Here is a 144,179-nt window from a genome sequence, read left to right as displayed (position 1 = left end):
CCGTCGCCGTCACCCTCATGTTTCGTATAAAGTACAAGTGCGATAACATCGTGACCGCGCGCCGCATGCTGTATGTGCGAGTGAAAGTGTAGGGAGGGGGGTGGAAGGCTGGAATGGGTAAGACGACGACGGTGGCTCAGTCTTGTGTGCGCAAAGCACAAAAGCGGGGAGCAAGCGCGCCGCCTGCCGTTGCGCGCGATACATCGGGGGGGAGTTGATGGAATGGGGGTGGAATCTAGGATTCTGTGAATCTCTGATTGCGCAACATGTTCATTTGCCTTGTTTGACGCATTGTATACCGTGACTTTCTGTTAGATACGTAGATTTATTGTAGACGTACACGTATATTTAAATATCTTGTGGGGGTTTTGTGTATACGTGCAGTGAACTTTGTTTCCAGTGACACTTTTTTGCGTTTTATCAAGCTGTATCTTCGCATTTGTATATTCCATTGTATCTTCGCATTTTTAATGTACGAAGTCGAGTAAAATGAAAGTGAGCCAACCCACCCTGCGCAATAATTGTTCGGTCCATTATCTGCGAGGCATGCACGTGGCACAGAGGCATCTCTGTATTACAAAAGTGACACCTAGGTGTGAATATCAAGGTTGTTTAATGCTCTCATACTCTGGGCTGAACATGGTTGCGCGACATAATGGACGCTCTAGAAGTTGAGCAGCGTGGTGCCCTGAGGTTTCTGACAGCTGAAGGTATTTCCTAAAAAGAAATTAGCCGCCGTATGGCTGCCGTGTACGTTGAACATTGCATTTCATTGGCCACTGTGAAGCATTCGAGCAAACGGGTCAAAGAAGGACATGAAAATTGCAAAGACGATCCAAGGCAGGGCCAAAGCCATCGTGCAATCACCCCTAACAAAATTGCAAAGGTTGATGAGCTGATGAGACAAGTACGGACGATAAGCATCGATGAACTGGCTGAGCGTGTGGACATCAGTCACGGTTCGGTTCACGCCATAATTCATGAACATCTCGGTTATCCGCTCTTGTGTGCGCAATGGTTGCCCAAGATTTTTAACTACCGCCAGAAGACGGAGAAGTTCAGCGCTGCCTTGACTCATCTGATCCGGTATATCACAATAAGGGTGACGACTTCTTGTCTCCAATTGTGATCGGGGACGAACCATGGTTCCATTTCTACGAGCCTGAAACACGACAGCAAAGCTTACAGTGGAAACATTCGAATTCGCCACCCCCAAGAAAGGAAAGGCCGTCGTTTCCGCCGGAAAGGTGTAGTTGACTTTTTTTTTCGATCGTCAAGGGCCATTACTGATAGAATTTGCTAAATCTTGAGAGGTTGTCAATTTGTTTCGTTATTGTAAAACGCCTGATGGGCTGCGTGTCACAAAGAAGAACAACCTACGTGAAAAATTGACGAATGGGGTCATCTTGTTCCACGACAATGCCGTCCCCACGTCGCTTATGCGGTTTATACAAAACTGGGAATGTTCAAGTGGGAAACGCTGCAACATCCGCCATACAGCCCAGACCTGTCGCCTTGTGACTTCCACTTTTTGGAGCATTTGAAAAAACAGCTCAAGCGAACCGGATTCATGTCGGACGATGACGTGAAAGAGTCAGTTGCAGACTTTTTGAAGCAGAAACCCAAGGAATTTAATGAGACGGGAATCACGCGACTCGTTAGACAACGGGACAAATGTCTAAACGATCATGGAGACTACTTTTAAATAAAGTACCCCGTTTGTCATATATTCGCATTGGCTCACTTTCATTTGACTCGCCCTCGTATATTTTGCAGAACTCCTGCTTTTTATACGTGCTCTCTGTTGCGACTATAATTTCGGTGCAATTACTCACGATACACGACCGGTGACAGCTGCTCCTGCGTAATACATTGGAACAAATGCCAGCGTCATTGATATTTGCCACTGGCCGCTGCATACGTACATGAATGTAAACACGGTTCTTGAATGACAAAGTTTCATTAATATATTTGTCCTCAACTTGTTCATTTCATGGCCTTTACATTTTTTCACATCAGCGGCATGCACTGCTTTGTGGTTTCGAACTGATATAGTTCTAAACTTCATGTGATATTTTATTTACTTATTAAATAGAGAAAAAAACAACAACATGGAAGCATTGATATCGGTCATTTTGGGCACAATTTTTGGCACATACAAGTATATTCTCTTATGAAAAAATACATATTTTACTCGTTTTGACAGTGCGTAGCGTTCAAGAATTCGTTTGCAGCATCTTTAGCAATAACAATGTAGTTATTATTCATGTATTTGATCCCCGGACAAATTGTTTAAGAGGAAGCTGTAGCTCGCGCCCAACTCCGACGCGGCCTATTCAAATACATGTAAAACGCACAAACGCTTGTCTGTGATAACCCTAGGATCGCTTTTCATGAAATTTGTTGCATTTGAGAGAGAAAGTTAAGTTCTAGTGCCTATTGGAAGCAAAATTTCGATTTAGGTCCTGAACATTCTATAAATATATTGAAAAACTCGAAAGTTAAAAAAAAACATAGTAGCACGACGTTTACAAACTAATAGCACTGCATCAAGCATACATGTCGCTGTTCACTAAACGGCATCTATTATAACAGTCAAAGGGGACAAATTTGTTGCGTCAATTCGTATCTTACGTCAATTGGTTAAGTTGTGTACATGGATACTGCGAAAGCCGTATTTCCATAATGTTAAATTTCTTGAGATTCACGTGTAACATAGAAATTTTGTCCACTGTTGATGTACTATTAGGTGCAATTCACAAAATTGTGATATCATTTTTGATTGATGAGTTACATAGTTTTAAGCTTGATAGTTTAGATTACTGAAAATTTGAGATTTTGGTGAATTTTTAATAAAGAATTGACAACCTAAATAAAAAATGAAACCAACAGTTACTAGAATTTAAGTTTTTCTTTTAAATGCAACAAATCTCGTCAAATTTGGTGCATTGATTGCCGAGAAAAACGAATTCTCCTTCTACATGTATTTAGATACGAGCACCAGAGCTAAACCTTCGTCTTGAGGAGACCGAGTTTCAATGTGAGCCCCCCCCGAACGAAATTTCTGGCTACGCCACTGATATATATATATATATATATATATATATATATATATATATGAGACAGAGAGAGAGAGAGATCAGATCGTTTGCGATTTGCCTCCCCCCCCCCCCATTCGAGGAATAGTTGGTACGCCATTGGTCACAGTGGAATGAGCAATACTGAAAAGCTGTCCGGACTAGGTGTAAGTTGTGCATACGTTTGGTGAGGTCCAATGAGCAGTACTATTGCTACTGAAGCCGATTAGATAAGACTTTTGCATAAATATTGTAGTCTGCATTCGTCAGTATAGTGGGTCTATGGTACACTTGAACTTTTCTTTGTCAGCACTATTAGGATTAATAACATAACAAAAAGTCATATTATTGTGCCACAATCGCACGCATACTTCTGTCGTGCCAACGCCTGTTAGCTTATTCAAATAGTCGCCTCTTAAATATAGCATCTCTAAAGAGTGGCTTCACCACTACGCGAGAGCTGTTAGGGAGAAGACCGCTTTACCGTACCATGTGGTTTTTAACATTATTACAACCCTTATAGTCAGTATTTATGCTGTTATGAACAATGCTGTAGAAGACAAGTTGCAGCGAATAGTTTTAAATATAGACACAGTGCTTTGAAAGAGGGTAACACAAACAAGACGGTGCACAAACCAACGACGAGTAACGCGATGAGCATTTTTAGCCTATTAATCCCACTTTGGCGTGCTATTGCATAACCGCTACCGCATTTGCTCGAGAAACACAGAAGGAAATTAAATATCCAACGGTTGGCTTCCAGCACGGTTCCCTCAGCACATGAGCCCGACGCTTTGCCCATTAGACCACGGACGTCACGTCTAAAACCGCATAGCATCCTTGCCAGCTTCAATCACACAAGTCGGCGCTTTGAGACGCTTTTTGCGCTAGTCGTGTCACAAGGCAAGAATTTACTGATAAAAAGGTAGAACACGCACTCTTCTAGCTGATAGCGAGAACTGGTCTTACGTGTGAAAAAGAAGCTTTTGCGATCGTGTCATACTTCATTGAAAGACAGATATGTTGAACCCCAATTATACAGTGCCAGCGGAACCGAACTGACCGAGCTTGGAATGCTGCGTTTAGTGAAGCTTTCTTTTCGGTGTCCTAATGTGCGCCAGGTCACCGAATACAAAAAAAAAGAAGAAAAAAAACACAGCTGCACATTCCACCACTATGACATCAATCACGGTTCTGTAGAAAACCGGTTACAGAGTCTCCCTTGCAGTTAGGACATGTCAAGTAAAGGGCACTATTAGCTGCCGAGCTTGAAGAACGGACCCGAAGCAATAGAAACTTTAGAATGACCTCTACAGATTGTAAGTGAAGATGTTTTCGGCAATACGGTGTGTCGTCAGATTGCTTGAATGCTAATTGCATCAACGTCAGTCGTCATTAGGAAATGGGTTATGTCGGATTTTTTATAATCACATTGATGAGAATGAATATACGGGCAACAGCTGCAGTAAAGCTAAGAAACAGTGGAAGAAAAAAAAAAAAGCTAACCCAGTAAAACAGTGGCACTGTTAGTGGACCTGTATGCTACGTATCCCTTGTCTTGAAACTGAACAGGCAGCGTCAGTTTGCTCATCTTGTGCGTGTGATCGTCTTACAAAGGTCCGAGTCACGGTAGAACTATGCAGCCCTTTGCCTGCTGAAATCAACTAGCCCCTACGCAACATTTATTTTGCTAAAAGTATCATGGCAATGGTAAGTGCAGTTACGAATGAATAAACAAAGGTACATCTTCCATGACTGAACGTAGGCCTCCCTAATGTTGAAGCTGGGCTAAGGTAGGGCAAAATGAGACACGGGACAATTACAACGGGTCATATCGAGCTTACGGCTTCCAATCTTCAAACTTCGCAATGTCAGTGGCGTCTTATTTCGCCGATAGATGACACTATTTGCCACCTTTCCCTGACTAGAAAATTTTTCTTTCCCTTCTCTCAGCGCAGAGTACCTGGCTAGAGGATTGTACCTCAGACCGACCTTTCTGTATTTCGTATTAAACTTCTCTCCCTCTGTATACAATACGTAGATAGAAGTTTTATTGAAGAAAGAAAAAAAAAATAGATAAGCAAAAAAAGCTAGACTGCGATTTACGAGTAAAACCTGATAAGATCATGAAGGCTAGGTGACTGTTTGTTGCCGCCTCATCTCAACGAGAATGCCAATGAATTTCCAGGGCGAGCATTGCTGATTTTTGCACTTTCTCTTCGCTTTAGGGGCTCTTGGAGCCAAGGAACGCACAGGAGGCGTCACAACTTTGGTTCAGAAATCAGATACGTAGTCCTACACTCTTCTTTCTCCTTCCTGCTCCTCTCACTCGTTACGAAACCAATGAACATGGCGTACACTAGGCGCCAGATGCATGTAAAACTTTAATTTGTTCACAGCAGGCAACATAAAACGGGACAGAACCTAGTAGTACAGACAAAACTAATCGTTAATTGACGAGATTTCTGCTTCTGCTTTATAATTCACGCTGACCTCATGCAGTTATCTTTCAAGCAGTCAAAGCGACTGAAATTCAACGACATGCGTTGGAATGTTTTGCGCAAAAGAGTTTCTTGAAACGAGCACACGATAAACGGAGGCCAGAAGGCCTATAGGCCTATTTTGTCTGATTGGAAGAAGATAACTGTACCGGCGTGGCATTGTATCGAATTACTGTTGCACAAACGAGTCGTATTGCCATATTGATTAGTTCAGGATAATTGAGACATCTCGGAATGGCTGTGTTCTGTCATATAAATATATGCTGTTCCTTCCCAAACTGAAAATTCCAGTGCTTAAGAATTATTCCCATCTGAGCGGCTATTCTCATTGTGTTGGTGATGTTTGCATAAATGCTTCTTTTTTATATGCAGGCCAGTCGACGCGCTAGGAGAGCCGTGGGACGCCGTTTCCTGCAGCGAAGCTGTCGAGTGAATTATCCGAAGCTATCGGCCCAGCGTCTCGTCGTTATAGAGCGAGGCAGCGCGGGGCAGAGCGGGGCAGACAACGGGTCACGCGCGCGTTATGATCGATCCCTGAAAACGATCAACTCCCAGTGCGGCACCACTGCTCCGACGTGACTGCTGAACTCTGGTGGGATGGGAATGCAAATACTGCCGCCTTTCCAATGAAAAAAAATATGAGAAAAATAAAGGTCCCTGTTGTGCCTACATTGACTAATGATTTTTTATTTACTGCGCTCATTAAAGAGTTTCTCGTTTCCTGAAGCTCCGCTGCGATCATAGTATGAGTTGATCTCAGATCTGGCAAAGTTCGTGACATAGAGTAAGACGAGCTCGCGTGGGGCGTCGAGTCAACTCCTCCCAGACACTGCTTAGGAGGTGTTGGTCGAGTCGACGTGCCATCGCCAGTCATCGTTATAGGCAACGGGGGCTTGTGTTCGCAAAACATCTCTTACGTAAGAAGGTTTGCTCATTAGCTGCTGTTCGGGCATGTGCCACTCAGGATAACGATCGGCGTCATGACGAGAAGGATGTATGAAGGCCAGTCGCGAACTGTCCTTGCGCATAAGAGGAGTTTTGCGGAACGCTGGCCTTACTTATTATCCAGAACACTATGTTTTAAAGGTTATAAACAGGCATAAAGTGCCTCAGAAAGGCTAGCCAACGTTTCGATAGGAGGACCTATTTTTGTCAAAGGCTCCTATCGAAACGTTGGGAAGCCTTTCCGAGGCAGTTTATGTATCCCTGTTTATAACCTTTATAGCAAAGTGTGCAACTCCATCTGTCAATCCCCTTCTTGATTTTGTATTTCCCAGAACGCTGATTCCAGAACTTTCGCCGACAAGGGTTCCTTGTTTTGTGAGCTTAAACTGCGCCAGGGACGAGACACCGAGGAAGAAGAAGACAGGACGAACGGCGTTCATCCTGTCTTCTTCTACCTTGATGTCTCGTCCCTAGCGCAGTTTAAGTTTACAAAACAATGTCTTACCAACTAGCCTCCCAACACACTCTCTTCCAAGGGTTCCTTGACCGCTTAAGATTTATTCAGGCACCCCGTCAAGTAGATCTTGTATATCATTTTAACAAAATACCACGCTCACCTGAGATAACGAAGGGCACAGCAGTGGTGTTATAGCGCAGCTAAAACAATATGTAAAAGACGCTAAAGTACTTTGAGCAAGACGCTCTTCAAAGAAACCCAGGTGGTCAAAATTAATCTGGAATCCCCCAATACGGCGTGCCTAATAATCGGATGGTGATATCGGCGCGCAAAACACCGGAATTTAGTTTCAATTTTATTACAGTCACGGTCACAAACCGATGTTCACGCGTAGTAGCTTGCCGGCATAGAATATGCTCCCAGCACAAGCAGTGCAAATAAATTCAGGCAACGACAAGGGCCGGTGATCGGTAGAGATAACATAAAATGAGTGCTACGCTAAAACGCTATGCTTAAGCATCATCTTATTTGCCGACGCCACTGGTAGTTTTCACCCCGCTGCACAGTTCTAGAGGAACAGAGGTCAATTCCAGCACATAGCGTTCACGTGGAGCTGACTTGAAACGCTCCGCTGACTTTCGGAACCACCCTGGACCATTAAGATGTGTGCCAAAGGCGTCAGTTAATGGACCGGACTCGCCGAAAGGGCCTGGTCAAATGACCCGACAGGCCGTCTGTTTGCTGTTGGCCACTTGTGCGCACTCCCCTCCTCTTGTTGCCACAAGAGGGTGAAGTGCACAGCAAGAACAGTGCTTCGCCCTTGCAGTCGCTGCTTGAGCAGTGCGCTGGCGGTGGTGCTTCGTATAAGACAGGTGTCGTAGCCAAGCGGTTTGCGATAGAGAGAGAGAGAGAGAGAGACTCTGAAGAGAAGAAAATACCTCGCGTTGGCTTAGTGGCTATGGCGCTTTGTTGATGATCATGGAGGTCGCGGGTTCGATTTCTGGTCGCGGCGGTCGAATTAAATGGAAGAGAAATGCAAGAAAACTCGTGCACCGCGCTATGAGTGCAAGTTAAAGAATTCCATGTGGTCAAAATATAAACTGGAGCACTCCCCTAAAGCGCGCTTCATAATCACATCGTGGTTTTGGTACATAAAACCCCAGAATTTCATTTTTGTAAAGCGAGGGTTAAATTAGTGGTCGCAAGTTATAAACTCGTGATTCTCTATTTGCAATATCAATCACGACGAGAGTTGTTAGAGTAAGAAAATTGACAAACAAACCAAGAAAAACAAATTTCGGCACACCCGCCATCTCTGCACTTAGTTATGGATAATTCTAGATAGATAAAAGCGATGTGAAGACTCGTTGAGTACGCCTTTCTGGACGGTGACAAGCGAGCACCGAGCAACACGGAGACCATGCACAATCGAGACAGGCGCCGAGATATCGTGCTGCGATAGGGAGGCGTTAAGAAAATGCGCCAAATTCAGTCATATCTTCTCGCTTACTATACCCCAAGTATAGAGTATTAGCTTAACGGTATAACGCTTATTGCAAGACAGTCCAGGCTTTTCTTTTTTCATTTTTTCATTTTCCGTTAGCGTGCCTGAGCGTCTTATTCTGGCGATGGTTGTTGCATTCATACAGGAAGATATATCTTGACAGTGTGGTGTGCTCCGAAACAGCCAGTGCAATTAGGAAATGGCCTGGTACCGGACATGCCGACCGGATCGAAGCAACGGAAAGGTCGCTTTTTGTGTACACCAATGGAAACACAAGATAGCGCCGCCTGGAGTGACGATGCACGGACGTGACAGCTGCGTGTCAGCCGTACAGATGGAGTACCGGCGCCGAAGGACGCCGTCACGGAGCTCCTTCGATATGGCGCCACTGCCGATTAAGGGCGACCGATCTTACTCGAACCCACCGCGGTGACTCGTGGCTATGGCATCGAGACGTTCAGCACGAGCTCGGTGGTTCGATTCTCAGCAGGGGCGGCCGTATACCCGTGGGGAAGGAACGCAAAAACGCTCGTGTACCGAGCATCGAGTGCACGATAAGAGCCCGAGGTGGCCAAGATGAACTCACCAGGGCATCCAAATTCACGACCCAGCGACAGTTGACACTCGCTAACAAATACACATCTCGCGGGCCATGCTTTAGCTGAGTGCATGTGGCGGAAGTGGTTGCGGAGCCGGAAATCCTTCATAGGCGCCATGATTTATCTCGGGAACGGCGTCCATTAAGCACCCACTGCGCAGTTTCGTGACGTTAAGCCTCATAATTTATTTTATTTAATCTCTTGCTCGACTAGCTAGCAAACTCGGAGAACTGGGAAACAATTGACAGGCTTCCGTGTACATTTGCGGAGCATGAGGTAGCAAGTGCGTCTCAATAGCTCAAATATCGAAGAGCAACAATGAGTGACGTTCGGCTAGTTGGTGGTACATGGTTTCTGAAGTGCGATACAGGGCAGCAAGAGACGAGGGCATCAGGGAGAAGAGAACACAAATGCTGTGTGTGTGCTCCCAGAAGGGAGATATATGTGCTCATTTGTACATACAGCCTATTGCTATTTGCAAACAGGTACTGTGGAAAGCGTCCGGTTTTGCCCACAGATACAGTCCTCGGGCAAAAAAGACAACGGTGAGCCGCCGAAATGCACCACCAGAAGCCAGATTTTAAACACTTTTCCTCTGCAGCTCATCGCTGTTTTGCAAACCTATTTCGTTGTAACCTGCACGAAAAAGTTACTGATGTAACGGTGACAAAAAAGTTACTGAAAAGTAACGGTGAAGAAGCAAACATTCTTAAAACTGCGAGTCGAATTCTGTATTGGGCGAACTTGAGCGCCGAAAAAATAGAAAAACACGCAACAGTCGATGTAGAGTTCATGTCGATGGGACATGAAAATAAATTATGGCAATCGTTCAAAGCACAACTATATGTGAAGACGTAAAAAGAAATATCGCGTACTGTTGAACCAACTTCAAAGCGCACTTTTCTGGCGTAGTAAAGTGATGGGACGCGCGACCGGAAGTTCCTTGGGTCGTCGGCTCACAGCTGCGTTCGCAGTACCTGCTTATGCTCTATGCGTTTATAGACCAGAACTTGCAGATTTTCTAGGGGGCAGCCATCTTTTGCATAACGGCCACGGTGACGCCTCTTCGGTGGAAAAAACGAAAGGACAACCGCGATAACGCTCGGCCTGTTCTTATCGCATGCTCGACGCCGGTGTTCGCTCGACACTGCTTTGTCGTCAGCTGCCCCCTCGTTAGTTCGGCAGCTCAGTGCGGACTGCGCAGAAAGCTGCAGCGGCATGGCGTCGGAATTAAGGGCGCCTGCTCTGAATGGGTGGACGAGAGTAACAGCTTTTGGTCCCTATTCTAACCTGTCTCGCATCCTGGGCACTGCTACATGCACGCCGTTAGAGGTATCCCAGAACAGAAAAAGTAAGCCAGTTTAGAGTGGTAAAGTGTTATCTCGAAACTCTCACTTGGGACATTCATTAGGTGGAAAACTGTTGATGAGTAGCGCATAAAATGGAGGCTCAGTTCCTTTTCTGAAAACGCATCTCAACCGCAACACCAGTATTTCAGTGTTGCGTCACAATTTAAAGAATATTTTCTTGCACTTGGGACATTTTACACAAAACACAGTTGATCAACACTTCTTATATTTAATGTCTGATTCAATTAGTCACAATCTTATGAAACCAATATACAATGAAAAAATGAAATCGTAGGAAAATTACTGGTTTTTAGTTGAATTGTAAAATGATAAAGTAAAGGAGAATGAAAGTGGACGAACAAAATCGGGCCCTTCGGTTGCCACTAAGTTTAAGTTCATTTAAATTACAATATAATCCTTTTTTGTTTATAAACAGATAACCAGACAAACGACACTGTCAAAATACATGACATCACGGGAAGCCAGTGCGGGAACTAAAAGAGGCAGTCGCCACCCGTCGTACTCTGTCCCATTTTTTTCTCGTCTTTTTTTTTTTTTCACACTTACCAAATCACTGTTTCTGGTTAGAGTGAGGTTTTCGGTATTCTACAAACGTAACTTGCAAAAAAAGAGCTTAACCTGATATTCTCTTCATAGTGTTTTTATAGTGTTATGAAACGAGGATGAGCTGATTAGTAATAAATACTTGTGCTCGATAAGCTTACTTACTGCATTTCGTTTTCTTTTACGTGCACTTTCGTCTTCCGACAGTCGCGGAAGTACATAAATTCTAGACAATATGTGCCGCTTATTTTGTATTTGGTGTATGTGTGTGTGTTGTTGTCAGCTTTTATGCTTATTTATATTATTGTTTTCCTAAAATGCGTCTCAACTAGTGAATTTCACATGTGCATTATTTGTCATGTTACTGCATCAAATAAAACTGCGCTTATCACCTCTCTATTGTTGGTATTGTTCAAATAAGGTGTTTATGTATAAAACACAGAGTTTCAGTGAGCTACGTTGCTCCACTCTCTAAATGTCCTCGCTGGCTCTGTATGCACAAACAACCAAAAAACAACCAAATAAATATATGACTTATTATTTAATCATGTTATTTCTCCCGAAGCTTCTTCCAGGATGAGAGGCGGCACCACACCAGCAAGGCTGAATACAAGTAGCCCTGCCTCGTCGTTTCTTCGAACGTGTGCTTCGAGTAATAAATGTAAACAGATTGTTGGTAAATCCACACTTGTTCTCCCGTGTTGTGTCTGCGTCGCAATCAGTTTGTGAAGACAGCCCTGTTTATGGATCTCAGGTGCGAACTTCAGAAAATGTCTACATATCGAGATGCCGTTTTACTTTGGTTCCCTATCAAAGCCTGTAAATGAAGAAAACTTTATTGATAGAAAAAAAAATATGGGGGATTTGCGCGCACCCTATTGAAATGCAAAAGGCCGGTGGCAGGGGGAAGTGGACATATTTCCCGAGCATTCTAAGCGAAATACCAAGTCGACAAGAGTGCGCCCGACACGGACATCTCTCTCTCTTTCTCTCTCCATTCTATTACGTGTTTCGCATTTGGCGCATTTCCATTTCCAACATTTTACCTTTTTTTTTTTTTCGGAACGTTGCACGAATTGAGGACGCAGCCGCTCTACGTACGCGGTTTTATGCGGCGCGTTTCAAGCAGCGGTCGTACGTAAAGCTCTGCGGTGGCGCGTTCGGCTGGCAGGGGGCCACTCGCAGACTCTCCAAGACTGCACCCGATGTGGGACCTTTCTTTCTTTCTTTCTTCCCTCCTTTCTTTCTTTCTTTCTTTCTTTCTTTCTGTCTTTCTTTCTTTCTTTCTTTCTTTCTTTCTTTCTTTCTTTCTTTCTTTCTTGGCTCCGGCTGATATCGTTCACGTTCAAAGCCGTGCATCAATTTTGAGCAGGGCCTATATCAAAGTGGACGTCTGATCGAATGGCGTCCAATTTATTTTTTCATTATGTAGAAAAATTGGAAGGTAGGTTTCTTAAGCACCGACCATCCCGAAATTCCAAATACATTGCCCGGGCATATCGAATAATGAATAAAAAAAGATATAAACGAGGAAAGATCCTAGCAGGGAGTAGGCGCAAACAGATAAAAGTCGGACGCACACAAAAGTGTCACTATACGGGCTGCATTGGGCATTGCTGTTTTCGTCGTCGTCGTCGCTGTTCTTGTTTTTAACTATGGCTCGTAACAATGAGGAGGAATAAGGCAAGGTCCACCGGGAAACTGTAGAAATGACATTATCTTCGCGCTAACCTAGAGGTAAATGATATCACTATGCAGAAAACGCAGCATAAATAGCTGAAAAGTGAACAGGACAATTTTCGCTGGGCCTATAAGAAAAGAAAGTAAAGAAAATGTGTGTTTACACCGTGTGAATAATGTGTTTAACACGTCAGTCTTCCCGTTCCCGTATCAACAACAAGATCGTGCTCACACGCACAAGCTTCCTTTCTGGAACGACCCAGGCCGCTTGCACAAAAAATAAGGTAATCTGATGATGATGATTATGCTGCTGCTGATGACGATCTTCTGCGGTACGTACGCACAGAGGGTTCGTTGTTCCTCGGAGAACTGGCGAAACCCGCTGCGGGGATTCGGCTATGAACTCGGCCGGTGCATGCACCGGTTCAATAGAAGAATTAATACTAAATTTCAGGAAAATAAATTGAAACAAAACTAGTAACTGGTAATTGCGAAATTAAATAAGTCCATTGGAACTACATAACACAGCAGAATTCACCTAATCATTGTGGTCTATTTAACTTCGAAGTATGACCTTCTCTTTACAAAAAGGGACTGACATGCCCGCCACACATACACACGCACACGCGCGTGCACACACACACATGCTTGCCACATAACTTCTACAACCTTTACCTTCATTGTAAACCGTTAAAACTTGCCCAGTTTTCGCATGTGTACACTGGAACGTCCGACACTAGCACGGGGATTGAACTAACACTGAGGCTGAGAATCTGTTCGCGCCGTTCGCTCTGTAAACTGTTTACGTGAAACGATTTCATACTGTAAGTTTTGTTAGCATACGGAAAGGGAACGGCCAGTGCTTATTCCCTTTTAACACTACACGTTCAGCTCAGGTCAGTGATTTACAGATTTATATTGCTTCAGGAAGAGTTATGGCCGGTTCGTTTCGCAAAGCTGACACAGCTTCTCGGCCCAATTTTCTCACTGTGTGATATGGGCCAGTATGATTAGAACGCACTTGTATGACGAAATTAAATTTAAGACAGGTATAATTCGAATGAGAGAGAGAAATATATAAAAAATGTAACAAACAATCAGACAAAGGGAGAAAAGAGATATACGCAGATAAATAGCGATATTCAGTCGGGAAATTTTCTATTGCAGTGCAAGTACGTATGTTCCTGTGATTGTGACCGACAACAGAAAGGCTTTATTAAAACTCGAATGATATGCTCACACAGTTAGCATATCAATTAAGCAGAACTTGTAAATCCGTCGTCTTAAACAGAAAAGTTACTTATCGATTCGGGTTCTTAGTAGGAGCACAAAGGGGATATCTTCAGATCAGATCTGTGCTCATAATAGTGGGAACACGACTACAAAGCATCATGAATGTGATTTCTACATGTTGTATCCCGCAGAATATGTTGCTTCAAGGGAATAATGCACGTTGGTAGTCGACCAAAGAGGTTAGTTAAGATTTTGGCTACTCTTTCGCAACAGCAATACTTTGAAACCTCTGTCCAACCACTGATTTCATGCCTTCCAGGGAAGATTGTACGGCGAGAACACCTGCTCTTTTATCGTGATCGTTTTTGTTGTAGCATCAATACATGGTCCTCTGTCGCTTCCTCTTTCTTCATTGGTACTTACACAGAGCTTCGTCCCGTGTCATGCACTGAGAGAGAGAGAGAGAGAGAAAGAGATATATTACTTTTCACTTGAAAACATACATTTGCTGGCGTAGAAGTATTCGTCTAAATGCTACTCTGCAAGGAAGGGGTAGATGGGACAGAGAGGCCTTAGATATAGGAGGGCAGAAGAAATGTAGAAAAAGGAAATTAAAAAAAAGAACACTGCAAGTTTTACAGCCATCCGTAGCTAGTCTGAAAGCATTCAGGATCTGATGACCTCGCAGCGTCTGCGCTGTTCCACTACAATGCTCCTTTGGAGTGAGATCCACGAAGCGTGGTCCGGAGTTTGAGATCGCGCTCGAGATTGGGCTCGAGTGAGACAGAATTAGCTTTAATCAGGAAAACGGTTCGGTGGCCTAAGCAGGGGCGGTGATTGTGATGACGGCCATAAAATAAATCAACAAAGAAACATACACTTAAATTCTAACGTGGTAGACAGGACAGGAAACAAAAGGACCAAGAAAAAAAATACGACACGTGCCTCAGCCATTACGTTGTTAGGGCTGCAGAACGCGTGTTCGAAATAAATCTTACCCCGCCCAAACTCGCCATTTTGCGAGACATACACTTGAGCTGGCCTCGCCTGAGAACTCCATTAGAGTGTTCGCTGTTCGTACGGCAACAGGACGAGAGGTGGTGTACTCCATGCGTCAATAGAGGTAATGCCGCGTCCTTTTACCTTAAAGGGACATCAGCCTAGAACATTACGTTGAACTGAGTTAGTAAAGTGTGCTTCCCAAATAGCAAAACGGTCACATTTATGGCCACAGGAAGCTCGGTAAGACAGGAAAGGCACACAAGAATGCTACAGAAAATATGACAATTGTCAACTAATGCGTAAGCATTCTTTGGCTCGGATGTTGCTCTGCTTTCGGTTACCTATGTTGCCAGCTTATGCATGTCTGCCCATCGCTCTTTCGAGAGCTAAAGAATGCTTGCGCATGAGAAAACAATTCTGAGAATTTCTGTAGCATTTTCTTTTATCTATCGTCGCCTTATAACGTTGCGTGTAAAGTGTTAAACAGGGTTCTTTGTCGAGAAAGCAAATCGGAAACACCCGTAAAGTTAAGGCACGACAACCGCGAAATTGTCGGTCAGGAGCTTGCTCATCATTTTAACCTAGTGTTTCTTGAACGTGCTTTGCCAGATAGAAACCTTAGGGGTTATCACACCGTTAATCGATTGCCCTGCTGAAAGCTTTGCCTGACATGATATAAGTGAAGCTGAAATCTGTCGAACATTTATAGGTCCTAACAACAGCAAGGCTTTAAGTATAGATAGCCTTCAGGTAAAACCTAGAAAATATGTTATTGAATACATTACGCCTGTGCTCGATTACATATTTAATCTTGCTGTCCAATTAGGTCAATTTCCTGATGTAATGAAAAGATACAATGTATCTGTTATTTACAAAGGTTGCAATAAAAATGAAGCAAGAAATTATAAGCCAATATCTGTGATACCAATTTTTTCAAAAGGCTTAAAAAAGATACTGTTTTCTCGATTACCCAGCTTCTTTAACAAAATAAATCTACTTTCCGACGCCCAGCTTGGTTTTAGGAAAGGGGGTTCTACTGACACAGCTTTGTAAGCTTTAAAGAGAGCGTGCTACAGAACATTGAAAATAAACATATAACTCTAGGCCTTTTCATCGATTATAATAGGCATTTGATTCACTCAACCATAATATACTTATACAAAAATTCTCAAATTACGCTGTTCGTGGTAGGCAGCTCGAATTATTCCGTCCATATTTAACCAACAGGACTCAGTGTGTGTGTGTATCGGTAATCATCTCTCCTTCTTATAAATGTGGCGTGCCTCAAGGCAGTATTCTAGTTCCCCTTTTGTTTAATGTATACCTACACAATATTGCCAGTATTGATACAAGCTCATCATTCATTATATATGCAGATGACAGCACTATCCTACTCTATGGCCGTGAGGAAAGCGATCTATATCGTCAGAATGTAATCACGTCCTTGGGAAACTAGTATTTTGGTCCAATTCTAACTGTCTTAAGATTAACCCAACTAAAACTAAGGTACTTTTTTTTCCCCTGCCCAAAATAAAGCAATTAACTTGGAACAGGATAGATACTGTGACGGACACAGAATTGAAATTGTCAATGAATATAAAACTCTTGGCGTTACATTTAGCTCGTATCTCACTTGGGATTCCCATATTGGCAATTTGCGTTAAAATTTTTTCAATGAGTACAAGAGCGCTGTTGCGTTGTCGTGTCATTCTTCAAGTGCAAGCCAAATTACAAATTTATTCCGCACTATCTGCTTCACATATTAATTATTGCAGTTTGGTATAGTTGACTACAACACACAGAAATATTACAAATATCTATTTAATACAAATGAAGGATATTCGCAACATTGCAATTATTGATTATTTATATTCGACAGAACATTATTTCTAGTCACACAACATAATGAAAATGCAGTATATGTACGAATTTAGACTCTTGCGCTTATACTATGTATCTTCACCAAATTTGAAGCATTTCACTACTTCAATTGTACTGTTTCAACAGTATAGCGATACTCGCAACGTAGTACTGACTTATGGCTAGCATCACGTTTCCGTACTTTTTATAAATTGTAGCCCTTAAAACATAACCTTCCGTTAATCCCTAATGGATGCAAAAATATAGCGACGCCCACACTAAATTTATTACGTCAATTATCTTTTTATTTAAATTATTTTTGCGTGCGTTCATTCATGTTCTCATTCCGTTATGTTCTTGGAACATGGGCAAACTTATCCTGCTATTATTTGTGCTTCGCGTTGTAGCGTTTTATACAGTGAATAATTTCCCGTTCAATAGTTTAATGTTTATCGAATATATTTATGTTGATCTGTTATTTTAATGCTCTGTTGCCTTCTGATACATTTGCTGTCATCTCTCTGTTACCATTTTCCCTGGATACTTTAGTACTGTAAGACGTTCATTCTATTGTTTTGTTAACATATCAGGTTCTGGCACTGCAGATCACCGAGCTACTTTCACGCGCTCAAGAAAAACACCACCGCATAGTGTTCCAATGGATCCCAGGACACTGTGGGCTCAATGGTAATGAGATGGCCGATGCTGCAGCGAGGCGCGCCCTCAGCAATGGACTGCGAACTGTAGTGCCATTCTCCAGATCGAACATTGCATGCCTCCTGTCGGAATTAATGAAGAGTGCGACGAGAAGATGCTGGGCCCAGTCAGACGCTCGTCACGTCCACCTCAAAAGGCTGGATCCCGATATGCAATTTCCTGTTCTGCGTGGAATTCCACACCCCCATAGATGCCTGATACACAGACTGCGATTAGGCGTCGCCTTCACACGCAAATACTTGCACATCATTGGACGGACAGACTCCCTGGACTGTTCAGTGTGTGGCGTTGTAGACTATAGACCGTGTGCTCGTGGTGTGCCCTGAGTATGCGCACGAAAGACTGACAGTGGCAGCTACCTTGAGACATTTATACAATAGACCACTGTCGGAGGACCTCTTGCTAGGCGCATGGCTGAAGAGTTGGCACACGATAGAGACAATGCGTGCTCTTTCACGTTTCTTAGGCGACACGGGCCTGGACTCGCGCTTGTGATAACATTTATGCCATGTGTCCTTCACCTCGTTCCTCCCATTATCATCCCCCATTGTGACCCTTCTTTTTCCCCTCTTCCCCTTCCCTTACGTAGAGTAGCAGGCCAGATGCTCCATTTTCCAGCCGACCTCTCTACATTTTCCAATCATTAAACCACTTCTGCTTCTTGTGCTATCATTTCGTACAACTCATTACGCTATTCTTATTTCTGATGATTTGATATTTGTAATGGTCCGTTACTTATATATAAATAAATAAATAAATAAATAAATATATATATATATATATATATATATATATATATATATATATATATATATATATATATATATATATATATATATTGAAAGGGGGTTTATTGGAGCTCGTACGCGGGATCGCAAGTAGCGCTTGATCGCGAGTCCTAGGCGTTCGCATCAGCAGCCCGAGCTCGGGTCTCGCGCCGCAGCGGTGGCAGTCCGCACAGCGCCACATGCATATTGCCCACTAGAATTGCCCCCGCGGCGAAGAGGAGCCATCCTGGCGACCTAAGGGGATGAAGGGGGTCGTGGTACGGTTTCAGGCGGCTGACGTGAACCGTCTCGCGGCCACGGCGGCGTTTGTCCGAAGATGGCGTCACCGGTTCGACCACATAATTCACAGGCGATGTACACGCGACGACCCGGTACGGACCCTGATATTTCGGAGCAAGCTTTGGGCTAAGGCCTGGAGATTGGAAGGGCAGCTGAAGCCAGACGTGAGAGTCCACGGCGAAGGACTGTGTGGGCTGCCCGTTGTCGTGGCGATCTTTGTGAATTCCTTGGGTAGCCGACGTGAACGAGCGAGCCAGTTGGCGGCACTCTTCAGCATGGCGAGCAACTTCGGAAAGAGGGGTGAATTCAGAGGCATCCGGATGATATGGTAGCACGGTGTCGAGGGTAGTGGATGGTTCACGTCCATAAAGAAGGAAAAATGGTGAGAAGCCTGTGGTAGCCTGAACGGCGGTATTATACGCGTACGTCACAAAAGGGAGGACATCGTCCCAATTGGAATGATCAGACGCAACATACATAGTGAGCATGTCACCAAGAGTGCGGTTGAAGCGTTCCGTTAGACCGTTAGTCTGTGGGTGATATGCCGTAGTGGTGCGGTGAATAGTGCGGCAAGCGGCGAGCAGCTCATTAATAACTTCGGACAGGAAGACACGGCCTCTGTCACTGAGCAGTTCTCGCGGTGCGCCATGCCGTAAGATGAAATGCCGTAACATAAATGCGGCGACGTCGCGAGCAGCAGCCGAAGCAAGCGCAGCAGTTTCTGCATATCTTGTAAGGTGGTCTACTGCGACAATTATCCAACGATTTCCTTTAGCAGTGCATGGAAGAGGCCCATAAAGGTCAATGCCAATCCGATCAAAAGCACGTGCAGGACACGGTAAAGGTTGCACAGGGCCTGTCGTATGATGAGATGCCTTGCGTCGCTGACAGGCTACACATGACCGAATGTATTTGCGGACATAAGAATACATGCCGCGCCAGTAGTAGCGCTGGCGGAGCCGCTCGTAGGTTTTCAGGACGCCAGCATGAGCTTGTTGTGGGTCGGCGTGGAAATACGTGCATATGTCGGAGCGCAAATGGCGAGGGATGACTAGCAGCCATTTGCGACCGTCCGGCTGATAGTTTCGGCGGTACAAGGTGGCGTCCCGTAGCACGAAATGGGTGGCTTGGCGACGAAGGGCTCGAGGGCATGTAGCCGTTGAAGATCTGTGAAGAATGTCAATGAGAGACACAATCCACGGATCTTTCCTCTGTTCAGACGGCATGTCAGTAAAAGCAAGTGTAGCAACCGGGCACTCTATGGATGAGGGTGGCGTTTCGTCGGATCGCATGGGCGATCGGGAGAGTGCATCGGCATCAGAATGTTGGCGCCCGGATCGATAGATGACGCGAATGTCAAATTCTTGGAGCCGAAGAGCCCAACGTCCAAGACGGCCTGACGGATCTTTCAGTGACGCAAGCCAGCAAAGCGCGTGGTGGTCTGTCACAACATCGAACGGATGGCCATACAAGTAAGGGCGAAATTTGTTTAACGCCCAAACTATAGCCAAGCATTCTTTCTCTGTGACAGAATAATTGGTTTCTGCCTTCGTGAGGGCACGACTCGCATACGCAACCACATATTCCGGAAAGCCAGGCTTGCGTTGCGCAAGGACGGCTCCAAGACCAACGCCGCTGGCGTCCGTATGGACTTCGGTCGGTGCAGTCGGGTCATAGTGGCGTAGAACAGGCGGTGAAGTAAGCAGGCGACGCAAAGTGGTGAAGGCTTGGTCACATGCCGGAGTCCAATCGCGAAGGTCACCAGGGCCAGCCAGGAGCTTCGTCAGGGGAGCGATGATGCAGGCAAAATTGCGCACAAAGCATCGAAAATAAGAGCAAAGGCCGACAAAACTTCGCAGCTCTTTCAGTGTAGTCGGCCGTGGAAATTCTGCGACAGCACGAAGTTTTTCAGGGTCGGGAAGGACGCCGTCTTTGTAAACGACATGGCCAAGTATGGTCAGCTGGCGGGCTCCGAAGCGGCACTTTTTCAAGTTAAGTTGAAGGCCGGCGGTGGCAAGGCAAGTAAGGACTTCGCGTAGACGAGAGAGGTGAGTGGTGAAATCAGGGGAGAAAACTACCACGTCGTCTAAATAACAAAGGCACGTCTTCCATTTGAGGCCTCGCAGAATGTTATCCATCATCCTTTCGAATGTCGCGGGCGCATTGCAGAGGCCGAATGGCATTACTGTAAACTCATACAGGCCATCAGGCGTAATGAAAGCTGTCTTCGAGCGGTCGGATTCATCCACTGGCACTTGCCAATAGCCCGATCGCAAGTCCAAAGAAGAAAAGAATTCAGCTCCATGTAGACAATCCAGGGCGTCATCTATGCGCGGTAGAGGATAGACATCTTTTCGTGTAATCTTGTTGAGGCGACGATAGTCCACACAGAAACGAATCGAGCCATCTTTTTTCTTAATGAGTACTACGGGCGACGACCAAGGGCTGCAGGATGGATTGATAACACCACGGTCAAGCATGTCTTCAACTTGCTCGGTGATGACACGACGCTCGGTGGATGACACGCGGTACGGACGCTGGCGTAATGGTGCGTGATGTCCCGTATCAATGTGGTGGGAGACGGTACTTGTGCGGCCTAATGATGCTTGGTTCCAGTCAAAAAAGGCGTGAAAATCATTTAAAAGAGTTATTAGCTGGTCACGTTGTGTCGGCTCGAGGTCATCGGCAATGGAGCGACAAAAAACATCCGGTGGTACTCGGTTAGATGGCACATGGGGTGTCAGCGCTGTTACGTTGGCAGTATCTACGTCGTCGGTAATAGGGAAATGCACAATAACGTCAGCGTCCACAGACTCGATGGTACCAATTGATAGTCTCGCCACAGTGCAAAGCCAAAGTGTACGAATTTGGGTTTGAAATCAGTATTTCTGCAGCGTCATGGTGAACCGTAAGGAGGGCGAAAGGCAACAATATAGGCTGGCGGCGAATGAAGACGGCAGCGGGTGTAAACATGACCATCGCTTCGGCAAGCGATGCGCATGAAAGAGGGACAAATACAGCACTGTGAGGAGGAAGGTCAGTATCTGAAGTTACACAGATCCTGCTAAGATCCTGAACTTGTAAGTCGTGAGATGGCAAATCGCACAGAACGGAGAACTGAACCTCAGCACGTGCACAGTCAATGACGGCATGATGACGCGACAGAAAATCCCAACCGAGAATCACATCGTGGGAGCAACAAGTTAATACAAAGAAATCAATCGAATACAATATGTCTCGAATCAGCACCCTGGCAGTGCACATAGCGACTGGCTGTACTCGTTGTGCACTGGCTGTTCTAAGCAATGGTACCGACGGCTTCATGGTCACTTTCCGTAATGCACGACAAAGCTTCTCACTAATCACGGATACAGCAGCACCTGTATCGACGAGCGCAAGAGATTGGATGCCATCAACGGACACTTCAATAACGTTAGCGGGGGAAAAACGAGGACTTTGATGTTCCGACGATGACGCAGTTCGTGCCTCAGGAACTGCGGAAATCAGTTTTCCGCCTCAGTATAGTACTGGCACTGGGTCTACGACGCATGGGTGAGAGTGAGCGCCGACGAGGGGAAGGCGAGCGACGAGTGCCGTAGAGCTGTGACTGCGGTGCCGGTATGTCATCAGCAGCGTAGACTTCCGGTGGTGGTCGTGAAGGCATACGGAAAGGTCGGAAGTCGGAGCTGGGTCGTCGCGGGGTGCCCACGAAGGCCGGCAAGCGCCGGCGGCAGAAGCGCACTGCATGACCTGGGGTACCGCAGGCATAGCATATTGGGCGGTTGTCAGCAGTGCGCCAAGGATTTGTACCCTGCTGCTGTGCACTGAAAAAGGGATCCGCCGGCTGGCGAGGCGAAGGCCGAGGAGAGAACACCGGCGGGCGTGGCGCTGAAGGCGGAGCAGAGAACCCCGGCAGACGAGGCGCCCGTGCAACGGCTTCAGCATACGTCAGAGGCGCGGCCACGGGAGCCGGCTGACACGGAGGTGGAAGAGCTTCGGTCACTTGCTCTTGAATTATCTGTCGGATCACTGGAGCCAAACATTGAGAAGGATTCTCCGTGTTCGGCAAAATCGAGAGCTGGCGTGCAACCTCCTCGCGCACAAATTCTTTTATTTGCGTCAGCAAAGTTGTGTGGTTGTCGCCAATAATTAATGATGCTAACGAATCTTCCGTAGGCGGTGGGCGCCGAGCTAAGATGCGTTGTTTCCGTAGCTCGTCAAAACTTTGGCACAAATTGATAACTTCGGCCACGGTACGCGGATCCTTCGCTAACAACATTTGAAAGGCGTCCTCATCAATGCCTTTCATAATGTGTTTTATCTTGTCCTGTTCTGACATTGAGGGATTCACGCGCTTACACAGGTCAATGACATCTTCGATGTAACTTGTGAAAGTTTCACCGTGATGTTGCGCACACCCCCGTAAGCGTTGTTCTGCGCGAAGCTTGCGCACAGCGGGGCGCCCGAACACTTCTGCGAAACTTGTCTTGAATGTGCCCCATGTTGCGAAATCGTGTTCGTGGTTTCGGAACCAGAGGTTCGCTACGCCGGTTAAGTAAAACAGCACGTTGTGCAACTTGGTGACGTCGTCCCACTTGTTATGCTGGCTCACCCGTTCGTAAGATGACAACCAATCCTCCACGTCATGATCATCGGTGCCGCTAAAGATGGCAGGATCACGCTGGCGCAACACACCGGAAACGATGACCGCCGGAGGCTGTGGTGCATCTACCTGGGTGGTTTCGTCAGGCATGGTCGTAGCAGTCGGTAGCGTCCGGCTTCGGAGTTCCAGTTTCCGAGGTCTACCCCGCACCTTCACCAAATGAAAGGGGGTTTATTGCAGCTCGTACGCGGGATCGCAAGTAGCGCTTGATCGCGAGTCCTAGGCGTTCGCATCAGCAGCCCGAGCTCGGGTCTCGCGCCGCAACGGTGGCAGTCCGCACAGCGGCACATGCATATTGCCCACTACAATATATATATATATATATATATATATATATATATATATATATATATATATATATATATATATATATATATATATATATATATATATATATATATATATCCGATCACGGTTTGGCGTCGTGAAGATCAAGGTCGGGCATCACGCCTTGTATCCGGTTTCTGGGCCTCTGTCAAGCTGCTGACCGCAGCTTTTAGTTCTGAAACCATATTCCAAGCATGTTTGGAAAAAATAAAGAATTTGAACGTCGTTTCCGATCCGCTTCTGAACGCCTCCTTTCCTCTCCTTGCTGTCGATCTCTTATAGTTCCCGTCGCAGTTCCCGTTGTTCCCCCTTCTGGCGACTGCGATGTTCCCGCTGTCGTTCAGCGTTTTTGTGCCGCTTCTCCGTTTCACGTATAGCTTACGTTTATTTGGTGGCATTGCAAGAACTCGTCTCGGCACATGCGACCCTTTCAAGGCGATCGTATAAACTGAGACTACCACAACGCGTTTCTTGCCTAACCACATATCTCCCAATCAGTTATTCTTATCACTTTATACTTTTTTTATTGCATCAAAGGACTACGTCGAGGCATCGGTGACTTGGCCAGCTTTTTTAATCGATTCTAAAGGTTCCAATCAGCTACAGTTACACTACTATAGTGATTGAACGTTTTGACCAATTAAGCACTTATTCCCCAGGTACAAGGCCTTACGAGACAGACACGGTTTCTGCGGGGCACTCGTCAAAGAACGCTTACGCAGTGACGTGGCCAGTTTTTCTTTATCGATTCTAAAGCTACCTTTCGTCAACAGTTACGCCATTATAACGATTAAATTTCTTAACTTGGCCAATTGCGCACTTACTCCCCTGTTAGAAGGCGTTACGAGACAGATACAGTTTCTCCGGGGTAATCGCCAAAAAACGCTTACGCATTAACAGATGAGAAAACGAAAGACGGGTGGCGAGTGTCGCGACGTTGCTCTGCAGTTCCCGCACTACGTCGCCATGACGTCGTCGATTTTGACAGCGTCTATTCGGCTTGAAGGAAAAAACCAGTCAAAAAACACAAAGGACAAGAGGAGAGGCTCACACCACAACGACTGGACTATCAACTGAGCTTTATTAGAATCGGTGTAGTCCCAGCAAGGCCAGCAGAGCATGCGCAACCGCATCATCGCTAATCACAGAGCATGAAAAGACAAGATATCGCTTCTATCCTGACCGACCTAGAAATGCAAGTTCTTTTTCAAGTAAGCGCACCGAGGTTGTACTAATGCAGTCGTCACCTAATAAACTGATGTAGTACGCTTCCAGGATTTCTAGCTCTTCTTTGCCCTTGCCCCTACCAAGAATCGTTACATTGATGAACAATCGGTGTAGTCCCTTGGTAGGACTACACCGATTCTAATAAAGCTCAGTTGATAGTCCAGTCGTTGTGGTGTGAACCTCTCCTCTTGTCCATTGTGTTTTTTGACTGGTTTTTTCCTTCAAGTATGTACCAAATGGCCCGGATTTCAACCCTTCTTCTCCATTCGGCTCTCGTTATCGTTTGTCGGCTGAGAAGGACTACACAACATTTACCGGAACCAAAGACTAAATCTAGCAAGTTTCAATGGTTTCTATGGCGTCAAAAGTTATCTAAGTACGAGAGAATACTTTGCACGAAAGAGAAAACTGTCGTACACCCGAGATTAGCCCAGCCCTACAAAGGAAACCCACGCGGCTTTCACATGTAGATTCGTGGTACATACTCTCTGGTGGATGACATTTCTGCATTTCGTCAAACTACATCTACCCTTGCTAATTACTGCAGAATTGAGTCCGTGACCTAATATGGACTCGTGGCGCCGAGGTAGCTAGGCTACCAGACGATAAAAGCAACCACATGGTCGGTTCTTTTTGATTCGCGATAGAGTTCCTCTTGTTTTCCTAGCTTGTCTTCTTGGTCTCTTCAGGATTTGTGACCACAGTTTTCACTAAACTTAATACTTTATTTTCGTGATGTCTACCCGTATATGTTACATATCGCGGCCTACGAATTTTCAAGGAGACCTTTCTCTACTCTACTACTAGTTCGCTGCAAGGAGATGATGCTCTTAATTTTCGGCGATTCGATGGTGTCTCCCAAAGCGTTCTTATTTTTTCAGTATGTCTAAAAGCGCTTGCATACAGCCAGCGAATAAATTAACATTTGCTCTTAAGATTACTGCAGCAGAAAGCGAAAAAATAAACCCGCTGGAGTTTCAAAAAGTTAAAGTTCATACTTGAAGAATAATTAGCCCTGGTACGGAAGTCGAGCCCTATACCAGTCACAGCTATGTCGCACTACCAGCTGAGGCTAGCGGACGGCAGCGTGAGTTAGAATTAATGGCCAGTGCAGGCTGCTGGAATGCACTGAGGTGTGCCGATCAGGAGCTCGATTGGATCACAAGCTCACTAAGGCGCATCTCGTAGCATGGGAGTCGCTCTGCGGCTGTCAGCAACATGAATGATTAAGAAGTGCCCTTATTATCCTTTTCTGCAGTACGGAACAACCCGACGACAAACTTGCATTGAGTGCAGCAATTTAGCAAAAAGCGAACCCGTCGCTGGCGATGTTGCAGCAGACAGGGTTTGTCTGGCGTTCTTGACACGGCTCCGTCGCACGCGGCAGTGTGCACGCGCAAAACGCCAGTCACCCGCGCCATGGCAGCTTCACCACGAAACACCTCGTGCGAGCTTTCGAGGGCAGGCACGAAGCGCCATACACTCAGAGGACCCAAGACCCGAGCGCGAATACTGAGTGCTTACGTGCACACCTGCCCAGTTTTCTCGTGGCTGACTCGCCGTTCCCGACATCCACAGCCATGCCAGCGCATGCTCGGCCGTATAAACTGCGCCGATCGGCTTTTGCGGGAAAGACCGCCTGCGGTGCCCTTCGCGTCGGCTCCTCGGGGCTCATCCGACGACGAGCGAACACGCCTCCGAGGCAAAATTATCGCGCTGACCCCGACATTACCACACGATTACGAGCTCATTTCGTGCTTGACGCTCCCGAGTCATCAGGCGCGAACGCTGAGGTCGCTCTCTCTCTCTCTCTCTCTTCTTTTTTTTTTTTGCCTTTGTGTCGATCTCTTCATCGACGTCTCCGCCACCGCGCACTTGCGCTTGCTGGCAACATCTTGCTTCAATCACGCCTTTTTCGAGCGGGGCGTACTCTTGGAATCGACTCTTTAACACTGCTGGTTTGGTGCAATCCTTCGGAATATGCGTTGTTGCTAAACGAACTGCTCGTACGAGCCTATCTCCTTTCGCACGTGCTATCGTTCCTTATACCCTCGTTTGTTGAAGGTCTTGGTATGCCGCCTGCTTGGATGCTCAAAATTTTCTTGAGAATGGTGGTGCGCCATTAGACGGACAGAGGGCCGTATAAATTTATCCGCTGTTGTAAGCGATGTGACCTTCAGTTTCATCCTAATTACACTTCAAAATTCCAATTAGCACAGCTCCAGTAGTAAGGAACTGAGAGCAATCCCTTAAGATTGCACGCAATTCCATTTGTGTCATTTGCTCTCTACATCGACAGAAGATTACTGCCAGCACAGCCTATTGAGTATCGTGCCCCCCTGATAAACATTCAGACATATAAAATTGATACGATAGAAAAATGAGAAATTTCGCACCCGCACTGGCGTTAAATTACGGCGAAGAAAACGTTTGTTTGAGACAGGCTCTCCGCCTAGAAAATGTCAAGCGGCCTTACGAGCCCACCGGCTAACTCATAATAGCCAGCATAAGCATCTGAACTTTCACTTAACTGCAGTACTTGTCAATACAAGCCAGATAATTCGGAGATATACAAGAGCACACCTGTTTAGCTTCGGGTTACACAAATTTAAGTTTAAAAGAGGCGGCATTAGAATTCCGTTCTGCTTGGAACAAGGCTGATCACTTCTAATGCAGTAGCTTAGCACGATGCGCTGTTTAAAGAAGTAGATCATTTCTTGATGCGGAATTTTTGCCTCTTACCTCCCTGTTACTAATTCTCTCTTTATCTACACATCTTACCTAGTTAAGGTCTCCATGTACGGATTTATTGGTTATTACACATTGTTTGTGATGAGGAAGACACCTCGGAGAAAACGCTGTCTTAGCAGTAATCCCGCAAGATTCTATCGTTTTTAGCAAGATCGCGTGATATACCGTCAATTATTTTATGTATTTATTTCAGGCAAAGAAAGAATAGAAATTTAATATATTTAAGAGCTCCTCTAATTAACTTGAACAAATCCTGCTGGAATTGACCTCCATGTAAAAAGTCGTGCAGTTAAGGACAATATATGCGAAAATTATGGAGATATTTGACGATGATGGTCCTAATTATATTTTCTAAACACTTAATGTCGACACTGCGCAGTAAGTGCTTCAACTAAACCGACAACGTTGCTTGCCTAATTTGTGCGCGAGTAAAACTTCAACCATCTCCCCCATATCCGGGCAAGGCCCAAGGGCAAATGCACGAAATGTGATAGTCATCGGCAGGAAAGGTCGTGTTTTTTTACAACTTTCGTACGAATAACATTGTCGTGACCAACCGCATTATTAGATACGCGATCCGAATTATTTCTGACATACTATCAGTTCTTGCAAGCATGTGAAAGGTGTTATTTCTGCCTATCTCGAGTTTTTACTTGATTTGACTGCTGAGTGTTTGTAAGCGATTCAGAATTGTTCGGGCTCAATTTCCAAGAGACGGCATCTAGATGTGGCGTCTTTGCCCGTAAGCGGAGTTTGTACGTGCGGTGTCGACGTTCCGTGAGCCGAAGAAAAGTGCCCTCCCCTCGCGTGCCCCCCGCGCGCGCGATCCACGCCGCGCCGGCCACGCGCCGACCTGTGGCGGGAGGCGCGGGAGGAGGATGCTCGCACGTCCTCCTCCGGAGCGCGGCCGCGCCGCGGCGTCTCCGGCGTCGCGGTCGGCGGCGCGCAGGCGCTGCGCCCTGCGCCAGTCGGGGCAGCGCGCATGGCGCGGGTCGTGCTGCCGGTGCTGCTGCTGCTGCTGCTGCTGGTGCGGCCGCCGCCTCCCGCAGGCTGCGCGGTGGCGGCGGCTGCTTCGGCGGCTTCGGCGGCGGGCGTACCCGTGTGGCCCGTGAAGCGCGCCGTGGTCATCGAGGGCGACGTGATGCTCGGCGGCCTCATGATGGTGCACGAGCGCGAGGACCGGCTCACGTGCGGACCCATCATGCCGCAGGGCGGCATTCAGGCGCTCGAGTGCATGCTCTTCACCCTGGACTGGGTGAACCGGCAAGGGTACCCGTTCTCGCTGGGCGCCTACGTGCTCGACGACTGCGACAAGGACACCTACGGGCTCGAGCAGGCCGTCGACTTCATCAAGGGTGAGCCGCCGACGTCGGGGGAGTGGGCTTCGCCGGCCACCGCCTCCTCCTCTTCCTCGAGTGCTCAGCGGGCCGCGCTCTCGCTTGGGCTAGGTTTGCCTTCGTGGCATCTGCGCCGTGGCCGCACGAAGGCGCACCTCGTCCGGGCGAGCGCCGGCCGCCGCCATCGATCGATACGACGCGGGCTGCCCGCCTCCTCGCTTCCCGCGTGCACGCCGGACAAGCGCGCGTGCGAGCGACCGGCTGGCGGATCACGGCTCGGGCCCGCCTCTGCGCAAAGCCCGCATTGCTGCCTTTCCCGCCGCCGCACCGCTCATCACGGCGATGGCGCTATCACGGCAATTAAATGTGCCCGGCAAAAGAGACAAAAGACGGCTTGCCTCCACCCACACTCCTCCTCCTCGCCCCGCGAATGGCGCGCGAATCAGCGAATGTAGTACAGCAGCCTGTACCATGTCATGAACGCTGTGCTTTCAGAGCGGACGCGCAGACCTACAGTCGAAACCATCGACTCAGCGAGACCCATACGCCGGCTCAGCAGAGCGCGTATGGGCGCGATTAAGTTGGCTGCCTCGCAACAGGTGTGCGTTCCGTGCGCTACGAGTCTGCGCGCACGTTAAATGGATACTCCGTATGTCAACAAGGCGTACCAAACGATAAAACAGAAATGAAAAAAAAAAAGGCGAGTGAGGAAAGGGATGAACTGAAGATTGTGTGAGCTTCGCATGGCCAAAATAACGCGGTTCGGAATGGCTAATAATGGCAAATATCGATGCACCAATCCCTTTGAAACATCGTCTTTCAAGGTATTGCTAACTGCGCAGAGAGGCATCGTGATAAATTTCGTGCACAATTACGTCCCTGTTACCCGGTGAAAGGGAGCGCGGACAGGTTCTGTAGTAAAGAAGAACGGCAGATTGGGCGCTTTGGTGGTTTTACATAATGTTTAAAAACTGCGCTAAAAACGGTACACCGGACAACAGAAAAGAGGATTGGACACACACACAGCTGTAAGTCAACGTCGTGTGTGTCCTATCCTCTTTCCTGTTGCCCGGTGTACGTTTCTAGCGCTGTTTTTAAACATTAAGGTACTGGAGACCCAGGAAAGAGATGCAGCATACAGGTACCCAATATCGTGGTTCATTTTCTCTTCTCTTTCCTGCGCCAAAACTAAAGAGCGGATCACAGTCAAATTGATAATAATGAGGCGGGAAAAAGCCCTGAGAACTGCTATATGGCAAAACTTCAGGCGCTGCAGCAGTATAGAGACAAGACACCAGTCCCTGCTGAAGTACACATAGGCTGGCTCACAGCGATTATGAGATGACTGTGAGCACGATAAGTTATACCGAGCGTGCTATGTTTATAATTGTATGGCACCGTGAAACCTATGCAATTCAAAACTCTGACCGCAGCTCTCTTTGTGTATGAGGTCATAACTGATAATTAGAGTACGCCTAGCTTACAAACGCGTGTGCTAGAATCAATTCAGCGTGCTCCAGTGCGCTATTTCTTCTTTATTTTTCATTCGAGCCTTGCAATGAAATAAAGTCACTTCGTTCAGCGCGCAATCAAGTGGCATGGTCCCCCTGATGCTGGCGTAGCTGGAGTGCACGGACTGCGCGGCGCGAATTGCGTCACTGTGTCAGAGAGTGTTTGGGGCGAGCGTGTGCTGGTGTGCGGTGCAGGCTCGATAAGCAACATCGATGACGGCACCTACCGCTGCCCGGATGGCTCGAGCCCCGATCGCATCAAACAGACCGTCATCTCCGGCGTGCTCGGCGCCGCCTCCTCGGTCACGTCCATACAGGTGGCCAACCTGCTGCGCCTTTTCAAGATACCACAGGTGCGTGCATCGGACGCCGCTGCGGCGTTGCCGCGAATCTCGGGGAAACGCACAATAAGACACCGTCGCCTTTTTGAAACAAGTCCGAGCAACTCGAATCGATGCATCCCTTTTTTATTACACATCGCGCTTTGCCGCATTTACTGGAGAAAACGGGCACATCAGCCTCTGCCGTCGTTGACAAGTGCCGTGGTTTTCAGTCGCGTAAACACGGACAGAGTGGGTACTCCACAATGCATACTGCTGCATATTGCATCAAACGCGTACGAATTCTCTCAAGGCGAGGCGACAGATCGACGATCGCCTTTTACCCGAAGATTGAGACTAGAGGCACGCGTTCTGCTGCTGAGGTTTTGTGTTCGACACTTTGACGTTTACTTCACGAACCACACAGCAAAAAGAATTATATAAACACTCGAAAGCTTATGCGCAGTTTGTAATTATGAAATATTTAGCACTGTTTAGCACTATAACACTGTTTCTCTGTAGGCAGGGAAGAGGCACAGCGAGAACGACAATAAGGGCCGGTTTTGGTGGAGGACTGCGCTCAAATCACAAGAAGACGTACCACCAGTGATATTTGCCTCATGGCTTGATGAATACATGTCAAGTGTCGCTTTACACTCAAATAATTGCTCCAGTAAGGTTTCCTAGAGAAAATTCTTGCTCCGAGGACAGTATGGCGAATAACTGCTACAACAGTATGGCCATGTTAAGGACGAAAGGGCCTAAATAAACTCGTGCCCATCTGACGTCGAACCTCGGCCTTCGAAGATGGCCTTGGTTCTCTGCGACATTTTTCAATCTGTTTTTGTCATAAAGGATTTTGCGGATTTCGATTATGGGTTCCAGGTAAAATATCTTCGAGACACCGAAATACTGTTCCTCCCTGTTGAGAGTGACCCTATAGCGTAGCGGATGCATTCAATAGCGGGGCGGAGTCACTCACATAGCGTTGCGTCTTTGTGAATTCCCGAACAGAAATGGTCAGCAGCGTTTTCGTGGCGCGTGACGCACAGCTGGCGCTTCGCCGTGGGCCGAGAATGTGCCGCAGTTCCAAGCTCGAGTCCTCTTGCAGCTGCAATGCCGCCTTCAAAGACTGGCCCTCTGATGCGTAGCGGTAGCAGTCGTACAAAGCACGTTGCAGGTCCTCAGGTTCATTACATTCAGCGTACATTGGCGAGCCCGCCAGTTGAATCTTGCACTCGAAGCAGTTCGTGTAGGTCACGCTGAGTCTGATGCGGTGTGCGCATGTTTGGTGTCGTCTAACGAGGCTCGCAAGCAACTAAACCAGCACGCTGACGGGGGATCACTTGCCAAGGAGCGTAATATGTAGGGGAGGAAATGTGTAGACGTATTCAACACTCTTTCAGCAGTTAAGCTTAAAGGTGAGTTTGGCTATTCCGGAGATGTGAGCCGCCTTCCTGACAGGCCCTCGGAGTGACCGATTAGTTGGTTTTAAACGGACTCACTCGAACAGCTGCTGCTGCGGTCACTTTGGGATGGTAGCCTCGCCAGCACCCACATGACTCTGCGTGTGGACAAACTTCACATCCTTAGCAAGCCTATAAGTACGGTCAGTTTGCTGCGTGGTATGTAGCACGTATGTCGTCCGCTGGACGCTCGCTTATGCCTCTTTCTACACTTGTTGAATGCAGACAGGAAGCCCTGGAGTGACGCTCGTTGCCACACTAATCGTGTAGAGGAACTTGTTTTACAGCGAAGCTTCGCAGGCCTTGTGCTCGGTATGAAATAACGAAGAACAGGCAGTAATGCAACCTGCGTCAGACTCCCCATTCTAGAGCGAGGCTTTATTTTACCTTCCTGGGTTTCGCGTAGCTGCTGTGTGCTGCTGGGTCCGTCGTTACCTTGGTGTGTACGCGTATATATATATAGCACCGATGTGCTAATAGAATGGGGAATTATATTCAACAGATTCGTTGAGTTATTTTATTTTCTTTTATTTACCCACTCAGCGTGTGTCACTATGTGGTTGCCCCATCCTCCAGAATACGCGTGTCCCACAATGATACAAGAGATACAGAACCATTAAATGTTGCTCGATACGTGTGGTACTTTTCCGTGCACACTCCGGTCATCACCACTGCTCCCTCGACAAGCATCATCACGCATCGCCTTAGTCCTCGTCACATCGCAGCGTATACGCGTCTCACACTGTGCATCCGCGTAAATTGGAGTTTACGTTTCGGCAGAGCTCGTGAACGATACAGTGCTTGAAGATAAAATTGGATGACGATAAGTTCCTGACCTTTATGGTGGATAAATGAAAACATTCCATGAGATTACTCATAGCATAACATTAAAGTAAACTGAAGTGTGCACATCGCCGTTAGTTTTCAAACTCGAGATTGCAAAGCACGCGTGGTCGGCCTCTCGTCTCCAACCGGAGCTCTTCCTGCCGCTACGTCTATGAGTGTGAACTCAGAACTTCGTTGATTGGTGAGCGACGACGCCTGCTGGTTTCCGAGGCCAACGGCAAGCCTGTCGCGCGGATTATATCGCCGCGATTTACCGTTTGTCAGGGAGCGCGTGCAGGCCGAGTGGTGGTGGTAAAAATGTTGACAGGTCCCGTCCGGATCCTCGTGTCAGATTTCGGCTTCTCGCAGTTTACGCTGCGCCGCAGAATGAAACACTCCTCACAACTCTATCTCAGTAATCTGTCTCGTCCACACCGCGATAGTACAACTTACGGTAGGGACACAGCATGTTTGCTATGTTCTACGCTCGCCCCTCTTGTAAGTGGTGCTCTCGCAGTGTGGATCGTTACCAGCTTTCCAATTTTGATGTCTTGATAACATATTTCTCGTCGTCATCTTGATTGAAAGCGCTGGAAACATATTCTGCCTGCTCGTGAATCGGAGATTCCCGTACGCCTGCAGGAGCACCAGGTCAGTCATTAGGCAGGCGTAAGTGTGAGTTTCAAACATCACTTACAGCGCATACAAGGGCAAGGGACCAAAAGAACGACGAAGGCAAGCGCTGACTTCCAACTGATTTTTATTCTGAGTGACACGCATATATACTGAGACGCCAAGACAAAAGCGCCCCCACTCCCCCCCCCCCACAAAGCAACATGTCTTCGTCGTTCTTTTGGTCCCTTGTCCCTGCATGCGCTGTAAGTGATGTATGAAACTATGGAATACCAACTAGCCCGTAACCAAAACCTTGCTTCAGTATAAGAGTGAGTGATCGATTAGAGCGAAATTAGAAATCTTTGCAACCACTGCATCACTGGTTTCTTCACAAACAATACATTGTTTAACGGTGAAATGATAACATCAAGTGATATTAAAAACGTTCTGGAAATAAATCACATTTTGGAAGCGTGCTCAAGCAGCCGATTATTTCTTTTTTTGGGAGGGGGGGGGGAGGTATGCAACCAAACGGCACATTCTGCAGTTTTTGCTCCGCCTCCCCCAATATAATAACTGAATAAATAAATACACACAAGAACAAACTTAGAGCAGCCTATGATAACGTGTTCTACGTTCTCCACTGAATGGCCGCAAGCACAAGACATAGCTAAACGATGTATACTGTAAAAAGCCAGCTGTATACGCCACTTTGAGCCTGCAGGTAGCGCTCTAAGCTTCTAAACTTCGCTAAGCGCAAGAAGACGCCCAGTACCAACATTATGCACTTTATACGGTACACACTGCTAGAATACTAAAAAAGAATCACAAAACACTAGTTCACAAATTTAACTTAGATAAATATAGCTTAATGAAGAGAAGTGATGAATAAAATACACAAATAATGAACCACAATGCTGGGCACATGTACAGTGTATGAGTGCCCAACCAATGGTACAAGTCACATGGGTGCCCTCTATGGTCTGTTCTCAATGGCGCGAACGAAGCTGATACCCAGTTTCGCCGACGCCACCGGAAAGATTGTCACTGTGACGAAACGGTGACAATCTTGTCGCATCTCTTTCTACTCACGTGCAAAGCCTTTTAGAAAAATTGTTTAGATAAATTGTATATATATATTCCTATTTAAACCAACGTTGAATACGAAGTTTGCGCGGAGTCCGTATGAAAAAGAAAAACCACGCTTATTACATTGACGCCAATGTATGTAACCACTCCGAATTATATGTATCGACAACTCAGGAGCTTGTAAACGCTAAACTGCTTCCATTATCTGGGACATCATGGTAATGACCGCAGTGAAACAAGCGTGTGTTACCAAGCGAACGTACAGTGTTGCGTTCACTATCCTACATCGTTTTAAAGAGATGCAAACATGGTGAGAATGGTCAAATAATTAATCAGCACAGATTCGTGTATACGCTAGCTAAAAGCGAGCCATTTTTATTGAATGATTGGAAATTATTAAGAAAGAATGATCTGTCCCATGCGTAAGCTCCGAAACTGCTGCACCTTCACAAAGATCGCAGCTATCCTGCTGGAGAACGATGCGGAACACTCCTCACGTCCACTCTTTTTCTTTATTGGGACTCCATTAAGTGTTTTTATTCATTGTATATTCGAAAGGAACGAATATTTCATAACTTCTTATAGTGACTTGTCGAAACGAAAACGGATTGAATAGCAAGGACTATTCGCTTTGCATTAGAAATTTCAAATATTCGCACACCCATACTATTGCGCTATATCCAGGGCCGGTCAACCTTTCTGGACAAGTGTCGACCGGGCAGACGCGCCATTCCCTAGGAAAGGAGGCATAGAACGATTCGAAATAATAAGAAATAGACGTGTGCGTTTTAATGCGTATATATGTCGCACTGAGGATATTTAAGTACTGTTTGTCGTTGGTACGTAGTACAGACAGGGCTACAAATGAGCCGATTCGTGATATGAGTGCTGTCCTGTGTGCGAGCTATTCAGCCAGACAGCAGAAGCAGCAGCCACGGTCAGGAACGTCCGCGAAAGCTGGCCTAAAGAGCTTCGCTGAAAAGAGAAAAAGAAAACGGCGACGCTGCGTTTCCAGCCCCGCTTACTGTTCGCGTCCGCAGTGAGAACCCACACTGGGCGACAAAGCGGCACGTCTGAACGCGGCTCTGCGCAGGTGAGCTTCTTCTCGACGAGCCCCGAGCTGAGCAACAAGAAACGGTTCGAGTACTTTCTGCGCACGGTGCCTTCGGACGAGAGCCAGGTGAAAGCCATCGTCGGCATCGTCACGCTGCTCAAGTGGACGTACGTGTCCATCCTCTACGAGGAATCCACCTACGGAAATTCGGTGCGTGTTTCCGTCAAGCACGCCGGCGAGCCGCATTTTCAGCAGCGTCTACGCTACGCAGGCCTTCGACGTGCTGGAGAAGGAGCTGACCGATCATAACGTCTGCATCGCCACCAAGGAGAAATTGACCAAGGACTCTGGCGTGGCTTCCGAACGCACGTACGATGGCATCATCGGGAGACTGCTCAGCAAACCTCGGGCCCGAGGTACGACGCCAGCCACTGCAGCGCGAGGGCGGTGCTGATAAGTATTGAGCCTTACACAGAACAAAAGGCTGTTTCTCGACAAAGCATTTTTGCATATTCACCAAGCAAGTCATTTGTGACATTTGCCCTATAGCTTCTTAAGACCCTGCAAGTACATTTCTGCCGGCTGCTGGTCTAACCACTCATTTGCAGCATTATTTGCCTCCAGATTACTCCAGATTGAGATTGTGGAAAGGTGATTGTCTGAAGGAGCCATAAGGGCATCCCTTCGAAGCCTGAGGGAGTTAAGTGTTGCCTTGTTTCACCTGCAGTGTGTGATGAGGCATTGTCATGCAGCAGGATGAGAACTTCGGAGAGCTTTTATCGACTGCTGCCATTTGCTTCTGCAGTGACTTTTGCACGCGGTGCTTTCTTGGTCTGGAGCAATCACTGTGTTTCCGTCCCTTAGACTGTTACTTTGTTTCGCGATTAAAACATTAGATACACGTCTCATAACCAGTTACCGGTTTCATTAGGAAATCTAACTCATTCTTTATTTTATTTTATTTTTATTTATTTTTTATTTTTGCAGACAGTTCCAAAACAGCCGCCAATGTCTCCGCAGGTTTCTTCTTTTGTTCAGTTGTCAAATGTTTTGGAATCAACTTTGCTTTAAGATTGTTCATATCGAAGTCGTTTGGTACGACGCCATTAACTTTATGGAGTGATATTTCCGGATATGCAGCGATAGTTTTGGCTTATATTCAGCGGTCCTCCTTTATCATGTTGTGAAATAAATTTACGCGCCAAAACTACAGTATGATTACGATGGAGAACTCCAGATTATTTAGACCACCTGGGGTTCCTTAACGTGCATCCAATGCACGGTACACGAGCGTTTCGGAATTTCCATTGAAAGGAAGCCACCGGGGCCGGCAATTGAACCCGCAACCTCGTGCTTAGCAGCGCAACACCATAGCCACCAAGCCACCACCGCGGGTTATCATGCCATAGATCACTTTGATATTTTCAGCCATAGACAGAAACATGCCTTCCACTGGGTTCCTCACTTTCAACACCGAAGTTGCCAGTTTTAAGATTGACAGCTTAACAGTATCTGAAGTGTCACTATCGCGCAAAGTTTGTGACATTTCATAGTGGATATAGTTCGCACGTTTCCCTTACAGACACAGGAATGTGTGGTCATACGCTCTTCCACACTGAATTTTTCTGGAGGTACTGCCACGTTCTCTATGAACCTGAAAAACATAGTCAGCTTAAACCATAGGTAGCTGATTCTGACCCAATTGAACGCAGACTAACACGTCCTGTAATTTACAGCTACCTAGCAGCTCAATTTTCTTCTGGGTAGTGCTCAATACTCATAAGCATATCTTCGTATATTTAACTGCACGAGTTGGATATTACATCTTCGAAAAGCCAGCTTTCGTAGGGCGCTAATAATAAATGCGTGAAACTCTGTAAGGCGTGCTTACCTGCTCGTCTAGTCTTGGCATACACAAGATGGCGAACGTCGCCCTAAATGTGAAAATAAACCACGAGCTGGTTCCGCCATACTAGCCACCATCTCTTCCTTACTTCCTGTTAGCAAGCTTACGCTCTGCTCAATGGTGCCGTTAGCGATCGGTAGGCCATATTATGTAGGGCGAAGAAAAGTATTTGGCCAATCCACTATTTTACTGTTTAGCGGAGTTTGTATTGCTCATGAAGCCCCCCCCCCCTTTATACTTTACATAATAACAACATCACTCAGGAAAGCCAATGATGTCGTTCACCGCACTTAACTTTCTTTAGACCTACGTTATCACGAACGCTCAAAGCTTGGAAAGCCGGTTGGAGGACGAAGGACCGGAACTTTTATTCCTCCAAGAGAAGCCCGGAATACCGAAAAATCAAATGTGGAACTTTGCAGTGTGGCAAAGCTTTGTGCATCTACGCGAGATATGTGGAACATACTTACACCGGACAGCACCCACTGTGTCCAGGAAGGACGTTGTTCGGCACACTTAGCAACGAGTCCAGTCGTTGGCGCTGTACTTCTGACAGCTTGCCATGATGAGCCTGCAGTAGTGTCTGAGGGGCCATGAGATTGTATAGTTGAACTGGAGGTTGCAGGTTCAATTGCCAGCTACGATGGGTACGTAACACAAAAAGCCACGATTCCACTGTGTGAAGGTGGGTGACCAGCGAAGCTGTTTAGAACACGACACAGAGGTGACACAGAATTTTGAACAAAGATATGAACACATTTATTGTCCCGATCGGTGGTCATCGTGACGATAGGTACGCACACAAATTCTCGTATCATATGTTAGTAAATGCGTAAGCATTTCTTTGCCTAGACAACGAGAAATTTGTCCGTCACTTAAGACAACAAATGGCTCCTACTCCCTTAAGCAATGACTCATACCCCCGTAAGCAAGCAAGCAAAAAAAAATATTATCTACCTGAGAGTCTACTGATTTGAAAATGGCGCCTATTGATAACTCATATACTGAAACTGCATATCCAATTGATAATACGTATAAGTTCTTGCATAGAATGAAGCGATTTTGCATCGAATTTGGGAGCTGAGCTTTTGCACATACAGATATGTTGACGGACACGAAAAATCCACTGACCCCTATAGCCATAAACAGCTTCGCTGTAAAACGCCCGTGTATTTAGCCTCGTGAGGAATCCTACAGGGCAAGAATCTGGAGTCTCCTTCTCGCAAATCAGGTGTAACCTTGGGGAGCAGAGCAACCTTTCTTTAGAGCAACAAGGTACGCTTAGAGTCGACTGGTGTCCCAGCGCAAACCACAGATATTAACGGCCGTAACAGCAGCGGAAATGTGAAATGAACGACCTCGGTGGCCACGAGCAGCGGCGTTTCCGGAAGGGCGGTCGCGTCCCTCAAAGTTGAACGACGCGTGCTGTCGCTGCAGGCGTCATCATCTTCGGCTCGGACCAGGAGGTGGCGGGCGTGATGCGCGCCGTGCGGAGGAACAACGCCACGTCCCACTTCGCCTGGATCGGCAGCGACGGCTGGAGCGCCAGGGAGCTCGTTTCCCACGGCAACGAGCTGCAGGTCGAAGGCACGCTATCCGTGCAGCCCACGAGCAATGCGGTCAGGGGCTTCGACGAGTACTTCCGCGCGCTCACGCCGTACGCCAACTACCGGAACCCGTGGTTCATCGAGTTCTGGGAGCACTTCTTCCAGTACGTAAGGCCTGCAACCCTTGAATGCTCGCTTTGTTCTTTTTCTTTTTTGTTTTCCCTCAATGCGCGCTGGGGTGGGAGTCCCGCAGCGGAGGCGCGTTCGGAGAACCTGTTTTTGATGGTGGCGTTGAGAATGCGGCACCATTTTAGCGTTTCTCGATGCTTCCTTCCGGCTTTGTTTTTCTCTGCGTTATTTTATTCTATCATAAGACTCTCATTCCCATAAATTCACCAACATCGCGCTTTGTTTATTCTTTACCGGAGTTTTAAAAGAAATCTAATCATTTAGTTATTGCCTAGTCAAAAATTCTTGGCATAAAATAGTGCTAATCTGTGTATGTTTTTTCCCCTACTGGAGAGGAAAGAGCTAGGCAAGATACCTCAGGGTTTTTTTTCTCTCTCCCCATCACTGCGTGGATGGAAATAAAGGCTTCTTCTTCTTTTATATTATTATTATTATTATTATTATTATTATTATTATTATTATTATTATTATTATTATTATTATTATTATTATTATTATTCGTATAGTTTAGTTTGATGTATAAATTCGAGCATAAGACGTACGTCATATAGGGCTAAATCAAGTGCACTGCCAAGCGCACCATTTACAATTGCAATATAAGTACGTTTCTCTTACGGAATTACGGAACTCTAGATATGCTGTTCTAAGATAATTTATTTGTTACTACGGGCATATAATTCATATCAAATTAACGTGCGCCTGAATAAAATTTCTGCAACCATAAATAACAAGAACATGACACCTTTAAACACAGCCAACATTTTAATTTATTCACGCTAAGAACGCTGTCCGCGGTACGTGTAAAGAAGTGCGCGGGTTATGTCTCATTCTGCTTTATCTCAAAGCCTGTACTCGTTGGGAAAACTGCTTGGGCCACGGATAGACATTGCGAACAACGTGTATAATGCGGATGTAATCAAGGGTTCTACGGAATACCGTCAGGTCAGGTAAAATCACTATTAGTAGACCAGGCGAGTGGCCAGCGTCAATGTCGATGACCAACATCACTGACATTGAGCAATGACCTGTTCTACCAATGAAACGTGTACTCTGGAGACCACAAATCCATACCGAATAGAGGTGAAAAAATATTGCCTGCTTGTAAGCAATTGTAGCTAAAGTGCATAAGGCAGCGCATGCTTGAAGTATAGACCACATGCAAGCGATCTTGCACGCGACAGCGACAAGCGACGCGATGGAGATGGCTGTCGCATTCGCTCGTCGCCTACAAGTCGTACCCCATGCGAGCGATGACTTCGAGCGACGTCTCCCCAGTGTTGCCGGTATGAGGGCAGCAATATAGGCGCCGAAACTAGCGTGACGCGTGCTTTATTAACTTAAGTTGATGTGTTTTACTGTAAAAAGCAGCATAAGATATTTCTGAAAGTCTTGCAGTAGGTTCTTATCGTTGCACGTATAAAAATTCAATCGTTTGCTCGTTCCGTGCGACAATTGGAAGTACTTTAGTTATGTACATCCAGTTCCAGCTTCGCGCTATTGGCTAGTCGCTCATAGCACTTCCGGGCGACGAGTGACGAATTCTAGATTTGCAGAACCGAGCGATCGCGCGACAAGACCGAGCGATCTGTTCACGCGACGGATCGATCCGTCGCTCGAAGCCGTCGCTCGTCGCTGTCGCGCACAAAATCGCGCTCATGGGGTTTAGCCTTAAGGCTATATGCCGTCCTTGCCTTACGAGGATACGTGTGAGCACTTGTGCACAAACCGTAGCCTGCCTGTGTTGTAGGCTGCATGCGCATCTTCGCGTGATTTTGGCTTGTCTTAACGCATCGCATCTATTCTTTTTAGCTTCCCTGCTTCATTAAAAGAAAGAACGAAAGTATTAGACAAAAGCACTTATACACGGGTTATTTGCCGTGAAAGTTTCGAAATGTTTGCCGATGCAAAATGCACCAAAAGTTGCAAAATGTATTCGCACGTTGCGCGAATGTGGTAGGGTAGCTAATCGAATAAATCGGCGCTTTGCGTATAGAGTGTCGGCGTTATCCGGACGTTTTCCCGAGTCCCTCAGGTGGCACTGGACTTTTCTAAAAATTATTCGAGTGAACGAGAGCTGGGGTGCCTAAAACGTAAACCTATTCCAAACTTTTCTATTCCAGTTCTGCAATTCCAATTCTATTCCAATTCTGCAATAAGCCCTCCACGATTGGTCAAAACATTTTGTAGCCACTAACCATGTGCCTGTCCGTCACGCGATGTCACGAAAACTGTGAAAAACACCCCATCTAATATTATATGCGCACGCTGATTAAGCATGATTAGACCGAACGAAAGAAAAAGAGTAATTTCTGGTTCGATGCCTTTCTCGTCATTAGCGAAATTGACAGTTTTTCTGAATAGTGGGCCACTGCCCTGTTCCGAAAGGCATAGAAGATGGCTGCCCGCTGATCGCTGTGGCACTGGCTAATCGGAGCTGCCGGGGAGTATGTATGTATTTGCGTATAATAAAAGATTTTGCGTGGCCGTATAACGTCATTGAGACCTTTCAGCACGTATACGACATTGCTCTGTCAACTCTACCTTGCTGAGTATCCGTTTCAGCGGCATTTTTAACCTTCCGTTGCCCACCGCCGCGATTTTCGACCAGCCACAGCAAGCTAAGTAAGGGGAAGCAGACCAATCGCAGACGCCGGTACCATCCTCCTCATCCGGTTATCTATTTTCACTGTGCTGGTTCAGCCCCGTCGAACTCTCCATTTGAGCGGGCTCCTCGCCTCTTCTCAACCCATTAGATAAGAAAAGCTGCTCAATGTAGGCAATGCTATTCGCTTTGAAAGCAAAAGAAAGTGGCACTCTATAAACGAGGAGGGCATTTGATTAAGCGTTTGAAACAACGCTGCTGGTTACCGCTCGATGCTTGCATCAGTGGTTACGTAAATTTGACGTCAGGAGATTGGAATAGTTTTACTTCATAGGGCCCCTGTTCGCAATTTAATGTCGGAGTTTCTAAACGTTATCTAGAACTCGCAGGAGCTCATAAGGGCCGTTCTCAGAAATTAATTTAGTTAAGGTAATCAGAGAGTCACTGATGTCCGGGGATATTTTGCCTCCTTTTAGTGCGTAAAACGTCAACGTCCTTAGAACTGTTCTTGAGCAAAACTTTGTAGCGCGCATTCCGAAGAGCACGATTTAAATCGTTCTCCGAAGCAGAATAAAAGAAATTCGGAGATAAGATTTGATATAGCGCAAGTCGAAAAACTGAAGAAAAAATATGTGAAATAACAAGCTGACCAGGTAACTTCCTAAAGAAAGAAACAGCGCAAAGACACGGCGGTCGAAAGAAACAGTTATGCAACACATGACGCTATCAATAATCATTTCGCCCACTGTTTCTTTCGCGCTGTTTTTTGTGTACAATGTTGGCCTACAAATCACCCGGCTCACTGTTTTGAAGGTACTGGGATAATCAGCATGGGTAAAATTGATTGCTAAATATGAGCTTATTCAAAGCCACGTAAATCTCTCGTTCACCGCTCAGCCTTCAGCACTGCATTTATTTTTGTGTTTCCCGATCACGAAGGTCTTTGCAAATTTATATATCAGTCATCGAGGTGTCATTTTCGTGCCGTCGTCGTTGTTGCTTTGTCATGTCACTGCCATCAATGTCGTGTCAGCGTTGTCATAGGGCCGGCGCCTTCGCCATTATCGTCGCATCGCCTTTGTCATAGTGGCGCCATCTTAGTGTCTCCATTGTCGCGCTGCTAACCGCTTTGCGCAGCAAATGACTGAATGATTCCGAAAGTGTCCAAGTCTATTATTAATGTGTTAGCATTCGTAGGGTACTGCAAGCACTTTCCGAGGGCTGTGTCTCTATGTGTGCATCATCTTTGTATATTTTTTTTATCTAACCGTTCATTGTTTGGCTCGTAGTTTGTGGTCGAACGGGTAGCACATAAGGGTGCTTTTAAATCTTTATGTTTTTAACGGTCAATCTGATCACGGAGTGAACTGAAAAAAAAACAAAGACAAGCATGAAGAGGCGGTTATTTTTTCAAAGTATGAAAAGCGTTTTATTAAATGTACTACATAGTGTACTTGTACCCTAAATCTCCAGCGACGTCTGGACTATGCTACGATTCATGACCACAAGCATTAGCTGGAAACTCTCTTTAGTGCTATTCACTTGTGCAGTAAGTTTGCCAACCAAAAACATAATCTCATGTTCTGATAAGTACAGCCTCTCTTTTACAGGCTTTCTTTGCCCTTTGCCTGCAAGGGCCAATTTTAATTTTTCACCCGCTTTAGCGTCACCACCAAGGAACGCAACAAGCTCGTGTCGATGTGTGGGGCCTAGGGTGTGAAAAAAGCTTCGCTGAATTGTTTACCTTCCTCTTTGAGCCGGCATTTAGCGAACACGGCGCCCTTGTTTTCCCAAGGCTGTTCTTTTTCCCAGGCTTTAGCTATCCGCAGGCGCCGTCTTTGAAGTTTGATTTTTCATAGCTTAATGTTACAGCCTCAACCACCGCAGCGCTGTTGAAATTATCCACGGATATCGAGCTAGCAGACATGTTTGCCGTCTTGGTGGGGACTGTGTCAATTTTGTGGCAGATTGCCGTTCTGCTACCACGTTATCGTGCAATATTTATTTTGCTTTCCTCTGCTGCAGTACACGGTACTTTCCAGTCTATTCGGCGGCCATGTTTGTCGTACAACGAGGATCAGATCATCCTTCTTCTCTTCTTTAATAGCCTCGCAAGAGTTCTTCCTTCTACCAAGAGTGGAGAGCAATCTGAAGATTCTCCTAGGGTTTCCCGATAGATATTTAGCGCTAAATGTACGGAACAATATGTTTTTGGCATCATCGTGATATAAAAACGCCATATGTTGGGCACCGCTACTGGCAAAATGGTACATGGGCCTCAGTAATAACTGCTTCCATTTGTTGCTGATCCCATCCGCAACAGCGCGCAGCGATAATAGGAAATTCTCAGACACACAATTTCACAAAATTCGGCGTGTTCACGATTTTTTTTTTTTTTTTTTTTGTAGGAAGTGGTGATAGAGAAATTTTTGTTTGCTGTACCATTAGCAAGCTATAGCAGAAATAGGAAAATTAAACATCTGCGGTATTTCAGTATCGCCCAGAGTGTTATAACTGTGATGACAGTGTTTACGGAAGTAGATTTCACGCACCCTGCTGTACCATTCATTCAATGCTTTCGTGCACATTGTATTTCCGTGTTGTCGTCGCTATCTTCCACACCTGCTTGTTCGCCGCATTCAAAATCATTGCTGCGCTAAGGCGGTGCATAAGCGGGGAGGAAAAAAGTTTCCATGGTCAGAACATGCGTAAGAGCGTAGTCTCCGTTTTATTGTGGAAGACCCAAACGGTGAACTGGCAATATTTCTTTCTCATTAGATTTAGTCATATTGAAAAGCAATCGACCGCGTGTGCGAATTATTCACGCGTATTTATAACATAATTCTTCTTTCTGCGTAGAGCACATTCCTTTCCACTCAATAAACATAGCCAGTTGTAAGAGCCTCTCGTAAAATGCGTTCAGAGCTGGAGGACTCGTCGAATTCTGCTACTTAAGAGAAAAATGATCGGTCACTTTTAAAAGAAATGTCAGTGCACATCTACTTCGACTTCAAAAAATATTTTATTACGCAGCACAGCTCCTAAGCGAGCGCTTTGTACAGAGTCGCCCACCACAGTTTTCGTTACAGCCCGATTTCAGTATTCTTGTACGCTCTAATGTTTATGATTTTCACCAATCCGACGCTTGTGTCCTTTTACGAAAGTTGTTCCTGCAAACGTTACTTTCTTTGTCGCCCTCGTCAGAACTGCTAACAGAACCGAAGCGTTCGCGCTTGCTCTTTCTTATGATTTTCTTCTTAGCTGCACCAAATGAACAATGGCGAGAAAATTGCCGGTAATTTCTCGTTGCCAGATCCCGCGCATTCAGTTACTCCTGTAAAGGATGCACCGCCGTATATATAGGCATGCTGAGGCAAAGCCACCGTACGCACACTTTTGCGAAACGGAGCGAGTTCGCTTGGGCTAAGCATGGCTGGCGCGCTCGAGGCGACGGTGTCTGCAAGAAGGCTTCGCTGGTGCTCAAGGGGCGAGCGACGATGTCCTGCGGTGCAGCACAGGACTAACAAGCACACGCAAACTAAAGCAATCGTTCCCCAGAAGCGGGGAGCCGCGTCTGGAAGGTCGAGCCATCGAGCAGCCATGGGTCTTGCAAAATATGCTAATGCCACCTTCGGGGTAATTTGCGCCTGGTCGTCTGTATACCGCACAGGGGGTGAAAAGGGTTAGGTGCCGCTGTACTCGGACCGGAGCGGCGCCATACGATATCCCGGCTCAAGTTCTTCCCCTTTGCGTGGTTTCATCGTTGCGCCATTATCATTTAGTGGGCTAACATTTCGCGCTGTGCCTCGTCAACACCCAAGTACTGAGCTGCTGAGATTATTTTATTTACATTTCACAGTTCATTCAGCTTCTAGACGAGATAACTGCCGCGTATCAAATAGATGGAGCGCGAGTAGTAAGCGAATTAGCGCTGACTGAAAATTTATTTATTTATTTATTTATTTATTTATTCATTCATTCATTCATTCATTCATTCATTCATTCAATACTGTCAATCCCGGCAGGGATCGTAACAGAAAGGGCATTCAGAAAAGTACATTGACATACAAACATGACAATGATAAACGGTTCAGAAATGCACATTATTACATTGAATAAACTTATACATCAGCAGGAGTAAAAAATATACAATGAGGTTCGTGCTGCAAGATTTGGGTAATTGTGCCACAAAATGCAAAACAAAGGTAGTAACAAAGTGATATTGACAATAAACAAAATAATTACTTAGATGTGAGCAGAACGTTTTCAACAAGCGTGATAAAGGCAGTTAGTGATGAACTATTAACAGAGCTCACATTCAAAGCGTTCCAATCGCGTATAGTCTGCGTGAAGAATGAATACCTGAAAGTGTCAGTACGAAATGCAAACTCCCTTAGTGTGTGTGGGGGTTTACGACGTGTTTTCCTAGTTTGCGATTTCGTTATGTATAGTGAGGTATCCAGATGTAATTGATTGTTCATGAGTTGGTAAATGGTATTAAGGCGCGCTAGTTTTGCTCTAGCTGTTTTGAAGGGTTAGCATCCCGGATTGTTTGAGTAGTTCTGTCGATGAGTCTTCTAGCCTATGTTTGTTAAAAACTTATCTGAGCACCTTTCTCTGAACACCTTCAAGTTTTTTAATCAGCTTGTTAGTGAAAGCAAACCAAACGACATTTGCATACTTTAGCATCGGTTTGACAAATGTTTTATATGCTAGTAGCTTTATATCAGATTGTGCTAGTCTGAGGCATCTATTAATGAAAAATAACTGTTTTGGTGCGGTTTCCGTGACTTTGTTAACGTGAGCATCCCATCTGAGGTCAGAGGTTAGTAATATTCCTAAGTATTTGTATTCACAGACCGAAGCAAGAGGAATGTTGTTTTAGTGTGTACTGAAAGAGCGATCTACGTTTCTTCCTGGTTACAGATAATAGAACAGATTTGTTAACGTTAATAGTCATCTGCCAATCTTCGCACCACTTGGTTACTGCTGCTATGGCGTTATTTAAAGCGATATGGTCGATGAGAGAGTTAATTTCCTGATATAGTACGTAGTTATAGGCAAAAAGTTTAATTTTGTTTAAATGGCTAGCAGGAAGGTCGTTTATAAAACTTAGGAATAACACTGGGGCTAAGACGCTTCCTTGTGGTACACCTGATGTGACATCAGCTGTGAAGGATTTCTCGTTGTTAATTTTGACTAACTGAGTACGGTTAGTGAGGTAATCAATAATCCAGTCTAAAATTGGGCCAGTTCCTAAAGTTAGTTCAAGCTTCCTAATAAGTTTTGGGTGTGACACACAGTCGAAGGCTTTCGAAAAGTCTAAGAAAATGAGGTCGACTTGTTTATGGTGATCAATAGAGGTGGTTACGTCATGCACGAGTTCTATTAGTTGAGTAACAATAGAAAGTTTCTTACGAAAGCCATGCTGTAAAGGTGTTAGAATTTGGTTATCTGCTAGATAGGTTGTTATGTGCTTTAAGATGATGTGCTCAAGTAGCTTGCATATTGTGCTGGTTAGTGAGATGGTCTGAAGTGTGCTGGTTAGTGAGATGGTCTGAAATTTAAGGGATCTGATTTGCTTCCTGATTTATGTATTGGTGCTATTTTAGCTGTTTCCCATTATTTAGGAAAGGTGCAGGATGAGAGGGATTTGTTAAAGAGTGTTACTAAGGACTTGGCAATCCACTCGGCATATCTGCGCAGGAATGTGTTATAAATATTATCAGGCCCCGGTCCTTTTTTGGTGTCTAAATTTAGTAGAAGGTTTAAGACCCCAGGTTCGGTCACAGTAAGGGGCCCTAGTTGCTTGCCGGTGCAGGGGCTATTGCGAGGTGCATTTCCATCGTCTGTAGTGAAAATGGACCAAAACTAGTTATTTAGTGTGCTTGGAGTATTCCGGTTTTTCTTCGAGGACGGATGACTTTCATTATGTACTTTAGGATATAAGTAACGCCAGAACTTTTGGGGAGAATCTTTTAGGAAATTTGTTAGCGTATTTGAAAAATAGAAAGTTTTAGCTATTTTGATTTCAGATTTTAAATCGTTAATGACCAATGTTAATTTTTCGGCTGCTCTTTTGATGGGTGGCGTCGTTGCGTTTTTTTCAGTCGTCGCACCTGCCGCTTGGCATGAATTACAGTTCGAGTAATCCATGGATTATTCTTTCGCGTTATTTTAGTCCTGGTAGGAACGAAATTAGTAATGCAATACGATAGAATATCTTTAAACTTACGCCATAGGGTTTCCATATTGGTATTAGCGTCATCTGAGAGTTAACGGAACAATGGTAGCTCTTCAGATAATGTGTCAAGTATGTTAGTGTCATCAGCTCGGCTGTAGTCAGTATATGTTATTGTTGATCGAGTAGAGCGTGTAGTATAATGAAACGGGACAGAATACACTGTTAGTTTGTGGTCAGACAGGCTTTCTAGTACTTCTACGTTCGCGTCATAAGGTAAATGATTGCTCAGGAACACTATATCTAAAATGTTAGAGCTGGTTCCTTGTACGCGGGTAGATTCTGTTACCATGTGCGTGAGGTTGAAAGAAAGCATTATAACGAGAATAACTTCCGCGCAAGGTGAAGGATATTGCAGCGTATTCCAGTCAGTGTCAGGAACATTGAAGTCCCCTAGCAATATTAGTCAGGCGCCCTTAACATGACGTTGTATGTAAGTACACAATGATCGAAATATGTCTGAATCAGAACAAAGGCTGAAATAAACGCATCCAACAATGATAGCGCTACTAGAAATACAGAGTTTGCAAAAAATCGCTTCCACCCCCTCAACTTTAGGCATTGTAACGAAAGGGACAAAGCCACGCCTCCACCACGTGTCGGTCGGTCCTTACGAACTATAGCGTAGTTCGGGGGAATTATTTCAAAATTGTTAATGTCTTTTGTTAGCCAGGTTTCCGTAATGGCAAGGAAGCAGGGCTCGAAAACCACTACTAATGACTCAATGTGACCGAACTTGTTGACAATGCTACGCGCATTTATGTTCATGAAAGTTATTTGGGACGTTGCTGGCGGCACGGGCGTTGGGTTCGTGCTTCCGTGTCCTGGTTTTTTGTTTGGTTTGAAGCACGTGTAACAGGGCACACGTCTTTTTTTACATCGTCCCAAAAATATAGTTCCCCGTTTATCTTTAGTTTTTCATAAACCAGAGAGACTTTATCACCTTAATCTTTTTTTGGTTTGCCGTATTTCCGCAAGTTTCTTCTGATGTCGCGAACCCGGGGTAAAAAATCTTCACTGATGGTAAACGCAGTCCCCTTTAGTTTGTGACAATTTTGCAAGATTTTCGCTTTGTCCTTGACATCTAGAAGCTTCAGTATTATTGGTCTTGTTTTGTTTTCTTCCGGTCTACCTAATCTGTGGGTGCGCTCGATCGCGACTTCGTCCAAGTTCAAGAAATCTTTGACAACCTTTTTATAGACTGAGCGCTCCAGCGACTCGTTATTTTCTGCTGGCATACCGTAGACTATGAGATTCGACCTTCTGGAGCGATTCTCGATGTCGTCTAGCCTTAGTTCCAAGGACCTGTTCCGTACACGAGGAAAGCTTGTCTTAAAGAAAGCTAAGCGCTCTAATTTGTTGTCGATTGATGTTAACCGTTCTTCTTTTATTACTTTTCTGACCTCTGCAATCTGTTGTAGCTGTCGTGAAATTTCCGCCGTATTGGGTCCGGAGTTAGTTTCAACATCGCCGGCAAGCAATAGCAACTTTGTTATGTACACTATGTCAGACACTGTATCGAGAAGTACCGCAGGGCACGACAGCACGACAAGACAACGCTCGCAAGAACGAGAGCATTTTCCAAAGCGTTTTCTTACCTGCACGAGGAAGACAAGCGGATTATTCATCTGTGCGCAAGCCCGACACGGTTGTTGATTTCCCGCCGGTATCACAAGGGAGCTGGCGATCAACTGCACGAGGAAGACAAGCGGATTATTCATCTGTGCGGAAGCTCAGCTGCCGTGCCCTTTTCAGCCAAGTCTAAAGTCAAAGTCATTTTTCAAGATCTAAACGTGAGAGTTTGTTGAAATGAAGACTTGTAATTTATTTACGTTTATTTCTGGCCACGGATAACATACTAGTAAAGAAATAACGGAATGACATTTCAGGTATAGCTTAATTAGTATATTCATTATTTCTTAGTAATTGCTTTGCTGAGCTATGAAGAACTGAAACCAGCGCATCAAAAATGCGGCTATATGCTATACGTTAAGGTTTAGAAATATTGACTGTTGGGTTTGTTGGTACTCGAGGAAGAATGGCGCAACCGAACAGGGACGACATATTTGAGCATGGATTACGAAACACGACCAACAGTCAGTACTTCTAGATCACATCACTAGCTCCTTGGGCTCTTTTCCGCGTTCTACGCTCGTACGTGTTTCCTATCTCGTCCCTGTTCGATTACGCCATTGTTTTTTGAGTACGTTAGTGTTCCCGTGCTCGTACGTGTTTTCTATCTCGTCCCTGTTCGATTACGCCATTCTTTTTTGAGTACGTTAGGGTTCCCGTGCTCGTACGTGTTTTCTATCTCGTCCCTGTTCGATTACGCCATTCTTTTTTGAGTACGTTAGGGTTCCCGTGCTCGTACGTGTTTTCTATCTCGTCAATCTTCGATTACGCCATTCTTTCTTGAGTACGTTAGGGTTCCCGTGCTCGTACGTGTTTTCTATCTCGTCCATGTTCGATTACGCCATTCTTTTTTGAGTACGTTAGGGTTCCCGTGCTCGCACGTGTTTTCTATCTCGTCCCTGTTCGATTACGCCATTCTTTTTTGAGTACGTTAGGGTTCCCGTGCTCGCACGTGTTTTCTATCTCGTCCATGTTCGATTACGCCATTCTTTTTTGAGTACGTTAGGGTTCCCGTGCTCGTACGTGTTTTCTATCTCGTCCATGTTCGATTACGCCATTCTTTTTTTGAGTACGTTAGGGTTCCCGTGCTCGTACGTGTTTTCTATCTCGTCCCTGTTCGATTACGCCATTCTTTTTTGAGTACGTTAGGGTTCCCGTACTCGTACGTGTTTTCTATCTCGTCCATGTTCGATTACGCCATTCTTTTTTGAGTACGTTAGGGTTCCCGTGCTCGTACGTGTTTTCTATCTCGTCCATGTTCGATTACGCCATTCTTTTTTGAGTACGTTAGGGTTCCCGTGCTCGTACGTGTTTTCTATCTCGTCCCTGTTCGATTACGCCATTCTTTTTTGAGTACGTTAGGGTTCCCGTGCTCGTACGTGTTTTCTATCTCGTCCCTGTTCGATTACGCCATTCTTTTTTGAGTACGTTAGGGTTCCCGTGCTCGTACGTGTTTTCTATCTCGTCCATGTTCGATTACGCCATTCTTTTTTGAGTACGTTAGGGTTCCCGTGCTCGTACGTGTTTTCTATCTCGTCCCTGTTCGATTACGCCATTCTTTTTTGAGTACGTTAGGGTTCCCGTGCTCGTACGTGTTTTCTATCTCGTCCCTGTTCGATTACGCCATTCTTTTTTGAGTACGTTAGGGTTCCCGTGCTCGTACGTGTTTTCTATCTCGTCCCTGTTCGATTACGCCATTCTTTTTTGAGTACGTTAGGGTTCCCGTGCTCGTACGTGTTTTCTATCTCGTCCATGTTCGATTACGCCATTCTTTTTTGAGTACGTTAGGGTTCCCGTGCTCGTACGTGTTTTCTATCTCGTCCCTGATCGATTACGCCATTCTTTTTTGAGTACGTTAGGGTTCCCGTGCTCGTACGTGTTTTCTATCTCGTCCCTGTTCGATTACGCCATTCTTTTTTGAGTACGTTAGGGTTCCCGTGCTCGTACGTGTTTTCTATCTCGTCCATGTTCGATTACGCCATTCTTTTTTGAGTACGTTAGGGTTCCCGTGCTCGTACGTGTTTTCTATCTCGTCCCTGTTCGATTACGCCATTCTTTTTTGAGTACGTTAGGGTTCCCGTGCTCGTACGTGTTTTCTATCTCGTCCCTGTTCGATTACGCCATTCTTTTTTGAGTACGTTAGGGTTCCCGTGCTCGTACGTGTTTTCTATCTCGTCCATGTTCGATTACGCCATTGTTTTTTGAGTACGTTAGTGTTCCCGTGCTCGTACGTGTTTTCTATCTCGTCCCTGTTCGATTACGCCATTCTTTTTTGAGTACGTTAGGGTTCCCGTGCTCGTACGTGTTTTCTATCTCGTCCCTGTTCGATTACGCCATTCTTTTTTGAGTACGTTAGGGTTCCCGTGCTCGTACGTGTTTTCTATCTCGTCCATGTTCGATTACGCCATTGTTTTTTGAGTACGTTAGTGTTCCCGTGCTCGTACGTGTTTTCTATCTCGTCCCTGTTCGATTACGCCATTCTTTTTTGAGTACGTTAGGGTTCCCGTGCTCGTACGTGTTTTCTATCTCGTCCCTGTTCGATTACGCCATTCTTTTTTGAGTACGTTAGGGTTCCCGTGCTCGTACGTGTTTTCTATCTCGTCCATGTTCGATTACGCCATTCTTTTTTGAGTACGTTAGGGTTCCCGTGCTCGTACGTGTTTTCTATCTCGTCCCTGTTCGATTACGCCATTCTTTTTTGAGTACGTTAGGGTTCCCGTGCTCGTACGTGTTTTCTATCTCGTCCATGTTCGATTACGCCATTCTTTTTTGAGTACGTTAGGGTTCCCGTGCTCGTACGTGTTTTCTATCTCGTCCCTGTTCGATTACGCCATTCTTTTTTGAGTACGTTAGGGTTCCCGTGATTAAATTAGGATTCTGAAGCATCAAAGTGAGCCTAGCATATATAGTACGCTGAGAATTACAGGGTTAGTTAACCCTATATATACAGGGTGATTAAGGTTAACTGCCGGAAGTTATTCAGGTTCGATACTTACAGTAAGAGCATCACCAGATAAAAATTCTTCCCCATATTTTCGGTATACAATGTCATTATTATCAGATGATCATTCGTGATAATTATATTTAAGTGGTATTAGTGTGAGCGGATTGGGAATAGGTAATGAGTGGCAGGCAAGAAGCTAAAAAGAGGCACTAATAAGACTGAAAGGGCCGTTGTCCCGGCCTTTCATCTAATTAATTCATCTCTTCCTCACTGCTGTAGCCTCTAACACCTATCGGCATAGACGCCGACTACGAGGGGGGGGGGGGGGTACCAATCCCTTCCCCCCTGGCGATGCCGAAGCCTCCCCCCCCCCCCAACGTGTCATTGCCAGAGTTTTGTCAGCCACATCGTTTGAGGTTTCTTTTGACTTGCCTCGACCTTCTCACTTAAAATTTTATTGTGGCTAATGGCTTACCACATCATTGTTGGCGCGGACGTGCACGGGTTTTAATTCATGCTTTCACTTTATTTCTGCAAATCCTGACAATAGGAGAACAAGCGCATTAGAAGTACCAGCGGTGGCTGCATCATTCGTGTTTGCTCACTTCAACATTGTTTTAAATTTCTACTGTAAACACCATGCACATATACAATATATTTAGATACATACTCAGGGCAAAGTTTATTATATGTTTGAAGCAGGAGCATGTAGCCAATTAACAATTATTTCTAAAGGAATAGATAGTCCATGCCTAGAAAATGAATATGTTGCTGTATGTTCACCTCGCTTCAAATTGCTTTGCGTGTTTTTTTGACCTTGCAAAAAGAAAAACAAAAAAAAACTGCAGACTTTAGCAACCTCGTCGGCGGAGCATTTTATGAATGGTGTGTGAAATGCACGTGAATGATATTTGTTTCAGTATTGTTTCTCTTTCCACTAAGCAATGCTTACGACTCGTGAAAAAGAAAGGAGAAACTCTTCCATTTATTAGGAATGGAAACATCATCACTTGCATGCAAAGGTGTCCCAATTAACTATGATACACCAAGATTTAAAAAAGAAAGTGAAATTGTATTACTCGAAGAAAACCTAGTGCATATTGTTTCCAGTACAGTGTAGTAGCCGTCAGTAACTTTTACGTTCCTGAGATTTATTTAGATAATTGTAAATAACTATCTAACTCAAGAGGTACTATCCTAATTATAGAAGTGTCAATGAGGCATTTCTAGGCACAGCCAAGGGATATATAACAGCAGTATATTCGGCGACGTAGTGATTGCGTATTAATTTTTTTCTGGCTGATAAATAAACTTGGTCCATGACAAAGACTTGGCAGTTGGGACACTCTGTACAATTCTCTCAATAACTGAAATGAGGCCCCGCCAGATTCGCTCGAAATCAGAATCAACAGCAGTCATGCGCAGCAGCACTTATACTCGAGCGAGTGAGAGAGAGAGAGAGGCTGCAGTTTCTGCGGAAAGGCGAAGCAGTAATAGTGATAGCGAAGTATACGCAATTGCACGAAGGATGATTACACCACCGAGAGACGTCAGATGCTTGGCGGAGCGAGAAGACTCACGCTGTGAAATTGAACTGTATCCTATTATGAGGTCTTGTAAACATTCATATAAGGCCGTCATTTCAGTGAACAATGCTTCGAGGTTACACGAAGTTTCTTCAAGTGCAACTGGTGAGGAAGTTATACATATATATATATGGGGTTCGGGAAACTGTCCCTCCTCCCCCAGAAAAATGAAAACTTTCCGCCTGTGCCTATCGGTGTATATATTTTACTTGTTTGTATTTTATTCCTGTTTGCTTTTACGTTTTCATGTCATCAATTTGCAAATGTGCGCATGATACAAGTGCAAGTTGAACGATAACACTGTGTCTTTTGGCGTTCCTTTTGGCGTTCTTTGGTCAGCGTGAATTTTGGTTGCATGCAATGGATTTGGGGCATCGAGCTTTAGTTTAGCTCCGAGATTATCGAAACGGAGCAGCTAGCGCAAGTGAGAAAATCTCGTTCGCGGATGACTCGCGTACACGCATACATTCCCGCGTTCTAAATAGAAGCTCCGGAAATTACAGCGCGCGATTGACCCCACGAGAGAATTGACTGCGGTGGTGACGAGGGCGATCGCCGTAATGCCGCCCGCGTTTCAGTGGCGCGCTGGCACGGCAACTGGGAATAAGGAGCTGGCCTTGCGCCGCGCGTTCGCCGTGCTACGCGTAGCGACCACATATTGGCCGACGTATCCCCATCGCCGCCTTGCTGGATTTAGGCCTTTCAATGTTCCGCGAGAGGAGACTTGCGCAAGACGTGAAGTTTTAACACCAATTATGCACCGTGTTATATAATTTTGTTCGGAGCTACTTGCGTCATCGTAGTATTTAATTGCGATGAGGAGATAGAGACAGACAGAGAGAGACAGACATACAGAAAGCAAAAAGAAAAGAAAAAAAGGAAAAGGTCCCCAAGAGCTTTCATGTCTTTCTTTTTTCGGTTTTGAGCGCAGCGTGAACTAAGGCACTGCTGGAGCTTCTGTAAAGATGCGTAATTGCGCTGAATAGTCACGAGAATAGACAAACACGAAAACGCACGACTGCTAATTTCTAGCTTTGTAACCACTTCATCGCACTTTATTTTTTACAATTATTGTGCGACCACTTATTTTATCTTATTTTTTGTCACGTGTTCCTGGCTGGGGCGCTTAGATGTAATCGCCATGGACCTTCACATCTTTCATCGTCGCTTGCTCCGTTAACAATGCATTAGAATATCTTTACGCAGAGCTATACGACATACGACTGCGTTGCATGCATATACATCCAAGATTTTCTTATACGATTTTCCAAAGTCTTTCTTCGTTCTTCTTTCTTTTATTTTTATTTTGCTTCAACCCTTTATGTCACTCGTACGGCACGAAGATTTCCTTAGTGCATCTAGCTATATCGATTTACTACATGAATACTTCTCGTCTCTTTTGTGTGCGACGCCTAAATGGCGCAGACATTCACTGCCGAAGAAATGGAAATCTATGCGCAGCATTAAATGGATGCGATGTGTTAATTCACATTGGTATTGTCGCCAGGCACTTTAAACTGCAGGAAGACAATGAAATCACTCAATGAAATTATTAAATTGATTGAAAGACGTAACAGTCAGCCTCACCGCCAACCATGCAGATGAATCAATTAATCATTTATTTCTACAATGCAACATGCACTGTTGTGGCGGAAAAGCAGAAACTCTGTTATTTCTTTTGTGTGTTCACGGAAAGGTTTCACCAGCGACGCTACCGTGATCGTCGTCGTCTTGCGCCAGAGAACACCATCTTATGACTGCGAGTTTTCCAGATTCATCACCCCGCCTATACGCGGTGTCCTACCGTCCTCGACTGCGCTTCCCCTTCTTCCCTTGCCGCCCACACTGTAACCCTAACGGTCCACCGGTTATCTGCCCTACGCATTACTTGGCCTGCTCAGCTCAATTGCTTCCTCTTAATGCCAACTAGTATACCGGCTTACCATGTTTGCTTTCTAACCGACAGCGCTGTGTTCCTGTATCAACGTTACTCCAATCAGTTTTCGTTCCAACGCACCTTGGTCCGTCCTTAACTTCATCCCAAGCTTCTTTGTTAGCTTCCAAGTTTCTGCTCCACATGTCATTATCGGTAGAATTCAACGATTGTACACTTTGCAATGATTGTGCCGTAAGTCCAGCTAATTCTGCTCGTTTTCCGTTAGCGAGTCCTGTTAAACTCAGTAACTTTTTTAATTCACTCTGATTTCGGATAAAAGCCCAAACTTCCGTGGCTATATCTGCCTTCTCCGGCTACCGCTCGCCATCGCGGCAACGCACTCATTGTGTCACGTGCACGCCAGTTCAAGACTCGCTATGTTCAACGCAGTTAAGCGAGGCTTATTACCGGATGGGCAACGTCCAAATTGCGCCTATACACACTGCCGGTGGATTGGAAATCGATGACGCGTGAGTTTCGCTTCGCGGCAGGTGTTACTTTCGGAAAGCCCCAAACGAGACCCCAGCAGACAAACATGGCGCGCTCCTGTTGCCCCGACCTGAGATATGTATTAATAATAGAATACTCCACAGCAAGCGTTCGTTCATTACCTCATCCATTAGCATATCGAGCCCTTTTCTCGGCGCTGCACGCTGGGACCTCCTAAAATGTGGTCTGGCATAAATTAGCGACCGTTTTCTTTTTCCCGTATCCGCCTCAGTTATAACACAAACGCAGCAGTGACCGGCTCCCAAATTATTTCGGCTGACCAGAAGCGCGCAAAAAAGCGAAAAGCTAATGTGTCGCATGTTTCTGGTTATGTTATTTGAACTTTCTCATTGATCCAATTCCTAGATCTGATATCAAGTATGCTTACCTTCATCTGGGGAAACGTATATTGATGGAGCCGTGCCGTTGCGTCCACAATAAGGATTTCAGATTTAAATTTGCTTCCACAGTCTCTGCTTTCGCACTGTGAGCAAAACAGTGCCGCAATGTCGAATGGAGCGTCGAAGGTTGCTGGTTATCTACGTTCTGTCTCATAATCAGTCAAAAAGAGAGCAAAGGCAGAGGAGGGGAGGGGGAGGGGGAGAATGAGCTCTGGACGAGTCCCGAGGCTCGCTGCTAAGTGAAGTGCCTTATGCAGCGTCAGATTCGGCGCCCGACGATGGAAAAGTTAGCCGAATATGCTCTGCCTAAGTGCTCCTTTACAGCGAAGCTATTACTACGACTATAGAAGCGTTCTAAAACGTTATAGGTGAATTTTCACGGCATCCTGGGAGAACTAATTATTTCACATTGTTTATATCCAGAAAAAAAAAACACAAGAAAAATGAGAGGCATATTAGGGGGTATCTAGAGGCAAATTCTGAAGTATGTGGGTTATTTTGGGGGATAAGTGAATATTCCTAAACCATCGTTTTCGGCCTGTTTTGAGGCGCTACATGATACGCTCATAGGTTTTTTTCACTTCTCTGAAAAAAACAAAACAAAGGTGGCAGCAATTTCATATTTAGAGAGAATGGAGGTCATGTTATAGGTGACGTGTACGCAGGGTTCGAAGTGTTTCAGTTATTTAGGTGATTTGAAAATAATTCCTGAATACTCGTTTTCTCCCATTTTGATGCGTTCCATATATGGCATGTTCTCAGTTTCCCTAGTCTCTTCAGTACACGAAACGGGACACTTTGTTTATACATGGTTTGAAATAAAGCTATACGTATTGTAGGTGATGAATCATGAACTTTTCAATTTTATATGTTAATTACAGCATATATGGCAAATTACTTATATAAGAGCTCCACAACGTTAAAAAGCATATTTTACGAACCACGTAATAAGTTTGCTGTCCAAGAGAGAGGGGGAGATATGAAGAGAGAAAGGCAGAGATGTCAATCAAGGTCGTGCCCGGTTGGCTACCCTGAACTACCTGAACTACCCTGAACCCTGAACTACCTGAACTACCTGGTTGGCTACCCTGAACCCTGAAGCCAGATTTTTAGGAATTATATTCCATGAAAATATGTCCTGGTCACCGCACGTAGATGTTCTTAGAAAAAATATTGCTCGTGCTGTCGGTGTGCTAAATAGGTTGCGATATTTGCTACCGATAAATGTGAAGCGCAATATTTACAACGCGCTTATACATTCTCGATTAACTTATTGTTTTCTAGTTTGGTCAACCACTACACAAACTAACTTAAAATCAATTCAAACACTCCAAAACCGCGCACTGCGCGTGATAGGTAACTTAGAACGTACTGATACCACTAAACCATACTATAACAAATATAAAATATTAACAGCATCAAAACTTCACACTTACAAATTATTCCTCGAAATTTCACGGCAATTCTGGGAAGACAAATGTTCCTTCCAAAGTAAATACCATGCCAGAAGGACAAGCTATAACCTCAGAAAAACTCTGATAGGAAAACCACGTTGCAGAACAAAATACGGAGATCAAAAACTAGCAGTTCAACTTCCTAACCTTCTAAACGACTACCCCTTGGTATTGGACCTGCTAAATTCTGGAATTTCAAAGCAAAACTTTAAGAAAACGGTAAAAGAATTGTTACTATTCGAAGACTAATAGAAATGTTCAACTTCAGGTATAGAAAATTTTGTACATGTTTCTTGTTGTTTTTAGAAAACTGTGTAAACTTTAACCTTTCAGCTACAGGTATGGAAAATTTCGTACATGCTTTTTTTTTCTTTTTTCCTGTTGTTGTTGTGCTTCAATTGATTAGAAAACTGTGTAAACTTTAACCTTTTTTCTTTCTTCTTACGCGAATTGTGTACTCAAGTGTTGAAAATGTGTACTATAATTTCATGTGTGACCTCCTGAAAGCCTGCCACTGCCATGTTGCTGCCAATGTACGGGTGGCACGGCCTAGTCAGGCAAATGTTTGCCTTTAGCCGTGTCCCCTAAGACAATCTGCTCATAAATAAATCAATAAAGAAACTTAGGGAGGGAGAAGGGGAGAATAATAGATAAGAAGAAAAAGTAAAGATAACAAAGATAATAAAGATGCAGTCAGTGCGAACACACCTGCACAGAAATGTTCGCTAATAGACACAAGCATTCGTACAGTTCAGTAGCCTTCAAGAAATGCAATATGGCTTTTGTGGCCTTGCGCATGCAAGAATGCCTACAAGCCAAGGTCCCAGGATGTTTTACTCCGAGCCCGTTCTGTTCTCCAAGCGGCCGAGTCAAGCTTGCAGAGCGCACCGTGAGCGTCGAAGGATCGGCAGTGGCACAGAACGTGCTCTATTGTCTCGCCATCCCGGCAAAAATTGCACGCCGCACTTTTGGCCGTTTCTATTAGAAATGAATAGGCATTCGTAAAGGGGTCCTTCAATTACATGCGACACTATGAAGTTGTTTTAAATAAAGCTCGCCCAATGTCCAGAAAGAACTCAATATGCCGGGAAATTGACATTTCGAGGAAACATGGATCATTTTATAGGTGCTGTGAAGACAAAATTGCATGAATTAGTGTTTGGCTAATTACGGGATTTGAAAAACATTTCTAAACGCAACTGCTCGAAGGCGTTATAGCGCCGTTATTTGCATAGTTTATCGGTGTCCTGAAGGAAGTGTGCGCGACACCTAGTTTACATTAGATGGAAATAGAAGTTGTGTTTAGGTTGATGTGTCGAGAAAGTTTAACGTTTCTGGTTTAATTATGAGCGTTGCAAATAATTACTGAACCTTCGAAATTTTCAATTTCTTCGCGGTTTACAGGAGGCGTTTGCGGTGCCCTTGGTGAACTATACATGATTGGTTACATTTGGCGAGAATGATGGGCAGGTCATGTGTTGACTACTGCCTTAGCAGTAGATGACATAAGCAAGCGCTCCGAAGCGTTATGCGCTTCACGAACAGCGCAGAATTTAGCCCGCTGTTTTGGAAGAGCCGCACTATCACCGAGATCAAATTTAGTGAGAATGGAGGGAACACTACGGCTGATGCGCGCGAGAATTAAGGTGAATTTGGGTGGATGTATTACGGCAAGAACTTCCTTAAAGGGGCTGACAACAAATTTTCATGGTACCGATTTTTTTAGTGAAATGGAAAGCTTACTGGTGAGAGCGTTTAATAAAGAAGTTCTAACGCGGAAAACGCCGTGGCATATTTTTTATCAGAATTTTTCAATCTGCAGTGAGAATGTAGTCGTTCACTAGAAGCATGCTGAAAACGGTGATAGGTGAGCGCGATAGCAATTATACGCCGGCATTAGTGGGAGGCAGACGACAAGTGTGACCATGCTGTAACAATGCATGATTTCGTTTATCAAGTCGATGTTCCTGGGATTCATGTTTTCCGAATTGTTAAATGATTTCTGTGATAATAGCTACGTGTTTTCGTGGTTTCCTTTCCAACTGGTTTAGTATTTAACCAGTCAAAACGAAACCAATCGGATCGAAAGCGAAACGACGCCTTTACATGGGATACTGGGTTGAGCAGTAGGGTGAATGGCCACGCGTGCATCTTTTATTTACGAAGCATAGAATTATGCGCGAGCGTCTAATAATATACCAACTGCAATTATAAGTAATAATTATGATGTACTTAATAACAGTCCACTTACGTACACTAACCTCATAGAATGCATCCGAAGTATCAAGATTTCACCGCCAGGTCTGGCCACTTACTGGTTTTTGAAACTTTCGTTGCCAATTTGAAATTATAATGTCTACTTATATCGCGAACAGCGTGCTGGATTCTATTATAATTTATTTATTTATTTATTTATTTATTTATTTATCATACCCGCAAGGCCAGAGGAATTATAGAGGGGAGTGGTACAAAAGAAAATGTGGTACAAAGGAAGTAAACAAAACGCAGCGAATAATATGAACAAAACACAACGCTAGAATACAAGAGGTTTCTTTCTATAAAATGTTAGCTGCTGTGTCACAAAAGAAAATTCCTGGTTTTACAATGTTAGCTAAAGTTTCACTAAAGAGGTTGTTATCAGTAGTATTTACGATATCAGCGGGAAGGTGGTTCTCATCTATACATGTGCGAGGGAAAAAAGACTGGGAAAAATGCTTTGTGTGGCATAGATAAGTCCCAACGTTGTGACAGAGATCAACACGCTGGGATACATAATGACGTCTTTAATAAAGGGAAAATCCAACTTTATAAAGTATTGCGTGTGCAGTGTAGGATGATGATAAATCCTATGAAAGAGCTAGACGCGCTATTCTACGCCGAACAGACAGCAAAGGACGACTAAGATTATGTTTCATTTAAGAACTTCTCGCAGTTCTAGTATAATTAGAAAAGATGAATCGAACTGAGTTATCTTGGAAAAGTTCTAAGGCTGTTTTCAAGTTATCCTGGCCTGGATCCCATACAGAAGTAGTGTATTCTAATTTAGGACCTACCGGAGCGTTTAGAGTAGGTGTTTTAGGTTAGAAGAGCTAGCGAAGTCACGGCGCAAGTAGCCTGACATACGGTTAACGTTGTTAATAACGTATTCCATGTGAATTGACCATGACAGGTTTGTAGTTACGTGGGCACCTAAGTACTTGTAAGAGTTAACTGTTTCTAAGGGAACGCTGTTTAAGTTGTAAGTGGCATGTTGGCGAAAAACACGGGATACATGTAGTACTTTACATTTGTTAATACTTAGTTCCGTTAATCACGAGTTACAGCAGTTAGATATTGCGTCAAAGTCGAGTTGCAACCTGTTAACGTCAGTTTCATTGGTTATTTCGCGAAAAATAACACAGTCATCAGCGAACAAGTGTACGTTACAAGACAGCGTAGTAAGAAGGTCGCTAATATAAATGAGAAAAGGGAGAGGGCCCAGAACTGAATCTTGGGGTGCCCCAGAATTCACATCACTGAAGGAAGAATTAAAGCCATTAACTGTAACAAACTGAGTGCAGTTTGTTAGAAAGAGCTTAATCCACGCGAGAAGGTTAGGATCTAGATTTAGTTTATTTAATTTGTACAAAAGAAGTCTGTGGCAAATTTTGTCAAACGCTTTAGATAAATCTAAGAAAATACAGTCCGCAAAGGAGAACGATCCAAAATTTGATGCAGCTCGTGAGTGAATGAAGTCAGTTGTGTTTCACATGAGAAAGTATTGCGACAGCCGTGCTGAGCTGCGGTGAAAAATGAATTATACTCTAGGAATTTAACAAGGTCAGAGCGAGCGAGCGAAACAACTTTAGTAGGTCCACAATAGACGCGACTAAGCTCAACGACAGCTGGCTAGGCCCACTCGGGGACCATCAGGTCAAACCTGACGGCCCTCTCGCGGGCCTTCTGGACTGCCAGGATTTGGGAGGTCTGGTCCTGGGCCTTAATAAGCTTCATCATTTCACCTTGTGTTGAAGGAGAACCGGCAGAGGCGCAGCCCCACAGGTCACGCTCGAAGTTCGCATAACCAGCACACAGGGGGCAGTCCGGGCTTGGGAACCGTTCGGGGTACATTGCGTGCAGTGCCACGGGGCTCACGTAAGGGCTCGTTTGTAGAAGTCTGGGAGTGACTGCCTGGGCCCTGCACAGCGAGGAGTGCGGCAAAGGCAGGAGTCTTCTCGAGAGATAATTATGCTTGCAGATCTCGTTGTACGGGTCGCCCAGGAGAGGACGCGTTACCCGGGGCACGGTCAGTCAAACCTCGTGTAGCCGATTGCGCTTTCTCGTTGGGGTTGAACTAGGCACCCTCAATGGTTCCAAGGTGCGCAGGGAACCAGGCCAATGAGTTATGTTTGAGGTCTTTAGAATTTTGGATGATACGTAGGGCTTGGGGAGACACCATTTCCATCTGAAAGGCCCTGATAGCGGCCTTGCAGTCTGAATAAATCGTGTCGTGTACACCGTCCGTCAACGCAAGAGCAATTGCAACCTGCTCTACAACGCTGGAACTAGAAGTGCGGATGGTAGCGCAGCTGAGGACTTCAGAGTCACAGTCAATGACCACTGAGGCTTCTTCTTGAGCGTACGAAGCAGCGTCCACGAAGCATGCTCGATCCAAGCAGGCACTGGCGACACCTGGCCCGTCTTCACCCTTCGTTGTAGGTCGGATGCATATTGCGCGGCATCCGGTGCGTGGAAATCTTGGGTCTTACGTCGTTTGGTAGCTTCACAGTGCCTTAAGGGCAATATAACTCCTACGAGAGTTATAGGGCCCCACCTTTATACCATACCAATGTACTTATCTTCATGTGATTAATAAAAAAAAACGAACACAGAACTTAGAACTTTTGAACACGTACCTCACATTCGGTCACACGCAACTAATCTTGGAACCAACGATCTTTACTGATAAAAGCGCGCACATACTAGATCTTTTGTTAACGTAGCATAGTGTGTGCTCTGATGTGTGCTCGCCAGAAAGATGTAGGAGTATACTTCTCTGACCTGTAGTCCATGCTACGAGAACGATGTGCTGCGCTCCGTGCTCCGGCCACCACGAGTACACCTTGTTCTATGCAAATAAGTTTGTCTTTCCAACGTAACTAAACCCCCTGTTCTGTTCCTCATCCTCTCGACCTCGTAATCTTCACCAAAGAAGGAACCCTCGTCAAGAAAGCTCGGAGGACGGCGTGGGCCCGCTAAGCCTCCGTGTGACGCCCTGGTAGCGTACGCTAGAGAGCGACCCTCTGTGTGATGCCAGACAACGAGGCCACGACCCCCGAATCCTACAGCACGCGCAGTTTGGGACCCGCATCAGATTAACCTACAAAAAGCTCCCGAGTCCATTCAAAACCGCGCTTTAGATTTGCTTTCTGAAATTATTCTGGCTATTCTAGCGTCTCTGAACTAAAACATAGAGCTAATCTTCACCGTCTTGAGTCTCGAAAAAAAAAAATTAAGAAATAGCGCGCCTGTCGCTCTACTACGAGTTTTATCACTCGTCTCTTGCTTGCTCGATTATCATACTTGTTCGTCGCCTTTCGCTCCGCAACACTCATTCCAAAGCTGTATACACGCCTCCTGCGCGCACTACTGCGCATCTCAACTCGTTTGTCATTCGAACAGCGAACGAGTGGAATAATCTGCCCACCGATGCTGCGCACAGCTGCAATCTTAGCATCTTCAAGTCATTCATCGAAGAACCCGCCGTGGTTGCTCAGTGGCTATGGTGTTGGGCTGCTGAGCACGAGGTCGCGGGATCGAATCCCGGCCACGGCGGCCGCATTTCGATGGGGGCGAAATGCGAAAACACCCGTGTACTTAGATTTAGGTGCACGTTAAAGAACCCCAGGTGGTCGAAATTTCCGGAGTCCTCCACTACGGCGTGCCTCATAATCGCAAAGTGCTTTTGGCACGTTAAAACCCATAATTTTTTTTCATCGAAGAGCAGCCACAAATGTAACAACCCACCCCTCATGTATTACCCCATTCCACCAGGGGCATTTCAGGTAGAAATAAATAAATAAATAAATAAAGTTCGCAGAAATATGGGAAACGTTATGGTTGATGTGGTGGGAAAGTTCAAAATGTGTGGTCTAATTGAGGTGTTTGCAGTGAATTATTTATGCAACAGCTCCAGAACATTACAAGTGTTTCAATAACGGCGAATAGTTGAGCTCGCTATTCTAGAAGAACGAGAACAGCCACCGAGCTCAAATTTGGTGAAAATAGGGGCAACATTGCTCCTCATGTGCATTATGCGAAGTTAAGTGTGTGTGGATGAACTACGGCCTTGTTAAACATTCCTTAAGAAAGTGCTCCAAAGCATTATGTACACCCGGCCGCAAAATATTACGGACCATGAAATTTTAGAAAAAGCTGAATATCTCTGTAACCTCACAACGCAGTCTGGTATTTGCAATTCGGGCATCGGCTAGAGTATGTTAAGAACATTTTCGTATACTGTTCTACTGGATACTGCTACAGGCTTCTTGGAAATTTAACGTTTTGTGCGATTCCGTGGTCCGTAAACTTTTGTGGCCAAGTGTACATGCGGGAGACGCTCTAAGAAGGTTAGTCATATGCGGGCAACGTTTTGAAGTGTACGGTTTGGTTACGTGCAACTGAAATTCCTAGTGCAATTGCTCGAGAGAAACAGCTCCACTGGCAATTTGACTGTGGTTCTGCATGGTGGTATATATATACGCAGGACGGCCTCTCTTTATTATGTGTGCTTTTCTTATCTTCACTAGCGATGGCCATTAAAGGTTACCTCATGTTAACCACAAGGCACATGGGCGAGCACAATCGTTGAAGAGGCTTTGACGCTATGAAGAGTAGCAATGTAATTTAACCTGTTGCGCAACTTCTCCGCCTCTCTTTCCCCTGCGTACGTGCGCGGGCGGTGGGGGCCTGAACCGCGAGTTGCACGCCCCTGCAGGTGCAAATGGAACGGCAGCCTGGTGACGCCGTTCAACCAGCACCACCAGAGAAGCTGCACGGGCGAGGAGCGCATCAGCGACAACAAAGCCTACAAGCTCGAGGCACAGCTGCAGTTCGTCAGCAACGCCGTGCTCGCCTTCGCGTACGCGCTGCGCAGGATGCACGAGGAAATATGCGGCAACGTGACGGGCCTCTGCGACAGCATGCGGCCCGTCAACGGCACCGACCTGCTCTCCTACCTGAAGAACGTCACATTCCAAGGTGCGCTTGTCGGTCGTCGCTTACGTACTTGATGTGCAGGGCTAGAGTGCGCCGGTCAGGCCGGTGCCTTTCCTTCACATAAATTATCTCTCTCCACAGTTACTTGACGCAGTGAAGTATCACGTGCGAAAGGCCACTGGAAAAGCCGTTGTGGGCGCCTGCGATTTAATTTATGAAACCACTGGATTCTTTCAGCACGTAATACTTCAAATATCAGTGCGGCGGACGAGCCCTAATTCGTGCACTCCGCTACGCCACAAGCCACGGCTAGGGTGCCTCGATGCGCGCGCCCCCCTCCGCCGCCGAGGAGGAGAGGACGCGCGCATCGAGGCACCCTAGCCACGGCACACTAACAGCGCCCCTGGTGTTTCCACACCTGACAACACGCGCAGGGCGCCGTGGATAGCAAGGGAAGACAAAGCGATAATACAAGAATGGCGTCAAACGCGGAACAATTGCTAGCAAGCTCTGTAAAAATAAATTTACCACACGAATTCCCCAATGATATGCTGCAAATGAAAATGGGTCTTCATTTTAACCCATCTGAAATAAAAGGAACACAGTCGGAGAGCCTTTAATTGACGTCGCGAGGGCTGTCTCCACTATACTGAGTGTTGCAGCTGAGATTCAACAAATTTCCTATAAAAGAAAGGAGAAAAACACGATATCCTTTATGAGCCCGTCCCGTACTATCGCGCTCAGTATGATCTACAATGCCCGACCGCTTATCCACGCGCATTTGCGCTGAAGTTCACACTGAGCGAGAAAGTAAATATTTTATACAACTATTTCGCGGGCATTCTTCAGAGAGTGAAAAGCCCGCCGTACAAACATTAAATTTCTTTTAACTAAGGCATCAGACTCTAATCGAAACCCGTGCGTGCGGTTGCCTAACGATAACATATCTCCAGTTTTCACGCACGTTTGAGTAGGAGTGGCTCGACATCTAAAGCTGTCTATCTATTCACTATTGGGCATGGGTGTGTTGCGGGTGCGCCAGGAATTTACAATATATATATATATATATATATATATATATATATATATATATATATATATATATATATATATATATTGCAAAGAGATAAACGAAACTTATTTCAAGCAAAATAGTACAAATCAAACGAAGAAGTGCGCGTATCCTAATGGATACACTTGATTCCCGATACCGAAGTTTCAGAGTACAAGCAAAAAGTACATTGAAAAAGTAAGAAAGATCAGCTCACTGGACGAGAAACGAGGACAAACACTGTACAGCACATATGTGTATACAGGTGAGTACGCACATATGCAGCCGCCTCCAAATGTGTCCATGATATGTGCAGTAGCCATTAAAAAAATTGTCCCCCTCTATTTTTGGTCACAAACGCGTGTAACTGTATAAATATGGACTTGTAGAGAAAAAACAAACTCCAAGAATCTTTTCAGTGGGCGCCACCTCTGTCAAACGCTGATTACGCCAGCAGTACGCTGAGTAGCGTAGGGCCCGTGAACGAGTGTCTGTAATCTTACGTGACCCATGGCGTGTCAAATATTCTGCAACCCTGATTCGCACGAATATCCTCGAAATTATTTAGGTTCGAGCTTTGCAGGTGACGAAGCCAGCTGCAATTAATCTCGAACACCGACGAAAACGAGTCCACTTGCTGTTGAAACGTTGACATTCCTCCCTTATTCGATCACTGCTTATTAGCTTCGAGCAAATTCTTTTTCTTCTTTTTTTTTTACCTGCCGGACGTCAATGCCCGAAAAGAACACTGTGCCTCCAAGAATGTGCAGAAGCGCCTTCCCTGAAAAGTTGCCCGCTGCGACTAGTGGGCTCTTCCGAGTCTCCGCATCATTTCACCAATTCCATTGATTAAATTATTGCATTGTGAATTCTGTTGACTCTTTTCTACTTCATTTTCAACTGCATTTCCACCTTTTATGTTTCCCGTTTAGTGTTACTTGTTGAGTGTTCTATTTTCACCCTAACAGTGTTTTTCCTTGTTTTCGTGTAATAATGTCGTGTCCACGCATACTGATTGTTTAAATAACCACTCAAAAGAATTTTTGAGGAACATTATTTTCCTGCCGTTGCTGTCATACCAGGGGGCGGCCATCGTCGAGCTACCCAATGCAGCAGCAGCTTCTATGCGGCCGCTCCTTTCCTTTCTATAAAGGCGAAATATCTATCTATCTATCTATCTATCTATCTATCTATCTATCTATCTATCTATCTATCTATCTATCTATCCATCTATCCATCTATCTATCTATCTATCTATCTATCTATCTATCTATCTATCTATCTATCTGTCTGTCTGTCTGTCTATTTTACTTATTTATTGACAAACGCGAAAGGCCCCCCCGCATACGAACGGCGCTTGACTCCGGCGCAGGCCTGAGCGACGACCACTTCCGCTTCTCGGACAGCGGGGACGGCCCGGCGCGCTACAACATACTGCACTTCAAGCAGGTCAAGCCGGGCAGGTACCGCTGGGTGCCCGTGGGCCAGTACGTGGACGGCACGCTGCACCTGCAGCTAGCCGAGCTGCAGTTCCGGCTGGGCTCGAGCGAGCTGCCGCGTTCGGTGTGCAGCGACCCGTGCCCGCGCGGCTCCGCGCAGAAGATGGTGGACAACGAGCAGTGCTGCTGGCACTGCGTGCGCTGCTCGGGCTACACGTTCGCCGCCGAGAACGGCGTGTGCGCCGACTGCGCGCCCGGCACGCTGCCGGACGCGCATCACGAGCGCTGCGTGCCGGTGCCGGAGTCGCACATGAGCCCCTCGTCGCCGCTGGCCGTGGCCACGCTGGTGCTCGCCGCCCTCGGCACCGTCTTCACGGCGGTCACGCTGTTCATCTTCCTCCGGCACATCGACACGCCCGTGGTGCGCGCCTCGGGCCGCGAGCTGTGCTTCGTGCTCCTCGCCGGCGTCTGCATGTGCCAGGCCACGGCGCTGCTGCTCGTGCAGCGGCCCAGCACGGTGATGTGCGGCGCGCAGCGCGCCGCGCTGGGCCTCTGCTTCGCCGTCGTGTACTCTTCGGTGCTGGCCAAGGCGGTGCGCATCCACCGGATCTTCCACGCGGGTCGCCGGTCGGCCCAGCGGCCCGGCTGCATATCGCCGCGCTCGCAGCTGGCGCTGTGCGGAGCCCTGGTGTCGGTGCAGGGCCTGGTGGCGACCGTGTGGCTCGCGCTGAACCCGCCGCGCGCCGTCCACCACCACCCGACGCGCGAGGACAACCTGCTCGTGTGCCTGGCGTCGGTGAACCTGATCGGGTACACGTTGTCGCTCATCTACCCCTTCATGCTGGTCATCGTGTGCACCGTCTACGCTGTCCTGACGCGCAAGATCCCGGAGGCGTTCAACGAGTCCAAGTACATCGGCTTCGCCATGTACGCCACGTGCGTCATCTGGCTGGCTTTCTTGCCCATCTACCTGACTACCTGGCGCCACGCAATCCTCAACCTCACCACCATGGCGATGGCCGTCTCTCTGAGCGGCACCGTCACCCTCACCTGCTTTTTCTTCCCCAAGCTGTACATCATCGTGCTCCACCCGGAGAAGAACGTGCGCCAGTCCATGATGGCCAAGTACGGCACGCTCAAGAACCGCGTCGAGTCGGCCACGCAGTCTGACGGTGAGCACGCTTCTGCATATCGCTGCTGTGCACGAGCCAACTTGGCAGCGTCAGTAAATGCACAGGGTCGCGTCACGTTACGGAACCGCCGTTTGCGTCGATAGTCCGGCGCGATGTTGCAACACGGGCTGAACCTGCCCCACGAAACACGATGGAAAGGGGGGGGTGAACCATCAGTGGTCGCGATGCTATCTCTGATCGCTTTAAGCGCTTAATTGTGGAAGAGCTCACTGAGTCCAGCACTTCTTGAGCGCTTGTTTAGTCGTTGTTAAGACATTGAGCCCAAAAGCAGCTCTACGTCTACGCTCTACGGCTGTGGCACTGCGTAATGAGCTGCTCTATCTACGTTACGACTGACAGGTCGTCTGCCTGGCTAAGCGTCACTATAGCGACACCATTTCTTGAATATGTTGTAAACAGGCTAAAGATGCGCGAAACGGCGTTATAATCATGAACTTTATCTTGTATCGATCAAAACGGATAAAATCATTTCCGCGCGTTTCCCCCCTTCAGATAAACGCAACCATTCTACGCTTGGTCACACTCACGGTATTTTGCCACTAGCGCCGGAACTGAAGCCTACGTTTAAATTGCTAGGCGAGAACACCGTTGCCACGAAAATTAGATCCTGCCAATAATAATAAAAATTCGTTCTTACAGAATAGATTTGCAGCGATGTGGCAAGCCGGTATACTTACAGAGGCAGAAGCTAGTCCGTACACCATAGCAGTGGTGTACGAAGGCGCTCTTTGCAGTTTGTGATGGCATTTGCGAACTAGAAGCGCAAAACGAACAACATGAAATATGTCACGTTGACATAATCATGTCGACACAAATGGTCGACACTATGCTTTTTTTAAGTCTCTCCTAGGTCTATTCGCTATTTCTCCTTGTACTACAGAATTAACTGCAGACGAGTTACAACAAATAATTGAGGACCTTAACAGACAGAGTGTAAGAGTGGGGTTGAAGATTATGCAGAAGACAAAGATAATTGTGAATAGCCGGGCAAAGGAACAAGTACGTTTACCTGTGTCAATTAATCACATGCAACCCTGATCACGAGAAGGAAATTCATAGAAGAATAAAAATGGGTTGGATCACATACGGTAGACATTGTCAGCTCCTGACTGGTGGAAGCTTACCATTATCATTGAAAAGGAAGGTGTACAATATCAGTGCATGTTACCAGTGCTGACATATGGGGCAGAGACTTGGAGTCTGACAAAGAAGCTTGAGAACCAGTTAAGGACCCCGCAAAGAGTGATGGAACGAATATTCCTAGGCATCACGTTAAGAGACAGAAAGAGAGCGGTTTGGATCAGAGAGCAAACGGGTATAGACGATATTCTAATTGACATCAAGAGAAAAAAAATGGAGCTGGGCAGGTCATGTAATGCGCCGGCTAGATAACCGTTGGACCATTAGGGTTACAGAATGGATACCAAGAGAAGGGAAACACAGTCGAGCACGGCAGAAGACTAGGTGGGGCGATGAAATTAGGAAATTCACGGGTGCTAGTTGGAATCAGTCGGCGCAGGACAGGAGTAATTGGCGATCGCAGGGAGACCTTCGTCGATTATTATTATTATTATTATTATTATTATTATTATAGAATTAACAGCGTTGCTGCATAACGTAAGGCGGGTCATCTATAGCAGATGTAAAACCACCGATAGTATTTCGACCCAGTTCGGCGCGTCCCCAACGTGCTGACCGATACCCCATAAACGAATGCGGCGGCTCCTTTCAATCTTCATCTCATTGTCATCCCGTTAACCTGCTCCATTGTTTCGCTCGTGGGAACTGAGAATTTGTGTCGTTAATGTTGCAGTGCCAAAGAAATAACTAGAAATAAACTGCAATAAGGTATGACACAGAGCTACCTGGTTTTCCACCCTGTTAAACAGCGCTAAACGAGACAAAGGAGGGCGAAAAAAGGCGGAACGAAGACAGCGCTTGTCTTTGTCCCCTATTTTGTCTCGTTTCGCGCTATTTAAGTAGGTGGAAAACCAAAGCAAAAAAACAGATGAGAAAGAATGTACGAAAGCAAGAACTGAAAGAGCGACAAGGCATGAGAAGGAGTTCTAAGGCTTTCAACAAAAAAGAAGTCGTTACAGGTATATTAATTTTACTTGCCTACTCCCGGATAAGTCAGGCAGACAGAAGCTGCGTAGAATCTGTCAGAGTCACGAAGACAGGAAAGTCGCATGTTTGCGGAATCCGCAAGCAAGTTTTAGCGCCTATCGATTTCCCTGGAACCAGATGATCACCCTACCTCCGTCAAAACTGACAGTAGCATATTCGAAGAGCGAAGCAGGAAGGTTGACAGGCATGGTGACATCAGTCTGCGCGATCATGCCACCTTAGTTCGGTCCACAGACATCTCGACCTACCATCCGAGTCGGGTCAAACGAAAAGCGCAGAAAAACGCACTTGCGGAACTCCGCACATGGACATTTTGTTAACGAATTCTTCGTTCGGCGGATGACGCCATGGACGTTGCGGTGATGACGACCTATTTGCTATTCTGAATGGCGCACTAAAAACGCGTAGAGTTGGTCAGCTGCTTGCAGTCTACCCACGCTCTTGCAAAACCAGTTCTGCGGAAGCCCGCAAGGTCGAGGCAAACCACCCGACTATGGACCAGAATAAGGATCCCAAAAAAAATTCAATTTCGGCATATTCAGCGCCCATGCGATTCGAGTTGTCGATTAATTCGATCGGCTAACCTGCTGGTTAGATCGAATCTACAGCGACCACCCCGAAAAGGCGTTGGTCGTTGGTCCCGGTTTCAATCCCCGTTTCAGGACGAATTTTTCTTCACTGCAAAGCCTTCTTTCTGAAAAACCCGTATTTAGTTTCCTTTGTAGCTAAAGTGCTACAGTAGGTTGTGTGACAATTATCTCTTTCAGCCCCGCTGGTTGAACAATGCACGGGCGGCGTTACTTCAGTTTGAAGAGCTAATCTGGCCTTTAACCGTATATATCAACCCAATCAGTGTACGTGTAAATAAACTGAAAATTAACAAAATATATGAGTCGTCCCGCTTGTCGACGCCATGTTCTCTTCCATCTCGTGCAGTTGACTACGAGATGAGCGACAAGCAGCGTTCTGCCTGTTCGTTGGTCTCGACAAGTAGCCGAGCCAGCATTGCCACGCAGACCGACGACAACAACTTCTACGATATGGACGTCCAGCTCTGACCCACCTACGACGGTGAGCTGTGCACTGCGCGCGGCTCTACTTCCGGCAAGTTTTCACGCAGCAAAAGCAATTTAGAAGGAAATCGGGGAGAATGAAGAGGGAAGGACCGCGTCTGCACCAAATTATGCACAGAGCATACTGACGACGCAGCCTCAATGGCTGCCCGTACGTGAGTGCATGCTTACGTGTATCACAGGGAGAAAAACGAAAAAAAAAAAAAAGAAAAAGGAAAAAGAAAACGTTCTAAAGCTGACTTCTCCACAGTAAGCATCATTGCCGGGAGGAGCACCCTTTAACAATTATATGATAGCCTTCGAGGCGAAAACTTATAGCTTTTACTTATCAGGAGCGTTAGCACGGGAACCGTGAGCGTTGTTACAAATAAACAAACGCATATCAGCTGAGAGAATGGCAGCACGTGCGCTTAGCACCTGCTTGAAAAAGTCCGTGAAGCGAGCATTTTAACACATTGGCGGACGGAATTTTTTGAACGCCTTTTGACCGACACCTAAAGTGTCCGTCGCGTTTGGCATGGAGAGACGATTAAAACGTTGCTCATACGCTGCTTCCAGCGCATACCGGTTAAAGCAGTGGCGTAGCCAGGGGTTGACACACCATGCACGTGCCGCCGACCCCTTCCCGAGGTTTTCCTGTTAGCATGTGGTCTCCTTCCCAGCCCCTATCCGCCCTTCCTCCTCGGTCAAGTTAGTGCCACCTCCCCCTCCCCCTAATCCCCTGAAAACATTTCTCAGGGGATCTGCACGCGTGTTATCGCCTCTAAAGCAAATTTCCCAGCGCGCTGGTCTACAGCGAAACACTTAGAGTGGTTACTTTTACAATGCACAACTTTCGACAGTTGTCGCTCTGTACAGCTGAGCAAACTCAAGCAGTTTGATCTTTCCCTAAGTGTGATCACTTATTACCAAAAGGATGTGCTTGAACTTCCTTACAACGAAAAAAAAATCATTTTTTTTTAGATTATGGGACGAGACTCTCGTCTGTAATAATCATACTCTGTGTGTGATGTGTTGTGGCGTGCTTTCCTCTTCTCATTCCTCCTTTCCTACATCTTTACAAAGCGGGTGGACGGATCTCGCGTCTCGCCATGTTGTTTGGATCGTCACAAATCCCGAAACCTGCCGAGAGACCAAACGTTTCTTTCAGGCTGCGCACTTGTGCGCGCGCGCCACAACTCTACTCTCTCTCTCTCTCTCTACTGCCCCCCCCCCCCCCACCTCGCCCTTACAGCTTTCTTTTTTCTTTTCAAAAGCATTCCTAACCATAATCAGTATATGTTTGGCGTATAGAATATTATACGTCATTTGTAAAATTTTGTGTGACTACCTAGAAAACTGCTCAAAGCGCTGTATAATGATATGTCCCCATATGAACGTCCACATCTTAAAAAAAGGAAAAAAAAGAAAGGAAGGACACCTTTCTTGTCGTAGTATGCTTCTTTCCAAATTTGCAAGTGTGAGATTGAAGTAGAAGAGAGAATGCAATTAACAAGAGAAACGTAGATACAAAGTCACTTCTCTAATTAATGCGAAAACTTTTGTTTATACACATGTGTGCAGAGTGGCCGTTTCTTTTTTAATTTTTTTCATGACCCGGTTGTCCATGGCAACTTTTGCTTTTTCACCGTCTAGAAACAAACACCCTTGCGAAAGAAGGACACAAGACTGCATATGTTACAGCACTGCAGTGTCACCCAAATGCGAAATAAAAATCCACGCAGTATCCCCTCTGGGAGTTATCTAAATGATGCGCAAGCACTTACTTGTAATAGCCTGCTGTTCGGTCATCGTATGCTGTTGTGTTTGGTGTATTTGCGAGAAACACCGCGAAGTAATCGTGAAACGGAGAAGCGTGGTTGCAACACCGAAATGTTGACTAAGACCAGCGTGAGGCGACGCAGAGGCGAGTATTAACAATGTGCACTCATGTTATACATAACTCCCAGAAGATGTGTACGTGGGATGAAATGACAAGACAGATTTTATAAATGAAGCGAATACGTGACGTAATTGAACAGTGTCACGTTCGGTAGACCTCGTACGTAGACGGGGTCGATGACGCTGCCTGCTCTGGAGGCGAACCATATTTAACCGCGATCAACCGTAGTCTGGCGGCGGCTGCGTATGACGCCGCCGCGCGGGCCTTGAAAGCAATCTGCGACGGAGACAGAGTGCGCCGAGTGCCGATAGCTTCGTGTGCGCTGTGTTCTCGCCGCTTAGTTCGCATCGAAGCCCGAGAGGCAGCACGAAGGTCAATTCGCTCTCCGCTGCGGGCCTACCTTGAAAGCGATCGTCTTACGTGTCGGACGGACGGGTTTCCTCGTTGGGTAGACACAGAAATGCTTAGGCATTCTGAAAAAAAAAAAAAGCATCGTTCTCATATGCATCACGATCCAAGCAAGTCATACATCAAAAGACAGTTTTCACACCTTTCATAAGTCCTTAGGGCAGGGCCTGTCCTCTAGTGCTTGTGCCCGTGCACCGTCAGTGTATTGGCACATCATGCATACGATGTCAGCTTTCCTTTGCATGGATGGATGGATGTTATGAGCGTCCTCTTGGGACGGGGCGGTGGGTAGCGCCACCAGGCTCTTGCTATTACATGGACTAATGTGCTACCTAGGTTAAAAAAGAAAAAAAGAAAGAAAAAAAAAACCCCTATGAACTACAACCAAATTTTCTGATCCCTTATTGCGAACTTTGCTTTTGTACGTCTCCGTTTTTTGTCGTTTCCCTACTTTTCTTTCACCAATCTTCCAATCGCCTCTATTGCGGACATGTTTACTTTTTCCTGCTCTCGCTGAACTTAAGTGCTTCAAGGAGCCCAGTGGTGCCGAAATCGACCGCTGGGCCGATATTTTCACATTCTAATAAAACATGCTCCATCGATTCCCTAGCTTTACCACAGCAAGCACATGCTTCTTCTTCCTTCTTATATCTCGCTTTATAGGTGAGTGTTCTAAGGCATCCCGATCTCGCTTCGAAAAGTAATGAGCTTCCCTTTCAGTCATCATAAATTGTTTCTTTCCTGATTTCGTTTTTTCATCTTAAGTAGTTACTCGTGGCAGGTTTCTTTTCCATTGCCGCCACCCATGAGATTATTTCAGCCTCTCTGACTTTCCGCTTGACCTTTTTTGTTGCTGTGTTTCCCACCCTACAGGCCGCATACTTGTTGGTAAGCTTCCTAGTTCTTTTCCTCCACTGTGAATCAATGTTTTTCCTGTACAGATACCTCGATCCACTCTCCCAGCCCATTTACTTTTTTCCATATTCCTCAGTCGTTCTTCATAATCAACTTTACTGCGAGCTTTCCTCACTTCACAACTAGCCCGGCCCATATCACCCTGCACAGCTTCATTTGTAGTCTTCCCGTGAGCGCCCAATGCGAGGCGTCCCAATGACCTTTGGTTTCCATCGAGTCCTGATTGTAGCCCTGATTTAAAGCAAACAACCGCATTTCCAAAAATAAGTCCTGGAACCATTACACCTTTCCACATACCCCGGAAACTTGTAGAAACTTGGTCGCAGCGCCCCCACGAAGAGAGCGGCTTGCCAGACAAAGCTGTCAGTCACTCACGTGCCCTCGCCCCACGTGTCGGCAAAACCAAAACAGGGAAATTCCTCCAGCAGGCCGTCAACGCCCGCACGTTGAACGGCCGCCCCTTTTTGTTTGCACGGTGTTCACGTCGTGAGAACAACACCGGCTGTCCGCGCGGGGTCACGCGATGTCCGTGGGAACCGATGGCCAGCGCCGGCGCGCACGCCACGCTGGAAGACGATATCGCGTGTCGCGCGAGCCCGGGGTGATGTTTGCACGGCCGGCCGGCGTGTTCTGGCGTGGCTTTCGCGTCGAGCGTTTGCCACGAGAATTGCGTAGGGCGTAGCACTGAAAGTTGCCTGCTTGCTCGGGACTCGTCATGCAGCGAATCATTTTGAAAGCGAAACTTGATCGTTTAGTTGAGCTACGTTTGCGGAATACACGTCGGCTATTGCAAGTAAGCCAGTTTTATCGTCAGCGGAAGCTTGAGTACCCCGGAATAAGGACGGGAAAAGTGAATTAAGGAAGACAGGCGACGCCTACTCAAAATTTCCGTAGTAGTTTCCCGCGACCGTAGTTGTTTTCGCAGTGCCTGCCACGGAGGGGAAGGGGAGGTTAACCAGAATAACGTCCGGTTGGCTACCCTACACCGGGAGAACGGGAAAGGGGAAAACAAAGATGACAGGGAAAGAGAGGAGGGAAGGAAAGAAGAAAATTAGCGGTGAGTTCGCTGACACGTGTGGTCTTATAGAAATTCTATAGTCACAGATGCGCGCACAAGCTCGTCGTCCTCAAGGAGCACAAATGCGCCTTCACCGCTTTATGGGCTGACGAGCGATGGGGGCGATGTTCCAGCAGCACCTGCACAGAAAGCGGCCGATTGTCCAATTTTTGGAGAGCGTTGGCAAGTTCTTGTCTTTCTGGGGCATATCGTGAACAGTGGCGCATCAGGTGGTCGATATTTTCTTCGGTGCCGCAGACCTCGCATGCTGCACTGTCGGTCACTGTAATTAATGTAGAGTAGGCCTTTGTAAAGGCAGCTCCTGACCAAAGGCGACAGAGAAGCGTAGCGTCGAAACGTCGAGGAAGTCCGAGTGGAGGTCGCAGTTGCAGCGAGGGGTTTCATCGATGCAGTCGTGAAAGTCGTACGTTTGGCGAGTTCCACTCGGTCAGTGAGAGAGTGCGTGCCAGCTGTCGAAGCTGCCTTGCGGCGTCTGTCCTCGAAAGCGGAATTGGAACGCTGTGCTCTTCTTGATGTGCTGTGCGAGCAGCGTTATCGGCGGAATCATTGCCACTAATCCCACAATGGCCAGGTATCTATTGATAACAGCCTCGTGACCTTTTTGTTGGACGTGATGGTGAAGTTTCACGAGTTCGTATGTCAATTGGTCATGACATCCGCGTCGGAGAGCTGAGTGCGTGCACTGTAATGCCAGTTTTGAATTACAGAACACAACCCATTTTCTAGGACTTTCAGAATCAATAAATTCCAGTGCACGACGCAGAGCCGTTAGTTCTGCAGCCGTTGAGGTCATGACATGCGATGTCTTGAACCGCAGTGCTATTCCTCGCGTTGGTATAACCACCGCGCCACCAGAACTGGACGACGTAGTCGATCCATCGGTATAGATGTGCACGTGGTTGCTGTACTTTTCATGCAAAAGAAGTAAGCTCAGCTGTTTTAGAGTAGGGGCCGGTAGATCTGTCTTCTTCTCTAGTCCTGGAATCATTATATGGTTTGGTTAGATTGCTGATGTACAATCAGCGCCCAGCGTATTCACCCCGTAGCGGCGTGCACCGCTTGTGTTGTCATTCCGGACGTGGAGGAGACATTGTCAACGTCGACCGTCTCAATACCTACTATGGCCCACTCATAGTGACAAGCTAGGCCGCCGCGTGGCTCCCTTTTCGTTCCCGGGGGTAATTGAGAAGGATTGGAACGATAGAGTGGGTCGTCCTCTTCAGCGCTTTCTCTCGTGAATGCCGCTCGCGCTCGGAGTCCGTGCTCTGCCCTAGTCCGATCAAATAAACGCCTTAACGCTACCTAGGCTATCTCTAGACAGAGATTAAATAGTTTCAGCATTGAATAAACCAACGATTTCATGCCGTAAGGCACGCCAGTCGTTGGGCGCGGCTGATTGTAATGCTTTATCCAGACCTCCCCCTCGCCTGCAGGTTAAATGTACGAAGCTTATTGTGTTTTCGAATACGGAAACAGCGGTCCCAAAAACCTGGGCATGATGCAAGTTGCGCAAGCTGACATTTGTTAGGGCGCTAACTGCCCAGCGTCAGGCGTTCTCCGCAACGCGAGTGTGTATATGGCCAACCCCGCGCGTCGTCCTCTAAGAAGGCACAAAAGACAATCCTCGCTGTCTAAGCAGGAGATGCGCAGTAAAGAAATGCATTACTGATGCGCTCGATCTATTCAGAAAGAAAATTTAGCTTCATCTGTAGTTTTGTTCGACTTTCCAGCGTGCAGCCAAAATTGCCCGCTTTCAAAAGTATTTGGGGGGGGGAGACAAATGACACACTCCACCCCCCCCCACTTTTGGCTAAGGAAACGATGGAGCATGTTTTATTAAAATGTGAAAATATCTGTCCAGTGGTCAGTTTAGGCACCACTGGCCTGCTTGAAGCCTTTGGGTTCAGCGAAAGCTGGGGGAAAGTAAACATGTCCGATATAGGGGGGGGGGGGACATTAGTAAGAGGCGATTGGAAAATTGTTGGAAGTAGGCGAACGACAAACAACGGAGGTGTAAAAAAAAAAAAAAAAAGAAAGTTCACAATAGGGGTTCAGAAAGTTCGGTGATGGGAATTCTTCGTGCGAGTTTATTTTTTCATTTTGTTTTTCTTATATAGGTAGGACTTTAGGCAATGTAATAACAAGAGCTTGGTTGCGTAACCCCCCGCCCCACTCCAAAGGGAACGCTCACCCATCCACGCATCCCTCCAAGTGTGAGTCATTCGGCGAGAACGCACGAGCAGCAGCAACAGGTAGAAGCCACGCTCAGCAAGGGAAGCGCAAGGGAGGGGGGGGGTCGCAAAGGAAGCTTCTCTTTAAAAGCCCTTTAAAATAGAGAGTTTAGCCTGTCCGGCATTCCGGTAACCGAAAGGAGACTGGACGTTCTACAGGGTGTCTACCTAGTTGACATTTTCAAATTCTCTTAGTTTTCCAGGTTTTCCCTGAGCACCTTTGCAATATTCCCTGAATGAGCCAGAACTTTGTTTCATGTTAAGACAGGCTGACACCATGCGGCCCGATCCTGTCACTCTCTAGTAAGCCTGTTGAAACAAAAGAATGTCGTAATCCAGTTTGAATCGTAAGGAGTAATATCTATTTTATTTAAAAAGAAAACACAAAAAGGTTAGTAAAATGCACAGCCAAAAATTGGTAAAACCCATTCCAAATTGAGTCGAACATATTCAAATACGAATGAAAAGGAGACGCACACATAAGTAACTATTTTTGAATATGAGCTATTTCTTTCAACTGATAGCAAGCTCATCGGTATGAGGCCTGAACTTTGTCACAACTAAGATTCTCTCTCAGCAGCTGAGAAGCCAACCTCAACTGTCCTGACAAACTCTCAGCCCGCACACATTTCAGTGCTGGGTTTCACCGCTTTAAGGAGTTTATTTTGGTTTGGGTGAGGGAGACATGCATCTCAGCGTCAGCCAACACTTTGTTTTTTGAGCTCAAGCTCCTTCAAAGAGGCGGTGGCAGGCTTCCTTTCCCGTTAATTCCTCACCGCGTTGGTGCTTTCTGCTCTCATCCTCCTCCTGCCGCGCTTTCACCCCATGGATCATTTGAAGCATCCTCTTGGTCAGTTGTGCAGCCAACGTTCGATTTTTCGGACTCCCTAGGAGCCGCAAATACATACGAAAAAAATGAATGCATGTCTTTTAACTGCCCTTTAGGGCTAAAATTGTCACAGGCACATTCGAAAAAGCTCTTAAGGCCTGCCAGTACACTTATTAGGCATATCGGTGCTCGTACTGTGACAGGAGACTGGGATGCACACGTGTATAATTAAGGAATACATACTGTGTCCCGTGACAATTGCCCTTTCCCACGCTTATGCTTCACCGCCTAACACTGCTGCACTGAGGCGAAGCTAACTTTCGGAGACTGGCGTTACGCAACGCGCTGTGCTCTGCAAGTTTCGAAGACAATCGCGAGGATTACAAAGGCGGAGTCGGTGCCATTGCTGACAGCGGCGAATTCTTTTAATAAAAACACGTCACCGCACGACAAGAACCTTAATAGCGAACGTAGAAGTAGCTAGGCTTAACGTTGCCACGGTGGTGGCTACTGCTGCCAGCGGATCTGCGTGCGAGAGTGCCGGTGAGAGTGCCAGTTCGAGGCGGCGAGATAATCAAAATGGCGGCGGTAGTGGCTTCAAACCTGCGGTCAGGGCAAATATACATTGCCCTAACTGCAGTACGTGGTGGCGCCGCAAATCCGTGCGAATTATCAGGCATGTCCGAAAAATCGGTCGTTAACTACTCTGGCAATACATCCCGCCGATGACACGGTGTCAGTGACGATTCGTCGCGATTCCTGTTACTAAAGCCAGAATTAACACGACTTTAGTTCTCTTTCAATAAAGTTACAGCTAATTTTCCCTGATAGAAGCACAAATTCCCCGAGTTTTCCCTGAGTATGTCCAGACTATTCAAATTCTATGAGAATTCCCGGTTTTCCCGGTTGGTAGACACCCTGTTGTAGCTGATAAACGGATGCCATGGAGAAAAGAAACAAAATAGGAGAGACCTCGGAGATGTGTTCTGCCCGAATCTTCTTCAATCACGAATAGCTTATTGTCAATGTCGACGAAGCTTTAGTCAACCTATAGGGAACTAGAGCAGCCATGAAACTCATCATCCGACATCACCTAATGATAATCAAAATTCTGTGCACATGCAGCCTCCTGGTTCAAAGAGATGGCACTTCGCAGACTAAGCAATTGAATCAAAGTGCAATGTGAATGTGAATTCTAAGGAGCGTCGCTCTTAGCACTTAAGGCTGGTGGCGACAATGAGTAAAGGATGACAAAGTGGACCTGTCAAATAGAGAAAAACGAGATAAGCAGAATGGCTAGCTGTTTGAGCACTGCAAAGAAGGCAGTGCAAGCTGTAGACACAAAATCTCTTGATTACATATGTTGGCGAAGCCAGGCCTGCACCTACATTTAGTACTTGTTGCTGGACAAACTGACAGTAGTGATCTCAATAACTACATATTAGTGCACTAAAAGAGATGCAAAAAGGGGCATCTATGCACAAACTTCAACTGGATTATTTTCAAGCAAAATAAAAGCATATACTATAAAAAAATGTGTGCAAGTGCTCAGCATTCAAGCACCATCACAGCAACATTTCAAACAGAAATTTGTTGCTGAAAATATAGATCTATCACTAACACAATTGATATAAGCCATTTGAAGTTCATGTCTGCCCCGTTTGATGCGCTAAGGGTCTCGCGTTCTCATTTGTTTTTGTGTCATGCTGGATGTCTTTATGATTGTAACCGTGCAATATTTTCCTCCTCATATCCCTGTCCAACACTGCCTACAGTTCTGGCCATAGCCGTCCAGCAGTAGCAGCAGTTGGCGGCCGGCCACCAAAAGTGGGACACGTGCCAACCACAGTGCGCGCGGTGCAAACCCAGCACGCGCGGAATGCCTCGGCGCAGATGTCGCTGTTGCCGCCGTCAGGGAAAGCCGGGACCAGCGGACGGCACGCCGCGACAGCACACACCACACAAACAGACACATACAGGAAGCAGAACGCAAAGCCCAGTGCGGATCGCAATAACCCTGCTCCTGCTGGGACCACAAAAGAAAAGAGGGGCACCCTTCAGCCACCTACACATTGACAACATGCCGGTGACGATGCTCTGTGATCACACTGCCGCGCAGATATGTAGCACGTCTCTATTTCTACACGATCAATCTCCTTCGCTCTCTCTCTCTGTCTTCTACATGCATAATATAAATATTCATATACCGCAAATTATATATATATATATATATATATATACATATATATGTATATTATACATATACATTGACACAGGAATATACAAGTGGCACTCATCATATCGTCTCCTCAGTTGTTGGTGCATTTATACATGCGAAATAAAAGCCTACTGTTTATGTTTTCAGAAAGAGAGGCTTTGCACTCGGCATGCCAGACAGGTTATGCCAACACGTGTGACCTCCACTTGGCCTATGCATGTGTTGTCCCAGCCACTTTGCCATTACACTGCAGAACCACCATACACACCTGCTACCTGTGCTCCTCCTCTTTATCAGTTACAAAAAGGCAATTCAACCTTTAGCTGCCGTCATTCAAAGACAATGTCTTCCTGATCAAGCTTGGGGTGCAAAAGAGGCGGAGTCACTGTGCATTGCACTTTGCTTCGTCACCCCTCGCAGGAGTGTCGGACTACTTCAATTTTTTTTTACTGCACAATCTTCTGGATCGACTTATATTTTTAGACTGCATTATCTGCAAGATAGGCCCACAAAAGAGGTCAGAAACCCACATACCCAATATGGAAAAGCGGGGGTACTCGATAAGACATTGTCTTTAAAAATTGTAACACAATAACTAATCCCACTCTGCACTACCAAATATTCCGTCTGATCATGAAAATCACTGATGTGGTTGGTCTTGGAACAACCCAGTCAGAAACGGCAAACTTTTTGTCCTCAGAAAAGAAATTTGTTCTCAAAAAAAGAAAAGCTACCATGCACTCCGTAATCTCTAAAGGCAGATATCTCAACAAATACTGTAGTTAAACAATCCTAATGTGCCCCGAAATCTAATGCATGCCCAACTTTCAAGGGTTAATGTAAAACAATAAAAATAAAAGTGCATCTGAACGTAACATGCATCATATATATAAAAGAAAAACATAGCATGCCCCCAATGTTTTCAATCAGAAAGAAACAAGACATCTGGGCTTTACCTCCACAGAAGGGGAACTTTTTTTAGAAAGAGCTTTCATAATGCAGGCACATTGTCACTGTTGCCATTTGTGCTTCATTGGCCACAGACACCAAGCACACCAGAGTGGTACTCTTGAGTGATAACGTACAGATATTACTTTCCCATTATTTTACACAACTTTGCATCAGACTTTTAAAACAATACAGTGGAGAGCATTCCTGGCACTGTGTGCAGATAGTGAGTCAGGCACAGAGCCAGAAGCGCAGGCGATCATACGCCAGTACATCACGCACTAAGTTGCACGAAATCTTATGAAAGTGATAGTACCTCCGAAAGTGACTAATCGGGAATACCACTAGAGATCGTAGTCGAGCTCAAAATGAAACCACAGCAACCTTCCTAGAAATATATTCTAGGCATTATAACGAAAATGTGTTCGCCGCCATCTTATGATGGCAATGACGCTAAGTTAACAGCTGTGGCTGTGTCCCAATACTTGCCGCAGATTGGAAACTAGGTGGTTGAGTGGACAGTGGCCATCTTAAGTCTTGTTCTAATTCTGACGAAGATCAAAAAGACAGTTTCACAAAGATAGCATCGAAGTCTATAATTACGCAGGCTACTTTCCTGTCCAAACAAGCTGGCGGCAAAGCAGGACTCTTGGAAATACTACGGGAAGGTTGTCTGCACATGTCTGCACACAAGAAAATGTAGTCCCACTTTCTTATGTCCTTAATGTAAGTCACATCGTGTTTTTCATAGGATTGCACACACAAGGAGTTAAAATACAGAAATAATGTGTGCTTTTCTTAATTTTTTCTTGTCACTTCGAGGTGGCATCACATTGCAGAGGCGTGTTCCATGCTTCTTCCAGACGGTTCGAGACATTTTCCATTACTTGAGCTTGAAGCTGTCTCCGGCTGTCTCCTTAGCTGTCTACATATACTGTCTCCGGCGCAAGCCAGAATTGGAACACAGCCTCTGACAGAAGGGTGTTGCCAATTCCGTGAACGCAGTTTTGATTTCATATCTGATTGTAACACACAAGCGATTTTCGGAACCACTTTCTCTGAAAAAAGGTGCATGTTAAATTCGTGTAAGTATGGCAACACTTAAATAAGACTGCAACAGCCATGCCTCACACAAAAAGCATAATTTTGCATATATAACTGCATCAACATTTAGAGAAATGCAAGTAAAAACAGGGAGCATGCATTACATGCAAAGTTATTGGTTTTGAATGCAACCCTGTGGAAATGAAAAGCACACTGCTGTGAAGCCACATCTCAAGACAAAATTTACACATGAATGTGTGCATCACTGCCGTGAAGCTGCAGTGGAAGCAGTAAAGGCAAAATGAACAAAGTTCTTCATGAAGCTTCACTTTGAGCTGAATGGTGCCAGGTTGTTAAAGTAAATGTCAATGCCACAAAAGCTACCTTGTGTGGGTTTATGAATTGCTTTTCATTTTTCCAGGGTTATAATAGAAGTACAGGTTATACGCAGACGTACGCATACATGCAAGAATACAGCACTTGTTGCTAAAAGAATACGGTAAAATCTCCTTAATATGCACTTGTGTAAAATGCACAAATGCTTCAAACATAGGTAAAATTAATTCCAAACTCTGACTCCATAGGGTGTAATATATTGAGTGACTGTTTAAGCCATAGTGGCTCATCGTATGCATATCGGCTAGTGTGTATCGTGATCACATTTTCCCCTGTAGAAGCTAACTGTGCTGCCGCGACTCCCTGTGCGGCTGATGCCATGCTGTGCTGCGACACTTTTTTTGGCCACTTTTCTTGAAAGTGTGCAGGTTAGTCTTTCGCTGGTTGCAGCTTTGGTGTGAATGCAATGACACCTTTATGGATAAGCATCAAAAATGCACTGAAGGTGTGGTGGCAGCTTCAGCAAAGAACATGACTACCAAAGGGCAGGTCTGTATAACCTACAGCCGCTAACCCTATTATGATAAGCATATTCACCTGTCTGCTTGGCAGTGCGCGTTGCATTGTGTGAAGTTGTATTGGAAGCATGCTGTGTGCTTCCGACAGCCCAAATGTGCTGAAGAACTTTGTAGCCCACAGAACGCAATCGCTACGTTTGCTCACCAAGTTATGTACCACAATCTGTGCACCAACAGAAGCTCGCACACATTAATGCGAGTGTCTTTCTCTACATGCATAGAGACAAAAGCTCGCACGAATGCACACAACATGAGCCTCGGCAAAAGGACAGCATGCACTTAGTAGGCAATGCACTGCACACAAATTGCATGGGATTATCTGCACCATGCATCAGCTGGTACCATATTGAAAAGTAGCGCCAAGTTATGGGGTTTTACGTGCCAAAACCACGATCTAATTATGAGGAGGCCGTAGTGGGAGACTCCGGAAATTTGGACCACCTGGGGTTCTTTAACATGCACCTAAATTTATGTACACATATTAGTGTCATTGGTTCTCAATCATTGCACAGGCAAGTAATACATACACACATCATACCTTGTCTGCTCTCCCATTGAGCTCCCCTACTAGTTCCTAAACTGCTGTTCTGTATTGCCTGTGTTCTGTCGGATGATCATGCAAAGGAGCCAGCATTGTTTTTCACCACTTTGAGAAAAAAAAAAGGATATTCCTCTAAGTGAGTATTTTAATTAACAATCATTGTAGCATCTCATTTCTTTATTGGTGGCAGCACACAAAAATACAATTTGTAGCTACTGGTAGGTGTGTACTGTACTGCCATGAAGTGCGTAGTTATGCCACATTTTTGTCAGGTATGAACTGATGATGTTACGCTGCAATTCCCCCAGTGTGCCACTTCAATAATAGATTAACTTTCATGACGAAAATAATTTTCAGCCCTCACCATTACGTGGGAGCCACCAAACTGCTGACTTCACACACTTTTACTTTTGTAAGAAATTGTACAAGAGCATTCCTAATGCCCCAGACAAAGCATCCAACTGCTTCACGTTGACCAACATACTGTTTATGCGATGACTTCATGCCTCCAGTATTACTAGTCATTCAAATGAAGCTTAGATTGTGACAAACTTGAATTAAAATTCATTACTGAGTGATATACACAGAAAAATGCTCATCAAGACGTTACAATATTATAGCAATGTATTAACTACACTCTTATGAGCAGCTGCAGCAGATAAGTGAATCTCAAGAAGGAACTAAAGGTTTGTAGAGTGGAAAGGAAACAGCTATTGCCTGAAGACATCTTTCTATTACATCAAATAATTGCAGCGCATCTTTACAAAAAGCAAATGAGTACTAACCTTTACAGGTGTACAATAGCACAAGTGTTTATGTCCACCTTCGATTACCATAATCAGAATCGTTACAATACAGTCATGTTACCAATTTTTTATAGTGCAGAATAAAGAAGCAAGAAAGCCATAACAAAATCCTCTTGCAATCATTACCATTACACATCTGTTTAAAAGACTCCAACACATTGCAAGCAGTAATAAAATTGATGAACGAAAATTCAGTTACCTACAGCAACTAGACACACTAGAATTGTTGATTGTTCTGTTTCCTTAGGTAGGTTGCAACACCACAGTAATAATATTATGAAATACCATAAACAAAAAATCCAGCCTGTCTTATTCTTTTTCTGCTATCTCCTGCAGAACTGCTTACAATTACAATAAAACCAAGGAACACAGCAGTATAGCATTAGCAGCATGCAAAGGAAGTTGCCTTGGAGGGCATAACACTGCACAAATTTAATATTGTGGTGTTAAGCAATGCCACCACAACCTGGAAGCGTAGGATGCTACAGCCCAAGAACATCGCCAGACCCCAGCCACCTCTGCTTGCCTCGACATTGATGGTGTGTCTGCTCTTGTTGCCACAAAGAACAAATTTAAAGCACTCATACAGTCTGCTGCTTGCCTACAAGAAACTGTCACTAATTATGGGTACAACTATAACTGCACCTCCGGTCGTCAGCATTCTGCAGTGACAGCACATGCTGTTTCGATGCCAACTCAAGATTAAAACTGTGTACTACCAGAGAGTTTGTCCATTTTGGAGCTTATCACTCTGCTGCACATGTTCTCGCAAGTCCTTGCACTTCTGGACATATTGTTCTCTGCAGAAGCACAGCTTGATGTCAGCAGCATTGGCCATACAGTACTGCTCCCCTCTCCTCTGGGGTCACGCACGGAACACGTGCACGACGCGTACAACATATTGGCGGCAGATAGGGCACTCGCTCAGCTGCTTGCCACAGCCTGTGCAGGTGCACATGTGGCCACAGTCCAGGATCACACAGTCCACGCAGCCCTCCATGCAGATTTTACAAACATCCTCTTCGCACAATGCATCCCCTGCATCAGAGCAAGGTAAAGGCTTTTCACTATAATTAAACAACTTAGCAGTGCCATGAATGTCAGGCTAGAACTGAAACCAATATGACACAGCCAAGTAAGCATTGCTCTGAAAGGAATCACACAGGATAGTTCAAGCACTGCGCTTTATTGTTGCTTACCATATTTACACGACTCAGTCGATTTTTTTTTAGATTTGGAAATCTGAAGTGGGGGGATCAACTTGCAATCGAAACCAAAACATGGCACTGCCAAAAAAGCGAGACCAACAAGATATCAGGAGAGCTATAACGTAGTTACAATTTTATGTTTGCTCGATGGCCCTACCCGTAGTTTTCGCTATCCCGCACATTCGTTAGCTTTTTGGAAGGGTTTTTCAACATTTTTTACAGTTGTACAGTGCACACAACACTTATGGGGGGGGTGTTGATAGTTGATGGAAGTGCCGCTGTTCCATTTGTGGAGGCACTCCCAGAACGATGGCGCTTGCAGGGAGTATCGATAGCTCATGGAAGAGCAGACACTGCTCACGTGTTTCTCTTTCCCTGTACCTCTTAGTTTGACACGTTCGACTCGACTGCCGACTAGGTGCTATTTCCATGCTTCCTCAGTCGTCATGAGTGCTCCAGGCCCACTAAACATATGGCGCTCGTTCACAGCAGCATTCAAGAGGGCTGCCGTCCTTTACGCCGATGTAACAAATCACTGCGCAGTGGGCCGCAAGTTCGATGTTTCTGAACGGGTAGTGCGAGAGTGGCGACTGCAGCGAAGCAAAATTTTCACCTGTGACAGCAAGTGAAGAATTTCCCACGGGCCAAAGTGGGGACGCTTTCCGGAGCTATAGGCCAAACTTGAGGCGTATGTCGCTGAAATGTGCGATCCGTCCCTGCCTGTGAAGTGTGACATGGTCATGAAACAAGCCCGGATCTTCACCTGTTAAGGACCTGCTCTGCCGTGAGTATGAGTGGTTGGAAGCAGAAGACCATGAGCTTACGCCAACCGAACCTGTCAAAAGAGCCTTCTTGACGGCTGCATGTAGTTGGATGCATTCGGCGTGGGCTGCTGTTCCACAAGATGTCATGGTGCGGTCGTTTGCCAAACGTGGAATTTCGCTGGACGACGACGCACTGTGGGACCGCAGCAGCGATGACGATGGCAGCGCTAGTGAGGACAAGTGCAGACAAGTACTCCAGCGACCATGCTTGCTACCAATAAATCTTTGTTATCGAATGCGCCCTCGGGTATGCTTTTCTTTTTTCCCTGTCACACGCGATATGGGGGGGGTCGACTTAGTAAATTCAAGTTGACTTACAGTTGTGTAAATATGGTAACCCTTTGAGGGTCGATTTTTTTCACCATATGCGACCGCCCAGGGCTGATTTTTTTTACTGCAGATTCCAATTCTTCTGAGGGACCTATATTGAAAGGGTGACCATAATGTGAGAAACAAAAATTTTATGTTGGTATATATGAACTCTTGATTCAGGCACGTACCCAAGGGTACGTAACGTCTGCTTCACCTCCGCTGCAAGTGGGCCCGGTATTGCAATATCTTCGGGATCGGCCTACGTATGGAGAGTTCTTAATGCCTGCTTCACCTACACCGCGGGTCAGCCCAGCATTGCACTACCTTTGTGATGGACCCAGGTATGGCGAGCGCTTAACGTCTGCTTCACCTCCGCCGCAAGTGGGCCTGGTATTGCAATATCTTTGGGATCGGCCTACGTATGGGGAGTTCTTAATGCCTGCTTCACCTACACCGCGGGTCGGCCCAGCATTGCACTACCTTTGTGATGGACCCAGGTATGGCGAGCGCTTAACGTCTGCTTCACCTCCCAGCAAGTGGGCCCGGCATTGAAATATCTTCAGGATCGGCCTACGTATGGGGTGTTCTTAATGCCTGCTTCACCTACACCGCGGGTCGGCCCAGCATTGCACTACGTTTGTGATGGACACAGGTATGGCGAGCGCTTAACGTCTGCTTCACCTCCGCCGTAAGTGGGCCCGGTATTGCAATATCTTTGGGATCGGCCTACGTATGGGGAGTTCTTAATGCCTGCTTCACCTACACCGCGGGTCGGCCCAGCATTGCACTACCTTTGTGATGGACCCAGGTATGGCGAGCGCTTAACGTCTGCTTCACCTCCGCTGCAAGTGGGCCCGGTATTGCAATATCTTCGGGATCGGCCTACGTATGGGGAGTTCTTAATGCCTGCTTCACCTACACCGCGGGTCAGCCCAGCATTGCACTACCTTTGTGATGGACCCAGGTATGGCGAGCGCTTAACGTCTGCTTCACCTCCGCTGCAAGTGGGCCCGGTATTGCAATATCTTTGGGATCGGCCTACGTATGGGGAGTTCTTAATGCCTGCTTCACCTACACCGCGGGTCGGCCCAGCATTGCACTACCTTTGTGATGGACCCAGGTATGGCGAGCGCTTAACGTCTGCTTCACCTCCCAGCAAGTGGGCCCGGCATTGAAATATCTTCAGGATCGGCCTACGTATGGGGTGTTCTTAATGCCTGCTTCACCTACACCGCGGGTCGGCCCAGCATTGCACTACCTTTGTGATGGACCCAGGTATGGCGAGCGCTTAACGTCTGCTTCACCTCCCAGCAAGTGGGCCCGGCATTGAAATATCTTCAGGATCGGCCTACGTATGGGGTGTTCTTAATGCCTGCTTCACCTACACCGCGGGTCGGCCCAGCATTGCACTACCTTTGTGATGGACCCAGGTATGGCGAGCGCTTAACGTCTGCTTCACCTCCCAGCAAGTGGGCTCGGCATTGAAATATCTTCAGGATCGGCCTACGTATGGGGTGTTCTTAATGCCTGCTTCACCTACACCGCGGGTCGGCCCAGCATTGCACTACCTTTGTGATGGACCCAGGTATGGCGAGCGCTTAACGTCTGCTTCACCTCCCAGCAAGTGGGCCCGGCATTGAAATATCTTCAGGATCGGCCTACGTATGGGGAGTTCTTAATGCCTGCTTCACCTACACCGCGGGTCGGCCCAGCATTGCACTACCTTTGTGATGGACCCAGGTATGGCGAGCGCTTAACGTCTGCTTCACCTCCCAGCAAGTGGGCCCGGCATTGAAATATCTTCAGGATCGGCCTACGTATGGGGTGTTCTTAATGCCTGCTTCACCTACACCGCGGGTCGGCCCAGCATTGCACTACGTTTGTGATGGACACAGGTATGGCGAGCGCTTAACGTCTGCTTCACCTCCCAGCAAGTGGGCCCGGCATTGAAATATCTTCAGGATCGGCCTAGGTATGGGGTGTTCTTAATGCCTGCTTCACCTACACCGCGGGTCGGCCCAGCATTGCACTACGTTTGTGATGGACACAGGTATGGCGAGCGCTTAACGTCTGCTTCACCTCCGCCGTAAGTGGGCCCGGTATTGCAATATCTTTGGGATCGGCCTACGTATGGGGAGTTCTTAATGCCTGCTTCACCTACACCGCGGGTCGGCCCAGCATTGCACTACCTTTGTGATGGACCCAGGTATGGCGAGCGCTTAAAGTCTGCTTCACCTCCGCTGCAAGTGGGCCCGGTATTGCAATATCTTCGGGATCGGCCTACGTATGGGGAGTTCTTAATGCCTGCTTCACCTACACCGCGGGTCAGCCCAGCATTGCACTACCTTTGTGATGGACCCAGGTATGGCGAGAGCTTAACGCCTGCTTCACCTCCGCCGTGGGTCGGTCCGATATTGCACTATCTTCAGGTCGCCTCGCAGCGGTGGTGAAACACTCTGCTTTTCGTTTGAGAGCTTTGACTGTCGTCAGCTTTCGCTGCCATTCCATCTTAAGAGAGCAGAATGGTTGTCAATTTTTTCACTCCTTTTGGATAGCGGTAGTTATCAGCATCTCGTGGAGTGCGGAAGTCAGTTTTCTCATCGATTAGATGCCCGTGCAATTAACTCAACAGGAATTCATTTGTCACCATATCTGATGCAGGTCGAGGCATCTCTCTTTTATGCCTCTCTTACTTTCTGTCACCATCATTGCACCAGGCAGGGCGTAGTTTATTATTTTAGTTATAATATTTTATTTTATTTATAATGCCCAACCCAATCCTTATGTCACCATCTATTCAACGATCACGCGCGTCGCTGTTGCTTCATTAGTTCAACCTTCTTTGTTTAGACTGATCCAGGGGCCAGGAAAGGGATTCGGTTCATAGTCAGCTGGTCTGTATGCTTGTGGAACGATTTGTGGGCGGAGAAAACGCCAGTTGCATTTAAATATTCTTTTTACTTCATTATTTCCTCGAGTGACGGCTCTCCATGACGCTGACAGATCCCCGGAGCCATATATCCGCGACATGGGTTAGATAAGGTGGGAAATAAAATATGGCGAAACAGCGCCCATAATCAAACCATTCAACCCATAAGCAACATGACTGTCGCCCATTACCTCGTCTGGTTTTCCCTAAACTGTACAGCACTTATCGTGTAAAATTGGCAACTGGAAACAAGAATCGCAAGGAGATGAGAAATTAAGCGATCTACTAAGGAAGAAAGCCAAGGCAACAGCTAAACAGGGAGGAAAAGCGAAAATTGTTTGTGAAAATATTTATGGATCAACATCTTTTTACTTAAAAAGGAAGTAGAGAAAACGCTGCCGGAAGTGGAGAATAATTTTGCGTGTTTTGAATGACGCTTCTACAGTTATCAATCAAGCCGCCTGACGTAGCCACTTCCCTGCTATGCTAACGTGGGTGTTTTTCTAACCTTCCGCGGAGGGTGCAGAACGTCTAGAACCACAGCATCCTGTGCTCTAGGCAGTTGTGCGGGATTGATGACCACGCATTGTTACGCAACTTCCCAAATAACAATACGAGTCGTTTTTGGCTCTCAATTTGGTAGAGCAGTAAACGAGAGATGCAAGAGGACTGTGGTTGTTCCGAAAATATATATCTCTCTATAATTCTTCCAGAGCTAATTCAAAAAACGCCACTAGAAATATTTATTTTACACTTTCACTTGCTTACTTGTTCTTGGCAGTGTTCTTCCAGCGCTTCTTTCATGCGCGAGTCCATTTGATGTGGTTGTTTGTTTGCTAAGTAAAGAAGAGGTGTATTTCACAGGGCATACCTGTGACATACAGTGCAGTCCACTTATAACGATACCACATATAACGATATATCGGTTATAACGATGGGTCGACATGAGAGTGTCATTTTATGCATTAGGTCTATGGGGAAAAAAACCATTTATAACGATCGGTTATTCACCGCATATCGGATATAACGATCAAAATTTTGCAGTCTGGACGGCGTTTTCCGTGCCAAATAATCGTAACGTTTGCGTTGCTTAGTTCCCTGAAACGAACGATGTCGAGGCGAGGCGATGTTTACCTCTGTAAGTTCGTATCTGCCGCCATTACCGCGCAGCGCGTCTCGCCCCGCCCGCGCACGAGTAGGCGCAGCCAACGTTGGCGCAGCGCGCCACAAGATGGCGCTAGCTGCTTCATGCGCGTCGGCCACAGTCGCTCCGAAAGAGAGAGAAAGAAAAAGAGAAGCGACAAGCAATGCGGCGCGGCGGCGCCCGTCCCGCGTCTCTTGCTTTCCTTAGATCACTATCATCCGGCGTCTCTCTCGCGATAGCAGGCTGACGCCACCGAAGCAGCGTGCAACCAACGGTTCAACCCAGTTCGAAGATGGCGCCGACAAATCGCAAAGCTGTGTCGCTTGACACGAAGATGGATATATTGCAGGACTCTCGATGCGGCTTCAAGGTGAGCGCCCTCGTGAAGAAGTATGAGCTCGTCCAGTTAACGATATCAACCATCTTGAAAACCGGGAGCACCGCGATTGTGAAGGCAGGAGCTATCAGCGGCCATTCCGATCAGCGGAAAAGGGGTTAGAGACCCTTTGTACGCCGATGGTGAAGAGGTGCTTTACCAATGGTTCATCACCAATTGCTTCAAGAAGGCAGGCTTTGTGCGTAAGGACGAACTTCCCCAACCCGCTGAGACCGACCCGGTGGAAGTCGCTGACATAACCGAGCTCTGGGAGCTCGTTCCTACTGGTGACACAGGTGGTGTGCCGAAGGAGGAGTTTTTGACTGCAGACAGTGCTGCCTCGTTCTGCAATGAGGTCACCGACGAGGCGATCGCCGAAGATGTGCTGTCTTGACAGACGCAAAGTTGTGCGACGGTGGCGACGGCATCAGCGACAGTGACGAGATCGACAGTGGCTCCTTGACCCCGACCACGATGTCCACGCAAAGTGCACTGTCGTCGATCGACTCCTTAATTGATTTTGTGCATGCTAAAAGATTGCCGCCAGTGTTCGCGCAGCAGCTGGAATCCATGCACACCACGGTTGTGAAGCTGAAGCTGCCGCAAAAGCAAGTGCAGATTTCGGACTATTTCGGCGCGCCTAATCCTTGACACGGTCATTGGCGCTAGAAATAAAGTTTGTTTTTCACGGCCTGCTGTATACATCATCTATTCTTTAGAGCAAGTAGCGAATTCGAGTTCAGAGCTGCAAAGGTAAAGAGCGCAAACGCGTGTAATTTTTTTTTTTTGATAACTGCAGTCCAGATATAGCGATCATCGGTTATAACGATCATATTTTTCGTCTTTCTCGATATCGTTATAAGTGGACTGCACTGTACACGTTATTCCAATTCTCTTTTTAGGCTTTACGTGTCTTTATGGAAAATGGTGGGCATTATTCACATTTGTACTAGTAATAGTACTCTCCCCCTCATTTGCATAGAAAAATTACCTTGGGTTGTTACCTCAGCTGTGCAGCACAGCATAACAGTTGCGCGCTGCTTCTCGTAGCCCGCAGAGCCCACCTTCACCTCCTTGACACCCTTTTCATTCACGGTGTATGCCACTAGCATACCAAATGCACAGCCGTCTGGTCAGCGTTGCCGATTTGCCCAAGGTTGTAGCCTGCCGCTTCTCTCTATCGCAACACGTAGCACTGAAAAGCTATCAGCTTTTCTTCGAAATCGCTTGGCAGCTTCTGGGTGATTGAAGTGCGATGTCGGAGGCTGAAGCCGAAGCGCTTCATGAATTTCTGAAGCCAGCCCCGTCTGGCTTTGAAACCCTTTGGCGTTAGGCCTCGCTCCCTCGAAAGTTCCCTAGCTTTCGCTTGGAGCACTTCTATTGTCACTGGAAGGGCAGCTGCTCTCTGCGTCCGAACAAAGTCGGCCAAAACTGTCTCCACTTCGTGGTGACAGCCTTTCTTTGGTCCGCTAAATGCCATCCTCGTTACGGCGCATACAAAAAGCTGCTGTTGTACCCTCCAACGATGGACGTTTTTCTCGTCGACGCTGAAGTCCTGCCCGGCTTGAAAATTCGACGATGCCTCTGCGGCTATCACAACTTCTCGCTTGAAAGCGGCATTGTAGTGGCACTCCTGCTTGGTGCCATCGCGATAACACCACACCGCACACCGATACGGCCGACACAACACAGGTCAAAATGGCGACCTCGCTTGTGCACGGTTGGCTACTGGCATGGCTAGTAGCGGCTTCGATACTGACTTTTCTAGATGGCGCTGGTTATGCACCATATTTAGCAGTTTCAATGAAAAACTGGCGCGTTTTTTTTAAATCCTCGAATCTAAGCCAACCCTAGAGTTTGGAATATGATTATTTGAAAAAAGAAAAAAAAAAAAGAACTATTGGCCTAGATTCGAATGAATACAGTAATAGGCAGGATTACGTTCTGGCAAATTTCACTGATGCTGGATTATAGTAAAGCGACATTTCGTTATCGAAAGGTACGAAATGCATTAATCCTGTGAACATTTGCAGGGGTTACAAAGATATTTTGTTGTTGTGAAAATTTCGTTGCCACAGGGTTTCGTTATACAGTCAAATTCTAGCACAACAAAGCCCACTTTAAAGAAATTTTTGCCACAATGAAGGTTTTTTTCATACCCTGTCACTGTCCGATTGAACATAATGCATGGAAATTCTCTCCAAAATGAACTACTTCGTGGACATATTTCCACTTCAAGAAAGTTTTTATACAGCAAACGTGAGAAAAATTATTGAAACCATAGCTCATCGAAACCCCTATAACTATTTCCTGCCTTGACAAACCATCGACCTTGATAGCACAAAAATAAACACAAACTGGAGTTGCTCGAGCCATGACACAACAAAAACAATACAGAAAGCAGTCATGCCGCATTGGTGACGGCGATGCTCCGTGATCTTCTGAAGGGGCATCCGAGCTCTGAAGAAACGTTTTGGGTCATATTGGTTAGGAAAATGGTGCACGTACAAATACCGTATACCCAATAATTTTATTTTTATAACATTTCCAATTATTCATTTAATACAAAGTGTGGTGAAAATGGCTCCGGTGTACAACACCAATTACTATACACAGTAGCGGTTGAGAGGTCAAATCCCAGTAGGGTGCGACAAGGCGTTCGGGCAACGCACGCTTCACAACGAATGATTGCAGGCCATTTGGTCATTGTCTCACGAAGCTTTTGGATCGTCAGCTGAAGCATGTCACAGCAGACAAAGAAACGAAAGTTTTTGTCACTAGAAGAGAAGGCTCGAGTTATTGTCCAAAAAAAATCAGTCATCGTGGAAGAATTGGGAATTCCGGCGAGCTCTCTTTCGGCAATATTGAAGAGCAAGGATGCTATAGCCAAAGTGCTAGCTTCAGGGATGTCAGCAAAGCGCAAGAAAGTGACTTAGCCGGTGCACGAGGCTTTGGACAAGGCAGTTTACACCTGGTTCTTGGAGATGCGGGCCAAGAAAATTGCCCTTAGCGGTGATGTTGTGCAGCAAAAAGCACTGGATTATGTCTGCATGTTAGGAATAAATGACTTTAAGGCCAGCATAGGTTGGCTGTACAGATTCAAGTCACTTCACAGCATCATCAGCAAAGTATTGTGCGGTGAAGCCGCTTTGGCGGATAGTGATGGTGCAACTAAGTGGATGTCAGCCAGCCTCGTAGGCATTCTGAAAGACTACACACCATCAGATATTTATAATGCCGACGAGACCGGCTCTTCTACGAGATGCTGCCCACCAGGACCCCGGATTTTAAGGAGCTGCGCTGCCATAGAGGCAAACACAGTAAGAAGAGAATAACCATGCTCCTCTGTGCTAATATGGACAGTAGAGACAAGCGGCCGCTTTTGGTCATCGGAAAAAGTGCCAAACCATGCTGCTTCACAGGAAGTCGGAGCCTTCCCATGAAGTACGCGACTAACACTCGGGCGTGGATCACCCGAGATGTTTTCGGAGAGTGGGTCGAAGCCTTCAACGAGGACATGGGCAGGCAAGGCTGAATGGTTTGTCTACTTTTAGACAATTGTTCCCCCCCCCCCCATGACAGAGGACGCTGAGCTGGAAAACATGCAGTTAAAAGTTTTTCCCACCGAACTGCACCTCTACCATTCAACTCCTCGACCAACTAGTCATCCAGAGCGTTAAGCGGGCCTACCGTGATCGCCTTATTCAAAGGCTGCTTCTGAACACACAGTTAAGCTTTGAAACAAAGGTGGGCCCCTTTATGGTGCTCCAAATGACTGCCGCCTCGTGGTGCACAACAATAAGCGCCATAATCTGCAACTGCTTCCGCCATGCTGGGTGCACTGTGCAGGCTGCCGAGACTTTGGACTCTGAGAACAAAGGTAGCGATGAAGACGGGTCGTCGTCTGATGAAGTTGCAGCTGCCTGGGCAGCCCTGCAGGGAAGTGGAGATGTGCCTGCCAATGTACATCCCAACGAGTACATACAAGCTGACTTGTGCATGGTGGTGCACGAAGAATTGATAGACTAAGAAATCCTGAAGAGTGTTCGGGAATACTGTGTTTCGTCGGACGAAGATGAAAAAGCCGCACAATGTGAGCCCGGAACACCGACTAGATCGCAGGTCATGGATGCATTCGATACAATCAGGCATTGCATCGGGTCCCAGGACGACGATGAGGCAATGGCTCTGCTGGCAGCATGCAAGAGGCTCATTGTGCCATCGCTTGGCAAGAAGTGCAAACAAGCTAAGCTGACCGATTTTTGGAATTAAAGCTTACTTTTTGCATCAGCGAGTCATGTGTCGCCTATGTATCTGAGAATATCACGACAACGAAATATTTTGCGTGCCCCATCAATTTTGTTGTAGCGGGACACAACTGTAGCGGGTTTCGAGTGTGTGTTATTGCAAGTGATGTGCTTGACATGACCTGTGATCCTTGCATGCTCTCTAATGCACACAAACAGCAACTTCAACAACAATAACAATAATGTCATGTAGTAATGGTGAAGAACAAGATATTGGTACAACTGCGAGTCACGAAACTAAGTCTATTTAACTATATTCAGTAAGGTTAGGGGGTTACAATGGTACGCTGGTCAAAAAGGCACTTGAGTGGTGGCATACCTTGATGCTTGCGCTTCTGTTGCCACAGCCAGCTTAGCTTCTCAAGCAGCTCGGCTTTCTCGCAGCAGCCACGGTAGTCGACGAAGTTGCGTGTCAGCATAAGCTTCATCTGCATCACCGTGAGCTGGCCCAGCTCATCTAAGCTTTCATAATGTTCAAGAGCCATTTCACACTGTGGAGCCGATGGTGGTGGTATGTCTGCACCATTTCCAGAGCCACTGCTGCTGCTCTCAGCGGGTTCTGGAACAGGCTCCTGTAAAGGCCAGTACCTTTGTAAGCAGTTCTTGCTCTCAGTCACTACACTTCATGCATTCAAATTCACAATTTGCTGCTCTCCGAGTGCTCTTGGATAGCTAGTATCATCTAATGGGCTAAATAGAAACTATTTCCTAAGTTTCACCTTCCCATTTTCTTTTTCTGGCATGTAATTTTTAAACCACGCCCAGAGTTCGGGCATAGTCAGGGTGATGAGCACTCGTAGTTCCCAAGATGGCAGCGACACGGCGCACTGCCCCGCCATGGAACCATCGCATTTATGAAAATTCAGATGGATCTGAACACAAGTTTTTGAACGATGACCACAGCACTGACGCAGAAGACAACTTCGATTTGTAAGATTTCAACATGGAGTTTCGCATTTTTATTCGAACTGCCTAGTACCATTGGTAAAAGAATTTCTTCCTCTACAATTTGGTACTATACTCTTTAATATGAAGGATATGAGTCTGAGGAAAAAGTATTTAATTGACCACCCAAAAACAACTAGCTTTCTCAGAGGCAGGAAAGTGTTAAGGCAATTTCTTGCTAAGGCTACTGGCAGGTTCTGGCAGTGATTACTTCCCGAAAAAAATGAGCTGAAGCAAACAGCAGTGACAGTGAATGTGTGGCTACTTTTATTAGCTCTTTTGTTTCCATTTTTATAAAGATTATGGAGCTTTGCTCACCTTTGCAGACTTATCAGATATAGGGACCCCTTAAACGATATGAGCATGGCATACTATATCTCTTAATATAAATGCAGAAACCTCCTGGCCTCATGCAAATTTCAAGAGCGTTTTTGTTATGCTACAGGAATAGGTATGCAACTACTTCACTTATATATTTGAATTGTCCATTCTTAGTTCCTTTCTCAGAGCATATGTGATATGAGCGAATCTTCAAGGTGACTTTTAAAAATAAACTGTCCACAGTGCTTAAGTACAGCCATATTGTATAGGATGTATGATGTATGTATGGTGTAGGATGTATGCATGTACTATTTGTAACGCCGCTTCTCTTTTTTGTACCAGCTCTCTGCTGTACTGCTGTAGACTGCTCCTTTTGTTACGGGTGCAGAGACCTCGTCAGGCAATCATGCCTTTAGTCTCTGCCACCCGCAGGATGATGCGATTTTCCTGCAAATAAAAAACTGACTGACTAACTGAAAGTGCACAAAAATCACACCCATTGAGAAAGTGGCAGTACTGTAGTAACTATCATCCGATTTCCCCCAGGAATGCATGTCCAAATCATTTCAGCATGTAAGAGCATATAATAACGCCAACATGGCTTTGGAACTAGACTTTACACAGCTTACAGAAAGTCAATAAACACTCCAAAATTATAAACTAACACATTTTTTATCAGTGTGCAAATATCCAATTCAAATCGGTTAGTATTTGATTCTATTCGAAAGACACTTTACTATTTTATGTGTGATGTGTGGTATATATTGAATGTTTTCTTCCAATAAACTTCAGTTTCAGTCAGCGCCATATTGTGTCACCTTCAATTCCTTTTGTCTGCATCTGTAGCTACCATGAAGCTTCCCCAACGCACCCAATTTTCCATCTTGTTACTATTCAAACCCCCCAACACTGCCACAGTCGGTTCTTTAAGTCAGCTTCACCGCTTACACCTGTGTTATGTGGCAAAGTACATAACTGTATACAGTGAAGCATACTGCCGTGCAGTGAGGCATATCAAACATTGGAAGGTGGCACTGTCACAAGGCCCTTGCTGGTGCTTATGGCTACCCAACACTATCAGTCAAGTACCCACACTATGCTGCCTCTTCATGCATCTGGACAACACCATCTATCAGGTATAAACCTCTGTCTGCTACAAATCTGGCTAAGCGCCTAAAAACACGGTTTCCAAACTACAAGCATTTCACCCTCATTCTCTAATTCTTGAGTAGCTGAGTACCACTAGAATGCTTCAATGGCAAACTAGATATAAAATCGAGTTTTAGAAGAAGCACAGAAAATTTAAACACCAAAGAAGTCAGATATGACCTCAACAACGAAAGCTTCTAAAGAGGTTCCTTCCACATCAGCACTATGGAAAGACTGATAAGCTCCTCAAACAACAACAATTTTCACTGCCACAAGCACAGGCTTAAAGATATCTGCATGATGAAATTGCAACATGCAGGCTTGCAAAGTGAGCAGCTCTTTTCGGTGTGAGAAAGAACTGCAACATGCAGGAGGGTGTCGCTGCTTCCCAAACATATCGAGCAGCTATTCTTTCACAACATTAAATAGCTGTAGTTATGACACTGCCATTTAAAAGTGTTGTACTAGAGAACTGTGTTGACCATAAAGCTTAATTTTCTTGTGTATTATTTGCTGTGCAATAAACTTACTTTTTTCCTCCATACCTCTGGTTGGTGAAAAAAATTACTTTTACAACATCAAGAGTATTCATATACGAAAAATATTCAATTTGCACTTGTGTTTCATTATTCAACTTCACTTCAAAATTGAAAATTTCTGCAACCCTAGTACTTCTAGATATTGCTAAGATATTTCATAAAGTTTCTTACACAAAATGATTACTTAAAATTGATAATACCTTTAACCTCCGTATTCAGAAATTGAAACTTGAAGACCATGCTGGACTTGGATCTCAATGATGTGTGTTGTGAACACGCTGAAGGCTGCACAATGAGCATCTTGGAAATGTTCACAGTAGGAGTTATGTAGATCATGTCACGTTTAGGCTTCAAAAATAAGATGCATTTTTGAATACAGTGGTAAGAATCCTAATCTATCTGCATTTTTTTCACCTTATCTCAACTGCAGGGAACAATACGGTCAGACTGGAAACTGCAAATCACAGCTGGCATTACTTCTGATGTACCTCTGATGTCTTAGGCAACGCACCTTTTTTTTTCTTTTTTGCTATTTATAAATTAACTAACAACATTTCTGTACCTATCAGGCTGTCTGCCGATGACTGCATTTCTATGGCAATATTTCAACCAGTGATGGCCAAATATAACTGAATTATACTTGCAAAATTTGAAAAATAGTGTGACAAATGAATTGTCAATACAAATGGACTTTGATGGAATGAATGCACATATAACGAATTATTTGTTATGTCAAACTCCAGCCAATATTCTCAAGAATTACACACATTTAAAAAAATTTATAGTTAATGTTTTTAATTGTGCAATGGATATAGCAAATTTTCCAGGGCAGGAGTACAAGTGCTTCAAAATAGTGCATTAGGCTTCTCTGCAGCACAGCAGCAGTTTGCAATGGCATGGTGAGCTCTTGCGACTGGCCATTGCCATTTTTAATTTCAATGCGCCTGAAGCGTAACTAGAGCATAGTGGCGTGAGCAGTAGACAGTGTGGATGACTTGGCTCATCGCCATTTCTTGCTTCCGCTGGTTGCCTTTTTGTGTTTGGTGGTCTGCAGCTTGTCAGCGTTGTGTGCCGTGACAATGGTGGAAAATTCGAAATTAACTACACAGATATATGTGACAAAGCTCAATATTATTCAGCAGGTTGAAAGAAGAGAAGTGAGCCATTGATGAAGCATTTAAGATACCCAGCAGCACATTAAGCTCGCTTCTAAAGTCAATGAAGGAGATTGAGAAGGATGGAGGCAAGCGTTTCAATGCATGTAGAGTTCGGTCCCCTGTCTTTGAAAATATGGAAATATGCGGGTCATTTGTTGACGTCATGGCTCGGAATATTTTTCAGTGTTGGGCCAATGCAACAGCAAAAAAGGAAAGCGACTTTACATTCATTCTTGACGCAAAAGATTTCAATTCCAGTGTGGAGTGGCTACAGTGCTTCAAGAACCACTACGACACATTAGGAAAACACGTCTTAGGAGAAAGTGAGTCGCCAACACCAAAGCAATGGATAAGTGGCTGAAAAAAGAGTGGCCTCAGATTCTTGCCAAGTACAGTAGAACCCCGCTGTTACGTTCCTCACTGCTGCGTTTTCCCGGCTGCTACGTCGTTTTCATCTGGTCCCGGCATAGCTTCCATAGGATCCAATGTATAAGGAACCCCGCTGTTACGTAGTAGCTATGAAAACGTTCCCGCATGATACGTCGCAACTTAGCACCCCGAACCCGCCTCGGCTAAAGTAGGCAACGCGCTCCAACTGCCATTTTGGCTTTTGACGAGTTTTGGCCGGGCTTGGCTATAGAACTGGCTGCAAGAAGCCGCACGCCAGTTCGAGAGGCCGCCACTAAGTGGCCATTCCTGAAAAATGCTGTCACTATCATCACTGTGATTACGGTCACGGCATGGTTTTTGGACGGGCCGACTCACGGAGGAAGGAAATTCGGGAGTGGCCCTGACGTCACTCTGTGTGAAGCTAAAGTGAAGCCTGAAGTTGGCGTTGCTCATGGCGTTGCTCCGCTTATCGGGCCAGCTCTCCTCTCTTGTTTACATTTCTCGTGAAACCATGCCGCGCCGCGCGCAACCGGGCGGCTCGGACACGCGCGCTCCGCGGCAATACTAAACAATCGTTAGCACGTTAGCATGATTACGCCAAAGAGGGCAAAATTTCCCGCGGATATTCCTTCGTCCGTTGCCATTGCCGTGGCGCGGTGACGACGAGGAGCACGAGCTGCATGATGCCGGGGAGTTGCCAAATCCTAGCTTTGGAGAAGCCGTCGCGGCTCTGGACCTCCTCCGCAGGTACGTCGCACCTCACAGCGACGCTGACAGCAATGCGGCCTTCCAGGCTATTGAGAAACGTGTGGCGATTTCTAGCGAGCGAAAGAAACGGCAAGCCCCCATTGTAGACTTCTTTAAGTCCTAAGCACACTCTGTGGAAATAAATTGTCTATAGTTGAAGCTGCACTTTTTTCATTCATTGTCGGAGCTTTCCTCACTGTTGCGTTTTCCCGGCTGTTAAGTTTTTTTTTTCCCGGTCCGGTGAAAAACGTATGAACGGGGTTCCACTGTACCAACCGAGAGACAGTTTAATTTTTAATGTGGATGAAACATGCTTCATCTGAAAGATGTCATCTACGGGCAGAGTCGTCATGGTGGGAAGCAGAAGAAATCCCTCATAGCGGTCCTGCTTACTGCAAACATGAATGGCATAATGAAGCTTTGTCCATACATGACAAGAAAGTTCAAAACACCGAACTACATAAAAAACTGCTGCTACCTTTCAGTCTCCTATGTTATGAACAGAAAATCGTGGGTGACACGTGCACGGTTTGAGAAATGGTTGAGGAACTGGGATAGAGCATGAGGATCAGCATCAGAAAGTGTGCCTCTTCCGTTGACAATTACTCGGCACACTATGCAAGTGTGCCATTCAGCAACTTGGAGCTCAAGTTTGTGCTGCCAAGTACCACATCCAAGCTCCAGCTACTAGATCATGGCATCACTCCTGCATTGAAGATTCTCCACAAGCGAAAGCTAATCGAGAGGCTACTTTGTTCGGCTTCGAATGAATGAAGAGCTGAATAATAACCTGTTTGGCACAATATAAAATGCTTAAAGCTGCTTCAGAAAGCGTCAAGCAAGAAAGAGTCGCTAATTGCTTTCCGCACACTGGCCTCCCTGCCTGTGCTGAAGCGGTTAAAGAGCCTGCTGATGATGGAGCTGCTGATGAATGAAGAAATCCGCAAGCTCAATGAAATGTGAACCAATTTCTTCGCTGTCATCAGTGTACAGTGACGGCATGACCCCAGCCAAAGTTCAAGCAGATGTTATCGTGCACAAGCACAATGTCAAACAAAAGCGAATTGATCAGTTTTTCAAGCCACTATGCCGCGCCGGCTATATCTATTTATTTTGCTTATTTACCCTCAGGGTCAAAAAGAGATTAGCGAGGGAAGTGGTTAAAGCTACAAGCACTAAATAAGAAACTGTGCAGTGACGGCACTTTGTCGGCACTTTGATTGATGGTACTTGACTTGCTCTGGGAATGATTTTTTTCCCCCTTAGAAATTTCTTAAATGAGCTTCCTTTCAGAGCCACCTCAATGATGCATTTCCAGAGTTTCAGGAGCCTGCTACTTTGTCATTGACCTTCTCCATCCTAGAGATACCTATAAAGTGGTGTTTTCTGCGTGAATTTATTTTTGGGGGCTGTCCGAAGTTTCGCTACATTTTTGCAGTCCCTAGGGAGTCCCAAATATAAAACGCTGACTTTGATTTTCAACAGTTCAAGTTAGGAAAAGTTAAGCTACTTTACTAAACTTTCCATGGACACGTTCATACAAACAATTCCACCCATACTGAAATTTGCACAAATGAACCCTCTGGACAATGACATTCCCTATTTGAATCCTTTTCCTTGTGCCCGAAGTCATCATTTGAACTAAAGTTTCCTTCCTCATGAAAAGAAAGTGAAATGCACTGGTGATGCTGCTGCATGTGCCATATCATATTCTTTAAATATGTTAGCAAAGTTATGTACGGTGATTTTAAGCTCTTAAAACATATTTTACATGGCAGGTGCAGTTTTATTCAGCTTGCATAGCGTCATTTTCCGAGTTGTGTCGAAAGTTTTGTGAATAATTATTTTCATACAGGGCACTTCATTATATTAGGTTTGCACAGGCTTTGGGTGCATAGAATTCATTAGCTTTTACATGTATCAATGCATTTCAATTTGCTGTAATTTTTCTACTTCTGTAACAGCCTTACTACGCATTAGTGCTGCTAAATGAAAGAAAACACAAGCTCAGCCACTAGTGAGTTTACGTATACAGAACTATGAATGGCAAGCTCACCTCAGAGGACATGCCAGGGAATGGCCCACCCCATCGGGGTGGTGGAACATAAGCTGTGGGTGTTGCGTCTGCCTGTAATGGCACCTCAGCTCGTTCTCCTTGCCTTTCTGCGTGCTCTGGCACCTCTGAACATTGTCGCTGTTCCGGCCGTTCTGGACGCTGTGGCCTTTCTAGTTGCTCCGACCATGGAGGTCGCTCTGTCCAACCTGGCTGCTCTGGCCATTCTTGTTCCACCCTTGCTCCTGTGGAAGCCTCCTGCACATAGTACAGTAGAAGTCCAATAATCAATTTTTTCGGTTAATTTGATCCTGGCCAAAAGTCCCAACCAGCACCTATACATTCCTATGGGCTCAAACCACCATTATCTTGATATCAAAATTGGCTGGATAACTCGAACTTGACTGGTTAGCTTAGCTGCAATACAGGCATGTTATGCAATCATGCATATATGTTACACGGTGAAGCATTTATTCTGGTGAAGCCTACCAAGAATGGTAAGGGACCACTGTGATTCCCAAGACATAGTATCCATTCCTTCATTATACAGGTGTGCACACACTGTCTCCAGTTCCAGTATGAGCACCTACATGCCCAATAAGCATACTGGCAGCCATTCAGAGCTGTTTCTGACATTGCTGAGGCAATTCCTGCTCTCATTTCAACTGCCATGCATGTCTCGTATATCAGACCTTTAACAGGGCTTAGTACAAGTTTCTTAATAATAGGCGTGCATACATGCCGTGCCCCGAGAATGCGGAAAAAAACCATGTGTCTAAAGAAAAACCATGGACGTCTAAAGCCAACAAAAGAGTGGGGGTCTATGTAAAACTCTGAAGGCCTGTCGGTAACCTTATTAGGCCTCTCAGTGCTCGTACTGTGACTGAAGAGGGTGCATGTGTAAATTAAGGAACAGATGCTAGGACCTAGCATCTGTTCTGTTCCGTAATAGTGGCAACTTTCGCCACTTGGTATGCTTCACCGCATAACACAGCTGTAGTGCAGCGAAGCTAACTTTAAAAGCAGATATATTACTAAGTGAAACGTGTTATGGGCATTTTTTTTTTGCAATTTGTTTTAGTTCAACCCACCGATTAATTTGACCAATTTTGTCGGTCCTGTCAGGATCAATTTAACAGAAGTCAACTGTATCAGCTGCAGCTCAACTTTGTGCACCTTTGTACAAGCACCAAAGAGTACATGAGTACATGGAGTACATGAAGGAAAATGAGACTCTGGACAACCTAAAATGAACACAGCCTTGTCACCTTGGCCTGTATTGGTCAAACATTGTGTAGCTACTTTACCAAGCATGGGAGACAAAACCAGAGAAGCCACTCAGACATATGAAACATTGCACTTAGCATGGCCTGCTACTAGCCAGCTGTAGAAGAACTCCAGTTTGGCCTAGTTGGTGTTTACTGCATATCATACTGGCCACAAATAAAGACTGGGACAGCTGAAGAGAACACAAAAATGACAGGGCAGCAACTTTCAACTGGTTTATTCACGGCAACCCATGGCAATATATAGACAAATAGAACATGTGCAGAACGCAGCAGCAAGAACACTCATCAGCCTAGAGGAGCAACCAATTATTAAAAAAATCTATCTCTGATTGAAACAACCTAATGGAAGTGTCACTAACACAGCCTTGGTCTTTCTTTTTTATGTGATATGCCTCAATCAGTTTGTGTGCAGTCTGGTCCTGGCTTCTCCCCAGATCACAAGGGTTGCAATGTGGGCTTGTTGGTAATGCATCTTCAAGGGGAGTACGGTAGCGCTGTGTGTGTGTCCCTTTGTGTCTTCTGTTGTCCCGTCTTTGAATCGCGCTACCGTACTCCCCTTCTCCCCAGAATCTTTATCTCCTGGAAAAGTGGTGCACAGGGGCAGGCATGGCAGTGCAGAGGCAAGTGTGCCAATTCATCTTTCATTAACTTTTGTTCATGTTCCCTAGCTCGATCATTCAGGCACCATCTCGTCTGCCCTATGTAGGACTGTCCCCACGCCACGGAGGTTTTGTACACAACTCTTACATTGAATTTTGCATAGGGCTTGGTATGGTTCTTGCCACAGCCTTGCCTTCCTTTAGAATAACAGGAGGTGCGAGGGCAGAACCACACCAGCTTAAAAGGGGCTAAAAAGACAAGGGGAACTCCAAACCTGCCTGCCACCTTTCCTAGGTTGTGAGTGACCACTTCAGGTCTTATGGCCATAGTAGTCATCCTCGCCCTTGCTTTGCTCCTAGATTCTTTTACCTTCTGCAGGAGGGTTTCCACCGCTGGCGTTACCATTGAGTCAGTTAAGACCGGAGATCTGATGGCCAAAAGCAAGCTGAATCCTGTGCACACACAACTTGTGGAGAGCCGATTCTAAACAAAGCATCGCTGCTCCTCGTTTTACAATCTTTGACTGGGAGGAGTCATATGGCACCAAACCCTTCTGTGCCCGAGGGAAGTACTACCAGCATGCGTGGCCTTTTGTGAAGGAAATGCTTAGGTCTAAAAAACGAAGGGAATTGTGTAGTGGAAGTTTGTGAGTAAAAGAAAGCCCTTCACCGAGTGGTCTAAAATGGCCAGAATGCTGACACAGGTAGTTAAACTGCCTTGCCTGTTAAAAAGAATGAAAAAGTCATCCATATATCTAGAAACATTTGAAATGTTTAAAGACGCACCTGCAAACGTCTCATCAAGTGCTTTGTCTATGGTAGCTAAAAAAAATGTTGCACAAAAGCGGTGCACTGTACGAGCCGATGCAGATTCCACATTTCTGCAGAATGAAGTGTTGGTCAAAACTGATAAAAGTGCTATTAATACAGGTTTCTAAAAGCATTAAAATATCTTCCACCGAGATACCAGCTGCATTCTGGAAGGGAATAGTGCCATTTTGCTAAATAAGCCTAAAGCTAAATAAACCCTTTTTCCTTCATTTTCTACAACCCGACGTAGTAGCCAATGGGCTTGGTGGATTCTGTGCCCGGAACACCACCCTAGCCACAACAAGCCGCATCCTGCTCCATATAAAGTCCAAGTGGAATAAGATCTTATGGCCCGCACATGTTATGCTTTAGGTATGAATGAAAGTGTGCCAGGAGTGGTGGCTTCACGAGTGCCGCCCTCCCATGCGAGCAAAGGGAAAAAGGGAGAGCGGAGCTTGCTCTTTATAACGCGATCAAGCACACGCGAGGGGCAGGGGAGGCACTTCGGGACTTTTGGCGCATGGTGTTTAGCATTGGAAGTTATGTAGCCTTGAGTTTTGGTGACTCATTGGAGCGAGAGGCAGCCGAAGTATTCGCTCCCCATTGCCGGCACTTTCCATGATAGCATCGTCCCAGTGCGGGCGACACCATCAGCTGCGGGGGAGGAGTGCTCGCAAAAGCATGGCTGGCTTCACTTGATTCGTACCACTGGCATGAAAATATTGTCGACGTGGCATGAAACCATATCATTCATCGCCAACACCGAAATTTACCGAAAACTGCTTTCTTCGATTGCCTGATAATTCGGAAAGCCCTGTGGCCCCCTGCAAGAAAAGTCGATCGGCGACTGTACTTATTAGCATAAAAGGGTCGAATTTCAACATAACGAAGCAAATTGCCAATTTTACCTACTTCGTTATATCAAGGTTTAACTGTACAAAGAGCTCTTCTGATTCATGCCGAGTGCCTGAATGTTGTGTCATTTGAACCCAGTGTGTAATTTCATCAAGGCATTAGGCTTTACACAGGCTTTCAATCGGAGCAGTGTCAAACATGAAATATATGCAGAGTCCCATTGGCACAGTTCACAACAATCAGGAGAGGTGCATGGATCTTTATCAATGCATCAGCACTGACGTCAATGCAATCCTGAATACGCTGACCTGCTTCGGTTATAAGAGTCCCCCACACTGAATTAATTTTGAGCACATGGTGTTCCGTGCACCTCATGTATGTATGCGAAAAAACCAAACAAGGACTGGAGAGATAACCATATGACACAAGCACTATCAACTGAACATTTTATTTGAAGAAAATGTTAAGTAAAAGATCAAAAACAAGGATGCACACTTCTACTGCATGCAAGTTGTTGCTGTGGAAGGGCATTACAGAGGAAAATTACGATAAGCAGTACTGATGGTAAAAAAATATAAATAAATAAAGCATATACTGATTGTTATCCATTGCTATCCAAAAGAAAACCTCTTTGTCATGCAACAATGAGGACTGGCCCACACAAGAAGTCCCATTCTTGCTTATACAATATGCCTTAACGATTTTTTCGGTGAATTGGTCATTGTGGTTGAATAGAAGTGAAGTGCGATCTAAATCCAGCGTGCAGCCGCAGACACAACAGTGCATAGCCAAATATGTAATTACATACGTTTCTTTGATAGTCGGCATTCGTGTCGTGTGGTTCTCTCTTTAGTCCTTGCATAGTATTTTCATGCTGAAAAGTTAAAGGGCAACTCCAGTGTTCTTTTTTTAAACCATATTAGAATATTATCATTTTCAAATGGCATTGGCAGTCCTGTCACTGGTAGGGTGGTTCAATTTGCTTAGAACTTCATGAATAATTTTATGTAACCAATAAACGAGATACCAAAACTGAAACAGGTAGCTGCTTCGTGCGACGCCACGATGAGTCAATGATGTCACATCCTACACTACTATGATGTAAACACGCGGTACACATGCTAATACACAGTACACGTAGTGTTAACACCAAAGAAGTAAAGCCTGTAGAAAGTCGTGAGTAGGGAACGCAACCAATTTTTAAAATTCATTTTCAGGAAGACAAAACAACTTGCAGCTATATAGTTTGGCACAGATAATCAGAATGCAAAAGAGAACATATATCCAAATCTTTATTAACATTATTAGACATTGAAATACTGCCGGAGCTGCCCTTTAACAATAAACACCTACCAACTGGCTCAGTTCCCCCTGAATTCTAAACTAAGTAGCCGAGCGTTTTTACATTTAGCCCCCATCAATAAGCAGCCGCCACAGCCAGCATCAAACCCGCAACCTCAAGCTCAGCAGTACAATGCCATAGCTTCTGGGCCACTGTGGCAGGTGACCTACTTCTGCATGAGTTTTTGTAATAGACTAGTGATGCTGTCATGGAGCGCTGTGGCTAGATGCGTTACATTGTAGCATAGCAGAAGAAGGGTTTGTTTTCTGTTGGGTCTTTAAGCCACATGCTCTAACTGAAAATAATATAGCTGTGAATTCGCACATTACCGTTTGTACCACCCTATTGCTAATATGTCCTCTGTTGCGCTATGAAGCAATACATCTGGCCAAAATATTGTAATATACGCACAGGCTACCTTGTGATCAACACTGAATATAAAATGGGGCACTGTTAAAGGAGCTACAGTAATTGGCTTGCACTTTCGAGGCACGGCGACAGCCGTTGTTGATGAAAATAATGCCGATGTACTACGCAACCACAGGAAACGGTTGTCTGCTAGAGATGCAGAGACTATTCACGGGGAACAATTATTTTACGACAAACGCGCTAGCTCGTTGGCTTTAAGGGCTGTACGTCTCGACGTCAGCTGCAACACGCTCGTTGGCTCTGATGACATAAGCACTATACCGGGCTGGCGGTAGACTCGAGCAGCAGCAGGTCGACGAGCTCGGCCTTCTCGCGAGCCCCCAGCGGTGGTGCTAGGCCCCGGGCGTGCAGCAGCGCGCGCAGGTCCCGAGGACGCAGCGCAAGCAGTGCGGGCCGGCCGGCTGCCAGCGCCCGGCAGCGCGGGCAGCGCCGGCCACGCACGCACGCCGCGCAGAAGTCCGTGCCGCACTGGTCGCATGCGTGGCGCCGCTTGAGCAGCCCGAACTTGGTCAGGCAGCTATCACAACTGCCGAGCCGGGCCTGGGCACTGCCTCCGAACAGGCTTCCGTCACTGTGCAGGTTCATGAATTCGCGGAATTCCTTCATGAAGGCTGGCGCGCCCATAGCCTGTGACAAATGAAGGCGCATAATTTGCACTGCGTTGAGCGCGGTTACGCAGGACACGGCATGAGACACAAACGGTCATAGTCAACCAAATGCGAAACGGTAAAACGCAAACAAGAGTATGCACTACAACATGCCTGCGCTCCCGTGCTGCGACGATGACAACCCGCTTAATTCAATATTACATTTAACCGGGCAGCAAACTGTGGCGCCCTGATATACGATCTGCGCGAACCCTACGGTGCATAGAAAGATTTTTAAATATTTGTCCTATGTGACACTTGCCTAGATAGCTGTCAGAGCAAGGGGGCGCTTGCTTGGCGAAAAACAAAGCCTAGGGCACCTCCTCAGTATGACAAGACAGTATTTGCGCTGCTTTAGGTAGTCAAGCTGAGGCTAAGATGAAATAAAGGCACTCTTCGACGATACGCCCCGTTGTCTTAACGAGAAGGTGTGCATTTCGAAACTACGAGCACAGCTTCCAAAAAAAAGGAAGCTTAGGAAGCGGACTACTCACTTTTTTTTTAGATCCGTTGGCACGAAAGGTCGCGTTTCTGTACTCGGAGCATGTGGTTAATTAGTACGTCTCTTCACACTTATATTCCGAAGCAACAGCTGATGAAATGCACAGACGGCACCCGCAACAACGCCATTATCGGCCGCTGGATGCGGCTGACTCATGGCTGACTGAAGAACGGCTAAACATAACTCAAATTTATGATTGTGATGATGATGACACTCATTTATGTTTAGGACAGCAGTGTCGTCCGGCGGCGAAAACGTGGCTCTTTTTGCGATGACGAGCTGGAGTGCGGGAGCACACACGAATACTGCAGCGTCATCTGTCGTTGCAACCTGGAGTCATGGCTGACAAGTGGTGAGTGCCATAGAGTTTCCTACAAAAATTACTAGAGGGAACTCTGGCGCTGCAATCGTTGTCCTACCATGGGAATGATGGGAAGTACTTGGATTTGTCTGATCTTCATGCTTGTGGATTCAAACGTTTTTGTGGCTTTGTATATTACGCTATATAAATCTTATTGTCGTATATTTCAGCGCAATCTATATTCTTCGAAGTGCAGAAGACGCCGGGAACGCGCACAATTGCTATTAATTGTAACGATTGAGCTTGTACATGTGGCCAAATCGAAACGCGCCAAGCGTCTCAAGGCACTGGCATGCCCGCGATAAATTCAAAAGGACGTTTCATTCGCTTGTCGATACATGCGTCCGTGGCTTAATCGTTTCTATATCAGGCTTCTGTGCTAGAGTCCCTGTGTTCGAATCCATAGAGTTTCTCACTATAACACCTAGAGGGTAATCTGGCGCCACCGTCTATGGGAGTTTCTTAAGGGGGCACCGTGCCTTCATGGGAATGACGGGATATGTGTCTGCGAGGCTCGTGTTGGCTGGTGTTGTAAGAGGCTTCGTCTAAAATGTGGATATGGCTACGCAAATAACGTGTTCTCAAAGTAAAATCTTCATAAAATGTTTCCATTCACGCATATTACATCTTTACTCACCCACGATGCATGACCAAGCGAAGAAAAGCAAGAAGAGACGACCAACTGTTTCAAAGCGAGCGCGAACTTTGTCGTCTGTCCTCCAACTTTAGCGGCCCGCTGATACTTTTTACGTAACATGTAGTCGTACACACAATAACAAGTTCTCATAGTTAAACAAAACATGTTTTCGCGTAATAATAAAGCTAAAACAGCTTTTCACGTGCTGTTCTAGTAGAAAATGAATAATTGTGACACACGGAACGGTACTTGCCAAGCGCGTCTTCAAGGTGTCCTGTCTCTAGGCCGGCGTTGCGCGTACCCGGTGGTTCGAACGGGTGCGTTGCGTTCACCGGGTTGCTGTAACGCCCTCGCTGCGTTCACCCAAATAGCCAACTATAGCTGATTTAACTTGGCTCCAGTTGGATTTTTAAAAGGCGGCGGTAGTGCGCTTTGGACATGCTTTGGACATTTCTTGTGAGCGTCTGTGAAACAGGGTGTAATCTTTCTCTATGGTGAAACCTTTTCGACGTGTTTCTGCGTTGTATCTTCGATTTAAGTGGTCTTCGCTGCCGTGGTTAGTTTGTTTGGCTGGTTAGTACATGTGCAAACGGTCTTTGCCTATGACTGTGATGTTCTGGAGTTGTGGAAGGTCGTCGCCCCTATTTGATGTACTTGCGTTGTCGCGACATCATTTGAACACTATACCATAGAGAAAGAATGACTATATGATCAGAGCAGAAACAAGTGCTATAACCTCCCCTGGTGGTCGTGTAGGCGTCAGCTCTTGAAGTATTGGGCAATGCACAGAGGGAGCCAGTTTTATTTGCGGATGTGTGCTTGCACCAACTTTGACAAAACTCTGATCATTCGGGACCTATAAAAGCAGTGCTGTATTGTTTTTGTTCCCTGCTTAGTTCGCCTGTTTACATACTCGCCTGAATGTGTGCTGTTGTGATTTGTATGTTTTCCGCCGTCGGTCTGTACCAGATACCTCGCATTCAGCTGCTTATCGCCTGTGGTCGTTTTATAACTTTGCTGCAGAATTTGTCCTTAAGTCGAATAAACTAGGGAAGGAAATCGTGAAGCTTTACTCCCGAAAAGCGCTTGTACGTCCATAGAATTTACAGTTCTAATGCAACACATATCCTCATTTAAATTTTAGAATAATATGATTTCATTAAATTTAAATTGCAGATAAACAGAATTCAATAAACAGAATTCAATAAATCGAAAATTTCTGTTTGCACCCCAAATAAGTTCTGCAAAGTGAAACGGGTTGTTACATTAAAGTTCAATATGTGGAGGTCTAATTGTACAATATTGATTGATATAGGGGTTGATTGGATACAGGGTGTGCATATTCACACGCCTGCTTCCTTAGTCAGTCGTTACGTGCCGATCTATTTGGGCAATAAACCAAGCAACAATGTTAATGTTTTTGAACTGTTCATATATCGGGAGCACACCAAGAAGGTGATCTAAAACCTCCAGGCATATGGTGACTATCTGTTCCAAAAGAAAAAAAAAGTAATAGTAATAATGTGTACAGTGGCCATAGCAGAGTAAACAAACAAAAAAGCTGTCTTTTTAAGACAGTGCTACATTTTTTTTCCTAATTACAGCAGCCGTGCAAGGTGTTCTAGATCAGTTACAATATTTGAAAATTCATTGTGATTGGCCAGTCTGTTTCCCCTAGTGTTATAATGGTCTCATATTCTTGCAAAGTTAATCATATTACTCCTGTTTCCTTACTACATTGAACTCCTGAAATGTTTTATCCCGGCCACTGCTCCTCATCCACCATGCTTTTTCTGCTTAAAAGTTCTCAAAGCAATTATCTTGCTCTCCTCTCCCTATTATTCAGGCAGAAAAACAGACCCACATGACCATCACAAACTAATTTTCACTCACACATGTCCTGACGTTCAAAATGTTGCAGTTGAGTTGAACTTATGCAGCAGTTCATTGAGCAGCTCTACAAGTAAGCTTATGCATTCCACTCATCTTTGTGTATTGGAGTTGGAGCAACAAACAGATTCACAGGAAGATGTAAATACAAGTCGAATAAGGAATGTTTTGGGCTGGAGCCAACGTTGTGACAAACTCATCTTTGTCAACTAGTCCTCTTGTTGAAACACTGGCTGCAGGCAGAGGCCTCCCTTGTTTAGCTGATGTTGATCACTTGTAGAACAATCACTATTGTAAAAATAAAGAGGCTATAGAATAAATTTTATGTACAGTAAGGTTTCAACATTTTCTGTTAATAACCCAACAGAACAAGACCATTAAAAAATTTTCAAAGCTCAAAAAGGCTTGCATTCAAGTGTAATACTGCATGCATACAGAAAAGCAAACTATTCAGGCAGCTCTCCTCTTGAAGCTGTACTTCACTATCGCAGCAGGCTAGCAAGCACCAAGTATGAAAGAACAAAAAACGCATTTGCACTTCTCGTCTGACGAAATTTACTGAGCTTTTACAGAAATGAAAATCATTGAAAAGGAAGTGGGTATTTAGGTTGAGATATGAGCACGTAATCTGTAAGCCTCGTAAGCTTATGTCAAGTAAAACAACATAAAATCCTGAGAGATTGAGCTTTTTAAGTATACATTTTATAATAGGAACACCAACCTTCTTCAGGGTGATAAAAGCACTGTAGATCAAGGTTCTCTACGTAGTGGAAACATTGCTAAATCTGTTAAGATGTGAATGTGGGCAAGTTCGTAACAAATTTCTAACTTGCTAAAGCACATTACTGTCCTCATCGAACAAATAACTATAGTTTCTTGTACATGTGCCTTGATCACGTTCAGCACAACATTATGCCTTTTTATCTTTCTTTAATACATTCTGTAGCCCTTCAATGAATTCAAGATGCTAGAAACCTATGTTGAACTACAAAGTGCTTGCCACTAGAAAAGACAAGAAGTCAGTTCCTGTGTTAGAAATATTTATTGGTTAGAGAAAGGCTAAAATTTAGTAGGAATATTAACCATGTTTTGAAGTATTCATCCTACTCATTTTACGGTTGAAGCTAGCTTGCTTCTCAGGTTACTTGTGCTTATAATTAAAGCACAACAAACAGATGAATGGCTTGCCAGGGGATTATCCACAGAAAGTGGTCACTTTTCTCACTCTCACCGTAGTGTTTGGGCTACTGCTGGTACTGTTGGCCGCATAGCAGCCAGTGCAGTGCCACTGAGTGTGCCGACGTGCCAGTTTTTCTTAGCATGTAGACATTCCTCCCACGAGTTTCTTCGATGTTGTTTTGACGAGGGCCCAACAGTGAATGAGCCAGCTAGTTCATCTTGAAATTTTGTAATTGGCGTAGAGTTTCCTTCAAGCATGCTACGAATGTTCCACGCATTTATGATGGCACTTCCAATGAGCAACTCAACAGCTACCTTTCTGTACCACTTGAGTCCTTTTCTAAGGCAGTTGTGGTATAACATCATTTGGTCACTATAGTCGAAGCCCTTTTTTGCTGCATTGTAATCGAGAACGGCCTGATGTTTCATGATTGGTGCGCCGTCCCTTGTTTTCTTCCCACTGTCCACCAAAGTTGCTTTATATTTGGCGACAGATGTGAACATCAGAAAGGGCCTTTTGTCCATCCACTTCAGTGTGCCTTCACTCCATTTTGGGACTGTAGTACGGTAACACTGCCATTTGCAACCTTTACTTCAGTGACATCTTTTGGCAGCCCTTTCCTCACTGAGCGAACTGTGCCACAAATGAAGGTGTCTTCCTTTAGAAGGCGAAGAGTGAGCAGCAAGCTCATGTAGAAGTTGTCTACGTACAGTGGGCACACGACTTCCTTGTAATTTTGCAGGAGTTTCAAGCATACATCTTCGGCGTGTCCGATGCCAACTGTTCAGTCACACTTTCTGGCATATACATCAACCTTTAGCCTGTAACCGTCTTTGGTACATGCCTTGAACAGCCTGACTGTGTAAGAATGAAATTCTGCCATGCCATGGCACTATTGTTTCATCTATCACAACCTCCTTTCCCGGCTCAAGCACAGTGGCAAAAATTTTGGTTCAATTTCTCTACCAAAGGCTGGATCTTAAATACATGATCCTGCAACTCTGCAACCAGTTAATTGTCCGCAAAATGCCGGAACCTCAAAAGTAGGGAAAAGGTGGTCACGGCTCATATTTTGACGAATGAGTTCAACACCATACAGGTTACTTTTTGCCCAGTAGTGACTCGGATAGGAAGATGGACGAGATCAATACAAATTGGTATTCCAACAAATGCTTTCGTTTGTTGGAGATTGGTTTCCATCCAATTCTTCAACTGTGATTTAGACTTGGGAGCAGAAAGACGAAGGAGACCCAATACTAATCAGTATTCGAATAAATGCTTTCATTTCTTTGGCATTGGTTTCCGTCCAATTTTTCAAACGTGATTTAGATTTGGGAGTAGTTGACTTCAACACTTGTTGTGTGAACCTGTTTGTTTCATTGACCATCATTTGCCAAATGTCATCCGTAATAAACACTGAACATAAAGATGGGGCATAATGGCTAGATGGCAACTGAATGATAGTGGGCGGCCTACAGTGCGGTGTCACACTCGGCGAAGTGGTTGTTGCCGGTGTTCATTTCTCTAGAGATGGGCTGAGAGAAATTGGAGCATCGTATCCTGAATCATTCGCTTCAGAATCATCAGTCAGGTCCGACTCTCCATTCGACGTGCTGGCTGAGGTCTGTGATGGTTCGTAAACACTATCTTTGTCACTGATTTCACTGTCTGTCCACTGTTGAACATCTGACACTGAAGCACTTGACTCATCAGCTGGTGATCGCGAAGTTGCTGGTGCATTCTTCTGGCCCAAAACTAAGTTTATTTGTTTCCTCTGCATTGTGCTTTTTTTTTTCATCTGTAAGAGGCATGAGGATCTATTAGACACGCTGAAAAGTTTGGGAGTAGCAAGAAAAATGCAGGTACTTATTCCCACGGCACGTATTTCAAAAACTGCGGCGAAATGTTGGCAAGCAACCCAACTGAGAAATGTGCCGCCGCTCCACTCTCCGAAACAAACGTGCCACCCCATGTCCAATGCAATATAAAGATATATTAGTTGCAATTTCGAACCTCAGGTGGCAACACAAGAGCGAGAATTCTTGCGTGTGGGTCACTGGTGGGTCACGCCGCACGCAGCAGAAAAAACTTTTTCATTGAGTGCATCATGGATTGCCAGTGGGTCATAGCATTTAACATCAGACATGTATTCTACTGGCTATCTATAACCTCGCGCAACAAAAATCATACCTCTGAGTTCAAGTGTCATAAAGTTATCGCAGCAGCAAGCATATATGAACGCCCGTAACTTTGTTGCTGCATAGGAGGAGCACAGGCTGTGCTGTGATGTCACTCAGAGTGACACGTGACTTAGATTCAAGGCAGCATCAGTTATTTGTTGAATCTGTTGCTTCAGTGGACTAATTAAAGTTTAGAGAAATAATGAAAAATACAAATCGAATGTCTGGGTGCTTTTGTTTTACTTTGCACTGTAGCAAGAAAGATGAACACACTGGTGACCCACAATGCAGTTAAAGTGTTAATTAAAACTACCTTAATTTGCTGCACATTAATCAACTTTGGCCTAATTAACACCAAAGGTCGTGGGTTCAAGTGCCTTAACTCTACATTAACTGTACCTTTCTTTTTTGCATGATTAGTGGTATCAATGTGTAAGACGACAACGAACATTTGAGCAGTGTTGCCGGCGCTCCGATTAACCCTGCCTTTTGTTTGGCATGATTAGTGCCATCAGTGTGGCACCGATGTGGAAGAAGACAACAAACGTGCGAGCAACACGAGCGACCTTGAAACATAGAGAAACCTCGCAAAGCGACCTTGAAGTATAGAGATCTGAAGCTTTCGCAAGCTTAAAGGGCCCCTCATCAGTCTGCGCATTTGGAGTCGACAAGTGCAGTGCGTACAATGCGCGCTAGCGATCGTGTCTGCTAAGTATTACATCCCTATGTGCTGTGGCAAGAGCTTAAATTTCAAACGTTATTGCCCTGTCCGGCCGTGCGTTCCCAGCCGGACAGTTAACGTCAATCGCACAAGTGCGCCTACGTACATGGCAGTGTTGTGATGTCACTCAGAGTGACACGTGACTTAGATTAAAGGCAGCATCAGTTATTTGCTGAATCTGTTGCTTCAGTGGACTAATTAAAGTTTAGAGAAATAATGAAGAATACAAACCGAATGTCTGGGTGCTTTTGTTTTACTTCGCACTGTAGCAAGAGAGATTAATTTCCGTTTCGTCTCGTTTTTCCAACGTTTGCACGCGCGCAGAGAACGAAATGTCATTTTCTACTGTGTTCCAGCATTGCGATCATGCTCTTTCATCCTCTCGCGTTTGCCTCAGTGCTGGGGGTCTGACTTTTACCCCTAATCACGTGTTCGCGGCACTTCAATCATTCTCTCTCTGCTGTTAATGGACCAATTTGAAAAATTCTTGCGGTAGAACACTTCTTAGAGGGCACGTAACAACTTTCAGCGTATAACCAAAATTTGTTATGTAGCCTGTGAGGGGCCCTTTAAAACAAACTCGGTAAAAATTGGGTGGGCCGTGGGATGTTGTTACAGCTGCGTCGAGCTTCACGTACAGCCCTCTACACAAGCATTGCTGTGAAGCCTGTGGCAGAAATAAGAGTTTTATGAAATCAAAGGACTGCATAGAGCACGCTCTCGTGTTGTGCTACTTGAATTAAGTCATTCGTTTCCTTCCTGCATAAACGTTTGCATCTCGAGTGAATTTCGAGCACACCGTATAATAGAGTGCAGTTCCGTCGTGCTTCGCAGCACTATACACAAGCATTGTCGTAAAGCTAGTGGCAAAAGTAGGATGTCATGAAACCAGATCAATGCATATACCACGCTCTTTTGGTGTGCTGCGTGGATGAAAACATTGGTTGCCTGCCTGCACAAACGTTTGCATCTCGAGTTAATATCAAACAGACCATATATGTGCAGTTTTGTCGAGCGCTTCACCGCACTGTATGCAAGCATTGCCGTAAAGCCTGTAGTGCAAATAGGGTTTCATGAAGTCAAATGAATGCGTAAACCTCGCACTTGTGGTGTACAAGGTAAACAAAGAATTCGTTGCCATGTCTCCGCAGTAGTTGGTCACGTTGATTTGTGTGAGCATATAGGTTCATGTGCCCCATCTACCTCTGTGATGAGAAAATAAGCAAGAATGTCAGCTATGTGTCGATGCATATGCTTTTTATTACAACGTGTAGGAGCAGTATATTTACTGCATGAGTAAACTACTCATGGAAACAGTACTTTCCCTGAACATTGCAGCTATTTAATAGCCTAGGAAGCGCGCTATACTGGAAGTTGAATATTTTTTTCTGTTCGCAAAATTAAACAACTCAATGCTTTTTCTAAAAGCAAATTTCGCAATGATACGTGTGCTGCGTGAGTAAGTTAAGTTGGCAGCACATAATTAGGCTAAACCAGAGGAATATCTGCAGGTAGGGATTTATACAAATGTACAGAGTATTTTTTTTTAATGTTTTCTCAAATGTTTTCAGTGTGGAGTAAGGAGTTGCATATGCATCCAGCGCTGATTTCCAGCGCTTAATTTTTGTTGAACCTTGATGTAACAAAGACGTAACGCTCAGCACACCGCTTTGTTACATCAAAAATTTTTGTACAATGGAACACTGCATTCTACTATACGTGCCGCTCATGCGCCCCAAAATTTTGGCCCCTCAAGGAAGTCACTGTTTAAGTCACTGTTCTCCAAGTTTCGTCCGAAACTTAGATAACGCTACTTCCAACACTCATGAAACCAGCAGCCACGTCGGCATGCCGCCTTTACACCGGCCGCAAATTACTTTTAAAATATGTGGCACGCGCGGGCCGTGTATATGCACTCTGCTGCGCGCGGACAGCCATATGCACGGCACAGCCGGGCAAGAGACGCGCAAGATCTCCGTGTTATCATACTTTTATGTTTCGTAGTAGTCTAGCTAGATGGCGCACCCCCTTCTGTCATGTGACGAGCTTGGACCAATCAGGAGGTGTCATCTGGCGTGTGAAGTCCTTTCTGGTAATAAACGGCCGCGAGCCGGCTCAGTCCTTTGTCCGGTTTACATCAGGAGCAGTTAGCTCCGCGTCTCCCTTTCTGCGTCGGGCGCTCGCCGCGCGTTCGCTGGGCGCGGGCCCCCGCTTGCCTGCCGCTGCCGACACAACACCTAGCGCGCTTGATCACGGGACGTGGACAGCGCGCATAAAGCTGCCATCCTTCTCGGCTCACCCTCGCACCCTTTCATTCGCAATTAACCCCAGCATGTGGGATGCAACGGAGCACTATAATTTTTGTCACACTTGGACTTTAAACCGAACATCAGGGCGATGGCGAAAATTCGCCTAGGGTGTCTAAAATTTGCTATCGCATTAATACACTATAGAGAAAGGTATTATGGAAATTATCTGTGGATGGGGTCGAAACCCCCTAATTTCCCAGACACGCACCCATCCACTGGCTTGCTGCACACACGGATCCCGCGCGGCACGCTGCATCATTAAGGCGTATCGGTCTTCTCTGGCTCTATGACCATTTCAGCAGTAGTCACTTGGCGAGAAGCTTAATTTCCAACCTATGCGGAAGTGTCGTACCTGAATTTAGAAAGTACACGGACCATATATATGTTGGCAAAATAATTGGAACTCACTATTTAGACTCGCCAAAATTATACTTACCTGCTCACTTTAACTCATAAGAATACTACTCAGCCGACTCACTCGGGCTCAAACTCGCCAAAATGCTGCTCAGCTAAGCTCACTCAGACTCATGGGATGATCCGAGGGTGTTGACTCATCAGTGAGTTTACCAGCGTATGATGTATGCTGAACCACAGACTTGGCTTTCTTGAATAAAAACAGTTCGTCGCTGCAGCATATGGATACACATAAGTGTAATTCAGAGAGCGTGACATTGTAAAGGCTGCCACTGTTACCATGCCATGCTGCAGCTCATTTCAATCATGTCAAATGCAATACCCCTGCCAGCTTTGAGTCAGTCGATCAAATGCGATTATTTACTTATCTCATCACAACACCTCATTTTCCTGCCTAAGGCTTTGGGTGAATTTTCCTTGGCATCCATTTTGTTACTCTAGCAGGTTACCAGTTATCTGTTGCCTATACGAAATTTGAAGTAGTGCACATGTCATGTGGACTCCATGCCAGACTCGCAGTACTGCATGCGTTTTTACAGTTAGGTCTAGAGTTACAGAATCGCATGTGGGGGCTACTTTAGTTAGCAACTGTAGCTTTGGAACAAACATGTGCATGAGAGGGTGCTTAAGTGTTACCTGTCAAGACTGGGAGCACCAGGGCAACTTGTGCAGTAAAGGCATGGGCAGTACGAGCCCACAGATTTTACTAAGTGTGGCTGAGGTGATACGTCTAGACTTCACTATGAGGAAAGCCAAATAAAGGTCGCCTATCCATCATACCTATTCTGGAGCCTTTTCTTGAGCTTTTCTAAAACATTAAGCTCAGCGTGTACACTTTATCACAGCATAATTATTACGTGTGATATAAAACATTCTATTGTGCAGTTTCTCCAACTCTTCATGAAGGCATCTATCCATAGATTAAACAGGAATAGGCTCAATGTGTTGACATATCTCCACAGTAGCGTCTCCAGGACCTCCTATTGTCACAATGCATCACAGACATTATTTAAGTGAACTTCAAAAGTGAAGCTCTTCATTAACATTGGCTAAAATTGTATCTTTATATAGCAAAGTGATCATGCAAAGATCAGTATGTCATGACAGAACACTTCATCGTTTCTCACGGACTTTAGTTTACAATTGTTTTCAAGTTCAGGAAAATTGTGCAGTGGGCTAGTTGGTTCGACATACTTAACACTGTTGTGCAGAGTGACGAAGGGACAGGACTTGAGCGAGAAAACAACACATGACACCTGAGCACAAACTATCAAGTGGTGGTTATCACAAGACAATGATTCTGCTGAAATGTAGGAACCAAAGGAAAAGAGAAGTCGTGGAAGCATACAACATCAAGATGGACCCACAGGGCTCATGTGTCAGTGCGCCGTCTATTTCACTCAGCAATAAAGAGATAAGCATAATCGCTGACAATAGAGGGTGTAGGTAGACTGGGAAGAAGACTTCTGTGCATGCGTGTAGGCTTTATGTACGCTTCACTTGCAGAAAAATAAACCAGTTCATAGTTTGCGCTCAGGTGTCGTGTGTTGTTTTCTCGCTCAAATCCTGTCCCTTCATCGCTCTGCGCAACAGTGTTAAGTTTTCAGGTTGTTCACTATGTGATGTAGGAAGGGTAAAATTGATGGGAAATCCCAATATTCTCGGGCATATTGCGAAAAATATGGCCCAAGTCAAGGGTCATTTTAGGTTTCACTGTCCCCTTTTATAAGGCAAATAGTAATAGTTTGAATTCTATGGACGCTGGTTGCTTTTTCTGACTTAACCTAGGCCATGCTCAGCTCTCAGTTGAAAGGAACAGGTAAACAGGAGGACTTGCCACGTAAGCAGGAGGTAGCACTTTACACAGACTTAAGCTTAATATACTGCATGCTTCCACAGCCCTATAGGGTCTAGTTTGTAAATGTTGACTAAGTGGACTGTCCATTCCAGTACACGCTGAATGAATAGAGCATGAGAGCCCATGGTGACGATTGCCGCTTACTCTACCAGCTTAGAGTTCTAACTAATCAGTGTGTGCTGAAATAGACAGTCCACTTAGTGGACTGTCTATTTGAACTGGTTTATTTTTCTGCAAGTGAAGCGTACATGAAGCCTACACACATCCACAGAAGTCTTCTTCCCAGTCTACCTACACCCTCTATTGTCAGCGATTATGCTTATCTCTTTATTGCCGAGTGAAATAGACGGTGCACTGACACATGAGCCCTGTGGGTCCATCTTGATGTTGTATGCTTCTACGACTTCTCTTTTCCTTTGGTTCCTACTTTTCAGCAGAATCATTGTCTTGTGATAACCACCACTTGATAGTTTGTGCTCAGGTGTCATGTGTTGTTTTCTCGCTCAAGTCCTGTCCCTTCGTCACTCTTACGGAATCCTCCCCTAGAGTGATGTTTGTGTTGGCAAGTTGCAAGTATTGCACTTTCTTTCCTTTCATGTGGGCAGTTCCCACACATGGATGTCATTTAAGAAATTGTATTCATATTGCATTTGGTCTACAAATTTCTAATTCATGCTTATAACCAGGCCTACCAGCTCTTGTCCTGCATATCTATATAGCCTTCTCATTTCTGCATCAACACTGCACATATTCATAGCAAATTGGTCATTCTCCATTATACCCTCAAGCACTTGAAGTAGACACTGCAATAACCTCAAGGGAGGGGGGACAGTAACACAAAAACCTTATTGGGCTTGTAGTGCTGCTGAAGGATGCACACACACCATTTATGCTAAAATTCTCAGCAGACATTCCAAAGTACGTACGAGTTCGACTTCAGCTAGCTAAACTGAATGATTCATTTTGAAGGCAATCCTTGCAACACTTGGTCAAACTGAATGAAACTGGACAGCACAATTAGTTGTGTTCATCTACCATTTATACGACTGCTGCCTCGAGCATTGTGCCCGTTATTTTGCCTTTCGTTTCTGTACTATCAAGTTCAAGTACACATGTACTTTACCACTGTACAAGTAGAAAAGCTTCAAGGCTTTTCCTGGGCATTCAACAGTCACTATTTATTCCTACAAACCTTCCTGCATGTGAAGGCAAAAGAAACTTATTACTTCATGCTGGAAGTATAAAAAGACAGGTATTTGCAAAGAAAATGTTTATTTTGAGCACCGATGTTCTTGCTGATGTAGATATGGTGCTGGCTCCCTCCTTGCCCGAAGCATGTGCTTGCTGTACACAGCACCAGATGATGGCTTCCTAGGTCAAAAGATCAAATTGAAATAAGAGGCATTTTGTTTTAGCTCTGGAAAGAGCAAGCAGGATTGAGACATTAACATGTAAAAAAATACTTGCCTAAAGAAAAATTAATACACAAGCAAATTCACTAAAGGGGTTCACTTTCAAGAGCAAAAGTATGGTTATGATGAAAATTACAAGGAAGCTTCACTGCTCATTGAGGTTTCGGTTCAGTAGTTGTTGAGCCACGAGGGTTAGCATGCTACATCTTGCATATTATGTTTTGTAGAACAATATTGCACTTTGAACAATGTAGTGCCTATTTAAATGAACTGACAAGGAACGCTGAAACTCCAGGCTAGTTTGGCCTGCATATGATATGATACAGACACTGTACTGCATTCATTTAGTGTTTTTGTAACTGATCTCACGCACAAAGGTCATTCACTCCTATACTACATGAAACACAGATACTTCTTTGAAACTTCATCTAGTCCTTGAATTTGCTGCATGCTTATGTCTAAGGGAGTTCGTTTGGTTCCTGTTAATCTGGTACATCTAAGCAACTGCTATCAAATGCGTATAGTGCTCCATTGCATGTACAAAACATCCTTGGCCCTTTCAATGCACGATACTCATTACATTTGACACTTGGGACTCGTGCAAGGTGCCATTTAGGATTATATGCCTGTCCACATCTGATAATACCTTTATAGCTGGGTTATTCCCATGCCAAATGCCTTGGTTATTACTGTGACCATCTCACACTTTTCCTTTGGAATCTTCTCATCCACTTTTAAGGAAGCATCCCACGACACAGTGTCTCCATCCTAGTGGTGCGCTATGGAGTTAACTCATGTGCCAGTTGTAGCAGATGACGTCAAGTGAAGGCCATTGAAGATAAAATTCTCCGCAAGAATTCCTTTTGCAAAAAAAATGTGAACAATAAAGAATAGTCAAAATGCAGTTATCTGGCAAGGCTGGCTGCATCCATCATCTTTGTTTGGTGCAATTCTGAGGTGGCTCCATGTTACAAGACGCTTGGCGATCATTGCCATGTGACTGTTCGGGACTCTATAAAACACAAGAATTGCCGCACTCCAGCCTTTCTCTTTGTGCAGCGACCAATGTTATTATTCGTACAATCGCACAGTTCGTGTGTCCATAGACAAAATTCGTCACCACATTGTTTTTGCGGTATTTCGTGAGTGACCCATGAACTCATCTTGGGGTGGGACTTCTTATCTTGGGCGTCCGCTTCTATCTCTTGTCGTCAGCGCCTCACACAACTGGATGCCACTGGCAATTCTCTTCCCAAGCACGAAGAACGCATTCGTCTCGTCACCTCTTCCGATTACGTTCTTTGGCCACCTAGAGAAGAGATTATAAGTGTCAACTCCTGTAGCATTGTGGATGGCGACGTACTCCTTCTACCCTATGACCATACCTTATCTTGAGCAATTCTGATTACCCCTGGCCTTATTCGCTTCTCTGAGGGGTCTGCATTGCTTACCACAATAAACCAAACTCTCGAACCCCAACTGTTGCCTCGTGGATCAACTGTCACTTGAGCTGTTGACACTCATGTTGTTGCAATTGTCACGAAGACAGCTCAGTGTGTTCTTGCATCTATTACCGTGCGCTGAACAAAATCATGTGCAAAGATGTTTACCCTGTGTCACGGATGGATGATGCACTGGATTCACTCCACGGTGCTGAAAATTTTTCTAGCCTTGACCTTAGACCAGGCTACTGGCAAATACCGATGTCCAAATCCGACAAAGAAAAAACAACATTTGCTACCCCTGATGGGCTCTACGAGTTCAATGCGATGCCTTTTGGACTTTGCAATGTGCCTGCCACCTTCGAACGCATGATCGATAAGCCTTGCGTGGCTTGAAATGGAAAACCTGTCCGTGCTATCTCGACGACATTGTTTTCAACCACGTTCTCACAACATTTGCAACGTCTTGATGAAGCCCGTGCCTGTCTTGCAAATGCTGGTTTGCAGCTCAACACACACACACACACACACACAAATGCAGTTTCGCCAGCAAGACCATCAAAATTCTGGGGCACATAGTCAGCAAAGAAGGTATTCGACTGGACTCCAAAAAGCTTGCTGCCATCCTCGAATTTTACGTCCACTGCGTCAAAAAGACATGCAGTTTTCTTGGACTTGCTTCTTCCGGCACTTCATATGCAGCTTCGCTGCCCCTTGTTTGGTCCGACGAATGTGAACATGCTTTCCTGCTTTTGCAACATGCCCTGATGTCAGACCCAGTATCGTGCCACTTTGATCCGACCGCGCCCACCATCTTTCACACCGACGCTAGCAGTCACTCTCAGTGCCATTCTACTGCAACGTGACAACACGTTCCGCGAACTAGTAATTGCTTATGCTAGTCATGCACTAACCAGTGCAGAGAATTACTACACCATAACCAAGCAGCCTTGCTATTGTGCCTTGCTGTTGGGCAATGCAAAAATTTCGCCCATATCTTCATGGCCGTCATTCAACAGTCGTTACCGACCATAACACACTGTGCTGGCTTTCATCGCTAAAGAATTTATCAGGTCACCTGGGTCGCTGTGTGCTTCACCTACAGGAGTACGATTTCAATGTCACCTACAGGGCTGCAAAGAAGCATCAAGACACCGATGCTCTCTCTCGCTACCCTCTGCCGAATCATGACGATTCACCATCACCTTTCCGTAATTGTGTACGTCCCGAGTCCTCTTCATCAGCTTTACCCACTGTAACCCTCGATTGGCTAAGACACGACAGCCCATCTGTCCTTGTGTTCCACCAATGCATCGACCCATACTGCTGAACTATTCTCCAATGCATGGAAGATTCTTCGTCACCTCCAAATGCTTGACTTTGTCGACAACTTAATCAATTCAAGCTGCACAATGGGGCTTTACGTGGCAACATTTATCACATATATGGCAACAAATGGGTCCTGGTCGTACCATGTTCTCTGCAATGTGAGGTGCTCGAAGCATTTCACGATCATGCGACGACTGGTCATCTAGGCTACCACAAGACTTACAACAGAATATGAAGTCGCTGCTCCTGGCCTGGCCCGTCTTCAGCCGTTGCGAAGCATGTTGCATCCTGCATTCATTGTCAAAGCCGCAAACGACCAACAGCTCCTTCTGGCTCTTTACAACCTCTGCCTTGTCCCGCTTCGCCTTTCGAAGTAGTTGGAATAGACTTGTACGGTCCTCTTCCCACGACCTTACATGGCAATCGTTGGATTGTAACGGCCGTAGACCATCCAACACGCTATGCGGAGACAGCAACTCTACCATCCAGGACTGCTGCTGAAGCCACCGATTTTTTTCTACACAACATTATCTTACACCGCAGCGCTCCGCGCGTTCTCCTCAGTGACCGCAGCAGTCTTCCTCTCTTCTATCCTTACAGAAGTTTTGTGCGCCTCTAACACAATTCGCAAGACGACTTCCAGTTACCATCCGCAGACCAACAGCTTGAGGGAGTGTTTTCACCGTACCCTCCCCGACATGATTGCGATGTACATCCACCCCGGCCACACGAATTGGGATGCAATCCTGCCGTTCGTGACATTCGCCTAATAACATGGCTACGCAACGTACTACTGGCTTTTCACCTTTTTTCTTCATCTATGGCTGTTCACCAAGTTTCATTCTTGATGTATCATTCCTTTCGACTCCTGTACCCCCATCAGTTCCTTTCTCAGAACATTTTGTGTCTCCCCTCGCGGACTGCAGTCGCCTCGCCCCGCTTAACACCGGCATCTCCCAGGACACTCGCAAGTTTCGTTATGACTCGACCCACTGTGCTGTGACTTTTTCTCCTGGTGACGAAGTTCTTCTTTGGACTCCTGTGTGTGTTCCTTGCTTATGAAAAAAATTTCTCACATGTTTTATTCGACTTTCCACGGTCATTGAGCAGACATCACCTGTCATTTACCATGTCTCGCTCATTAGAACGCCATCCGATTCCTGCTGCTGTGGGACAGAGATAGTGCATGTCTCCCGCTTAAAACCAAATACTTGACGCATTTTATAGTACTTATGCACAGCCAGGTGGCCGCTTCAACAGCGAGAGAGAATTAGTGTGGGCGCAACACATGCCCGATTTTCAACTTCATCATCTGCACATCTTTTCCATCTGCATATATCATCACCAGCAGCACAGTTTAATCCTCGAGGTAGTAGCCCGAGCTTGGCTGGAATAAAGCGGTTCCTTACGATACATATATATATTTCTTGCACTTCAAGAAACTTCGTGTGACCTCGAAGACTTGAGCACTGAAGTGACGGCGCTAAGTATATACAAGACCTCGTAGTAGGAGACAGTTCAATTTCACAGCCTGAGTCCCCTTGCTGGTGTAATCTTCCTTCGTGTAATTATTGCATACTTGGCTATCACTAACACTGCTTTGCCTTTCTGCAAAACTGCAGCCTCTCTCTTTTTTTTTCTGCTAGTCCGAGCATAAGTGCTGCCGCACATGACTGCTGTTGATTCTGATTTCGAGTGAATCTGGCTTGGCCTCATTTCGGTTACTGAGTGAATTATACAGAGAGAGAGAAATAGAAGAGGAAAGGCAGAGAGGTTAACCAGACACATGTCCGATTTGCTACCCTACACTGGGGAAAGGGTTATGGGAATGAAGAGAGAGTGTTCCACAGCTATCATGCACTAAGATTTAAAAAAAAGAACAGTACCATTACTCAAAGAAAACCTAGTGCATATTGTTTCCAGTAAAGTGGAGTAGTAGCCAGTAATTCTTTCGTTACTGAGATTTAATTTGGTAATTACAATTATCTAACTCGAGAAGTACTCTCCTAATTTTCAAAGTGTCAATGAGGCATTTGTTGGCATCCCAAAATGGCATCTAACTGCAGTGTTTTCAGCGACATACTAACTGCGTACAATTTTTTTTGCTGGCAAAAAAAAAAACCTCACGAACTATGAAAAATACCATGTGAGTGAACTCTCACCCGCATCATAAAGCAATGCCCTCAAATAAGCTGATTTAAAGCAACTGCATTGCCTATCGTAAACCCAAAGAGACAGCGCACCACCTTGATAATGGTATGGAAGGAGCCCCAACAGCAGGTTTTGCAGCTTCACAGCTACTCCTTTCTCTCTACGTCACACTTATTATCCCTCTCTCAAGGCCGACTGATCAATGATAACAAAAGCCTTGATAACGCAGCCAAAGTGCAGCTCTGACCACACACGAAATGCGAAGAGCAATGTAATAGGCACAGAATGTTTCAAAATCCAGCCTTTCCTCGCACCGCATCGAAAGAGTGCGGGCGAAGTTATATTTCGCACCAGAAACTTGCTTCGGACCAAAGCCAATATAAAGTGAGCGTTTTATTTTTCATGAAAGTGTATACATGCTGCAAAAACAGGTTCGTGTCAACAAATAAAAGCGAAAGAAACACATTGGAAAGCGACCAACTTGTAGAGAAAAGGCAAAACCAATGCATTCACGAAATTAAATATACCACTTCTATGAGCCGAACTGGCAATCAGAATGTCGGCATACACACACACACACATACAGACAAAAAAAAAAAAAAAAAAAAAAAGGGAACCACGGTGTGTTCTTATTATCTATGAATTCGTAAGCTCCATTGAACATCAGCCTAGAGGACGTGTTCAAATAGGTCTCCTTTTGCAGCTACGCAGTACTATTTTATCACACCTTTAGTGGCTTTCTTGATGACCGACGCCGGAATTCTACAGTAGACATCCGTTATCCTTACCTTGAACTAATCTGACGTCCGTCTTGATCATGTAAGCACAATCTTTCACATAACCCCAAAGAAAGAAATTGAACGGAGAGAGGTCCGGTGACCTAGCCGGCCAATTTACAGGCTCGTGCCTTCCAATCTATTGCGCATGAAAAGTCGCACCCAACCAGTTTCGTGCTTGGCTGCTGCTGCATGCAGGTGGCCCATCTTGCTGATACCGCAGAAGTGGAAGACGTGACAGCGGGACTTTGTTGAGAAACTCATCCACCACTCCTTCAAGGATTTCATTCACGTAACGCTGTCCAGTCAGTGCGTGATTGAAGATGGTACTGATTATTGCACTGGCGTAAATTCCAAACCACACACTGAGCGACCACTGGTACTGGCGCCGATTGCGCCTTACTTAATGTAGATTGGAGTCCCTCCAATAGTGTGCATTATGCAAATTTACCTAGGTGCTTCTGCAAAAACTGGCTTCATCTGTGCACATGATCTTGCTCAAAAAGTCTGGAGACGCATAGGCTTTTGTGAAGACCCAATTCGAGAAATCTAGACATCTCTACAGGTTCCTATCTTCTAAGCATTGGTGCTGGTTCAGGTGGTACGAGCGAAAGGCCGTCATTTACAATCCTCCAAACTGATGACTTCGAAATTGGTACCTCAGTGGCCACGTCTTGCATGCTAGCACGAGGGTTTGAAGCCATAAATGCTAGAACACTTGTGCGTAGGTTAGGACTCAAAGATGGAGTCCTCCGCTGCTGTTTCTTGAAGCTGCCGGTTTGGCTCAGGTATTCATAATTTCTGATGATAGTCGATGCATTTGGTCTACCACCACCGTTCCATGACTGATATATATATATTTGCGACCTTCTTCTTTTTGCCACTTACAGATCCTAAGGCAAGGATCATGTTTACCTTCTGCTCAATAGAGAAAGACATGGAAACTTGGACAAAACAGAACGCAAATTTACACCTTTGCACCGACGTTGTCAATTCGCTTTTGTGGCAAAAAAAAGAAAAAAAAAGACAAATCAGACATCCATGCACTTTACAGATGCTAAGACAACAGTTATCACAACTGTTTTCGAACTAACATCAAACACGACGTGTTACTTCAGCCGGGACACGGCAGATAAGGAACTTGCTCGATCACTATGTTTTTCTTTATTTCGTTCTGGATAACTCAGAAGGAGCCTGTCCGAGGGCACTGCTTTATGATCTGGGTGGGAGCGCAGTTACCTGGTATTCTCCATATTTCGTGGGGTTTATTTATGTCGGAAAAAAATTTGTATGCAATTAGTTTGTTGCTGAAAGTACCGTAGTTAGATGTCCCTTGGCTGTGCCTTCAAATGCCTCATTGACACTTTGATAATTAGGATAGTATGTCTCAAGTTAGATAATTAATTATAATTACTTAACTCTCAGTAACAAAAAAATTACTGGCAGCTACTGCACTGTACTGTAAACAATATGCACTAGGTTTCTTTTAGTAACGCATTGCCCTTTTTTAAAATATTGGTGCATGATAGTTAATAGGGACACCCTACATATATTTATGACCTTTGCGTGCAACTGACGATGTTTCCTTTCATAATATATGCTGTAAATTATTAGAAATGTTCTTTTTTCTTGAGTCGTTAGCATTGCTTACTGGAAAGAGAAGGAACACTGAGACACACAACATTCATGTGCAATTCACACGCCATTGATTAAAGACTCTGCCAAATGGGTCACTAAAGTCCATAGGTATTTCATGGTCAAAAAAGCATGCAAAGCAATTTGAAGCGTGGTGAATATACAGCAACATATTCATTCTCTAGGCATAGGCTATCCATACCTTTAGAAGTAAATTTTAATTGGCTACCTCCATCTCTTTCAAATATATAATAAACTTTGTCCTGTGTGTATATTCATATATATATGGTGTATATGCATGGTGTTTAAAGTGAAAATTTAAAACAAGGTTGAAGTGAGAAAATATGTATGAGGCAGCCGCCACTAGTGCTTCTAATACGCGTGTCCTCCTATTGTCAGGACTTGCAGAAATAAAGCAAAAGTATGAATTAAAAGTCGTGCATGTCCACACCAACAATGATGCAGTAAGCTATTAGTCCCTGTAAAATTTCAAGTGAAAAGGTCGAGGAAAGTCAAAAGAAACCTCAAACGATGTGGGTTACAAAGCTCTGGTAATGGCACTTTAGGGGTGTGTGTGTGTGTGTGTGTGCGTGTGTGTTTAGGGAGTGGTCTTTGGCATCTTCGGCATCACCCGGGGCCGAGCACCCCCTGAAAACTCCGGAGGGGGCTCGGGCCCCAGAGCTTCCCCGTAATCGGCACCTATGCCTGCTCGTTTTGAAACGAATGATGGGGTTCAGAGGGCACTATTGCTGTACCATTAAAATTAATGGAAGAGTGCAGCACCTCATAAACTGTTTCAAATGGTGCAGGTGAGACAAACCTTTAGCTCGAGTTGGACTGCATAAGCTTGAGAGGCAGAGTACAGTGCAATGACAGGTCCTGAACTCCAGATAAAAGTCGATGTCTTGAGCTCATTGGTCATAAAAATAGTGGAAAGCAATGTCCCATTTGTACTGGAAGCAAAAAAATAATGTAGAGAAATGAGTAAATGCTTGAAACGGTAGGGTTAGTTCTGCCGATGAGAGAAGTAGTTTAAATACATGCTATATGTTAATAAATATCGATTTTTTCACTGCAGATGATCAGACAGCATTTTCTAAAAGCAAAGTGCACCGTGGAAGTGAACGTCAGTATCTTGGAATGAACTGGTCATGCCTTCGTTAACGAGAATGCAGACAATTGTTTTTCTGTATTAAATTTTAGAAGGCAATAAGAGCACAAGCAAACTACCAATGCAGATGTATTGACAGAGGCATATTTAATCTGAAGTAGCATTGAGTTGATCAATACAGACAGCTGATTCGCAGCCTAACGGCAAATACAGAACATGCTAGTGTACATGCATGCAAAGCATGTACACTAGCATGGCGTAGATGCAGAAGATGTGTGTAAGTGGGGTTTCGATAGTGTCTTGTATGCTGCATCGCTGATTAGCACCTATACTTCTGCACCAAGGTAGCAATGCATGAAACATGCTGCACCGAAGGATGGTGCTGAAAAATTGCTAACCAACCAAGCACCTTTTGAAATGAATAGCAAGGTTTAGAAGGCACTATCAATGAAGCACTGAAATGAATGGTAGGGTTCAGCACCATGTGAACTGTTTGAAATGGTGCTGGTGAATTGAACAGCCATAAAATGACACACACAAAAACAATGACAGGGCAAATATGGTCAATGAAGAACAACCAAACTCCAAGTGAAATTCTGTTTCGAATCACTTTTGACATCATAGAAAGATTCAACAAAGCATGCTTAGAAACAATGGCACCCTGTGCTGATGCTGAGAGGTGATTGAGAAAGCTGTCAATGTAGACATAGCTATTGATGCGATAGATACTCGTGCAGTACAGAGAACAGGTGCTTAAAAGGGGCAGCAGTGCCGGTGCAACAGATAAACAGTGCCAGGGATGCTGATGCAGCACACTACTCGCACTTTTCTATCAAGCGATGATGTGTAGGCCGTGTTATTTGCTTGATTGGATCACTACATGGTCTCGTGCTTATGGCTGCTTTTTTGAATCAGTGCGAGCTTTTTATGCTTTCTGTAAAGTTCAAAAACACTTCCACAGAGTTGTGCCATAAACGACATTGCCTGCTCGTCCTGGAGCATAGTCAAGCAAATCTGCCGAGAGCTTTAAAAATAAATAAATAATAATGAATACTACCATTGTACAGTAAAACCTTGTTATAGAATTGATATAGACCGTCAGGGGTGACGAACGCAGTCTTCTCTTGGTCCTTTTCATCCACAGAAATTTGCCAATAACCAAGACCGAAGGTCTATTGATGAAAAGTATTTGGCACCGTGGAGACAATTGAGGTCATCGTCAATGCGAGGCAAGGGGTAGACATCTTTCTTGGTAATGCGGTTTAGACGACGATAATCTACGCAGAAACACCATGTTCCATCTTTCCTTTTAACAAGATGGGCAACGTCGAAGGGCTCGACAAAGGTTCAACAATACCGTTTGCAAGCATCTTGTTCACTTCATCTTGAATAACCTTACGCTCTAAAGCAGAAACTTGATATGGCCGGTGATGAATAGGACTGGCATCACCAGTATTTATGTGATGCTTAACAATTGAAGTCTGGCCCAATTGGAGATTGTTGAGGTCGAAGATGTCGTGGTAGGAAACCAAAAGGTGACACAGAGTTGCTGCTTGTTCAGGCAATAGGTCCGCAGCAATCATGGGACAAAATGTTGCGTCAGGGCAAATAGCATCCTGTAGACATGGTGAAGAATCTGAGCAGACGTCTACTGAAAACGTTGTGACGTGGTCATCTCCTATAGCACGCAGCATTGCAACCGATATGCCTTGGGGTAGAACTTCCTTTGTCAGGCCAAAATTGACAACGGGGATGCATGTCCGGTTATTGGCGAGGGTTATACGGAGTGGGGCACAGCGATATTGCGTATCAAAAAGACATCAGGAACAGGTGTGGCAACGTAATCACCATCTTGCACAGGAAAAGATGATAGCAAATCGACGAAAGTCAAGGCTTTAGGTGGCAGGCGGACAAAGGCGGTCGTACTAAAGTTGTGCGGCAGTTCGGCACGAATATGCATGAGTAGAGGAAGTTCTAGGCAAAGGGTATCGGCAGAACAGTCGATAAAAGCTGAATGCACTGTAAGAAAGTCGAGTCCAAGGATTAGGTCATGGGGACAATTGATCCGCACTAAAAAGAATAGGAACGTGGTGGTCGGCGATACTGATAGGGGAAGTACACATTCTTGCAACGTCAACAGTGCTACCATCGGCCATCGGCTCGGAAGTAGGAGGCATGAGAACCTTCCTCAGTCGACTACGGAGCTTACAACTCATTGTGGACACCTGGGCTCCAGTATCTATTAACGCCGTCAAAGGGACACCGTCAACGTGAACATCAAGTAAGTTCTGGTTCGTTGGGAGCGTCAGTGGAGGATTTCGACACGACGAAGATAATGCAGCACTAGCCCCAGGAGCTGCATGGTCTAGTTTTCTGTCTGGGAGGGTCCATAATTGGTCGGTGATGAATAGCGGTGTGGCTTGTTCGACGGGGACTAACGGCGCTGAGGTGATGTCTGAGGTAGGAGGCATACGGTGAGGCGAGTAACGGCGTGGGTCGGCACATGGACGAGGAGACGGGGAAAAGGTGCTCGAATATGGCGACGTCCAGGAGGTGCGGCAGTGGCAAGCGACATGGCCAATGCGGAGGCAATGGAAGCAAAAGGGCTTGTTGTCCGGAGTTCTCCACTGGGTAGGGCTGCGGTACCTCGGAGGGGAATACAGATCGCTGTGATGCATAGCTGTCAGCACCAGTCGGGCATCAGGTTGGGAGACGGAGTAGGCAGCAGGAAAACCGAGGTCGGCAAATTCTTGCCACACAACTACCTGAATGAGATCGCTAGGGCTGGTTGGTCAATGGTGGGGTCAAGTGGGTGTGGATGGAATGGCACAGGACTTGTAGCCTCGATTTCACGACGAACAATAGTGTGACATGCTCACTTAAGGGTGGTGAAGTGGTAAGGTCGACGCAAGATTACCTCGCATCTGTGTTAGGAAGCTGGGAGAACTGTGGAAAGACGCGGTGGCATACCTTGACAATGACGTTGGTGGACACATTGTTGAAGACCAAGAAGTTGAATGCATCATCCGCAATCCCTTTGAGTATGTGGCCGACTTTCTCAACCTGAAACATTTTGTCATTGACTTTCCGGCAAAGAGCGAGCACTTCTTGTATGTATGAGACATACGATTCAGTAGAAGACTAAACTCAAGTAGCAAGCTCTTTTCTAACAGCCAGCCCACTGTTCCCACCTTTCGGCAGAACGGTGGGATTTGCAAAGAGGTCACTGAGCTTCTCCTTGAAGCATCCCAGCTAGAGATCTCGTCCTCGTGTGTCTGGAACCAGACACGAGGAGTTCCACCCAAGTAGAATAGGACATTGGCTAGCATAATGGTAGGGTCCCAGCAGTTGTTTTGGCTAACACGCTCATACAGGTTGAGCCAGTCCTCAACGTCGACCTTATCTTGGCCGGAGCATATGCCAGGATTGCAGGGGTTAGTAACCGTAACGCAAGTTGTTGGCGGGGTCGCAGGAGTAGAAGCAGATGAGGTGCCGTCACCAGGAGCCATGGCGGAAAGCAGGACGGTGCGGCCGCTGCGGAGCTCCGTGGCGAGGGCGGGGAATGGTACCCTCCACCAAAATGTTACGCAAACGAAGGATTAAGAACTGGAGACTATTTACAAAGGATAATGCAGTGCTGGCCAGTTCAGCCGACAGCTCGAGAGCCAGAGAGCGTTCGTCGTGTTTGTCAGGGCACCCGCGTGCATCACCCACAAGAAACACGCAATATGCATGTATCAATATGTACCCACTTAATAAGCAATTCCAATTTAAATGTAGCCATAATGAATCCCCTGCCCTGTCGCCACTCAACCTGATGTATTGGCTGAGCACTTAGCCATAGTTACGTAATGCATGCCAAACGGTTAACGTGTAGTAGTTACTTCATTTTTCAGAGGGTACAAGCATGACACTGACGAATTACTGCTTAAACCGTAGTCACTTGATGCATGCCAAGTGGTTAATGCGTAGTATTTACTTCATTTTACAAGTTGCAAGTGTGACATTGACAAAATGTTGTGCTTGCAGATCATAGATAGCAAAATTGTGGCATACGGACCTCTCCCGTACTGCATTGCCACCAATAGCGACGTCAAAACACGGTAGCCATGACGTGTTTCCTGCTCCCATAGCTTCTAGCACTTCCACGTCATCGTCACGGATGACGACATGGATGATGGCCCTTCCGTATCTGACATGGCTTGTGTGTTGACCATCATCAGGGCATTTGCAGAGAAGTGGGGACTGATGGAGAAACTGGCTGGCGGACTTGCCGTGTTTTAGGATGCCGTCACCACTGCAAAGTCGCTACACTGGCAAGTGAAAGTAACAAGTTTTTTGCTGCCTGCCCGCAAATAAAGCTTGTCTGCATGTGTTTGAGTGAGAATTAACATGTTCTTTTAGCCGGTAAGTCTATAGCCGCTCATCTGTGATTGTCGGCTAATTAGTACATTGATTAGTGCATACCTGATCCACGTTACCCGCCAACTACATATTAATGGTTTTAAAGTAACAGTGCCCGCAACAAATATCAATGTGCTGGACACTTTTTTGGCTGCATGTTGAAACCTTCAAGCTCCTTCAAGCTTAAGAGGTTACGGAGCATATGCACACCCACTGGAAGTGCCCTCTGTGTCTGCAAACATCACCCCTGTGAGCATCGTTTGCATGGTGCTGCAAACCTCAGCAGCACCAGCTAACGAGCAGGTGCAGCTGTTCCCTGCAACGCAGTGGCACATCGCCTACACCATGCTACAATTGAGAACTGTTGTGCAGCGGCATGCTTTTGCACCAAAGAATTGAGGGCTGTGGGACAGCACAACATGACTGGTGCGCATGGTGCAGTAAACTGTGCATAAATCGGACACACCTTATTTAGTACATCAACCACCATGTCTGGAGCATGCCAAAGTGCCACAGCCATTTCAGCCACAGCTGTGCGCATCACTGAGTGACACTCCACGATAAGGCTATCAAAGCAGTCTGCGCAGTGGGCTTCAGGGAAGATTCTTCAGCAGATATTGAGTGTTCACCCAATAGCAAACAAGCCAAATTAAAGTTTGTTCTTGTTCAGGAACCTTGACCGTTGTTTCTCACTGATGGTAGCACAAAGGCATATGTACTAAGATGTTTAGACATCGATTACCATAGACGTTTAACATTTTGACGAGATGGAAAAGATCTGACAGTGATGTTCGTGACTCAAAGCACAACAATGTAAGGTCAATGAACGTATATATGATGGCACCTGCACTGTTCTTTTGCGTAAACTCATCATGCCACAGGTTAGTGTCAAGATGTAAAACTTACCAGACCCAGCTTCTCTTGTCAGTCAACAATATACACTATAGAATTAACGTCTAAAGTTATCACTAAAATGAGTGCTAAAACCCCTTAATGCTTGCATTAGGACCAGAATTCACAAGTGGCTGTAATATCAACGTGTAAGCGCTCAGAGGGTTCCTGAAGCACTGTTGAGCACATGAACATAACTTCCAGCCGGGATAATACACGTGCGATGGGAGACAATGCCACACTCTTAAAGTCACTCATTACAAAGCAATACACAACACCCTTTCTCACAAAACCTTGTAACACTAGTAAAATTGGTTGGCCAAGTTTCGATTTATCTTATTTTGAAGCAAGCACATAAAGAGAACATCCCAGTCTTTCATCCATGATTAAACCACCAGTATTAAATGGACCCACCTTAAGCTTTATTTGGCGACAGCATGTGTATGTCCATGCTTGTATCATTTATTGATTGTCCCACTCTAGTAGAACGGACGACCACGCAGCCTGATCATGCACTTTGTAATGAAGCTTATTTCTAGAAAATCACAAATACCGACCGCGCACACAACCTCTGTCACATCTGCACAGAGCACTCGAGCGTTACGCTGCGGAGGAAGGTTACCAGAGAATGGCTGTTGACAGCGCAGCGATATTACTATGTAAAACGAACGCTGTTTCCCGCGCGTGCAATGACGCCGCAAAGCACTCATTTAGCGACCTCATTCACTACCGCCCTTAGTCGGCGGACGGCAGACCTGAACCATGCGTCAGGAATGTGCGTTTACATTGCGAAATAAATGATGAATACTCTTTATTTTCTCTAAACAAGTGCGCGCACATGCCGCACTTGGGTCATCTGCCATTTACACATTCTGCCGTGTAGCAGCACCGTAACCAGGTAATGTTAAGTTTAAGCGATTGTGAAAAAGGCTCTTACGAAGTCTGAAGGAACCTAAGATAAACAGTATCGTCTAATATGCATTCTCGGCGCTAGTACACTGTAGCACTGGCTGATCGGTGCGGCGGTCCGTGGGATGCGTCACAAGGAAAATAAGCTGGTGAGGAACCTGGAAATGAAGTATCAGGCAGCCGAAAGCGTAGGTTTGCGTAGTAGATGCACATCGAATGGAAAAAGGAAGTACTTACGATAGCTTACAATAGCGCAAGCCCCCAAAAATAAACGACCCACATCTTTGTGGAGTTGTTTGAGCGTAGCTCCTCTTTGTACCTCTTTGAGCTTGCCATTCTGCCGCCAAAAGCAAAGACGGATGTGACATCACGGGCGCGAAAAACGTGCGGCATCCCGGACGTGACGTTTGGGTGAACCTAACGCCTGCGTTCCGTCGACCGGGTGAACGCAGACACTTTCCCTGTCTCTACGAGAACGATGCCAATCCGAATCCACAAAATACCGGCATTCCCATGCATACCACAGCGCAGCAGCGCCAGATTTCCCTCTAGGTAATGTAGTGAGAAACTCTATGTTCGAATCCTGGCGTCTGGCAATTTTAATGATGGTTATTCAATTATTTATTACGCAATACACTGTTGAAAATGACAAGTTTAGAAAAGTCACAAAGCCGTTTGAAGCCAAAAAAAAAAAAAAAACGAAGTTTAGGCAAATCCATGTACTCTCAAATTCCCATGCTGCGACAACCGCTCCCATTGCTGCTCCCGTAGACATTAGCGCCAGAGTTCCCTCTAGTAATTTTTGTAGGAAACTCTATGGTGAGTGCAACTGGGGCTCCGGGATATATTGTTACAATAGTCGCGGAGGTCATGCATGTCTCTGCGGAGCTCAATGATAAGTGGTACCATCATAGTACCATCACGGAGGAAGGAAAAACTGAGAAGAGGCCCTACCCCCTCCGAGCACCGTTCAGTTCACACATCTCCTCGCCGCGCCCGCAGCGAGTATGCGGCCCGCCTCTGTACCCGCCACCGCGGCGCTGCTGTCGAAGTTTGCGCAAAGGAAGCGCGTCGTCTGCTACAGGTGCTTAGCGTTCCGTTGTGCTTTCGCACGGCGATTAGCTTCACGCTTCACAGCATCATTATCTGCGCTGTACCAGTTTAGGAGTTAGCCCACGTATGCGTACAAACGATCAGTGATTTAGAAAAAGGTGGGCATTGGCGATTACATTTCGTTCTCGGCAGAATAGTCGCTTTTGTGCGTGTGCATTTCGCGCTTTTGATTTTTATTGCGTTTAAACGCTTTAAACCTGCTGTAGAAAACTGCGCTGTCGTATATATGGCGTGTGAATCAACGTTTATTGACCAAAACATCTATAAGCAATGGTATAAATCGTGTCAATCTCATTGATCATTTGTGCATCTCAGGGCTGGCGTTTTATATTTTCGGCATCTGTATGGCGAAATGAGTTTACTTCGCGCTTGCGCTTGAAAGGTGATGTTACCACTCCGTATCACACGATGGCGATTAATTTTTATTCCTGTTTTCCGAACGCGAAATCGCGCAAGTGAGAATTTACAAAAATTGAAACAAAGTTTGAACATTTCCCCCGATTTTATTAAGGACGAGATACACCCGCCAGGGTCACCTACAGAGAGGTTCCATGTACGACTCCTTAGATATTAAGGCAAATATAGAGCGCAACCTGATAAATAGATATCATGTTGGCAATGCTCTGCTACCTCTGGTAAATAGTTATAAAATAAAAACATTACAGAGACGTTCTTAGTGGACTTGTATTAGCATATTATAGTTTATTAAAGCTTTTCACACACTTACAGAGACCTTCCTTTTCACTTCGTTTACCATTCACACGAGCTTTGCTTTTTTGCATTCCCTCCGAGCTCTATTGGCACTGTCGTTCTCCTGGCTCTTCTCACGGGAAAAAAAGTGCATCCGTGTGACCAATTGCAAATATAAGTGTACAATCTGTGCTGTAAAATCACAGCTATGCTCTGGGCAACCGATACAGTTTGTCCTTGTCTTGGCAAGGGCACCTAAAACCTTCCAGAAAAGGTCCCCAAAGGCTTCTTCTTTTGATGCTTGCACAACGGTCTCTTCTATGCTTTTCACGCAGAGTTTTCTTGAAGGACAAACCAGGCTGCCAGTCACAAACTCGCGTTCACTCACAAGCAAATTGCTTCAGGAGGTAGAGAGTCTTGTGAAGCCATTGTATCCCTTTTGCGCTTCATGAAGGAGGTCACTTTCATCATTTTATGTGATATTAAGTGATTGCCATATCCATGGGCAACGTCGGCACCAGTTTTCCGCGGGCAGATATACTAGCTATACATAGCTCATATCTTTACGAACTACGGCACTCTTCAATATTGTGTATACCTCCCCCTCCATTCCTGCCTCGTAAAAAACAATCTGTGATCGCTGTCCATTTTCATCTTCAAGAGCTGCCGATCTCCACTGTCGAGGCAACCGCAAAGACGTGCTCTTCTCCACCAACTCATAAACATTCACATAGCTGATTTTCACGGGCTCCGGTTGATCTTGTACGGTGGCCTCTGCAGCGCGTCGCTGTGAGTTGCCCCTGCGTTTGTTGCGACACTTGATATCTATTTCGGAGATTTTCTGCGTTTACGATTTGAGAATAAGTATTGCGGGAGATTGGGAAATATGGCAGGAACTGCATAACGTCTGAGAGACCATACTCCGCGCTCGATATCGATCACTTTTCCGGTGATTATTTGTTTATACGACTTCACTTCTTGGAAGTGGGTGGCGCACACTTTGCATGTTTTCCCCAAACTTTGTCTGCGCGGGGTATCGCTCTCTCCCACTTTGCAAGGAGAAGCGGATCGGTGTGAGTGCCCCAACTTTTCGCTCGCGCGCGCGTCTCTCGCCCGTGTTTACCGTGGGCACGGCCTGCCGTGCGACACCGTGACTGAACTCCTGCACCCATCGGGCTGCCCTTCACGACACAGGACACTACTACGTGCGCTCCTGACATTCGCCGAGGCTGTCGGCCTCGCCGACCGCCTTTAGCTCCATCACATTTCCGCGGCGTGCTGCTGTTTCTGCTGCTCTTTCTCTCCCTCTACTTTCATTCCCTATACCCCCTGTGCAGCGCGGTTGAGGTGTCCTCTGCTGAGAGACAGTTACTGCGCTGCACTTTACCCCAACCTTTCCTTCCCATCATCAAGAATCTCCTTCTCTCTCTCTCTCTCTCGGCGGAGAGAAGTGCCTCTTCTCTGTGTTGCGCCGGTACCCGCTATAGTACATCCAAACACGAAACACGTTGGCATTTGGCTGCCCAGTCCTAACACATTTTAACAAAGATAAATCACACGCACCACCTTCCTTCAGACAGCGAAAAATAAAAAAAATCTGGCGTTTAAGAGTAGCAGCCCCCGCTAATTGCATGCTTGCAGGTCCCAAGGGCAACATGAGCACCCACACCGACCACACCATACCATACACCGAAAGCTGCTGAAGCGTAACTTACGCACTACTCACGATAATGCACACACACTTACAGGAAAAAAAAATCAGGACCACTTGACAAGAAAACACGGTGCAAATGCTCACGGCTACTGCAACGTCTGCAGCGCTGCTGCACGACAGCGTGGCTAGCGTAGCGCAAACTTCGACCGCAGCGCCATCTGAGTGCCTAGGCGCCAAAAGCGCCCGCTTTGGGAGGAGCAGTTTCCAAACTCAAAAAGCTTTATAAACGGTGACTGACGGGGCCGCTCTCATTGGTCTCCGCCATGGAGTTTCTAAATAAATACCCTAGTAAGAAATGTAGCGCTAGTGTCTACGGGGGTTCTCCTGAGCGTTGCCTCAACCTACATGGGAACGATGCACAGAGTTACTATCCTGGTTATATTAACTCTATAGTGTACTAGAATATTATTCTAGTACATTATAATTAACTCTATGGAATGATGGAAAGAACAGGCTTCGGATTCACTTCAATCTTTAAACTAGCGGCGTTTGCTTGCGACGCAGTAAACGAAGCTACACTCAAATATTATCGCGTAAAATCTAATTTTATTTCTGCAGTGTCTTAAATAATGCACAACACGTTACATAAACTTTGTATGACTTTGAGATGGAAGCATGGTTTACTATGGTTTATCACCAGGACACACCAGGGTATGCATTCTTGTGCAATTCTGTTCCCAATTTGACGCCAGAGAGTAATTATTTATTTAATTTTATAACAACAATAACAACCGTGCATGCGCTCATATAAAAATACTCATCAAGTATTTATGGAAATAAAAATTTTGTATTGTGAGAAAGTGTTGCGCCCCTGAGAGGAATGCTACAAGTGTCGTCTGCTACGACGCCTGCTCGCTGCGAACGCGAGACTTTTCTCGCAGACGACAAGCATTTGCGAACCTCTCGCTCTTTCGAAAGGCTGCGTCGGCTGTCACGATTGCTGAACGTCTTCAAGTACTTTTAAGCACATCTGCTCCACTGCTAGCAGGGATGCTTGAGGCCTCCTACCAGCTGTATGCTTCATTTTATTTTATGTTGACGTACCGCTTCCGAAGCGTTACGGCGTGGCTGCGCACTTACCCATTTTGCGACACTAGACTACAGCCAGGAAGCAGCAACCTTTCCTACCACAAGTAAGTTTGTGTTCTCAAAGTCCTAAAACACGAATTTCAATGAGCACATAAACGAGCAATGCATAATGAAGCCCTCAATAAAATTTGATTGTCAAGCCACTAGAAGTATAACTGTCTATGTCTTGTATCAGTAGGGCCTTCCTTTTTCTATTCTGAAGTTCCATAAAGCACGTAACGCTACAGCGCCAACCTAACACACTTAACAAACCGAGGTCCAAACGGTTGAAACGTGGTCTTTCAACGTTTAAGACGCCGTCGCTTTTTCGTCAGGGCTTCGACAACGCACCGCGACCCAAACATCGTCCCAGCCGCTGGCCCAGCTCGCTATCGCCACTTCGAGCAACATAACAAAGGCAGAGAGCTTTGCGTTGCACAGTCCCACTGAAGGTTACAGCAATTACGCTTGGAGCGAAACCGAAACTGCAAAAAAAAAAAATACTTGTAGACTAGTTTGCCAGTCAACAGAATGCCAATCCGTAGCCTG

General features: G+C 45.6%; 2 protein-coding genes and 1 long non-coding RNA gene across 5 annotated transcripts; 1 reads left to right on the top strand and 2 right to left on the bottom strand.

Moving 5' to 3' along the window:
- The first annotated feature begins 28,489 nt into the window (after positions 1–28,489).
- Positions 28,490–82,458, top strand: LOC126520885 (metabotropic glutamate receptor 2-like). The gene is made up of 9 exons (XM_050169687.2): positions 28,490–28,878; positions 30,567–30,724; positions 35,780–35,950; positions 36,012–36,156; positions 39,084–39,357; positions 65,644–65,906; positions 68,288–69,526; positions 72,611–72,745; positions 81,866–82,458. Exons 1-8 carry the CDS (start codon positions 28,506–28,508, stop codon positions 72,730–72,732), a joined length of 2,745 nt encoding a protein of 914 aa, XP_050025644.1. The 5' UTR covers positions 28,490–28,505; the 3' UTR covers positions 72,733–72,745; positions 81,866–82,458.
- Positions 82,459–85,914: 3,456 nt separating this feature from the next.
- On the bottom strand, positions 85,915–111,602 carry LOC126520901 (E3 ubiquitin-protein ligase RNF34-like). Its single transcript, XM_050169728.3, has 5 exons — positions 111,428–111,602; positions 110,548–110,913; positions 104,966–105,220; positions 97,981–98,233; positions 85,915–87,599 (listed from the first exon to the last, which is right to left on the bottom strand). Exons 2-5 carry the CDS (start codon positions 110,908–110,910, stop codon positions 87,427–87,429), a joined length of 1,044 nt encoding a protein of 347 aa, XP_050025685.2. The 5' UTR covers positions 110,911–110,913; positions 111,428–111,602; the 3' UTR covers positions 85,915–87,426.
- A 12,638-nt stretch (positions 111,603–124,240) lies between these two features.
- LOC129383041 (uncharacterized) lies at positions 124,241–139,851 on the bottom strand. Of its 3 annotated transcripts, none has more exons than XR_011893274.1 (4): positions 139,283–139,851; positions 136,902–137,154; positions 132,551–132,683; positions 124,241–125,706 (listed from the first exon to the last, which is right to left on the bottom strand). It is a non-coding gene; the product is annotated as an uncharacterized lncRNA (long non-coding RNA). The 3 variants fall into 3 exon arrangements; XR_008610977.2 differs by lacking the exon at positions 136,902–137,154 and adding an exon at positions 135,812–135,904; XR_008610976.2 differs by lacking the exon at positions 136,902–137,154 and having other exon boundaries at positions 139,283–139,435.
- Between the last annotated feature and the right edge of the window lie 4,328 nt (positions 139,852–144,179).

Source organism: Dermacentor andersoni, chromosome 3 (genome assembly GCF_023375885.2).
Source record: "Dermacentor andersoni chromosome 3, qqDerAnde1_hic_scaffold, whole genome shotgun sequence".
Lineage (NCBI taxonomy): Eukaryota > Metazoa > Arthropoda > Arachnida > Ixodida > Ixodidae > Dermacentor > Dermacentor andersoni.
The sequence above is the reverse complement of the archived record's forward strand: the minus strand, read 5'-3'. Positions and strand labels throughout refer to the sequence as shown.

Coding starts and splice junctions, on each gene's coding strand:
- LOC126520885 (XM_050169687.2), top strand. CDS start 28,506: ATGGCGCGGGTCGTGCTGCCGGTGCTGCTGCTGCTGCTGCTGCTGGTG. Junction 30,725..35,779: donor GCCTTTTCAAGATACCACAG/GTGCGTGCATCG, acceptor GGCTCTGCGCAG/GTGAGCTTCTTCTCGACGAG. Junction 36,157..39,083: donor CAGCAAACCTCGGGCCCGAG/GTACGACGCCAG, acceptor CTGTCGCTGCAG/GCGTCATCATCTTCGGCTCG.
- LOC126520901 (XM_050169728.3), bottom strand. CDS start 110,910: ATGGGCGCGCCAGCCTTCATGAAGGAATTCCGCGAATTCATGAACCTG. Junction 98,234..104,965: donor TCCCTGGCATGTCCTCTGAG/GTGAGCTTGCCA, acceptor TGGCCTTTACAG/GAGCCTGTTCCAGAACCCGC. Junction 87,600..97,980: donor ACAGAAGCGCAAGCATCAAG/GTATGCCACCAC, acceptor GCTCTGATGCAG/GGGATGCATTGTGCGAAGAG.